Source organism: Salmo trutta, chromosome 14 (assembly GCF_901001165.1).
Source record: "Salmo trutta chromosome 14, fSalTru1.1, whole genome shotgun sequence".
Taxonomy (NCBI): domain Eukaryota; kingdom Metazoa; phylum Chordata; class Actinopteri; order Salmoniformes; family Salmonidae; genus Salmo; species Salmo trutta.
Genome location: NC_042970.1, coordinates 81870716 through 81973294, shown reverse-complemented (window position 1 = coordinate 81973294; position 102579 = coordinate 81870716). Strand labels below are relative to the sequence as shown.

The following is a 102579-nucleotide window of genomic DNA, read 5'->3' as shown; positions in this document are numbered from 1 at the left end:
GTATGTAGTGTTATGATATGAGGGTAGGTTAGTGTTATGATATGAGGGGTAGGTTAGTGGTAGACATGTCTGTATGTAGTGTTATGATATGAGGGTAGGTTAGTGGTAGAGTTGTCTGTATGTAGTGTTATGATATGAGGGGTAGGTTAGTGGTAGACATGTCTGTATGTAGTGTTATGATATGAGGGTAGGTTAGTGGTAGACATGTCTGTATGTAGTTTTATGATATGAGGGGTAGGTTAATGTTATGATATGAGGGTAGGTTAGTGGTAGACATGTCTGTATGTAGTGTTATGATATGAGGGTAGATTAGTGTTAGACATGTCTGTATGTAGTGTTATGATATGAGGGTAGGTTAGTGTTATGATATGAGGGTAGGTTAGTGGTAGACATGTCTGTATGTAGTGTTATGATATGAGGGTAGGTTAGTGTTATGATATGAGGGTAGGTTAGTGTTATGATATGAGGGTAGGTTAGTGGTAGACATGTCTGTATGTAGTGTTATGATATGAGGGTAGGTTAGTGGTAGACATGTCTGTATGTAGTGTTATGATATGAGGGTAGGTTAGTGGTAGACATGTCTGTATGTAGTGTTATGATATGAGGGTAGGTTAGTGGTAGACATGTCTGTATGTAGTGTTATGATATGAGGGTAGGTTAGTGTTAGACATGTCTGTATGAAGTGTTATGATATGAGGGGTAGGTTAGTGGTAGACATGTCTGTATGTAGTGTTATGATATGAGGGGTAGGTTAGTGGTAGACATGTCTGTATGTAGTGTTATGATATGAGGGTAGGTTAGTGGTAGACATGTCTGTATGTAGTGTTATGATATGAGGGTAGGTTAGTGGTAGACATGTCTGTATGTAGTTTTATGATATGAGGGGTAGGTTAATGTTATGATATGAGGGTAGGTTAGTGGTAGACATGTCTGTATGTAGTGTTATGATATGAGGGTAGATTAGTGTTAGACATGTCTGTATGTAGTGTTATGATATGAGGGTAGGTTAGTGTTACGATATGAGGGTAGGTTAGTGGTAGACATGTCTGTATGTAGTGTTTTGATATGAGGGTAGGTTAGTGGTAGACATGTCTGTATGTAGTGTTATGATATGAGGGTAGGTTAGTGGTAGACATGTCTGTATGAAGTGTTATGATATGAGGGTAGGTTAGTGGTAGACATGTCTGTATGTCGTGTTATGATATGAGGGTAGGTTAGTGGTAGACATGTCTGTATGTAGTGTTATGATATGAGGGTAGGTTAGTGTTAGACATGTCTGTATGTAGTGTTATGATATGAGGGTAGGTTAGTGGTAGACATGTCTGTATGTAGTGTTATGATATGAGGGTAGGTTAGTGGTAGACATGTCTGTATGTAGTGTTATGATATGAGGGTAGGTTAGTGGTAGACATGTCTGTATGTAGTGTTATGATATGAGGGTAGGTTAGTGTTATGATATGAGGGGTAGGTTAGTGTTATGAGATGAAGGTAGGTTAGTGGTAGACATGTCTGTATGTAGTGTTATGATATGAGGGTAGGTTAGTGGTAGACATGTCTGTATGTAGTGTTATGATATGTGGGTAGGTTAATGTTAGACATGTCTGTATGTAGTGTTATGATATGAGGGTAGGTTACTGTTAGACATGTCTGTATGTAGTGTTATGATATGAGGGTAGGTTAGTGGTAGACATGTCTGTATGTAGTGTTATGATATGAGGGTAGGTTAGTGTTATGATATGAGGGTAGGTTAGTGGTAGACATGTCTGTATGTAGTGTTATTATATGAGGGTAGGTTAGTGGTAGACATGTCTGTATGTAGTGTTATGATATGAGGGTAGGTTAGTGGTAGCCATGTCTGTATGTAGTGTTATTATATGAGGGGTAGGTTGGTGTTGGACATGTCTGTATGTAGTGTTATGATATGAGGGTAGGTTAGTGGTAGACATGTCTGTATGTAGTGTTAGGATATGAGGGTAGGTTAGTGGTAGACATGTCTGTATGTAGTGTTATGATATGAGGGGTAGGTTAGTGGTAGACATGTCTGTATGTAGTGTTATGATATGAGGGTAGGTTAGTGTTAGACATGTCTGTATGTAGTGTCATGATATGAGGGTAGATTAGTGGTAGACATGTCTGTATGTAGTGTTATGATATGAGGTTAGGTTAGTGGTAGACATGTCTGTATGTAGTGTCATGATATGAGGGTAGGTTAGTGGTAGACATGTCTGTATGTACTGTTATGATATGAGGGTAGGTTAGTGGTAGACATGTCTGTATGTAGTGTTATGATATGAGGGTAGGTTAGTGGTAGACATGTCTGTATGTAGTGTTATGATATGAGGGTAGGTTAGTGTTATGATATGAGGGATAAGTTAGTGGTAGACATGTCTGTATGTAGTGTTATGATATGAGGGTAGGTTAGTGGTAGACATGTCTGTATGTAGTGTTATGATATGAGGGGTAAGTTAGTGTTAGACATGTCTGTATGTAGTGTTATGATATGAGGGGTAGGTTAGTGGTAGACATGTCTGTATGTAGTGTTAGATATGAGGGTAGGTTAGTGTTATGATATGAGGGTAGGTTAGTGGTAGACATGTCTGTATGTAGTGTTATGATATGAGGGGTAGGTTAGTGGTAGACATGTCTGTATGTAGTGTTATGATATGAGGGTAGGTTAGTGTTAGACATGTCTGTATGTAGTGGTATGATATGAGGGTAGGTTAGTGGTAGACATGTCTGTATGTAGTGTTATGATATGAGGGTAGGTTAGTGTTATGATATGAGGGTAGGTTAGTGTTATGATATGAGGGGTAGGTTAGTGTTATGAGATGAAGGTAGGTTAGTGGTAGACATGTCTGTATGTAGTGTTATGATATGAGGGTAGGTTAGTGGTAGACATGTCTGTATGTAGTGTTATGATATGTGGGTAGGTTAATGTTAGACATGTCTGTATGTAGTGTTATGATATGAGGGTAGGTTACTGTTAGACCATGTCTGTATGTAGTGTTATGATATGAGGGTAGGCTGTGGTAGACATGTCTGTATGTAGTGTTATGATATGAGGGTAGGTTAGTGTTATGATATGAGGGTAGGTTAGTGGTAGACATGTCTGTAATGTAGTGTTATGATATGAGGGTAGGTTAGTGGTAGACATGTCTGTATGTAGTGTTATGATATGAGGGTAGGTAGTGGTAGCCATGTCTGTATGTAGTGTTATTATATGAGGGGTAGGTTGGTGTTGGACATGTCTGTATGTAGTGTTATGATATGAGGGTAGGTTAGTGGTAGACATGTCTGTATGTAGTGTTATGATATGAGGGTAGGTTAGTGGTAGGACATGTCTGTATGTAGTGTTATGATATGAGGGGTAGGTTAGTGGTAGACATGTCTGTATGTAGTGTTATGATATGAGGGTAGGTTAGTGTTAGACATGTCTGTATGTAGTGTCATGATATGAGGGTAGATTAGTGGTAGACATGTCTGTATGTAGTGTTATGATATGAGGGTAGGTTAGTGGTAGACATGTCTGTATGTAGTGTCATGATATGAGGGTAGGTTAGGGTTAGACATGTCTGTATGTACTGTATTGATATGAGGGTAGGTTAGTGGTAGACATGTCTGTATGTAGTGTTATGATATGAGGGTAGGTTAGTGGTAGACATGTCTGTATGTAGTGTTATGATATGAGGTAGGTTAGTGTTATGATATGAGGGGGTAAGTTAGTGGTAGACATGTCTGTATGTAGTGTTATGATATGAGGGTAGGTTAGTGGTAGACATGTCTGTATGTAGTGTTATGATATGAGGGGTAAGTTAGTGTTAGACATGTCTGTATGTAGTGTTATGATATGAGGGGTAGGTTAGTGGTAGACATGTCTGTATGTAGTGTTATGATATGAGGGTAGGTTAGTGTTATGATATGAGGGTAGGTTAGTGGTAGACATGTCTGTATGTAGTGTTATGATATGAGGGGTAGGTTAGTGGTAGACATGTCTGTATGTAGTGTTATGATATGAGGGTAGGTTAGTGTTAGACATGTCTGTATGTAGTGGTATGATATGAGGGTAGGTTAGTGGTAGACATGTCTGTATGTAGTGTCATGATATGAGGGTAGGTTAGTGGTAGACATGTCTGTATGTAGTGTTATGATATGAGGGGTAGGTTAGTGGTAGACATGTCTGTATGTAGTGTTATGATATGAGGGTAGGTTAGTGGTAGAGTTGTCTGTATGTAGTGTTATGATATGAGGGGTAGGTTAGTGGTAGACATGTCTGTATGTAGTGTTATGATATGAGGGTAGGTTAGTGGTAGACATGTCTGTATGTAGTTTTATGATATGAGGGGTAGGTTAATGTTATGATATGAGGGTAGGTTAGTGGTAGACATGTCTGTATGTAGTGTTATGATATGAGGGTAGGTTAGTGTTATGATATGAGGGTAGGTTAGTGTTATGATATGAGGGTAGGTTAGTGGTAGACATGTCTGTATGTAGTGTTATGATATGAGGGTAGGTTAGTGGTAGACATGTCTGTATGTAGTGTTATGATATGAGGGTAGGTTAGTGGTAGACATGTCTGTATGTAGTGTTATGATATGAGGGTAGGTTAGTGGTAGACATGTCTGTATGTAGTGTTATGATATGAGGGTAGGTTAGTGTTAGACATGTCTGTATGAAGTGTTATGATATGAGGGGTAGGTTAGTGGTAGACATATCTGTATGTAGTGTTATGATATGAGGGGTAGGTTAGTGGTAGACATGTCTGTATGTAGTGTTATGATATGAGGGTAGGTTAGTGGTAGACATGTCTGTATGTAGTGTTATGATATGAGGGTAGGTTAGTGGTAGACATGTCTGTATTTAGTTTATGATATGAGGGTAGGTTAATGTTATGATATGAGGGGTAGGTTAGTGGTAGACATGTCTGTATGTAGTGTTATGATATGAGGGTAGGTTAGTGGTAGACATGTCTGTATTTAGTTTTATGATATGAGGGGTAGGTTAATGTTATGATATGAGGGGTAGGTTAGTGGTAGGACATATCTGTATGTAGTGTTATGATATGAGGGGGTAGGTTAGTGGTAGACATGTCTGTATGTAGTGTTATGATATGAGTGTAGGTTAGTGGTAGACATGTCTGTATGTAGTGTTATGATATGAGGGTAGGTTAGTGGTAGACATGTCTGTATTTAGTTTTATGATATGAGGGGTAGGTTAATGTTATGATATGAGGGGTAGGTTAGTGGTAGACATGTCTGTATGTAGTGTTATGATATGAGGGTAGATTAGTGTTAGACATGTCTGTATGTAGTGTTATGATATGAGGGTAGGGTAGTGTTACGATATGAGGGTAGGTTAGTGGTAGACATGTCTGTATGTAGTGTTATGATATGAGGGTAGGTTAGTGGTAGACATGTCTGTATGTAGTGTTATGATATGAGGGTAGGTTAGTGGTAGACAGGTCTGTATGAAGTGTTATGATATGAGGGTAGGTTAGTGGTAGACATGTCTGTATGTCGTGTTATGATATGAGGGTAGGTTAGTGGTAGACATGTCTGTATGTAGTGTTATGATATGAGGTAGGTTAGTGTTAGACATGTCTGTATGTAGTGTCATGATATGAGGGTAGGTTAGTGGTAGACATGTCTGTATGTAGTGTTATGATATGAGGGAAGGTTAGTGGTAGACATGTCTGTATGTAGTGTTATGATATGAGGGTAGGTTAGTGGTAGACATGTCTGTATGTAGTGTTATGATATGAGGGTAGGTTAGTGTTATGATATGAGGGGTAAGTTAGTGGTAGACATGTCTGTATGTAGTGTTATGATATGAGGGTAGGTTAGTGGTAGACATGTCTGTATGTAGTGTTATGATATGAGGGGTAAGTTAGTGTTAGACATGTCTGTATGTAGTGTTATGATATGAGGGGTAGGTTAGTGGTAGACATGTCTGTATGTAGTGTTATGATATGAGGGTAGGTTAGTGTTATGATATGAGGGTAAGTTAGTGTTAGACATGTCTGTATGTAGTGTTATGATATGAGGGGTAGGTTAGTGGTAGACATGTCTGTATGTAGTGTTATGATATGAGGGTAGGTTAGTGTTATGATATGAGGGTAGATTAGTGTTAGACATGTCTGTATGTAGTGTTATGATATGAGGGGTAGGTTAGTGGTAGACATGTCTGTATGTAGTGTTATGATATGAGGGTAGGTTTAGTGGTAGACATGTCTGTATGTAGTGTTATGATATGAGGGTAGGTTAGTGTTATGATATGAGGGTAGGTTAGTGTTATGATATGAGGGGTAGGTTAGTGTTATGAGATGAAGGTAGGTTAGTGGTAGACATGTCTGTATGTAGTGTTATGATATGAGGGTAGGTTAGTGGTAGACATGTCTGTATGTAGTGTTATGATATGTGGGTAGGTTAATGTTAGACATGTCTGTATGTAGTGTTATGATATGAGGGTAGGTTACTGTTAGACATGTCTGTATGTAGTGTTATGATATGAGGGTAGGTTAGTGGTAGACATGTCTGTATGTAGTGTTATGATATGAGGGTAGGTTAGTGTTATGATATGAGGGTAGGTTAGTGGTAGACATGTCTGTATGTAGTGTTATGATATGAGGGTAGGTTAGTGGTAGACATGTCTGTATGTAGTGTTATGATATTGAGGGCAGGGTTAGTGGTAGCCATGTCTGTATGTAGTGTTATTATATGAGGGGTAGGTGGGTGTTGGACATGTCTGTATGTAGTGTTATGATATGAGGGTAGGTTAGTGGTAGACATGTCTGTATGTAGTGTTAGGATATGAGGGTAGGGTAGTGGTAGACATGTCTGTATGTAGTGTTATGATATGAGGGGTAGGTTAGTGGTAGACATGTCTGTATGTAGTGTTATGATATGAGGGTAGGTTAGTGTTAGACATGTCTGTATGTAGTGTCATGATATGAGGGTAGATTAGTGGTAGACATGTCTGTATGTAGTGTTATGATATGAGGGTAGGTTAGTGGTAGACATGTCTGTATGTAGTGTCATGATATGAGGGTAGGTTAGTGGTAGACATGTCTGTATGTACTGTTATGATATGAGGGTAGGTTAGTGGTAGACATGTCTGTATGTAGTGTTATGATATGAGGGTAGGTTAGTGGTAGACATGTCTGTATGTAGTGTTATGATATGAGGGTAAGTTAGTGTTATGATATGAGGGGTAAGTTAGTGGTAGACATGTCTGTATGTAGTGTTATGATATGAGGGTAGGTTAGTGGTAGACATGTCTGTATGTAGTGTTATGATATGAGGGGTAAGTAGTGTTAGACATGTCTGTATGTAGTGTTATGATATGAGGGGTAGGTTAGTGGTAGACATGTCTGTATGTAGTGTTATGATATGAGGGTAGGTTAGTGTTATGATATGAGGGTAGGTTAGTGGTAGACATGTCTGTATGTAGTGTTATGATATGAGGGGTAGGTTAGTGGTAGACATGTCTGTATGTAGTGTTATGATATGGGGGGTAGGTTAGTGTTAGACATGTCTGTATGTAGTGGTATGATATGAGGGTAGGTTAGTGGTAGACATGTCTGTATGTAGTGTCATGATATGAGGGTAGGTTAGTGGTAGACATGTCTGTATGTAGTGTTATGATATGAGGGGTAGGTTAGTGGTAGACATGTCTGTATGTAGTGTTATGGTATGAGGGTAGGTTAGTGGTAGAGTTGTCTGTATGTAGTGTTATGATATGAGGGGTAGGTTAGTGGTAGACATGTCTGTATGTAGTGTTATGATATGAGGGTAGGTTAGTGGTAGACATGTCTGTATGTAGTGTTATGATATGAGGGTAGGTTAGTGGTAGACATGTCTGTATGTAGTTTTATGATATGAGGGGTAGGTTAATGTTATGATATGAGGGTAGGTTAGTGGTAGACATGTCTGTATGTAGTGTTATGATATGAGGGTAGATTAGTGTTAGACATGTCTGTATGTAGTGTTATGATATGAGGTTAGGTTAGTGTTATGATATGAGGGTAGGTTAGTGGTAGACATGTCTGTATGTAGTGTTATGATATGAGGGTAGGTTAGTGGTTATGATATGAGGGTAGGTTAGTGTTATGATATGAGGGTAGGTTAGTGGTAGACATGTCTGTATGTAGTGTTATGATATGAGGGTAGGTTAGTGGTAGACATGTCTGTATGTAGTGTTATGATATGAGGGTAGGTTAGTGGTAGACATGTCTGTATGTAGTGTTATGATATGAGGGTAGGTTAGTCGTAGACATGTCTGTATGTAGTGTTATGATATGAGGGTAGGTTAGTGGTAGACATGTCTGTATGAAGTGTTATGATATGAGGGGTAGGTTAGTGGTAGACATATCTGTATGTAGTGTTCTGATACTGAGGGGTAGGTTTAGTGGTAGACATGTCTTGTATGTAGTGTTATGATATGAGGGTAGGTTAGTGGTAGACATGTCTGTATGTAGTGTTATGATATGAGGGTAGGTTAGTGGTAGACATGTCTGTATGTAGTTTTATGATATGAGGGGTAGGTTCATGTTCTGATATTGAGAGGGTAGGTTAGTGGTAGACATGTCTGTATGTAGTGTTATGATATGAGGGTAGATTAGTGTTAGACCTGTCTGTATGTAGTGTTATGATATGAGGGTAGGTTCAGTGTGTACGATATGAGGGTAGGTTAGTGGTAGACATGTCTGTATGTAGTGTTATGATATGAGGGTTAGGTTCGTGGTAGGACATGTCTGTATGTAGTGTTATGATAGAGGGTAGGTTAGTGGTAGACATGTCTGTATGAAGTGTTATGATATGAGGGTAGGTTAGTGGTAGACATGTCTGTATGTCGTGTTATGATATGAGGGTAGGTTAGTGGTAGACATGTCTGTATGTAGTGTTATGATATGAGGGTAGGTTAGTGTTTAGACATGTCTGTATGTAGTGTCATGATATGAGGGTAGGTTAGTGGTAGACATGTCTGTATGTAGTGTTATGATATGAGGGTAGGTTAGTGGTAGACATGTCTGTGTGTAGTGTTATGATATGAGGGTAGGTTAGTGGTAGACATGTCTGTATGTAGTGTTATGATATGAGGGTAGATTAGTGTTAATATATGAGGGGTAAGTTAGTGGTAGACATGTCTGTATGTAGTGTTATGATATGAGGGTAGGTTAGTGGTAGACATGTCTGTATGTAGTGTTATGATAAGAGGGGTAAGTTAGTGTTAGACATGTCTGTATGTAGTGTTATGATATGAGGGGTAGGTTAGTGGTAGACATGTCTGTATGTAGTGTTATGATATGAGGGTAGGTTAGTGTTATGATATGAGGGTAAGTTAGTGTTAGACATGTCTGTATGTAGTGTTATGATATGAGGGGTAGGTTAGTGGTAGACATGTCTGTATGTAGTGTTATGATATGAGGGTAGGTTAGTGTTATGATATGAGGGTAGATTAGTGTTAGACATGTCTGTATGTAGTGTTATGATATGAGGGGTAGGTTAGTGGTAGACATGTCTGTATGTAGTGTTATGATATGAGGGTAGGTTAGTGGTAGACATGTCTGTATATATTGTTATGATATGAGGGTAGGTTAGTGGTAGACATGTCTGTATGTAGTGTTATGATATGAGGGTAGGTTAGTGGTAGACATGTCTGTATGTAGTTTTATGATATGAGGGGTAGGTTAATGTTATGATATGAGGGTAGGTTAGTGGTAGACATGTCTGTATGTAGTGTTATGATATGAGGGTAGATTAGTGTTAGACATGTCTGTATGTAGTGTTATGATATGAGGGTAGATTAGTGTTACGATATGAGGGTAGGTTAGTGGTAGACATGTCTGTATGTAGTGTTATGATATGAGGGTAGGTTAGTGGTAGACATGTCTGTATGTAGTGTTATGATATGAGGGTAGGTTAGTGGTAGACATGTCTGTATGAAGTGTTATGATATGAGGGTAGGTTAGTGGTAGACATGTCTGTATGTCGTGTTATGATATGAGGGTAGGTTAGTGGTAGACATGTCTGTATGTAGTGTTATGATATGAGGGTAGGTTAGTGTTAGACATGTCTGTATGTAGTGTCATGATATGAGGGTAGGTTAGTGGTAGACATGTCTGTATGTAGTGTTATGATATGAGGGTAGGTTAGTGGTAGACATGTCTGTATGGAGTGTCATGATATGAGGGTAGGTTAGTGGTAGACATGTCTGTACGTAGTGTTATGATATGAGGGTAGGTTAGTGGTAGACATGTCTGTATGTAGTGTTATGATATGAGGGTAGGTTAGTGTTAATATATGAGGGGTAAGTTAGTGGTAGACATGTCTGTATGTAGTGTTATGATATGAGGGTAGGTTAGTGGTAGACATGTCTGTATGTAGTGTTATGATATGAGGGTTAAGTTAGTGTTAGACATGTCTGTATGTAGTGTTATGATATGAGGGTAGATTAGTGTTAATATATGAGGGGTAAGTTAGTGGTAGACATGTCTGTATGTAGTGTTATGATATGAGGGGTAAGTTAGTGTTAGACATGTCTGTATGTAGTGTTATGATATGAGGGGTAGGTTAGTGGTAGACATGTCTGTATGTAGTGTTATGATATGAGGGTAGGTTAGTGTTATGATATGAGGGTAAGTTAGTGTTAGACATGTCTGTATGTAGTGTTATGATATGAGGGGTAGGTTAGTGGTAGACATGTCTGTATGTAGTGTTATGATATGAGGGTAGGTTAGTGTTATGATATGAGGGTAGATTAGTGTTAGACATGTCTTTATGTAGTGTTATGATATGAGGGGTAGGTTAGTGGTAGACATGTCTGTATGTAGTGTTATGATATGAGGGTAGGTTAGTGGTAGACATGTCTGTATATATTGTTATGATATGAGGGTAGGTTAGTGGTAGACATGTCTGTATGTAGTGTTATGATATGAGGGTAGGTTAGTGGTAGACATGTCTGTATGTAGTTTTTATGATATGAGGGGTAGGTTAATGTATGATATGAGGGTAGGTTAGTGGGTAGACATGTCTGTATGTAGTGTTATGATATGAGGGTAGATTAGTGTTAGACATGTCTGTATGTAGTGTTATGATATGAGGGTAGATTAGTGTTACGATATGAGGGTAGGTTAGTGGTAGACATGTCTGTATGTAGTGTTATGATATGAGGGGTAGGTTAGTGGTAGACATGTCTGTATGTAGTGTTATGATATGAGGGTAGGTTAGTGGTAGACATGTCTGTATGAAGTGTTATGATATGAGGGTAGGTTAGTGGTAGACATGTCTGTATGTCGTGTTATGATATGAGGGTAGGTTAGTGGTAGACATGTCTGTATGTAGTGTTATGATATGAGGGTAGGTTAGTGTTAGACATGTCTGTATGTAGTGTCATGATATGAGGGTAGGTTAGTGGTAGACATGTCTGTATGTAGTGTTATGATATGAGGGTAGGTTAGTGGTAGACATGTCTGTATGTAGTGTCATGATATGAGGGTAGGTTAGTGGTAGACATGTCTGTACGTAGTGTTATGATATGAGGGTAGGTTAGTGGTAGACATGTCTGTATGTAGTGTTATGATATGAGGGTAGGTTAGTGTTAATATATGAGGGGTAAGTTAGTGGTAGACATGTCTGTATGTAGTGTTATGATATGAGGGTAGGTTAGTGGTAGACATGTCTGTATGTAGTGTTATGATATGAGGGGTAAGTTAGTGTTAGACATGTCTGTATGTAGTGTTATGATATGAGGGGTAGGTTGGTTAGTGGTAGACATGTCTGTATGTAGTGTTATGATATGAGGGTAGGTTAGTGTTATGATATGAGGGTAGGTTAGTGTTAGACATGTCTGTATGTAGTGTTATGATATGAGGGGTAGGTTAGTGGTAGACATGTCTGTATGTAGTGTTATGATATGAGGGTAGGTTAGTGTTATGATATGAGGGTAGATTAGTGTTAGACATGTCTGTATGTAGTGTTATGATATGAGGGGTAGGTTAGTGGTAGACATGTCTGTATGTAGTGTTATGATATGAGGGTAGGTTAGTGGTAGACATGTCTGTATGTAGTGTTATGATATGAGGGTAGGTTAGTGTTAGACATGTCTGTATGTAGTGTTATGATATGAGGGGTAGGTTAGTGTTGGACATGTCTGTATGTAGTGTTATGATATGAGGGTAGGTTAGTGGTAGACATGTCTGTATGTAGTGTTATGATATGAGGGTAGGTTAGTGGTAGACATGTCTGTATGTAGTGTTATGATATGAGGGTAGGTTAGTGGTAGACATGTCTGTATGTAGTGTTATGATATGAGGGTAGGTTAGTGTTAGACATGTCTGTATGTAGTGTTATGGTATGAGGGTAGGTTAGTGGTAGACATGTCTGTATGTAGTGTTATGATATGAGGGTAGGTTAGTGGTAGACATGTCTGTATGTAGTGTTATGTTATGAGGGTAGGTTAGTGGTAGACATGTCTGTATGTAGTGTTATGATATGAAGGGTAGGTTAGTGTTATGATATGAGGGTAGGTTAGTGGTAGACATGTCTGTATGAAGTGTTATGATATGAGGGTAGGTTAGTGTTATGATATGAGGGTAGGTTAGTGGTAGACATGTCTGTATGTAGTGTTATGATATGAGGGGTAGGTTAGTGGTAGACATGTCTGTATGTAGTGTTATGATATGAGGGTAGGTTAGTGTTAGACATGTCTGTATGTAGTGTTATGATATGAGGGTAGGTTAGTGTTATGATATGAGGGTAGGTTAGTGGTAGACATGTCTGTATGTAGTGTTATGATATGAGGGGTAGGTTAGTGGTAGAAATGTCTGTATGTAGTGTTATGATATGAGGGTAGGTTAGTGGTAGACATGTCTGTATGTAGTGTTATGATATGAGGGTAGGTTAGTGGTAGACATGTCTGTATGTAGTGTTATGATATGAGGGTAGGTTAGTGGTAGACATTTCTGTATGTAGTGTTATGATATGAGGGTAGGTTAGTGGTAGACATGTCTGTATGTAGTGTTATGATATGAGGATAGGTTAGTGGTAGACATGTCTGTATGTAGTGTTATGATATGAGGGTAGGTTAGTGGTAGACATGTCTGTATGTAGTGTCATGATATGAGGGTAGGTTAGTGGTAGACATGTCTGTATGTACTGTTATGATATGAGGGTAGGTTAGTGGTAGACATGTCTGTTTGTAGTGTTATGATATGAGGGTAGGTTAGTGGTAGACATGTCTGTATGTAGTGTTATGATATGAGGGTAGGTAGTGGTAGACATGTCTGTATGTAGGGGTAGATATGAGGGTAGGTAGTGGTAGACATGTCTGTATGTAGTGTTATGATATGAGGGTTAGGTTAGTGGTAGACATGTCTGTATGTAGTGTTATGATATGAGGGTAGGTTAGTGGTAGACATGTCTGTATGTAGTGTTATGATATGAGGGTAGGTTAGTGGTAGACATGTCTGTATGTAGTGTTATGATATGAGGGTAGGTTAGTGGTAGACATGTCTGTATGTAGTGTTATGATATGAGGGTAGGTTAGTGGTAGACATGTCTGTATGTAGTGTTATGATATGAGGGTAGGTTAGTGGTAGACATGTCTGTATGTAGTGGTATGATATGAGGGTAGGTTAGTGGTAGACATGTCTGTATGTAGTGTTATGATATGAGGGTAGGTTAGTGGTAGACATGTCTGTATGTAGTGTTATGATATGAGGGTAGGTTAGTGGTAGACATGTCTGTATGTAGTGTTATGATATGAGGGTAGGTTAGTGGTAGACATGTCTGTATGTAGTGTCATGATATGAGGGTATGTTAGTGTTAGACATGTCTATATGTAGTGTTATGGTATGAGGGTAGGTTAGTGGTAGACATGTCTGTATGTAGTGTTATGATATGAGGGGAAGGTTAGTGTTAGACATGTCTGTATGTATTGTTATGATATGAGGGTAGGTTAGTGTTATGATATGAGGGTAGGTTAGTGTTATGATATGAGGGTAGGTTAGTGTTATGATATGAGGGTAGGTTAGTGGTAGACATGTCTGTATGTAGTGTTATGATATGAGGGTAGGTTAGTGTTAGACATGTCTGTATGTAGTGTTATGATATGAGGGTAGGTTAGTGGTAGACATGTCTGTATGTAGTGATATGATATGAGGGTAGGTTAGTGGTAGACATGTCTGTATGTAGTGTTATGATATGAGGGTAGGTTAGTGGTAGACATGTCTGTATGTAGTGATATGATATGAGGGTAGGTTAGTGGTAGACATGTCTGTATGTAGTGTTATGATATGAGGGTAGGTTAGTGTTAGACATGTCTGTATGTAGTGTTATGATATGAGGGTAGGTTAGTGTTATGATATGAGGGTAGGTTAGTGTTAGACATGTCTGTATGTAGTGTTATGATATGAGGGTAGGTTAGTGTTAGACATGTCTGTATGTAGTGTTATGATATGAGGGTAGATTAGTGATAGACATGTCTGTATGTAGTGTTATGATATGAGGGTAGGTTAGTGTTAGACATGTCTGTATGTAGTGTTATGATATGAGGGGTAGGTTAGTGGTAGACATGTCTGTATGTAGTGTTATGATATGAGGGTAGTTAGTGTTATGATATGAGGGTAGGTTAGTGTTAGACATGTCTATATGTAGTGTTATGAATAAGGGTAGGTTAGTGTTATGATATGAGGGTAGGTTAGTGTTAGACATGTCTATATGTAGTGTTATGATATGAGGGGTAGGTTAGTGTTATGATATGAGGGTAGGTTAGTGGTAGACATGTCTGTATGTAGTGTTATGATATGAGGGTAGGTTAGTGATAGACATGTCTGTATGTAGTGTTATGATATGAGGGTAGGTTAGTGGTAGACATGTCTGTATGTATTGTTATGATATGAGGGTAGGTTAGTGTTAGACATGTCTGTATGTAGTGTTATGATATGAGGGTAGGTTAGTGTTATGATATGAGGGTAGGTTAGTGTTAGACATGTCTATATGTAGTGTTATGATATGAGGGTGGGTTAGTGGTAGACATGTCTGTATGTAGTGTTATGATATGAGGGGTAGGTTAGTGGTAGACATGTCTGTATGTAGTGTTATGATATGGGGGTAGGTTAGAGTAACAGTAGGTTTGTCTAATCGTTTACGTAACAGTGTGTGTGTGTGTGTGTGTGTGTGTGTGTGTGTTCCAGGTACCTCAGTGGTCATCATGGTGTCTGTTAGTCTGGTAGTGTTACTGCTGGTGATCAGCCTGATCATAGTCTACAGATGGAAATACAACAAGGTCACAGGTGAGAAACACACACACACACACACACACACACACACACACACACACACACACACACCACACACACACACACACACACACACACACACACACACACACACACACACATAGCTCTATATAAAGAGAGCAATTTCCCCTTTTTTAAATATTTTCATTTACTTTTCTAAGAAATGTATTTGCATAATAGCCATGTCATCATTTGTCCCTGGTTGAGAAGCATAAACAGTCACTGAGGAGTGTCTGACCCCTGATGTATTCTGGTGGAAGTGCATCTCTCTCTCTCCCTCTCTCTCTCTTTCCTACTCTCTTTCTCTCCCTCCCTCCGTCCTCTCTCTCACTTCCTGTCTATCTCTCTCGCTCTGTCTCTCTCTCGTCCTCTCTCTCCCTTTTTGTCTCTCTCTACCTCTCTCTCTCTCTCTGAGTGTTGTGTGTGTGTTGTGTTCCACAGGATCTGTCTCTTCAACACACAGAGTGAGTCCAGACACAGGAAACAACGAAGGGGTCAGTGTATTTTGGTTGTTCGTTTTTGTGTCTGAGTGATGTCATTGAGTGATGTCATTGAGTAATGTGTTGAGTGTGTTTGTGAGTGTCATACTATTATCTCCTCTCCCCTTTTCTCTCCTCCCTCTTCTCCAGGGTTGTCATGGTGACGGTGACTATGAAGAGATAAAGGAGAGCCCCCTACAGTCAGACTCAGGTGCTGCGATGACCACCATCTACGCCACCGCCAACTTACCTACAAGCCACTCTGAGTCTCTCCACCACGCCAGCGTCAACTTCCACAAGAACCCCAGCGGCCCCAACGAAGCAACTGCCACCATCACTAAAGAGGGCAGCTGCCCCAATGAGGCCACCGCTGCCATTTCTAAAGAGGGCACTTCATCATGTGACTATGCTACTGTGAACTTTGGTCAAAGCCCCGCCTACTCTACTGTCAATCATCCACACAGCTCCTCTGAGGCTCCTCTCTTCTACTCCACAGTCAGCAAACCCAGACACTTGAGTCACTGGCAACCAATCACAAGATACATACACTCACTGGCGACCAATCACAAGAGACACATTTTAACTATATGCGCTGACCTCTATTTTTAGGAAATTTCTCTTTAACTTTTTTTTTGTCTCTCTCTGCCGGTCTCTGTCAGTCTCTTTTTCTCTCTCGCTCACGGTCTCTGTCAGTCTCTTCTTCTCTCTCGCTCACGGTCTCTGTCAGTCTCTTCTTCTCTCTCGCTCACGGTCTCTGTCAGTCTCTTCTTCTCTCTCTCTCACGGTCTCTGTCAGTCTCTTTTTCTCTCTCGCTCACGGTCTCTGTCAGTCTCTTCTTCTCTCTCGCTCACGGTCTCTGTCAGTCTCTTCTTCTCTCTCTCTCACGGTCTCTGTCAGTCTCTTTTTCTCTCTCGCTCACGGTCTCTGTCAGTCTCTTCTTCTCTCTCGCTCACGGTCTCTGTCAGTCTCTTCTTCTCTCTCTCTCTGCCGGTCTCTGTCAGTCTCTTTTTCTCTCTCGCTCACGGTCTCTGTCAGTCTCTTTTTTTCTCTCTCTCTGCCGGTCTCTGTCAGTCTCTTTTTCTCTCTCGCTCACGGTCTCTGTCAGTCTCTTTTTTTCTCTCTCTCTGCCGGTCTCTGTCAGTCTCTTTTTTTCTCTCTCTCTGCCGGTCTCTGTCAGTCTCTTTTTCTCTCTCGCTCACGGTCTCTGTCAGTCTCTTTTTCTCTCTCGCTCACGGTCTCTGTCAGTCTCTTTTTCTCTCTCGCTCACGGTCTCTGTCAGTCTCTTCTCTCTCTCTCACGGTCTCTGTCAGTCTCTTTCTCTCTCTCTCACGGTCTCTGTCAGTCTCTTTCTCTCTCTCTCACGGTCTCTGTCAGTCTCTTTCTCTCTCTCTCTCTCACGGTCTCTGTCAGTCTCTTTTTCTCTCTCTCACGGTCTCTGTCAGTCTCTTTCTCTCTCTCTCACGGTCTCTGTCAGTCTCTTTCTCTCTCTCTCTCAATCTCCTGTTCTCTCACTGACAGTGAGTTTGCATGTCTTGCCCTTGTGAGCGGAGGTTTCACTTGATGGCAATTTAGGAGCCTGGCGGCGAACGCCGAACACCCTGCTCAAAACTGACAGCGAATCTCGATAAAGGGGTGGAGTCAACAACTCAGTTTAAGTTGTTCTATTGGTTTACTGAGATCTCAGTAGCTTGTCTGTTATGTGATGACATCATTCATTAAGGGGAGTTGGGTTGTAGAGGAGGGATGTTTCTTCTGTTCAGAAACTCATCTGTTGAGTTGATCATTTATAAAGACTGTATTTGGATCAATTAAATGTCAGAAAAAAGTTATAAAATATATTGATGTTTACTTTCACTATATTGTGTTCCTCCTCTGCTCAAACAAACTTTAACTTTAGAACAGAGAAGTTAACAGTTTTAAGACTTAGTCACCTACAGGAAGCTGAGTTCAGTGGTGTGGGGGCTGTGCTTTGGCAAAGTGGGTGGGGTTATATCCTGCCTGTTTGGCCCTGTCCGGGGGTATCATCGGATGGGGCCACAGTGTCTTCTGATCCCTCCTGTCTCAGCCTCCAGTATTTATGCTGCAGTAGTTTATGTGTCGGGGGGCTAGGGTCAGTCTGTTACATCTGGAGTATTCTCTTGTCTTATCCAGTGTCCTGTGTGAATGTAAATATGCTCTCTCTAATTCTCTCTTTCTTTCTCTCTTTCTCTCGGAGGACCTGAGCCCTAGGACTACCTGGCATGATGACTCCTTGCTGTCCCCAGTCCACCTGGCCATGCTGCTGCTCCAGTTTCAACTGTTCTGCCTGCGGCTACGGAACCCTGACCTGTTCACCGGACGTGCTTGTTGCACCCTCGACAATTACTATGATTATTATTATTTGACCATGCTGGTCATTTACGAACATTTTAACATCTTGACCATGTTCTGTTATAATATCCACCCGGCACAGCCAGAAGAGGACTGGCCACCCCTCATAGCCTGGTTCCTCTCTAGGTTTCTTCCTAGGTTTTTGGCCTTTCTCAGGAGTTTTTCCTAGGGAGTTTTTCCCAGCCACCGTGCTTCTTTCACATGCATTGCTTGCTGTTTGGGGTTTTAGGCTGGGTTTCTGTACAGCACTTTGAGATTTCAGCTGATGTACGAAGGGCTATATAAATAAATTTGATTTGATTTGATTTGATTTGATTTCTCTGGTGGTTTAGAAGTCTAACCTCTGGCCGGTTTGAACCAGTTTCACTCTGCAGCACACAGACCTGGAGACACTGAGGTCACTACAGTTAAATCATCAGGATGTGTAGGATAATGCCCACCCATTCCACCACCACCATCACTATACTCATCTCCTTGACATGCAGAGAGAAAGAGACTGTTCATTTTGATTGTTTCTTTCACTTTTGTTTATTATCTACTTCACTTGCTTAGGCAATTTGTTTCCCATGCCAATAAAGCCCTTAAATTGAAATTGAGCGAGAGCGAGACAGAGACAGAGACAGACAGATAGACTCTCTGCTTTGGCAATGTAAGCATGTTTCCCATGCCAATAAATCCCTTTTAATTTAATTTTATTTAAAGACAGAGAGAGACAAAAAGACAGAGACAAAAAGACAGAGAAAGAGAGAAAGAGAGAGACAGAGGAGAGGGGTGGGGTGTCAGATGAGGGAGGAGCTTTCAATTAAGGAAGACAGAGCGTTTCAGAAACACCCTGCTGTTAAGTGTGTAGCTGACAGAGACGTGTTGTGGAACTGTGCTAGCTGGTAGTATAGTAAAGTAAGTTTACCAGTATAGTTACTGTGATAGTAAAGTAACTTTAACAGTATAGTTACTGTGGTAGTAAAGTAACTTTAACAGTATAGTAACTGTGATAGTAAAGTAACTTTAACAGTATAGTAACTGAGGAGTAACTGTCCAGAATGAAGATATTCCTTGTTGTCTCCTGCTGTCTCCTCTCAGGTGAGTTCTGTCTGTCTGTCTGTCTGTCTGTCTGTCTGTCTGTCTGTCTGTCTGTCTGTCTGTCTGTCTGTCTGTCTGTCTGTCTGTCTGTCTGTCTGTCTGTGTCAGTTTCCATAATAATGTGTGGATCATATAGTACATATAGAACAAGATATGTATTTGTCAATAAGGAGCCAGAAAGTTGTACAGTTCTGAGTTTGTTTTTCACATGTACCTTATGATAATGCACTGAAATTAAAATGTTTGATATGTTGGTCTTTTACCTGGGTTTGTGCAGGGTTAATGTCAGGTTTGTGCAGGGTTCAAGTAAGATTTTGGCAGGGCTGAAGTAAGATTTATTCAGGGTTAAAGTATATCTCACAGGGCATCAGTTGTGACTGTACTGTGTATTTCTGTTTGACAGCTCTGTGTGTTGTGGAGTCAGCTGTCACTAAGGAAGTGGTAGGAGGACAAGTCACTGTGGGCTGCTCATTCACATTGGCAGGGAACAACAACAAATACTTCTGCAAGGGGACATGTTCTGATAAAGACATTCTGGTTGAAACTAATGGGAGTAAGACTGTAACTCAAGGAAGATACAGAATAAAAGACATGGGAGATGTATTCTATGTGACCATCAAGGACTTGAGGAAGTCAGACTCAGGGACCTACTGGTGTGGAGTGGACAGAACTATAAAGGACACATTCCAAGAGTTGCGTCTCATAGTTACAGATGGTAAGTGAATACTCCATATACATTTGTATCTAGTAATTCACTTCCTGACTTATTTCCTGACATGAAGTTGTTTCAATATTGGTGTTTATCTGTACTTTCTATTGACTCACAGCTCCTCCCATTCCTACACCGTCACCACTCACCTCCAGACCCCATGTCTCCACAACCCTCCCAAACCTCTCTACAACATCCCCATACACCTCCACAACCTTACCAAACCTCTCTACAACATTTATGGCATCTGGAGACATCAGTGCTGGTCCTTCACAGAGAACAGGTATGATGGACCGGTCCCTTGCCATCATTCTATCACCTTCAGACAACTATAATATGCTGCTGTATAATTCAGGTGAATAGATAATATAGCTATATCTGTTAATGCACTGGACAAATCTCTCTCTCTTTCTCTGTCTCTCTCTATATATAATATATTTGTCTCTCTATATGTCTGTCTTCCTACCGGTTTAGGAAGGAGAAGGGTCTGAGAGGAATGTAATTATCTTGTATTTGTAGTTCTAGGTTTCCCAGTGGTCATCATGGTATGTGTGAGTCTGGCTGTGTTGGTTGTGGGGCTCATCTTGTTACTGATCTACAAATGGAGGAGAGACAGGACATCCTCAAGTGAGTAACACTCATATGTATATTTACGAAAAGCGATACAGGAGCGCCAAGTCCAGGTCCAAGAGGCTCCTAAACAGCTTCTATCCCCAAACCATAAGACTCCTGAACATCTAGTCAAATGGCAACCCAAACTATTCACATTGCCCCCCTCCCCTCTCCACACCACTGCCACTCTCTGTAGTCATCTATGCATAGTCATCACAGGAGTGATGGTTGCTGATAATGGGCCTCTGTACGCCTATGTAGATATTCCCTAAAAAGTATGCCGTTTCCAGCTACAATAGTCATTTACAACATTAACAGTCTACACTGTATTTCTGATCAATTTGTTATTTTAATGGACAAAAAATTAGATTTTCTTTCAAAGACAAGGACATTTCTAAGTGACCCCAAACTTTTGAATATGTACCGTCTGTATGTATGTATGTACTGTATGTATTTCTGTATGTACAGTATTTACGTGCACACAGGCATACAGTGGTATAGTGGAGTGTATACACAGCCTAGCAGACACTATTATATTCCCATGGCCTAATCCAAGTTAACACACATCTATTTTGTAGGCCTAATAACAATACAATGGACTGAAATTAAATATTACAAAATGATATTTCCCCAAATGAAAACAAAAGTGTACCTGATGATATTTTGCTGCTGTGTTAAAAAAATGGCTCTTTCTTTAATCTATTGATGGTCAAATACTTCAGTTGGAACTGGTTCTGTTAAACATGATTTTAACAGTTGATAGACAACTTTATCACTGTTACAAACTAGACTGTTCTCTTATATAACAACAACCTTGTTGAAATAAAGAAGTCTCTGGTGCTTCATCATGACTTCATTAGTTGTCTTTCCATCAATTACACAGAACCAGTACTGTAACTAAAACCCATTTAACACTAATACAAGGGGTAGAGTACAGTTTATTAGCCTACAGTATATTATGCAGTACCAGTACTGTCACTAAACCCATTTAACACTAATACAAGGAGTAGAGTACAGTTTATTAGACTACAGTATATTATGCAGTACCAGTACTGTAACTAAACCCATTTTAACACTAATACAAGTAGTAGAGTACAGCTTATTAGCCTACAGTATATTATGCAGTACCAGTACTGTAACTAAACCCATTTAACACTAATACAAGGAGTAGAGTACAGCTTATTAGCCTACAGTATATTATGCAGTACCAGTACTGTAACTAAACCCATTTAACACTAATACAAGGAGTAGAGTACAGTTTATTAGACTACAGTATATTATGCAGTACCAGTACTGTCACTAAGCCCATTTTCACACTAATACAAGGGGTAGAGTACCGTTTATTAGCCTACAGTATATTATGCAGTACCAGTACTGTAACTAAACCCATTTAACACTAATACAAGGAGTAGAGTACAGTTTATTAGACTACAGTATATTATGCAGTACCAGTACTGTCACTAAGCCCATTTTCACACTAATACAAGAGGTAGAGTACAGTTTATTAGCCTACAGTATATTATGCAGTACCAGTACTGTCACTAAACACCTTTTGACACTGCTGGATCTGATTGATTTTTTTTCACATTTTCAATGTCAGTACAGTTCCAGGCTTCAGTTGAATGACTAACCAGGCCAGCCCAGTCCAGCTTGGGTCTGTAGTGGGAAGAGAGGTACTGTAGGAACTCAGAACACAAGAACACAGTGGTGGTTTACACACCACAGAACTAAGCTGACACTGTGCCATGCCAAGACAAGCTCAGATGAGTTGTCCTGGATACTCATGCTAGAAATGTTACTGTATCTAATATCTAGGCCAGCAGAGTAAAACATTGGTTTACCTGACTGAAAGATTGATCATTTATGGTCATTCAGAGAAGATGTCACTGTTTCTCATAGAAGTTTTCACACAGGGAGCCTTTCCTTCACCTGGCGTGCCGTTTGGGACATTTTGAGCAAAAATAGAGTATACCAAATGTTCCATACACTACTACACCACTGCACCACTACACCACTACACCACTACACCACTGCACTACTACACCACTACACCACTGCACTACTACACCACTGCACCACTGCACTACTACACCACTACACCACTGCACTACTACACCACTACACCACTGCACTACTACACCATTACACCACACCACTGCACTACTACACCACTACACCACTGCACTACTACACCACTACACCACTGCACTACTACACCACTACACCACTGCACTACTACACCACTACACCACTGCACTACTACACCACTACACCACACCACTGCACGTGCACTCGCATGCTTTATATGTTGTGTGTTCCACAGAGCCAGTCACCAATCCAGACACAACAACCCAAGACTCCACCTACCAAACCCTCAACACAACAACCCAAGACTCCACCTACCAAACCCTCAACACAACAACCCAAGACTCCACCTACCAAACCCTCAACACAACAACCCAAGACTCCACCTACCAAACCCTCAACACAACAACCCAAGACTCCACCTACCAAACCCTCAACACAGCAACCCAAGACTCCACCTACCAAACCCTCAACACAACAACCCAAGACTCCACCTACCAAACCCTCAACACAACAACCCAAGACTCCACCTACCAAACCCTCAACACAACCGATCCAAACTAAAATGATGACACCATTAACTTCACACAGAGACAGGATACTGTTAGTACAGTGTTATTCTTTGTAACATTTGTACTTTTGGAAATCCATTCTGCACCATACTTTCTCAATCAATGGTAACATATGTGGATTAATATAATAAAATATATTGATGTATACTTTAACTATAATGTCATCATCTCAACATTGTGTTCCTCCTGAAATAAACATGGTAACTTTCGAACAGAGAAGTTGACAGTTTTAACACTTAGTCACCACAGCTAGCTGAGTTCTCTGGTGGTTTAGAAGTCTATCCTCCGGCCGGTTTGAACCAGTTTCACTCTGCAGCACATATAGACCTCCAGACAGTGAGGTCATTTCAGAACCAGGATATGGGGCTAATGCCCTCCCCCTCCACCACCACCATCTCTATCTCCATCTCTCTGATATGCAGAGGGACAGAGAGTAGGGTGTGGTGTCAGAGGAGGGAGGAGCATCAATAAAGGAAGAAAGAAGACTTCAGAAACACCCAGCTGTCAAACACTGTCTGACTGGTGATGGTTTAGTAGGACTGAGAGTAGCTGACAGAGAAGCTGTTGTGGACCTGGGCTTGTTGATGCACCAGGTGGTAGTATGGTAAATGTGATATTAAAGTAACTTTAACAGTATGTTTACTGTGGTAGTAAAGTAACTTTAATAGTATAGTAAGTGTGGTAGTAAAGTAACTTTAACAGTATGGTAACTGTGATAGTAAAGTAACTTGAACAGTATGTTAACTGTGGTAGTAAAGTAACTTTAACAGTATAGTAACTGAGATAGTAAAGTAACTTTAACAGAAAAGTAACTGAGGAGTAACTCTTCAGAATGAAGATACTGCATGTTGTCTCCTGCTGTCTCCTTTCAGGTGAGTTCTGTCTGTCTGTCTGTCTGTCTGTCTGTCTGTCTGTCTGTCTGTCTGTCTGTCTGTCTGTCTGTCTGTCTGTCTGTCTGTCTCTGTCTGTCTGTCTGTCTCTGTCTGTCTGTCTGTCTGTCTGTCTGTCTGTCTGTCTTGTCTGTCTGTCTGTCTGTCTGTCTGTCTGTCTGTCTGTCTGTATCAGTTTCTATAGTACTAGACTGTATACTGTCTGTAGTCTGTATCAGTTTCTATAGTACTAGACTGTATACTGTCTGTAGTCTGTATCAGTTTCTATAGTACTAGACTGGATACTGTCTGGATGATATAGTGTACTAAGATAATGATTTGTCTATAAGGAGCCAGAACGTGATACACTAGAGATATGATCAGTTGATATATCTGCATATTCATGGTGGAATGTACTGAATTTATCTCACATCTCTGTTGATGGGTACAGTAGGACTATGAGGGTGTTGAGGACAAAGAGGTCCAGTTCCTCTTTAGTGACCGTATGTTTCTGTTTTACAGCTCTCTGTGTTGTGGAGTCAGACATCACTAAGGCGGCTGGAGTTGTTGGGGGAGAGGTCACAATACAGTGCTCATATGCAGATAAATGGTTTGGAAAAAGCAATGATAAGTACTTCTGTAGGAAGAAATGTGACAGTTACAATGACATTCTGGTTCAAACTCAGAAGAACAAGAACTATATTGAGAAAGGAAGATACACCATACATGACAAAAGAAATGGAGACTTCACTGTTACCATCAAGAACCTGGTGAAGTCAGACTCTGGGACCTACTGGTGTGGAGTGGACAGATCTATAAAAGTTTCATACCAAGAGGTGCGTCTCACAGTTACAGATGGTAAGTGAACCTTTAGTCACATTTGTCAGAGGTTAATGTTTGTTACAGGCTTCATGACTTCATTAGAGAACAGTAAAATGGTGACAGTATTTGTGGCTGCCTGTTCTTTTGTTTTACACACAGCTCCTCCTAAACCATCAACTGTCACCTTCAGACCTAATTTCTCCACAACATTCCTTCCATCTGGAGACATCAGTGTTGGTCCTTCACAGAGAGCAGGTATGATGGACTTGTCCCTTGCAATCATTCTTTCACCTTCAGACAACTTCAATGTGCTGCTATAGACAGAAACAACAATATCTGGTCAAGGATTAGACAAATCTCACTCCCTCTTTCTCTCTCTATTTCTCCCCTTTCTCTCTCTATTTCTCCCCTTTCTCTCTCTATTTCTCCCCTTTCTCTCTCTATTTCTCCCCTTTCTCTCTCTCTCTCTCTCTCTCTCTCTCTCTCTCTCTCTCTCTCTCTCTATTTCTCTCTATTTCTCTCTATTTCGGTCTATTTCTCTCTCTCTCTCTCTCTCTCTCTCTCTCTCTCTATTTCTCTCTCTCTCTCTCTCTCTCTCTCTCTCTCTCTCTCTCTCTCTCTCTCTCTATTTCTCTCTCTCTCTCTCTCTCTCTCTCTCTCTCTCTCTCTTTTTCTCTCTCTCTCTCCTGCAATACAAGTGGTTTTATTGGCATAGGAAACAAATGTTTACATTGCCAAAGCAAGTGAAATGGATGAGCAAAGTGAAATAAACAAAAAGTGAACAGCAAATATTACACTTACACAAGTTCCAAAAGAATAAAGACATTTGAAATGTCATGTGTCTATATACAGTGATGTAACGATGTTTAAATAGTTAAAGTACAAAAGGGTTAGACCCAGATGCAGACCACGTCAGAGAAACTATAGTTTAATAATCCAACAGGGGCAGGCAATAGACAGGTCAAGGCAGGCAGGGGTCAGAAACCAGGTGGGGCAACGGTTGGGTCTAATTGTGTTGCAGTCCTGGGGCTCTGTGGGGTCTGTTGGTGAACAGAGCCTCAGGACCAGCATGCTTAGGATACTCTTTTCCAGGTTCATCTCTCTGTAGGTGATGGCTTTGGAATGGAAGGTTTGGGAATTGCTTCCTTTTAGGTGGGTGTGGATTTTAATAGCTCTTTTCTGGATTTTGATACTTAGCTCTACTTGTTCTCCCCACCGTATTTGGTGTTTTACATTGTACAAAGAGGATCTTTTTGCAGATTGCGGACTCTGAATTTGGTGTTTGTCCCCATTTTGTGAATTCTTAGTTGGTGAGCGGACCCCAGACCTCACAACCATAAAGGGCAATGGGTTCTATGAATTATTCAATAATTTTTTGCCAAATCTTAATTGGTATGTCCAATTTTATCTTCCTTTTCATGGCATAAAAGTCCCTTGCCTTGTCTCTAAGAATGTTCACAGTTGTGGAAGTTACATCTGGCAATGATGTTTAGGTCGAGGTATGTGTAGTTTTGTGTGCAAAAAAGCAACGGTGTCTAGATGGAATTTATATTTGTGGTCCTGACAACTGGACCTTTTTTGAAACATCATTATTTTTGTCCTACTGAGCTTTACTGTCAGGGCCCAGGTCTGACAGAATCTGTGCAGAAGATCTAGGTGCTGCTGTATGCCCACCTTAGTTGGGGACAGAAGCACCAGATCAGCAAACAGTAGACATTTGACTTCAGATTCTAGTAGGGTGGGGCCGGGTGCTGCAGACTGTACTAGTGCCCTCGTCAATGTGTTGATATGTGACCTGATTTGGGAAACTAGGTGTGTCTCAAGTCACGACTTCACAGGAGAGTCGTATGAACGTAAACATTTTTTAATCAAAATGCGTTTTTTGGCAGAAATGCCTTCTCGAATACCTGAACATTCATGTGCCTTAATAACAAACTCGTATGCCATCTGTAAATATGAATAAAATGGTTACATACAAGCCTTGTAGGTTAAGCCACAGAAAGACGGCAACCTTCCAACTATCCATGATTGGCTTATCAGGAATCAAGCTAAGACCCAAGTGCACACTGTGAAGTAACAATGTTTATTGTAACCACAGGGGCAGGCAAACGACAGGTCAAGGCAGGCAGGGGTCGATAATCCAGAGCAGAGGTCAAGGTACAGGACGGCAGGCAGGCTCAGGTCATGCAGAGGTCGGTAATCCAGAGGAGGAGCAAAGGTACAGGACAGCAGGTAGGCTCAGGGTTAGAGACAGGCAGTGGTCTGGTGGGCGGGCACAGGGTCAGGACAGGCAAAGGTCAAAGGACCAATTTATCGCGTAATTAATAGCTGATTCTAAGATTTGTAATTGATAACGTATATGTTTTTGCTGTTTGTTCTTTGTTATAGAGACAAAAAGATTGGAGAAATGGCTTCTCCACACATCTCCATTTTGGAAAGATAACTCTTTGTGTTGTTGTTTGTTTAGTGTGTTGTTTAGATTCTATTACATTGAGGTGATTTCTGACATGCTGTTCCTTCTTTTTCCTTCGTGTATTTCAGTATTTTTTTAAGTGGTTCACCATAGTGAAGACGTAGACTTAGCTTTTCTGGGTGTATGTTTTTGATTGGATACGTTTCTCAATTTCTTTCTTAGGTTTTTGCATTCTTCATCAAATATACTGTTTAGACTTTCTACTGCCAAGTTTACACCTTCACTATTACAGTGAAATGTTTTGTCCAGGAAGTTGTCTAAAAGGGATTGAATTTGTTGTTGCCTAATTGTTTTTTGGTAGGTTTCTACACTACTTTCCTTCAATCTACAGCATTTCTCAATATTGTGCAGTTCCTTTGGCTTTGATGCCTCATGACTGAGTATTTCTCTGTTCAGGTAGACTAGATTTTGCTGTGATCTGATAGGGGTGTCAGTGGGCTGACTGTGAACGCTCTGAGATAATCTGGGTTGAGGTCAGTGTTAAAGTAATCTACAGTACTACAGCCAAGTGATGAGCTGTAGGTGTACCTACCATAGGAGACTCTTCGAAGCCAATGACTATGTACATACCTAGCATCTGACAGATCTGCAGGAGTTGAGACCCATTTGTGTTGGTTATTAAAATGTTGACTAATTTAATAGAGTGGATTAGGTCTGCTCTATAGCAAATTAGCATACCCCCTGAGTCTCTTCCCTGTTTCACACCTGGTAGTTTGGTGGATGGGACTACCAGCTCTCTGTAACCTAGTGGGCAACCAGTGGGTCCGTCTCCTCTGTACCATGTTTCTTGTAGGATGACAATGTCTGTATTTCCAATTTCTTTGATAATGTCTGGGTTCCTGCTCTTCAGGCCAACGGCAGATGACCTCAGACCTTGTATATTCCAGGATGAGATAGTAAAAGCTTTGTGTTCCATAGTGTCGAGTGTTGCCTCCTTCGCTTTCACTTTTTTCACCCGCCACCATTCCCCCCCTTCCTCCTCTGTAGACTCTCCATCCTTGGACTCTCCTGCAAGACAGAGTGAGAGTGCTGTTAAGTTTAACCTCTGTAGGGTAGGTGGGACGCAATCGTCCCACACTATTCAACAGCCAGTGAAAAATCAGAGCGCCAAATTTAAAACCACAAAATGTCATAATTCAGAGTTCTCAAACATAGGAATATTTTACACCATTTTATAGATACACTTCTCCTGAATCGAACCACGTTGTCTGATTTCCAAAAGGCTTTACAGCGAAAGCAAAACATTAGATTATGTTAGGAGAGTACATAGACACAAATAACCACATAGCCATTTCCAAGCAACTAGCATGCATCACAAATACCCAAAACATAGCTAAATGAAGCACTAACCTTTGACGATCTTCATCAGATGACACTCCTAGGACATCATGTTACACAATACATGCATTTTTTAAAGTTAGATTTCAGCATGGTTAAAGTTAGATTTGTGCAGGGTTAAAGTTAGATTTGAGCAGGGTTAAAGTTAGATTTGAGCAGGGTTAAAGTAAGATTTGAGCAGGGTTAAAGTTAGATTTGAGCAGGGTTAAAGTTAGATTTGAGCAGGGTTAAAGTAAGATTTGTGCAGGGTTAATGTTAGATTTGAGCAGGGTTAAAGTTAGATTTGAGCAGGGTTAAAGTTAGATTTGAGCAGGGTTAAGTAAGATTTGAACAGGGTTAATGTTAGATTTGAGCAGGGTTAAAGTTAGATTTGAGCAGGGTTAAAGTTAGATTAGAGCAGGGTTAACCTGTCTGGGAACCTGGGACGCTTGCGTCCCACCCTGGTCAACAGCCAGTGGAATCGCGTCGCGCGAAATACAAATACCTCATAAATGCTATAACTTCAATTTCTCAAACATATGACTATTTTACATCAATTTATAGATACACCTCTCCTGAATCGAACCACGTTGTCTGATTTCAAAAAGGCTTTACAGCAAAAGCAAAACATTAGATTATGTTAGGAGAGTACACAGCCAAAAATAATCACACTGCCATTTTCAAAGCAACTAGCATGCATCACAAATACCCAAAACACAGCTAAATGCAGCACTAACCTTTGACAATCTTCATCAGATGACACTCCTAGGACATCATGTTACACAATACATGCATTTTTTGTTCGATAAAGTTCATATTTATATATAAAAACAGCATTTTACATCGGCACGTGACGTTCAGAAAATATTTTCCCCAAATGCTTCCAGTGAATCAGCGCTACAATTTACAAAATTACTATTTCGAAAACATTGTTAAAATGTAATATTGTCATTCAAAGAATTATAGATTAACATCTCTTGAATGCAACCGCATTGCCAGATTTAAAAATAACTTTACTGGGAAATCACACTTTGCAATAAACGAGGTCCTATGCTCAGAAAAATAGGCTAGGCGATACAGGTTAGCGCCATCTTGGAACCATCTAAAATCAAATATACTATTGTAAATATTCCCTTACCTTTGATTATCTTCATCAGAAGGCACTTCCAGGTATCCCAGGTCCACAACAAATGTAGTTTTGTTCTAAAAAGTTAATAATTTATGTCCCAATAGCTCCTTCTTGTTAGCGCGTTCCGAAGGCTACTCATAATGTACAAGGCGCACGGGACTTGTCGTCACGAATGTGCAAAAAATATATATTTACGTTCGTTCAAACATGTCAAACGTTGTATAACATAAATCTTTAGGGCCTTTTTCAATCAGAGCTTCAATAACATTCAAGGCGGACGATTGCATTGTCTTACTAAACGTTTCGGAATGAAAGGGTACCCATGGGCGCCCGCGTCATAGTAGTAATGGCCCTCCCTCTATGACCAACTTTCCAGGCCTCTCGTTCGGTCAGTTTTTACCGGAGAAGAGTCAAACCACTTTGTAAAGACTGTTGACATCTAGTGGAAGCCTTAGGAAGTGCTAAATTAATCCTAACTCACGGTGTGTTTCATAGGCAAAGTGTAATTATCTTGTTTTTGTAGTTCTAGGTCCACCAGTGGTCATCATGGTGTGTGTGAGTCTGGCTGTGTTGGTTGTGGGACTCATCCTGCTACTGATCTACAAATGGAGGAGAGACAGGACATCCTCAAGTGAGTAACTCTCATATGTATGTATGTATGTATGTATGTATGTATGTATGTATGTATGTATGTATGTATGTATGTATGTATGTATGTATGTATGTATGTATGTATGTATGTATGTATGTATGTATGTATGTATGTATGTATGTATGTATGTATGTGTGTACACTACCGTTCAAAAGTTTGGGTCACTTAGAAATGTTCTTGTTTTTGAAAGAAAAGCAAATTTTTTGTCCATTAAAATAACATCAAATTGATCAGAAATACAGTGTAGACATTGTTAATGTTGTAAATGACTATTGTAGCTGGAAACGGCTGTTTTTTAATGGAATATCTACACAGTCGTACAGAGGCCGATTATCAGCAACCATCACTCCTGTGTTACAATAGCACATTGTGTTAGCTAATCCAAGTTTATCATTTTAAAAGGCTAATTGATCATTAGAAAACCCTTTTGCAATTATGTTTGACACTCTAATGTACTTGTCCTCTTGCTCAGTTGTGCACCGGGGCCTCCCACTCCTCTTTCTATTCTGTTCTGTTCCATTTGAACATGGGAGTGATGGTTGCTGATAATGGGCCTCTGTACGCCTATGTAGATATTCCATAAAAATCTGCCGTATCCAGCTAGAATAGTCATTTACAACATTAACAATGTCTACACGGTTTTTCTGATCAATTTTATGTTATTTTAATGGACAAAAAAATAATATTTTTTTCAAAAACAAGGACATTTCTAAGTGACTCCAAACTTATATGTGACCCCATATATATGTATGTACTGTATGTTTGTATTTCTGTATGTACAGTATTTACGTGCACACAGGCATACAGTGGTATAGTGGAGTGTATACACAGCCTAGCAGACACTATTATATTCCCATGGCCTAATCCAAGTCAACACACATCTATTTTATTGGCCTAATAACAATATAAAGGACTGAAAAATGTAATATTAGAAAATTATGTTTCCCCAAATGAAAACAAAAGTGCATAGCTGATGATATGGGGCAGCTGTGTTAAAAACTAAATGGCTCTTTCTTTAATCTATTGATGGTCAAATAGTTCAGTTGGAACTGGTTCTGTTGAACATGATTTTAACAGTTGATAGACAACTTTATCACTGTTACAAACTAGACTGTTCTCTTATTTAACAACAACCTTGTTGAAATAAAGAAGTCTCTGGTGCTTCATCATGACTTCATTAGTTGTCTTTCCATCAATTACACAGAACCAGTACTGTAACTAAAACCCATTTAACACTAATACAAGGGGTAGAGTACAGTTTATTAGACTACAGTATATTATGCAGTACCAGTACTGTAACTAAACCCATTTAACACTAATACAAGGGGTAGAGTACAGTTTATTAGACTACAGTATATTATGCAGTACCAGTACTGCAACTAAACCCATTTAACACTAATACAAGGGGTAGAGTACAGTTTATTAGACTACAGTATATTATGCAGTACCAGTACTGTCACTAAGCCCATTTAACACTAATACAAGAGGTAGAGTACAGTTTATTAGCCTACAGTATATTATGCAGTACCAGTACTGTCACTAAACACCTTTTCACACTGCTGGATCTGATTGATTTTTTTTCACATTTTCAATGTCAGTACAGTTCCAGGCTTCAGTTGAATGACTAACCAGGCCAGCCCAGTCCAGCTTGGGTCTGTAGTGGGAAGAGAGGTACTGTAGGAACTCAGAACACAAGAACACAGTGGTGGTTTACACACCACAGAACTAAGCTGACACTGAGCCATGCCAAGACAAGCTCAGATGAGTTGTCCTGGATACTCATGCTAGAAATGTTACTGTATCTAATATCTAGGCCAGCAGAGTAAAACATTGGTTTACCTGACTGAAAGATTGATCATTTATGGTCATTCAGAGAACATGTCACTGTTTCTCATAGAAGTTTTCACACAGGGAGCCTTTCCTTCACCTGGCGGGCCGTTTGGGACATTTTGGGCAAAAATAGAGTATACCAAATGTTCCATACACTACTACACCACTGTACCACTACACCACTACACCACTACACCACTGCACTACTACACCATTACACCACACCACTGCACGTGCACACACATGATTTATATGTTGTGTGTTCCACAGGGCCAGTCACCAATCCAGACACAACAACCCAAGACTCCACCTACCAAACCCTCAATACAACAACCCAAGACTCCACCTACCAAACCCTCAACACAACAACCCAAGACTCCATCTACCAAACCCTCAACACAACAACCCAAGACTCCACCTACCAAACCCTCAACACAACAACCCAAGACTCCACCTACCAAACCCTCAACACAACAACCCAAGACTCCACCTACAAAACCCTCATTAGTAAAACAACAGACCCAAACTAACGCTGTGTTAATAACATGTTGGAAACTCTGAAAATATCTCTAGTAAACTGAGAGCAACAAGTTGTAAACATTCACTTGATGTGAACTCACTGAGATCGCTGATTGACTAATATCAAACTGTCTCAACCATGACATAACAGTACATCTATCATGCTTGTAATCAAATTAAAGTGTTCAAAAACCATATTGATAGATTGTTTTAATATAAGTATTGTTTTGTTGTTGTATGTAATTCTGTAAATGCTGTTGTCAAGGTAATTTCCTCAGTTCGTGAAGTCAGTGGTCAGTATGTGGGAGAAGTCGATGCTCAGGGATGATAGACAAGTCTCCCACTAGTAATTATCAGTCGGAGGGACCTTCAAGTGGAATGTTCTGGTATTTACTAGTATTTACAGTCAGTAAAGTCTCTGTAACATTTGAATCATTTTTTAACCTCCCACTAGTAATTATCAGTTGGTGTCACGACTTCCGCCGAAGTCGGTTCCTCTCCTTGTTCGGGCGGCGTTCGGCGGTCGACGTCACTGGTCTTCTAGCCATCGCCGATCCACTTTTCATTTTCCATTTGTTTTGTCCTTGTTTCCCCACACACCTGGTTTTCATTTCCCAATTACTTGTCATGTATTTAACCCTCTGTTTCCCCCATGTCTTTGTGAGTGTTTGTTAATTGTTCGGGTCGGTATGTTCCGGCTGGTTTGTGCCGGGTGCTGTTTATCACCCGTGCTTTGTGGCAACCGTTCTTTTTGCACTTTGTGAATTGTTTTACTTTGTGCTGTCTAGTAAAGCGCGTTGTTTCACTCATCTCTGCTCTCCTGCACCTGACTTTATACACCAGCTACACCCACCAACCTGACAGTTGGAGGGACCTTCAAGTGGAATGTTCTGCTATTTACTAGTATTTACAGTCAGTAAAGTCTCTAACATTTGAATAATTTTTTAACCTATCAAAATCCATTCTTGACCATACTTTCTCAAATACTGTAAATGTGGATTAATGAAATGTAAAACATATATAATCAAATAGACTGATACTTTAACTATATTGTCACCATCTCAATAATGTCTTCCTCCTCTGCTGAAACGAACATGGTAACTTTAGTATTCCAGTTGTCGATATTATGCTCCTATACTGTCTAAGTGATGGAAGCAGGAAGAACAGGCCTTAGTTCGGGTGGCTAAGGTCCCTGATGATCTTCTTGGCCTTCCTGCAACACCTGGTGTTGTAGGTGTCCTGGAGGGCAGGCAGGACACCTTTTGGTCAGTGGTGGTGGAGTTGCTATACCAGGCTGTGATGCAGCCCAACAGTATCCTCTAATACACATGTCCTCCGTGGAGACCTTAACCACTTAGTCCTCATTGTCCTCAAGGGCTTAGAGTTGCCTGAGAAAAAGGTATTTAGCTCATCCGGGTATGGTGGCATTGGTGTCTGCGATGTGACTGGCTTTCTTTTTGTAATCTGTGACCCCATACGCGTCGTGTCTGTCCCACTGAAATGCTCCTCCACTTTGTGCCTTTAGTTGTATCTCGCCATCTTGATCGATCTGTGTAGGTCGTGCATCATGTTTACTCCTGCTCCCTCTTTCTGGCGCTCGTTGTCGCCAGCTGTCTCATGATTACGCACACCTGCCACTATCGTTACGCGCAACTGCACCTCATGAGTCTCACCTGGATTCCAACACTTCTCTGATTACCTTCGTTTTATCTGTCACTTCCCTTGGTTCTTTCCTCAGGCGTTATTGACTCTGTTTTGTTTTCATGTCTGTACGCTTTTCTTGTTTTGTATTACGTTCTATTTCTTTATTAAATGATTCACTTCCTGTACTTGCTTCCCGACTATCGTATTTGTACTGTTAAGCCATATAATTGTCCCTGGTCACCTTGACATGTATATAAATAGCATCTCTATCGTCATATGATTAGATTTATAGTGTCTTTATCAGAGGCAATGTGAAGAACAACATTTTATTATATAGGCAAAGGACTAGATTTTTTATATATTGTTTTTAATATATATTTTTTTGATTTATTTCACCTTTATTTAACTAGGCAAGTCAGTTAAGAACAAATTCTTATTTACCCCGGCCAAACCTGGACGACGCTGGGCCAATTAAGTGTCTTTTTACCTGGAGATGTTCCCTATTGTAGTCTACTACTTTCGCCACTTGTTTACTACACTACCTTAATCACTCAGTTTAACTCAGGGCCTCATGTGAGTTCTTAAAGAGATGGGTGGGGATACGGCTTAAGAGGATGTGGACGATGCTGAATGGGCTTACTTAAAAGAGAGCTCTCTAGTAAGTGTGAAAAACCTTCAAGAGGATTTCTGGTACTGGTTTACAAGGTGGAACAACAAGTTTATTACATTAGAAATAAGCATCACTGTCCCATGTTTCCCCCAACTGTAGTGTATAAGATACCATTTAGACTTTTATAAAATGTAAACAAAATATATTAAAAAAGGCCAATTTTGGAAATGGTACATAAGAGTCAAATGCGAAATGTAATCACATATTTAGACATAAATAATTTATATTCTTACATTTGTGTCAGTGTATTTATCATTGTGCACAGCATCATAGTCTATATCTTCCATTAAACATTTCTAGAAAATGTTATATTTCTCGGTTAGAAACGTGAAACGTGAATCTCATTTTTGTGTGCAGAACCTGGACTTTCACTGTAATGGCTTTTTAACTTGAATGCATGTGTGTGCACGTCTGTATCTTTCTTCACCTAATGATTCTCCTCACTGTCTAACATGTTGATGATGGTGAGGAGGAAGAAAGTAGAACTTCTACCCAGAATGCAGTGGACCCTCAGCCTGTGTCCAATGCTGACCCAGAATGCATTGCTCGTGACCCCGACCACTAACAATCAGGCGCTGAATGACAAAGCATTGGATGTCAAACAATGTCACAGCTACTGACTCTGAATAGACTCTGTAAAACTAATTAAAGTCTGTTATGTAATTAAGTTCTAATATGTAATTCTATGGTCTGTAGTCTGAAGAGAAGAGGTTGTCTGATGGTCTGGTTGTGACACAGTGTTGTTGTTACCAGAGCTGGGGTCCAATTCAATTCAATTAAATTCCATTTCAAACCAGACAACGAAAAGCAATTAAATGTATCATTGACGACCATCATTTTTCATGTGGACTTTTCAATCCATGAATGGAATTTCACTTCACTTCCTGAATTGACTGAGATGAAACATATAGGTCATTAGAATAACTGTAACCTCGTCCCCAGGCTCAATAGAGAGAGAGACGACTGGTTGTCGATAAGAGAATAGATTTATTAATATAATTGATTAACGATCCAAATCAATGAAATGTCAGAAAAATACATAATAAAATATAACGATGTATACTTTAACTATAATGTCATCATCTCAACATTGTGTTCCTCCTGAAATAAACATGGTAACTTTAGAACAGAGAAGTTGACAGTTTTAACACTAAGTCACCTACAGGAAGCTGAGTTCTCTTGTGGTTTAGAAGTCTAAACTCCGGACGGTTTGAACCAGTTTCACTCTGCAGCACACAGACCTGCAGACACTGAGGTCAATTCAGAGAAATCAACAGGATGTGTCAGCTAATGCCCACCCACTCCACCATCACCATCACTATCTCAATCTCTCTGACATGCATTTTACTTCACTTGCTTTGGCAATGTAAACATATGTTTCCCCTACCAATAAAGCCCTTTGAAATTAATTGAAATGAGAGAGACAGAGATGGACATGCAGTATCTCTGCTTTGGCAATGTAAGCAAGATATATATATATATGTCTTGAGAGAGAGAGAGAGAGAGAGAGAGAGAGAGAGAGAGAGAGAGAGAGAGAGAGAGAGAGAGAGAGAGAGAGGGAGTGGGGGGTCAGAGGAGGGAGGAGCTTTCAATAAGGGAAGAAAGAGCATTTCAGAAACACCCTGCTGTCACACTAGTAGCTGACAGAGAAGCTGTTGTGGACCTGTGCTAGCTGGTAGTATAGTAAAATAACTTAAACAGTGTAGTAACTGTGATAGTAAAGTAACGTTAACAGTATAGTAACGGTGATAGTAAAGTAACTTTAACAGTATAGTAAAGTAACTTTAACAGTATAGTAACGGTGATAGTAAAGTAATTTTAAGAGTATAGTAACTGTGGTTGTAAAGTAACTTTAACAGTAGAGTAACTGAGATAGTAAAGTAATTTTAAGAGTATAGTAACTGTGGTTGTAAAGTAACTACCAGTATAGTAACTGTCATAGTAAAGTAACTTTAACAGTATAGTAACTGTGATAGTAAAAGAACTTTAACAGTATAGTAACTGAGGAGTAATTGTCCAGAATGAAGATACTCCATATTGTCTCCTGCTGTCTTCTCTCAGGTGAGTTCTGTCTGTCTGTCTGTCTGTCTGTCTGTCTGTCTGTCTGTCTGTCTGTCTGTCTGTCTGTCTGTCTGTCTGTCTGTCTGTCTGTCTGTCTGTATCAGTTTCCATAATACTGTCTGGATCATATAGTACATAAGGAATAAGATACAGTACCAGTCAAAAGTTTGGACACACCTACTCATTCCAGGATTTTCTTTGTTTTTCTGTTTTCTACATTGTAGAATAATAGTGAAGACAACAAAACTGTGAAATAACACATATGGAATCATGTAGTAAAAAAAAAGGTATTAAATAAATCAAAATCTATTTTATATTTCAGAATCTTCAAAGTAGCCACCCTTTGCCTTGATGACAGCTTTGCAAAAAGTAAGATTTGAGCAGGGTTAAAGTTAGATTTGAGTAGGGTTAAAGTTATATTTGAGCAGGGTTAAAATAAGATTTGAGCTGTGTTAAAGTTAGATTTGAGCAGGGTTAAAGTTAGATTTGAGCAGGGTTAAAGTAGCATTTATGCAGAGTTAAAATAAAATTTGAGCAGGGTTAAAGTTAGATTTGAGCAGGGTTAAAGTAAAATTTGAGCAGGGTTAAAGTTTATCTCACAGGTCATCAGTTGTGACTGTACTGTGTGTTTCTGTTTGACAGCTCTGTGTGTTGTGGAGTCAGCTGTCACTAATGTGGAGGAAGTGGTAGGAGGACAAGTCACTGTGGGCTGCTCATTCACATTGGCAGGGAACAACAACAAATACTTCTGCAAGGGGACATGTTCTGGTGAAGACATTCTGGTTGAAACTAATGGGAGTAAGAATGTAACTCAAGATAGATACAGTATAGAAGACAAGGGAAATGTATTCTATGCGACCATCAAGGACTTGAGGAAGTCAGACTCTGGGACCTACTGGTGTGGAGTGGACAGAACTATAAAGGACACATTCCAAGAGGTGCGTCTCATAGTTACAGATGGTAAGAGAATACTCCATATACATTTGTATCTAGTAATTCACTTCCTGACTTATTTCCTGACATGAAGTTGTTTCAATATTGGTGTTTATCTGTACTTTCTATTGACTCACAGCTCCTCCCATTCCTACACCGTCACCACTCACCTCCAGACCCCATGTCTCCACAACCCTCCCAAACCTCTCTACAACATCCCCATACACCTCCACAACCCTCCCAAACCTCTCTACAACATCCCCATACACCTCCACAACCCTCCCAAACCTCTCTACAACATCCCCATACACCTCCACAACCCTCCCAAACCTAACAACATCCTCTAACCTCTCCACAACGTTTCTGGAGACGTCAGTGGTTGTCTATCAAGAGCAGGTATGATGAATCTCTCATCTCAGACATTACTACTAATATGTTGTGATATGATGAATCTCTCATCTCAGACATTACAACTAATATGTTGTGATATGATGAATCTCTCATCTCAGACATTACTACTAATATGTTGTGATATGAAATGCTGTAATGCTGGATAAAAAACAGTTGTACATGTTCAAGCATTGGACAAATGTCACTACTTTTCTCTCTCGCTCTCTTTTTTCACTCTCTCTCTCTCTCGGACACCCCACCTCTCTCTGTCTGTCTGTTTCTCTCTCTCGCTCGCTCTCTAGATTCTCTAGGATTACTCTCTTGCAGGACACATTGCTGTTAAGTTTCATGTATTCTGATTTCAGTGGTGCCTAAAATATAATGGTGCTCTGTTATGTGGTAGCAGGGACTATGTTGTCATGTGGATGCAGGAAGTGATGCAACACTTGAGGTTTTGTGGAAAGCAGCTGCTGACACCATGGCCTCTGTTGCTATGGTTACACTGATCACTATCTTACTCGATCTTACTATCTTACTCTTACTTATAGTTGTCATCCCACAGCTAGTAAGATAGTTACGTCTCTTCCTTTATCACGCCTTTATTTCACTGTCCGTCCGTCCGTCCGTCCGTCCGTACTCAAAGAACAACACATGAAGAGCTGTTGGCGTTATTAAGGAATCTTAATGAAGACCCAAAGCACTCTGCCAAAGAGAGGAAACGGCTCCTCAGGCAATTTTACCAAGGCCACCCAGAAATATTTGTTCAGTTTAGGTTGTTTAGGTAGGTTGTTTGGTCGGACGGACGGACGGACCGTCCGACCAAACAACCTACCTTATCTTATTGACTGACCTATCCACCAGTCTACCAACAAACCGACCAAATGACAGTTGTATCTATCCATCTATGATATTTATAGTCTGGAAAGTATAGTGTTTGCAAAAATCTGGTAATTTCAGAAAAACCTGGGAATTTTAGCAAACTGACCAGCTTTGTTCAACCATAATAAAGTCTCTCCTCCTGCCTGTGGTCAGGTCTGATGGTATCTATGATATATACAGTACTCTGTAAAGTCTCTCCTCCTGTCTGTGGTCAGGTCTGATGGTATCTATGATATATACAGTACTCTGTAAAGTATCTCCTCCTGTCTGTGGTCAGGTCTGATGGTATCTATGATATATACAGTACTCTGTAAAGTCTCTCCTCCTGTCTGTGGTCAGGTCTGATGGTATCTATGATATATACAGTACTCTGTAAAGTCTCTCCTCCTGTCTGTGGTCAGGTCTGATGGTATCTATGATATATACAGTACTCTGTAAAGTCTCTCCTCCTGTCTGTGGTCAGGTCTGATGGTATCTATGATATATACAGTACTCTGTAAAGTATCTCCTCCTGTCTGTGGTCAGGTCTGATGGTATCTATGATATATACAGTACTCTGTAAAGTCTCTCCTCCTGTCTGTGGTCAGGTCTGATGGTATCTATGATATATACAGTACTCTGTAAAGTCTCTCCACCTGTCTGTGGTCAGGACTGATGGTATCTATGATAAGGATTACTTTATCCTATCCCAGGTATTCCTTAAAGAGGTGGGGTTTCAGGTGTCTCCAGAAGGTGGTGATTGACTCCACTGTCCTGGCGTCGTGAAGGAGCTTGTTCCACCATTGGGGTGCCAGAGCAGCGAACAGTTTTGACTGGGCTGAGCGGGAAATGTGCTTCCGCAGAGGTAGGGGTGCCTAGTAGGCCAGAGGTGGATGAACGCATTGCCCTTGTTTTGGTGTAGGGACTCATCAGAGCCTGAAGGTACGGAGGTGCCGTTCCCCTCACAGCTAGCGGAGAACGACAGGGTGTTGTCCAGGGTCACGCCAAGGCTCTTAGCACTCTGGGAGGAGGACACAATGGAGTTGTCAACCGTGATGGCAAGATCATGGAACGGGCAGTCCTTCCCCGGGAGGAAGAGCAGCTCCGTCTTGCCGAGGTTCAGCTTAAGGTGGTGATCCGTCATCCACACTGATATGTCTGCCAGACATGCAGAGATGTGATTCGCCACCTGGTTATCAGAAGGGGGAAAGGAGAAGAATAATTGTGTGTCGTCTGCGTAGCAATGATAGGAGAGACCATGTGAGGATATGACAGAGCCAAGTGACTTGGTGTATAGCGAGAATAGGAGAGGGCCTAGAACTGAGCCCTGGGGGACACCAGTGGTGAGAGCACGTGGTGCGGAGACGGATTCTCGCCACGCCACCTGGTAGGAGCGACCTGTCATGTAGGACGCAATCCAAGAGTGAGCCGCGCCGGAGATGCCCAACTCGGAGAGGGTGGAGAGGAGGATCTGATGGTTCACAGTATCAAAGGCAGCAGATAGGTCTAGAAGGATGAGAGCAGAGGAGAGAGAGTTAGCTTGAGCAGTGCGGAGATCCTCCGTGACACAGAGAAGAGCAGTCTCAGTTGAATGACCAGTCTTGAAACCTGACTGATTTGGATCAAGAAGGTCATTCTGAGAGAGATAGCAAGAGAGCTGGCCAAGGACGGCACGCTCAAGAGTTTTGGAGAGAAAAGAAAGAAGGGATACTGGTCTGTAGTTGTTGACATCGGAGGGATCGAGTGTAGGTTTTTTGAGAAAGGGGTGCAACTCTCACTCTCTTGAAGACGGAAGGGACGTAGCCAGCGGTCAAGGATGAGTTGATGAGCTCGCAATGAGTCGTCAAGCCACAGAGCAGGAGGGGAGGACCGAGCCGGCCGGGAGGATAGGGGTCATAGAGAGTCAAAGGATGCAGAAAGGGAGGAGAGGAGGGTTGAGGAGGCAGAATCAGGAGATTGGTTGGAGAAGGATTGAGCAGAGGGAAGAGATGATAGGATGGAAGAGGAGAGAGTAGCGGGAGAGAAAGAGCGAAGGTTGCGACGGCGCAATATCATCTGAGTAGGAGCAGAGTGAGTAGTGTTGGAGGAGAGCGAGAGGGAAAAGGATACAAGGTAGTGGTCGGAGACTTGGAGGGGAGTTGCAGTGAGATTAGTAGAAGAACATCTAGTAAAGATGAGGTCAAGCGTATTGCCTGCCTTGTGAGTGGGGGGGACGGTGAGAGGGTGAGGTCAAAAGAGGAGAGGAGTGGAAAGAAGGAGGCAGAGAGAAGTGAGTCAAAGGTAGACATAGGGAGGTTAAAGTCACCCAAAACTGTGAGGGGTGAGCCATCCTCAGGAAAGGAACTTATCAAGGCGTCAAGCTCATTGATGAACTCTCCAAGGGAACCTGGAGGGCGATAAATGATAAGGATGTTAAGCTTGAATGGGCTAGTGACTGTGACAGCATGGAATTCAAAGGAGGAGATAGACAGAAGTCTCTCCTCCTGTCTGTGGTCAGGTCTGATGGTGTGGACCAGTGCTGGTCTGGTAGTCATGGTGACAGTGTTAGGACTGGTCCTGCTCCTGTTCTACAGACAGAGGAGAGGAACCAGGAGAACACCACCACCACCAGTCTCCTCCAACACACAACCTGACCCTACTGGAGAGGTGAGACATATCAGGGTGTGTGTGTGTGTGTGTGAGTCCATAACAACCTGTAGTTTAGAGGTGATAGACAGGGAGGTGGTAAACTAAACATCTAACTAAACATCTAAGGGTTGAGTGTGTGAGTCTACAGAATCCTCTAGTGGGTTTCTACTGTAGTCTGTTATCATTCCTCAATCTGTCAACATGAAGAACCTGCTGCAAACAGCACTTGTTCATTAGACAGCTCAGTTTCAACAGATAATGGATTCTCAGACTCATAGGCTGCGTTAACACAGGCAGTCCAATTCTGATCTTAATGATTGGTCTTTTGACCAATCAGATTAGATATTTAGCCAATAATTGGGTGACCTGTGTAAATGCAGCCATATTAACAGTGTAGTTCTTCATTGACATGCTTTGGTTTGAACCTTGACTCATATTGGCTGAGGGCCCTCCATTCTTTTCCAACAAAGTTAATTCTCCTAACCTGCTATTTTGTTAGCTATCTGCCACGTTAGTTATCCTAACCATAAACGTTAATTCTCCTAACCTGCTATTTTGTTTCTACTAACCTGCCACATTAATTCTCCTGCCCCATTAACTGCTCCTGATTGGCTCAGTGGTCTAATGCACTGCATCTCAGTGCTAGAGGCGTCACTACAGACCCTGCTTCGATTGCAGGCTGTATCACAACCGTCCGTGATTGGGAGTCCCATGAGGTGGCGCACAATTCACCCAGCGTCGTCCGGGTTAGGGTTTGTGTAAGGGGTGCATGTTGGTGGCAGGGAAGTCAGGCACAGGAGAACGAACTTGGTATAAACGGAGTGGTTTAATAAATGCTGACAAAACTTCAAAACAACCAAAATGTACAAAATAACAAGTGGGTACAAAACCCGTTGCACACCAACACTAAATAGCACATCACATACAAACAAAACAACCTCCAACAAGGACATGAGGGGAAACAGAGGGTTAAATACACAACATGTAATTGATGGGATTGGAACCAGGTGTGAAGGAAGAAAAGACAAAACCAATGGAAAATGAAAAATGGATCAGTGATGGCTAGAAGGTCGGTGACGTCGACCGCCGAACACCGCCCGAACAAGGAGAGGGACCGACTTCGGCGGAAGTCGTGACAGTTTGGCAGTTTTTTTTACTGACTTGCCCTGGTTAAATAAAAATGTATGTTAATTATCCTAACCTGCCACAATAATTATCCTAACCTCCAACTGTAATTATCCTAACCTGCCTAACCGGCACAGACACACTCCACGAATGCAGTTACCCATACTTGATTCCACACTGTGACATCTATGCTAATGCCAGCTTCTCCAAATATGAAATAAATTCAAGCTATTCTACTGTGGACTTCCCAAAGATGATAAAAATCCAAGCTTTTCTACTGCAGATGGCCCAACTTCTCTCATCCTGTAACGTGGGTCATACAAAGGGGACCAAGGCGCGTGTAGAGTGCTCATCTTCTTATTATTGACGTAACGTGAACACTTAAACCAAAATAACAAAACGACGAAACAGTTCCGTAAGGCAACACAGGCTATACAGGAAACAACCACCCACAAAACACAAGTGAAACAACATCAAATAAACACAAGTGAAACAACATAAAATAAATATGGCCTCCAATTAGAGACAATGACAACCAGCTGCCTCTAATTGGAGGTCTTAGCCCCCGTTCTAACCTGCCAACCTCCGCTGAAGGCTCTGGGCTGCAGACCACCGCTGAAGGCTCCGGGCTGCAGACCACCGCTGAAGGCTCCGGGTTGCAGACCGTCTCAGCAGGTCCCGGATTGCAGGCCGTCTCAGCAGGTCCCGAACTGCAGGCCGTCTCAGCAGGTCCCGGACTGCAGGCCGTCTCAGCAGGTCCCGGACTGCAGGCCGTCTCAGCAGGTCCCGGACTGTAGGACGTCTCAGCAGGTCCCGGACTGCAGGCCGTCTCAGCAGGTCCCGGACTGCAGGCCGTCTCAGCAGGTCCCGGACTGCAGGCCGTCTCAGCAGGTCCCGGACTGCACGCCGTCTCAGCAGGTCCCGGACTGCAGGCCGTCTCAGCAGGTCCCGGACTGCAGGCCGTCTCAGCAGGTCCCGGACTGCACGCCGTCTCAGCAGGTCCCGGACTGCAGGGCGTCTCAGCAGGTCCCGGACTGCAGGGCGTCTCAGCAGGTTCCGAACTGCAGGCCGTCTCAGCAGGTCCCGGACTGCAGGCCGTCTCAGCAGGTCCCGGACTGCAGGCCGTCTCAGCAGGTCCCGGACTGCAGGCCGTCTCAGCAGGTCCCGGACTGTAGGACGTCTCAGCAGGTCCCTGACTGCAGGCCGTCTCAGCAGGTCCCGGACTGCAGGCCGTCTCAGCAGGTCCCGGACTGCAGGCCGTCTCAGCAGGTCCCGGACTGCAGGCCGTCTCAGCAGGTCCCGGACTGCAGGCCGTCTCAGCAGGTCCCGGACTGTAGGACGTCTCAGCAGGTCCCGGACTGCAGGCCGTCTCAGCAGGTCCCGGACTGCAGGCCGTCTCAGCAGGTCCCGGACTGCACGCCGTCTCAGCAGGTCCCGGACTGCAGGCCGTCTCAGCAGGTCCCGGACTGTAGGCCGTCTCAGCAGGTCCCGGACTGCAGGGCGTCTCAGCAGGTCCCGGACTGCAGGCCGTCTCAGCAGGTCCCGGACTGTAGGACGTCTCAGCAGGTCCCGGACTGCAGGGCGTCTCAGCAGGTCCCGGACTGCAGGCCGTCTCAGCAGGTCCCGGACTGTAGGCCGTCTCAGCAGGTTCCGGACTGTAAACTGTCGCCGGACGCTCTGGACGGGGAACTGTCGCCGGACGCTCTGGACGGGGAACTGTCCCCGGACGCTCTGGACGGGGAACTGTCGCCGGAAGCTCTGGACGGGGAATGTGCACTGGAGGGAGAGTGCGAGGAGCAGGAATCGGTCTCACCAGACTGGGGAGACGCACTAAGGGCCGAGTGCTCACAGCAGGCCCTGGCTGTACCAGGTTATGGATGCGCACTGGAGGGAGAGTGCGAGGAGCAGGAATCGGTCTCACCGGACTGGGGAGACGCACTAAGGGCCGAGTGCTCACAGCAGGCACTGGCTGTACCGGGTTATGGATGTGCACTGGAGGGAGAGTGCGAGGAGCAGGAACAGGACGTTCTGGGCTGGGCAGGCGCACTGGAGGCCTGATGTGTGGGGCTGGCACAGGAGGTGCCAGACTGGTGACACGCACCTCAGGGCGAGTGCGAGGAGCAGGAACAGGACATACTGGGCTATGGAGGCATACCGGAGAGAGAGTGTGAGAAGCAGGCATATGCTCACCACTATAAGCACGGGGAGTTGGCCCAGGGCTCACCCCTGGCCCAGCCAAACTATCCGTGTGCCCCCCCCACAAAAATGTTTTGGGGGTTCCTCTCGTTCTTGCCCGGTAGGCTCCAATATCTGTCAATGACTTGGCCCCAAGTCCAGTTTCTCCTCTACAACCATTCCATGTGTGACCAGGTGTCCATCTCTTCCTGGGCACGCCGCTTGATCCAGTCATGGTGGGTGGTTTTGTAACGCGGGTCGTACAAAGGGGACCAAGGCGCAGCGTGTAGAGTGCTCATCTTCTTTTTATTGAAGTAACGTGAACACTTAAACCAAAATAACAAAACGATGAAACAGTTCAGTAAGGCAACACAGGCTATACAGGAAACGACCACCCACAAAACACAAGTGAAACAACATCAACTAAATATGGCCTCCAATTAGAGACGACAACCAGCTGCCTCTAATTGGAGGTCATGCCAAAAAACAACATAGAAATAGAAAAACTAGATTTAACCATAGATCTAGAAAACATAGACCAAAAATCAAAAACACTAAAACACACAAAACAAACACCCCCTGCCACGCCCTGACCATACTATTATGACAAATAACCCCTTTTACTGGTCAGGACGTGACACATCCTTTCCAATGTGGATCTACCCAAAGATTCTAGTCTCCTCAAGCCCTCTAACAGCCAGTGGAACCCAGGATGATTCCATCTATTCTACAGCCCAGCTACCCAAAGATACTGTAGAATCTACAAGATACTCTGCTGTACACCTCTCTAAAGACACTCCAGAAGATGCCCTCTACTCTACAGCCCAGCTACCCAAAATAATGTAGTACTATATAATCTATACAAGGGATGCATCCCAAATGACACCCTATTACGGACCCTCATATGGACCCTGGTCAAAGGCAGTACTCTATAGGGAACAAGGTGCCATCTGGGATGAAGGGAAGCTCCCTGTAGAGAGATGAAGGGTTGTCACCACAGAGCCGCCATCTTGGAATGACATGAAAAAAACAATCCCTTTCCTGTTTGAAATCCTCCTTGACATATTGTATTAAAACAGCTCATGTGGTTTTACTGTATATAATGTATGTAAAATATGAACATCTGGCTTTAAAATCACTTTTATCTCCAGATTTTGTGAAAGTAAACCAATATTATTGTAAATATTTGTGTAAATATGAACTATGTGTTTTGTCATATCATCTTGGCTTCATTTTGGCTGTTCTAATGATTAGGACAGTAATACCATAATAGTCAGTTCTATCTTTGAGATTGACATATCTATTGTATATGTAAATAAACTGTGCATTTTAAAGCATTTCATTAAAACTCATCAAAATGTTTAAAACATTGTTAATGTGTAGTGTGTTTATGTCAGTGTGTTTGTAGTGAAGGTACTATAACAGGAGTACTGTAGGGTGAAATAGAGGTCCAGGATATTGTTGAGCCTTTGTTTTAATCCTAACCCTGTCTATTAGAGGTCTAGGATATTGTTGAGCCTGTGTTTTAATCCTAACCCTGTCTAATAGAGGTCTAGGATATTGTTGAGCCTGTGTTTTAATCCTAACCCTGTCTATTAGAGGTCCAGGATAATGTTGAGCCTTTGTTTTAATCCTAACCCTGTCTATTAGAGGTCCAGGTTATTGTTGAGCCTGTGTTTTAATCCTAACCCTGTCTAATAGAGGTCCAGGATATTGTTGAGCCTGTGTTTAATCCTAACCCTGTCTATTAGAGGTCTAGAAACGCATTGGTCTTATTTTGGATAGATTCTTGAGAGAGTGAGCACTCCCGCTTCGCCTCTTCCTCTCTAATGAAACTCTCTCACCAGAGACAGCATCCTAGTGAGTGAAACAGTGCCCCTCTATCTTACAAAATGTAACGCATGTATCTGAATCTGTCTGGCCAGAAATAGTATGACAAGCCAAATTCTGTTGGTCCAGACAGCATCAGATACATGGTCTACACATTATATTTAAAAAAAATCTAAGGGCAAACAATTCAAACAATGAAACAATAAATGTGCAAGAAGAGACAGCAGAGCACATTCTGGAGAGCTGAGGTCATACATTCTGGAGAGCTGAGGTCATACATTCTGGAGAGCTGAGGTCATACATTCTGGAGAGCTGAGGTCATACATTCTGGAGAGCTGAGGTCATGCATTCTGGAGAGCTGAGGTCATACATTCTGGAGAGCTGAGGGCATACATTCTGGAGAGCTGAGGTCATGCATTCTGGAGAGCTGAGGTCATGCATTCTGGAGAGCTGAGGTCATACATTCTGGAGAGCTGAGGTCATACATTCTGGAGAGCTGAGGTCATGCATTCTGGAGAGCTGAGGTCATACATTCTGGAGAGCTGAGGTCATACATTCTGGAGAGCTGAGGTCATACATTCTGGAGAGCTGAGGTCATTCATTCTGGAGAGCTGAGGTCATACATTCTGGAGAGCTGAGGTCATACATTCTGGAGAGCTGAGGTCATACATTCTGGAGAGCTGAGGTCATACATTCTGGAGAGCTGAGGTCATGCATTCTGGAGAGCTGAGGTCATACATTCTGGAGAGCTGAGGCCATACATTCTGGAGAGCTGAGGTCATACATTCTGTAGAGCTGAGGTCATGCATTCTGGAGAGGTGAGGTCATACATTCTGGAGAGCTGAGGTCATACATTCTGTAGAGCTGAGGTCATGCATTCTGGAGAGGTGAGGTCATACATTCTGGAGAGCTGAGGTCATACGTTCTGGAGAGCTGAGGTCATGCATTCTGGATAGCTGAGGTCATACATTCTGGAGAGCTGAGGTCATACATTCTGGAGAGCTGAGGTCATACATTCTGGAGATGAATAACCTGAGGTCATACATTCTGGAGATGAATAACCTGAGGTCATACGTTCTGGAGAGCTGAGGTCATGCATTCTGGATAGCTGAGGTCATGCATACTGGATAGCTGAGGTCATACATTCTGTAGAGCTGAGGTCATGCATTCTGGAGAGGTGAGGTCATACATTCTGGAGAGCTGAGGTCATACGTTCTGGAGAGCGGAGGTCATGCATTCTGGAGAGCTGACGTCATACATTCTGGAGAGCTGAGGTCATGCATTCTGGAGAGCTGACGTCACACATTCTGGAGAGCTGAGGTCATACATTCTGGAGAGCTGAGGTCATGCATTCTGGAGAGCTGAGGTCATGCATTCTGGAGAGCTGAGGTCATACATTCTGGAGAGCTGAGGTCATACATTCTGGAGAGCTGAGGTCATACATTCTGGAGAGCTGAGGTCATGCATTCTGGAGAGCTGAGGTCATGCATTCTGGAGAGCTGAGGTCATGCATTTTAATGATACTCACGACACATTATCTTCACACATTTTAGGTGCTTTTCACTGACAGCCACAACTCAATAATCAACGAGGCCTATTGCCACACGTGCTGCCCAAATTGCTGGATTCCCAAATAGGCTATTCTTTTAAAAGTAGCTAATGATCCTTTGTGGCTAAGTCAAGCTCTCTGGTAAAGTATCTTGAATGATTTTATTTAGACAGGAGTAATTAAATCATTTTGGCAAAACATAAATTTACTTTAGGGGAAGCCAGTATCTAATCAGTGCACTGTGCATCCGCCAACTTTGCTTCCTAATTCACAAGTGGTTGAAACTGGAGATCAGTATATAATGACAAGATGCTCATGTCTCCGCCCTAACAATGGGAGTTGTTGTCCCAATGGCGGGAATGCAGGCGACAAGGTTAGGGTTACATATTCTGTCCATAGAAACGCATTGGTCTTATTTTGGATAGATTCTTGAGAGAGTGAGCACTCCCGCTTCGCCTCTTCCTCTCTAATGAAACTCTCTCACCAGAGACAGCATCCTAGTGAGTGAAACAGTGCCCCTCTATCTTACAAAATGTAACGCATGTATCTGAATCTGTCTGGCCAGAAATAGTATGACAAGCCAAATTCTGTTGGTCCAGACAGCATCAGATACATGGTCTACACATACTGAGACAGAGGGGAGCTGTTTCACACGCTAGGATGCATTATCTGAGATTGATGCGTCTTTCTATCGGTGAACGTCTCGGTCAAATAAATGATCAATATTTCAATATTGAGGGCGGACCAAGCCCCTAGGGCCCCCCAGCAATGCCGGCCCTGGATATGAGTGAGAGGGGAGAGAGGGAGAGAGAGGTAGGAGGAACTAGTTAGAGGCAGAGAGAGAGACAATGAGAATGTGAGAGAGAGGCAGAGACAATGAGAATGTGTGTGTGTGAGAGAGAGAGAGACCGAGAGAGAGAGAGAGAGAGAGAGAGAGAGAGAGAGAGAGAGAGAGAGAGAGAGAGAGAGAGAGAGAGAGAGAGTGTGTGAGTTGGGGAAGTAGTGCTCATCATTGTAGTGAAGGGTTAAAATGTATTAATAGTGTTGTTATTAATTTGCTCACGTGCCATTGTACTTATGCTCACTGTATAGCTGAATATTGAGGCCTCTGTCTGTGTCTAGCTCTCTGCCAAAACCCACAGCCCCTCGTCTGTGAGAAAAGGTGAGAAAAGGGACTGTGGATGATAGCGCGACACAGAGAGAGAGCATCTGTTTTTCTCTGAAACAAGGGCAGATTTTCATACTGCTGAGACAGGTTCTCAGAAATCTTGTGTTAAGAAAAACTTGTTATTTTAGATGCACATGCAGGTTTTGACAAAGGTATATAAGAACCTGTCTTTCTATTGTTCGGGGCAGAACTCAGGAGAGACATGAGTATGTATGTGTTTCATGATGTTGTATTTACAGAGGAATTTCATTTCACCATTTTGTTCCTCTTGACATTTACTCTATATCACACTGTGGCTATTACACACATCACTTCCTGTTCAGCTTCCCTGTTCTAACAATACAGTCTTATATCAGTCTTACACAGAAGAAAACATAATTTATATTTTTCTTTTCAGCTCCGCCAATTCAGCCTGACATCACTAGGACCAGTCCCCGCACCCCTGTCATAGTCAGCAGGACAACAGTAGTCATAACAACAGGTAACCTCTAAACCAGTGTTACTCATTACTGGTCTTGGGGACCCCAAGGGGGCACATTTAATATTTTTACCCTAGCACTACACACCTGATTCCACTAATCAACTCATCATCAAACCTTTGATTAGTGGAATCAGGTGTGTAATAATGAGGCTAAAGCTAAATGATCCTCAGGACCAGGATAAAGATACACTGCTGTAGACACAGAGTGAGACAGTACATCTGCATTCTAAGCTGTCCAGCATCCAGATATCAGGGTATACAGTACATTCTAAAGTATTCAGACCCCTTGACTTATCCACATTGTATTACGTTACAGACTTATTCTAAAATGGGACCGACCGGCTCGACTCTGACTTATGTAGCAAAATTTGAAATTGTGTTTTTTACATTGGATAAAAGTAAAGAATCAGAGCTAGAAAATTGTATATCATACACTACACTATCATACACTACAGCCGAGGAACAATGGTAAAGTAATTCTGCTTTGAAAGTTTATCAACTTTTGAGAAAATGTCCTTTGAATGTTTTGGTACCAGCTGGAGAGCTCTTCTTTGTCTACACCCATTCAACATCGTTCACACCCTCTTAAGCTTTAGCCCCACCCATCTCTTTAAGGGTTGATCCTAGCGTTCTGTCCTAACAACAGCAGTCAAGCACCCAAGCTAACTGGCTAACGTTGGCTAGCTTGCTAGCTACCTCCAGACACAAATGAGAGAACATGTCATAAAACTCTTCGATAGCAGGAGGGGTGAAGTCAGGCGCAGGAGACTGAGGTCCGTGAAACACACGTTTAATAGTATTGGAAAAATACCGCAACAGGGCAGGGTGCACAATAATCAGGTAGGAGAACAGCTCCAAAATACCCAAGGACGGGACGCAGCCCGGCAACCCTAATGCCTAAAACAAGCAGCGTGAAAATGGAAAATACAGCTAGCTATATAGCTAGCTAACATTACCCTACAACTAGCATAGCAAATGGCTCTGAGATACAAATAATATTACTACACTGATCATACACGTAATGTTAGCTAGCGAGCCAGCCAGCTAATGTTAGCTAGCTAGCCAACAGTACACTTTAACTTCAAATTTAAAAAACTGCCAAAATTAGAAACGTGGAATATCTGAAAATGTGGCTAGCTAGACTATCTTACCCGTATACTTGGATGGACGCTTCTCCCTCTCTCACTGATGCCATAGTTGCGCTTAGTTTGAAGATGTAATCCGGAGACAGGTGTTTCTCCATTTCTTTAGCTGTCGTACTCTAATTCCACTTATTTCAAAACTCGGTGGAAAGTGGAGAGCAACACTTAGGCAGTTCTACTATGCAATATATATATATATAAAAAAGCCGCATTAGACAGGATTACCTACACGTACTGACCAGCTCAAGTAAACAGAAGCATGCTACATGGCAGACCAATCCGAACTCATCACTCGGCATATCCAGCCCACTCATTATCTCAGCCAATCCTGGCTAGTGGGAAGGTTGTTGACTTTTTCTGTGGATGAACTACCTGATTTAAACATTTTATTCGTATTTACAGATGGCATACAAGTTTCTTATTAAGGCACGTGAAAGTTTACCTGTTCCAGAAGGCATTTCTGCAAAAAACACATTCGATTAAAAAAAAGAAGTTTATGTTCAGATGGCTCTCCTGTTAAGTAGTGACACGTGACATACGCCTAGTTTCCTGAAACGAGTCACAAATGGATTAAATTGTTTTTTTTTCTTCATCCCCATAATGACAAAGCAAAAACAGCTTTTTAGAAATTTTTGAAAATGTATTAAAAATAAAAACAAAATATTACATTTACATAAGTATTCAGACGCTTTGCTATGAGACTCGAAATTGAGCTCAGGTGCTTCCTGTTTCAAATCAATTCAAAATCAAATCAAATTATATTTGTCACACACATGGTTAGCAGATGTTAATGCGAGTGTAGCGAAGTGCTTGTGCTTCTAGTTCCGATAGTGCAGTAATATCTAACAATAATATCTAACAGTAATATCTAACAAGTAATCTAACAATTCCCCAAAAACTACCAAATACACACAAATCTTAAGGGATGAATGAGAATATGTACATGTAAGTATATGGATGAGCGATGGCGAAGGTGCAATAGATGGTATAAAATATAGTATATACATGTGATATGAGTAATGTAAGATATGTAAACATTAAAGTGGATTTATTTAGAGTGCATTGTATAAAGTGACTAGTGATACATTTATTAAAGTGGCCAGTGATTGGGTCTCAATGTAGGCAGCAGCCTCTCTGAGTTAGTGATTGCTGTTTAGCAGTCTGATGGCCTTGAGATCGAAGCTGTTTTTCAGTCTCTCGGTCCCAGCTTTGATGCACCAGTACTGACCTCGCCTTCCGGTGTGAACAGGCAGTGGCTCGGGTGGTTGATGTCCTTGATGATCTTTTTGGCCTTTCTGTGACATCGGGTGCTGTAGGTGTCCTGGAGGGAAGGTAGTTTGCCCCCGGTGATGCGTTGTGCAGACCGCACCACCCTCTGGAGAGCCTTGTGGGCAGAGAACTTTACAACTTCTCCACTGCTGTCCTTTCAATGTGGATAGGGGGGTGCTCCCTCTGCTGTTTCCCGAAGTCCACGATCATCTCCTTTGTTTTGTTGACTTTGAGTGAGAGGTTATTTTCCTGGCACCACACTCCGAGTGCCCTCACCTCCTCCCTGTAGGCTGTCTCGTTGTTGTTGGTCAGAAAGTCCAGGACCCAATTGCACACGGCGGGGTTGAGACCAAGGGCCTCCAGCTTGATGATGAGCTTGGAGGGTACTATAGTGTTGAATCCTGAGCTGTAGTCAATGAACAGCATTCTTACATAGGTATTCATTTTGTCCAGATGGGATAGGGCAGTGTGCAGTGTGATGGCGATTGCATCGTCTGTGGACCTGTTGGGGCGGTATGCAAACTGAAGTGGGTCTAGGGTGGCTGGTAAGGTGGAGGTGATATGATCCTTGACTAGTCTCTCAAAGCACTTCATGATAACAGAAGTGAGTGCTATGGGGCGGTAGTCATTTAGTTCAGTTATCTTTGCCTTTTTGGGGACAGGAACAATGATAGCCATTTTGAAACATATGGGGACAACAGACTGGGACAGGGAGCAATTGAACATGTCTGTAAACAAACCAGCCAGCTGGTCTGTGCATGCTTTGAGGACGCAGCTAGGGATGCCGTCTGGGCCAGCAGCCTTGGTTGCTGGGTTAACACGTTTAAATGTTTTACTCACGTCAGCCAAGGGAGAAGGAGAGGGGGGGCGCGGTACTTGTTAACGGGCCGCGACAGTGGCACTGTTTTATCCTCAAAGTGGGCAAAGAAGGTGTTTAGTTTGTCTGGAAGCATGACGTCTGTGTCAGTGACACGGCTGGATTTTTGTGTTGTTGTCCTTGATTTCCTGTAGACCCTGCCACATATGTCTCGTGTCTGAGCCGTTGAATTGCGACTCCACCTTGTCCCTGTACTGGCATTTTGCTTGTTTTATTGCCTTGCGGCGGGAATAGCTAAACTGTTTATATTCAGACATATTCCCAGACCTCTTTCCATGGTTAAATGCGGTGGATCACACTTTCAGTTTTGCGCGAATGCCGCCATCCATCCACGGTTTCTTGTTAGGGTAGGATTTAATAGTCACAGTGGGTACAATATCTCCAATGCACTTCTTTATAAACGCACTCACCGAGTCAGCGGATAGGTCACGGCTCTGAGGCTGACCGGAACATATTCCAGTCCGCGTGATCAAAACAATCTTGAAGCGTGGCTTCCGATTGGTCGGACCAGCGTTGAATGGTTATCGTCACTGGTACATCCTGTTTGAGTTTCTGCCTACAAGACGGAAGAAGCAAGATGGCGTCGTGGTCGGATTTGCCGAAGGGAGGGCGGGGGAGGGCTTTGTATGCATCGCGCAAGTTAGAGTAGCAGTGTTCGAGGGTATTGCATTTGCGCGTAGCGCAATCAATATGCTGGTAGAATTGAGGTAGACTTGTTTTCAAATTTGCTATGTTAAGCTACAATAAATGCAACATCAGGACGTATGGTTTCCAGTTTGCATATAGTCCAGTGAAGTTCCTTGATGGCCATCTTGGTGTCTGCTTGAGGGGGAATGTACACAGCTGTGATTATAACTGACGAGAATCCTCTTGGTAGGTAAAATGGCTGGCACTTGATTGTAAGGAATTCTAGATCTGGTGAGCAGAAGGACTTGAGTTCCTGTATGTTGTTATGATTACACCATGAGTCGTTTCCATTGATCATCCTTGAGATGTTTCTACAACTTGATTGGAGTCCACCTGTGATAAACTGATTGGACATGATTTGGAAAGGCACACACCTCTAAACACCTGTAGAGTAAACACTGGTCTAAACACCTCTAAACACCTGTAGAGTAAACACTGATCTAAACACCTGTAAACACTGATCTAAACACCTGTAGAGTAAACACTGATCTAAACAACAGTAGAGTAAACACTGATCTAAACACCTGTAGAGTAAACACTGATCTAAACACATGTAGAGTAAACACTGATCTAAACACCTGTAGAGTAAACACTGATCTAAACACCTGTAGAGTAAACACTGATCTAAACAACAGTAGAATAAACACTGATCGAAACACCTGTAGAGTAAACACTGGTCTAAACAACAGTAGAGTAAACACTGGTCTAAACACCTGTAAACACCTGTAGAGTAAACACTGGTCTAAACACATGTAGAGTAAACACTGATCTAAACACCTGTAGAGTAAACACTGTACTAAACATCCGTAGAGTAAACACTGGTCTAAACACCTGTAGAGTAAACACTGGTCTAAACACCTGTAGAGTAAACACTGGTCTAAACACCTGTAGAGTAAACACTGATCTAAACACCTGTAGAGAAAACACTGGTCTAAACACCTGTAGAGTAAACACTGGTCTAAACACCTGTAGAGTAAACACTGATCTAAACACCTGTAGAGTAAACACTGGTCTAAACACCTTTAAACACCTGTGGAGTAAACACTGATCTAAACACATGTAGAGTAAACACTGGTCTAAACACCTGTAGAGTAAACACCGGTCTAAACACCTGTAGAGTAAACACTGATCTAAACACCTGTAGAGTAAACACTGGTCTAAACAACTATAAACACCTGTAGAGTAAACACTGATCTAAACACCTGTAGAGTAAACACTGATCTAAACACCTGTAGAGTAAACACTGATCTAAACACCTGTAGAGTAAACACTGATCTAAACAACAGTAGAATAAACACTGATTGAAACACCTCTAAACACCTGTAGAGTAAACACTGGTCTAAACAACAGTAGAGTAAACACTGGTCTAAACACCTGTAAACACCTGTAGAGTAAACACTGGTCTAAACACATGTAGAGTAAACACTGATCTAAACACCTGTAGAGTAAACACTGTACTAAACATCCGTAGAGTAAACACTGGTCTAAACACCTGTAGAGTAAACACTGGTCTAAACACCTGTAGAGTAAACACCGATCTAAACACCTGTAGAGTAAACACTGATCTAAACACCTGTAGAGTAAACATTGGTCTAAACACCTGTAGAGTAAACACTGGTCTAAACACCTGTAGAGTAAACACTGATCTAAACACCTGTAGAGTAAACACTGGTCTAAACACCTTTAAACACCTGTGGAGTAAACACTGATCTAAACACCTGTAGAGTAAACACTGGTCTAAACACCTGTAGAGTAAACACCGGTCTAAACACCTGTAGAGTAAACACTGATCTAAACACCTGTAGAGTAAACACTGATCTAAACACCTGTAGAGTAAACACTGATCTAAACACCTGTAGAGTAAATACTGATCTAAACAACTCTAAACACCTGTAGAGTAAACACTGATCTAAACACCTGTAGAGTAAACACTGATCTAAACACCTGTAGAGTAAACACTGATCTAAACACCTGTAGAGTAAACATTGGTCTAAACACCTGTAGAGTACACACTGGTCTAAACACCTGTAGAGTAAACACTGATCTAAACACCTGTAGAGTAAACACTGGTCTAAACACCTTTAAACACCTGTGGAGTAAACACTGATCTAAACACCTGTAGAGTAAACACTGGTCTAAACACCTGTAGAGTAAACACCGGTCTAAACACCTGTAGAGTAAACACTGATCTAAACACCTGTAGAGTAAACACTGATCTAAACACCTGTAGAGTAAACACTGATCTAAACACCTGTAGAGTAAATACTGATCTAAACAACTCTAAACACCTGTAGAGTAAACACTGATCTAAACACCTGTAGAGTAAACACTGATCTAAACACCTGTAGAGTAAACACTGATCTAAACACCTGTAGAGTAAACACTGGTCTAAACACCTGTAGAGTAAACACTGATCTAAACACCTGTAGAGTAAACACCTGTAAACACATGTAGATTAAACACAGGTCTAAACACCTGTAAACACCTGTAGAGTAAACACTGGTCTAAACACCTGTAGAGTAAACACTGATCTAAAAACCTGTAGAGTAAACACTGATCTAAACACCTGTAGAGTAAACACTGATCTAAACACCTGTAGAGTAAACACTGATCTAAACACCTGTAGAGTAAACACTGGTCTAAACACATGTAGAGTAATCACTGATCTAAACACCTGTAGAGTAAACACTGGTCTAAACACATGTAGAGTAAACACTGATCTAAACACCTGTAGAGTAAACACTGATCTAAACACCTGTAGAGTAAACACTGATCTAAACACCTGTAGAGTAAACACTGGTCTAAACACCTGTAGAGTAAACACTGGTCTAAACACCTGTAGAGTAAACACTGATCTAAACACCTGTAGAGTAAACACCTGTAAACACCTGTAGATTAAACACAGGTCTAAACACCTGTAAACACCTGTAGAGTAAACACTGGTCGAAACACCTGTAGAGTAAACACAGGTCTAAACACCTGTAAACACCTGTAGAGTAAACACTGGTCTAAACACCTGTAAACACCTGTAGAGTAAACACTGATCTAAACACATATAGAGTAAACACTGATCTAAACACCTGTAGAGTAAACACCTGTAAACACCTGTAGATTAAACACAGGTCTAAACACCTGTAAACACCTGTAGAGTAAACACTGGTCTAAACACCTGTAGAGTAAACACTGATCTAAACACCTGTAGAGTAAACACTGGTCTAAACACCTGTAGAGTAAACACAGGTCTAAACACCTCTCAATTGGATAAAGTACATCTTAGTAATTATTTTAATTGTCTCTAATTAAACTATCTGGGGCAAACACTCGAAAATCACTTCTGCCGCTTGTAAAACAAACTAACAAATGAATGTCTGTGTCGCCGCCGAGCTCTCAGATACCGTACCAGTCTCTCACTCTATGAACTGTCACTGCATTCCGGATTCCTTGGGACGTCCTTATACTGAACCCTAAACCAACACTAAACTTAACCAATTTACATTTATACTTGATAGAGGTATGGATATCCCAAGGATTCTGAATAGCAAGGACCCTCTGGGAAAGTCTATGAACTGAACTGCTCTATTCGACTGAAGGGACATCCCAAGGTTCCCGAATAACACCTATGAACAACTCTTATTGGTTGTCTGATGTGGAACTGGTAACAACACAGTCAGTGATTGGCTAACAACATTTAGATCTGTATACAGCGAGATACGATAACATACTATGCCATGCGGTATTGAGGGAAAGAGATGATCTATAGATTGGGCATCATCTTTTCTAGGCCATTAGCGACAACAGGAAATACACAAGCCGTAGGTTACACTTTAGTTCAAGGTGGCTACGTTGGAATGTCTGCTTGCACGGGAAAAATTTTACCTTTCTAACATTTATGGTTGAGATTGAATTAATATAAATATAAACTATGCACATTATGACTTTCAATAACACGCGATGCAGGCGTCACGCAGACGTTATTAAGGCGTTGGTATCATGTCATGTTAGTCAGACACGTAACGCAGACGTCACGCAGACGTTATTAAGGTGTTGGTATCATGTCATGTCAGGTTGTACGGTTGCCTAGGCTTAAATATGTCCTATATCACCCCCCATAACTGTCCCGAGTGGCCATCAGGGTCTTGCAGTGCCTGCCTCCAGTGCTCCGGTGGAGTGTGTCTTCAGCCATGGTGGCATCACACTGCGGCCTCATCGTGCACAAATGACTGACAGACTTTTATCAAATTTGGTCTTTTGCAAATGCAATGCTTCATAGGGCCCTGAGATAAGAGAAAGAATTTAATTGTTTATGCATTAATTACACACACACACACACACACACACACACACACACACACACACACACACACACACACACACACACACACACACACACACACACACACACACACACACACACACAGTCTCCATGTTCAGGTTTTATCTCCCATCTTTGGGATCTGTATTTTTTCTCAAACATTCAGGCCAGTGTTCAAATTGTAGGCCTCAGTTCAGTAGCAGTTGTTTTGATGTGCCTTTTAATAAATGATTGTAACTTTATGGCAGGATTGTTTTAGGTGTCTAGATTATATCTGGAGAGAGAGAGCACTACAATATTTTGTTTTTTGTTGTCATATTGATGTGTCTTTCTCATGGCTACTCATGTATTTCCATTGGAATATAAGTTTATTTGGAAAGCAATAAATATATACATATTTAAAAGCATTCATAATTTGCATAAATGTAATATACTGACTACTACTCTTGTTAAAAATATGAAATGGTATTAAATTTGGTGAAGAGCACAGTATGACTTGTTTAGGACTTGAGATTTGTCGGTCTTGACTTGGGACTTACTTACTGACTTACTGACTGACGTTATTGTCCCCATGGGGAAATTTTGTTGCAGTGTCATGTACATGTTTAAAGTGGCGTTTAAATACAAAACAAAATTGACAATACAACTTTCATAACAGTTACATACCAATAAAATAAATAATAAGAATTATAATAAATAAAGAAATAAAACATTTAAAAAAAGCCTGCTGGCCTTACGGAGTCGATAGGAACATTAGCCCAAGCTATTTAGGAGGGATGTCACACCTGGCACAAATTATTGTCTGGTTCTTTTTTTCCAGCTGAGGGGTTCCCTATACCTGCGCCCAGAGGGGAGTCGTTCAAAGTCCGGGTACAGGGGGTGGCTTGGGTCTAAAATGATTTTGTGAGCCTTATGGAGAGCCCTGACCTTAAAGATCTCATCCAGGCCTGACTGTTTGACTCCAAGTACCTTGCGGAGGGCCCTGACCTTAAAGATCTCATCCAGGCCTGACTGTTTGACTCCAAGTACCTTGCAGAGGGCCCTGACCTTAAAGATCTCATCCAGGCGTGACTGTTTGACTCCCAGTACCTTGCGGAGGGCCCTGACCTTAAAGATCTCATCCAGGCCTGTCTGTTGGACTCCCAGTACCTTGCGGAGGGCCCTGACCTTAAAGATTTGTAAAACAGAGTCAATATAGTTCAGTCTACATTAAAAGATCCCAGCTTTTTGAGAAAGTACAGTCTCTGTTGGCTCTTTGTGTAGATCAGGTCTGTACATTTACTCCACTGAAGCTTATTGTCCAAGAGGACACCCTGATATTTGTATTCCTCTACAATCTCTATATTCTGACCTCTGATATATGTTGCAGTGGTAGATGTTGTACACCTCCTGAAGTCTATGCACATCTCTTTGGTATTATTGGTATTGAGGACCGAGTGTGATTCCTCACACCACTCTACAAAGTCATCTAGGACCGGGCCATGATGTTCCTCGTCATCATGCAACAGGCTGATCAAGGCAGTGTCATCAGCGAACTTAACGAGGTGTCTGTCAGGATGGGAACTAGTACAACTATCAGTGTACAAGATGTACAGGAGTGGGGACAAAACACATCCCTGAGGAGAGCCTGTGTTGGTGGTGGAGTGGGGACAAAACACCTCCCTGAGGAGAGCCTGTGTTGTTGGTGGAGTGGGGACAAAACAAATCCCTGAGGAGAGCCTGTGTTGGTGGTGGAGTGGGGACAAAACACCTCCCTGAGGAGAGCCTGTGTTGTTGGTGGAGTGGGGACAAAACAAATCCCTGAGGAGAGCCTGTGTTGGTGGTGGAGTGGGGACAAAACAAATCCCTGAGGAGAGCCTGTGTTGGTGGTGGAGTGGGGACAAAACACATCCCTGAGGAGAGCCTGTGTTGGTGGTGGAGTGGGGACAAAACACATCCCTGAGGAGTGCCTGTGTTGGTGGTGGAGTGGGGACAAAACACATCCCTGAGGAGAGCCTGTGTTGGTATTGCGTATATCCGACACGTGGGGACCTATTTTCATTCGCTGTGAGCGTTGGCTCAGGAAGTCCAACAGCCACAAAACCAGCCCCCCATCTAAGGAGAAGTCCCGAATGAGTCTCTGTGCCAGAATGTAGGGCTGGATTGTGTTGAAGGCAGAAGAAAAGTCAACAGACAGAACCCTGACATGGGATTTGGCACCCTCCAGATGTCTATAGACCATGTTAAGGAGGGTAAGAATGGCATCATCAACTCCTCTGCTAGGCTGATAGGCAAACTGAAATGGGTCGAGAAGCCTCTGGGTGACGCTGAGAATATGACTTTTCACAATTTTCTCAAGGCATTTCATTACTAAGGATGTCAAGGCAACAGGGCTGTAAGCATTCAGCACAGAGGGATTAGATGCTTTAGGAATTTGTATAATTATTGAGTTTATCCACAATACTGGCACGTGTTGCTGGTTGAGCGAGGATTGGAAAAATGTCTGTTAAAACACCAGCCAGTTGTTCAGCACAGTGCTTTAACACGTCCACTTGTTTTGTCTGGGCCTGGGCTTTGTTTTGTCTGGGCCTGGGCTTTGTTTTGTCTGGGCCTGGGCTTTTGTATGTGTTACATGCCCTGAACAACTTTAAAACATCAGACTGTTAAGCAACAACTCTCTCAAACATCTATAATGATGCTTCCATTTGTCTTTGACTTGACTTGGGACTTGTCTGTCTTGACTTGAGACTTACTTGTGACTTGTGAAACAATGACTTGGTCCCACCTCTGCTAATTGTGATGCTGTCCTGGGGCTCTGTGGGGTTTGTTTGTGAACAGAGCCCCAGGACCAGCTTGCTAAGGGGACTCCTCTCCTGGTTCATCTCTCTGTAGGTGATGGCTTTATTATGGAAGGTTTGGGAATCGCTTCCTTTTAGGTGGTTGTAGAATTGAACTGCTCTTTTCAGGATTTTGATCATGAGAGGGTATCGGCCTAATTCCACTCTGCTCCCCTCTCTCTCTCTCTCTCTCTCTCATGATTCAGAGAAAGCGGTGAGCGGAAAATCATTAACAACAGCAACCCCAACAGAAGCAATGACAACCGATTCAGCCGCTGGTAAGAAACCTGTGTGTGTGTGTGTGTTACTAGTGTGTTAGTGTGTGTTCTCCAGGTGTGCTGGTGTATATCGGGACAGGTCTGGGGATGGTGGTGTGTGTGTTACTAGTGTGTTAGTGTGTGTTCTCCACGTGTGCTGGTGTATATCGGGACAGGTCTGGGGATGGTGGTGTGTGTGTGTTACTAGTGTGTTAGTGTGTGTTCTCCAGGTGTGCTGGTGTATATCGGGACAGGTCTGGGGATGGTGGTGTGTGTGTGTTACTAGTGTGTTACTGTGTGTTCTCCAGGTGTGCTGGTGTATATCGGGACAGGTCTGGGGATGGTGGTGTGTGTGTAACTAGTGTGTTAGTGTGTGTTCTCCAGGTGTGCTGGTGTATATCAGGGCAGGTCTGGGGATGGTGGTGTGTGTGTGTTACTAGTGTGTTAGTGTGTGTTCTCCAGGTGTGCTGGTGTACATCAGGGCAGGTCTGGGGATGGTGGTGTGTGTGTGTGTAACTAGTGTGTTACTGTGTGTTCTCCAGGTGTGCTGGTGTATATCGGGACAGGTCTGGGGATGGTGGTGTGTGTGTTACTAGTGTGTTACTGTGTGTTCTCCAGGTGTGCTGGTGTATATCGGGACAGGTCTGGGGATGGTGGTGTGTGTGTGTTACTAGTGTGTTAGTGTGTGTTCTCCAGGTGTGCTGGTGTATATCAGGGCAGGTCTGGGGATGGTGGTGTGTGTGTTACTAGTGTGTTAGTGTGTGTTCTCCAGGTGTGCTGGTGTATATCAGGGCAGGTCTGGGGATGGTGTGTGTGTGTGTGTGTTACTAGTGTGTTAGTGTGTGTTCTCCAGGTGTGCTGGTGTATATCGGGACAGGTCTGGGGATGGTGGTGTGTGTGTTACTAGTGTGTTAGTGTGTGTTCTCCAGGTGTGCTGGTGTATATTGGGACAGGTCTGGGGATGGTGTGTGTGTGTGTTACTAGTGTGTTACTGTGTGTTCTTCAGGTGTGCTGGTGTATATCAGGACAGGTCTGGGGATGGTGTGTGTGTGTGTGTTACAAGTGTGTTAGTGTGTGTTCTCCAGGTGTGCTGGTGTATATCAGGGCAGGTCTGGGGATGGTGGTGTGTGTGTGTTACTAGTGTGTTAGTGTGTGTTCTCCAGGTGTGCTGGTGTATATCGGGACAGGTCTGGGGATGGTGGTGTGTGTGTGTTACTAGTGTGTTACTGTGTGTTCTCCAGGTGTGCTGGTGTATATCAGGACAGGTCTGGGGATGGTGGTGTGTGTGTTACTAGTGTGTTACTAGTGTGTTAGTGTGTGTTCTCCAGGTGTGCTGGTGTATATCAGGGCAGGTCTGGGGATGGTGGTGTGTGTGTGTTACTAGTGTGTTAGTGTGTGTTCTCCAGGTGTGCTGGTGTATATCAGGGCAGGTCTGGGGATGGTGGTGTGTGTGTTACTAGTGTGTTAGTGTGTGTTCTCCAGGTGTGCTGGTGTATATCGGGAACGGTATGGGGATGGTGGTGTGTGTGTTACTAGTGTGTTAGTGTGTGTTCTCCAGGTGTGCTGGTGTATATCGGGACAGGTCTGGGGATGGTGGTGTGTGTGTGTTACTAGTGTGTTAGTGTGTGTTCTCCAGGTGTGCTGGTGTATATCGGGACAGGTCTGGGGATGGTGGTGTGTGTGTTACTAGTGTGTTAGTGTGTGTTCTCCAGGTGTGCTGGGGTATATCGGGACAGGTCTGGGGATGGTGGTGTGTGTGTGTTACTAGTGTGTTACTGTGTGTTCTCCAGGTGTGCTGGTGTATATCGGGACAGGTCTGGGGATGGTAGTGTGTGTTACTAGTGTGTTAGTGTGTGTTCTCCAGGTGTGCTGGTGTATATCGGGACAGGTCTGGGGATGGTGGTGTGTGTGTTACTAGTGTGTTAGTGTGTGTTCTCCAGGTGTGCTGGTGTATATCGGGACAGGTCTGGGGATGGTGGTGTGTGTGTTACTAGTGTGTTAGTGTGTGTTCTCCAGGTGTGCTGGTGTATATCGGGACAGGTCTGGGGATGGTGGTGTGTGTGTGTTACTAGTGTGTTACTGTGTGTTCTCCAGGTGTGCTGGTGTATATCGGGACAGGTCTGGGGATGGTGGTGTGTGTGTGTTACTAGTGTGTTAGTGTGTGTTCTCCAGGTGTGCTGGTGTATATCGGGACAGGTCTGGGGATGGTGGTGTGTGTGTTACTAGTGTGTTACTAGTGTGTTAGTGTGTGTTCTCCAGGTGTGCTGGTGTATATCGGGACAGGTCTGGGGATGGTGGTGTGTGTGTGTTACTAGTGTGTTAGTGTGTGTTCTCCAGGTGTGCTGGTGTATATCGGGACAGGTCTGGGGATGGTGGTGTGTGTGTTACTAGTGTGTTAGTGTGTGTTCTCCAGGTGTGCTGGTGTATATCGGGACAGGTCTGGGGATGGTGGTGTGTGTGTTACTAGTGTGTTAGTGTGTGTTCTCCAGGTTAGCTGGTGTATATCGGGACAGGTCTGGGGATGGTGGTGTGTGTGTTACTAGTGTGTTAGTGTGTGTTCTCCAGGTGTGCTGGTGTATATCGGGACAGGTCTGGGGATGGTGGTGTGTGTGTTACTAGTGTATTAGTGTGTGTTCTCCAGGTGTGCTGGTGTATATTGGGACAGGTCTGGGGATGGTGGTGTGTGTGTGTTACTAGTGTGTTAGTGTGTGTTCTCCAGGTGTGCTGGTGTATATCGGGACAGGTCTGGGGATGGTGGTGTGTGTGTAACTAGTGTGTTAGTGTGTGTTCTCCAGGTGTGCTGGTGTATATCGGGACAGGTCTGGGGATGGTGGTGTGTGTGTTACTAGTGTGTTACTGTGTGTTCTCCAGGTGTGCTGGTGTATATCGGGACAGGTCTGGGGATGGTGGTGTGTGTGTTACTAGTGTGTTACTGTGTGTTCTCCAGGTGTGCTGGTGTATATCGGGACAGGTCTGGGGATGGTGGTGTGTGTGTTACTAGTGTGTTAGTGTGTGTTCTCCAGGTGTGCTGGTGTATATCGGGACAGGTCTGGGGATGGTGGTGTGTGTGTTACTAGTGTGTTACTGTGTGTTCTCCAGGTGTGCTGGTGTATATCGGGACAGGACTGGGGATGGTGGTGTGTGTGTTACTAGTGTGTTAGTGTGTGTTCTCCAGGTGTGCTGGTGTATATCGGGACAGGTCTAGGGATGGTGGTGTGTGTGTTACTAGTGTGTTAGTGTGTGTTCTCCAGGTGTGCTGGTGTATATCGGGACAGGTCTGGGGATGGTGGTGTGTGTGTAACTAGTGTGTTAGTGTGTGTTCTCCAGGTGTGCTGGTGTATATCGGGACAGGTCTGGGGATGGTGGTGTGTGTGTTACTAGTGTGTTACTGTGTGTTCTCCAGGTGTGCTGGTGTATATCGGGACAGGTCTGGGGATGGTGGTGTGTGTGTTACTAGTGTGTTACTGTGTGTTCTCCAGGTGTGCTGGTGTATATCGGGACAGGTCTGGGGATGGTGGTGTGTGTGTTACTAGTGTGTTAGTGTGTGTTCTCCAGGTGTGCTGGTGTATATCGGGACAGGTCTGGGGATGGTGGTGTGTGTGTTACTAGTGTGTTACTGTGTGTTCTCCAGGTGTGCTGGTGTATATCGGGACAGGACTGGGGATGGTGGTGTGTGTGTTACTAGTGTGTTAGTGTGTGTTCTCCAGGTGTGCTGGTGTATATCGGGACAGGTCTAGGGATGGTGGTGTGTGTGTTACTAGTGTGTTAGTGTGTGTTCTCCAGGTGTGCTGGTGTATATCGGGACAGGTCTGGGGATGGTGGTGTGTGTGTTACTAGTGTGTTACTGTGTGTTCTCCAGGTGTGCTGGTGTATTTCGGGACAGGTCTGGGGATGGTGGTGTGTGTGTTACTAGTGTGTTACTGTGTGTTCTCCAGGTGTGCTGGTGTATATCGGGACAGGTCTGGGGATGGTGGTGTGTGTGTTACTAGTGTGTTAGTGTGTGTTCTCCAGGTGTGCTGGTGTATATCGGGACAGGTCTGGGGATGGTGGTGTGTGTGTTACTAGTGTGTTACTGTGTGTTCTCCAGGTGTGCTGGTGTATATCGGGACAGGACTGGGGATGGTGGTGTGTGTGTTACTAGTGTGTTAGTGTGTGTTCTCCAGGTGTGCTGGTGTATATCGGGACAGGTCTGGGGATGGTGGTGTGTGTGTTACTAGTGTGTTAGTGTGTGTTCTCCAGGTGTGCTGGTGTATATCGGGACAGGTCTGGGGATGGTGGTGTGTGTGTTACTAGTGTGTTAGTGTGTGTTCTCCAGGTGTGCTGGTGTATATCGGGACAGGTCTGGGGATGGTGGTGTGTGTGTTACTAGTGTGTTAGTGTGTGTTCTCCAGGTGTGCTGGTGTATATCGGGACAGGTCTGGGGATGGTGGTGTGTGTGTAACTAGTGTGTTAGTGTGTGTTCTCCAGGTGTGCTGGTGTATATCGGGACAGGTCTGGGGATGGTGGTGTGTGTGTTACTAGTGTGTTACTGTGTGTTCTCCAGGTGTGCTGGTGTATATCGGGACAGGACTGGGGATGGTGGTGTGTGTGTTACTAGTGTGTTACTGTGTGTTCTCCAGGTGTGCTGGTGTATATCGGGACAGGACTGGGGATGGTGGTGTGTGTGTTACTAGTGTGTTAGTGTGTGTTCTCCAGGTGTGCTGGTGTATATCGGGACAGGTCTGGGGATGGTGGTGTGTGTGTTACTAGTGTGTTAGTGTGTGTTCTCCAGGTGTGCTGGTGTATATCGGGACAGGTCTGGGGATGGTGGTGTGTGTGTTACTAGTGTGTTAGTGTGTGTTCTCCAGGTGTGCTGGTGTATATCGGGACAGGTCTGGGGATGGTGGTGTGTGTGTTGGTCCTCGTTCTCCTCATATTCATCAGACAAAGGAACAGAACAAAAATAACTGGTGAGACACATGTTGTTTTACTATCCTTGTGGCGACCAAACAATTGATTCCCATTCAAAATCCTATTTTCCCTAACATCTTACCCTAAACCTAACCCTTAACCTAACATCTAACCCTAAACCTTTAACCTAACATCTAACCCTAAACCTTTAACCTAACATCTAACCCTAAACCTTTAACCTAACATCTAACCCTAAACCTAACCCTTAACCTAACATCTAACCCTAAACCTTTAACCTAACATCTAACCCTAAACCTTTAACCTAACATCTAACCCTGAATCTAACCCTTAACCTAACATCTAACCCTAAACCTAACCCTTAACCTAACATCTAACCCTAAACCTTTAACCTAACATCTAACCCTAAACCTAACCCTTAACCTAAAATCTAAACCTAACCCTTAACCTAACATCTAACCCTAAACCTAACCCTTAACATAATGCCAAACCCTAAACCCTAATTGTAACACTAACCCTAATTCTTACCCTAACCATAAACCAAATCCTAAACTTAACCTAACCCTAAACTTAACCCCTTAGCCTAATATAGCCTTTTTCCTTGTTGGGACCCGTGACTTGTCCCCACTTGTCTGAATTTTCCATGTTTTACTATCCTTGTGAGGACGTCTGGTCCCCACAAGGATGGTAAAACCAAACACACACACACACACACACACACACACACACACACACACACACACACACACACACACACACACACACACACACACACACACACACACACACACACACACACACACACACACACACACACAGGGATTACATATATATTACATGTCGTCTTTACAATCCTCAGAATCTGCTAACTCCAAAAGGACTGCCTTCCAACCCATATGCTCCACAACAACCAATCAGAACATAGATACAGCCTGTGACATCACCACATCAACCATTTCTTGTCCAGATGACATCTACTCCAACATTGGTCAGTCTGCAGAGGTTCCAGACACTGTGAGCTATGCTACTGTCAACTTCCCCAGAGATCCAGCCTGTCTCCACTATGATACTGTCAACTTCCCCAGAGATCCAGCCTGTCTCCAATATGATAATGTCAACTTCACCAGAGATCCAGCCTGTCTACACTATGCTCCTGTCAACTTCACCAGAGATCCAGCCTGTCTCCACTATGCTCCTGTCAACTTCCCCAGAGATCCAGCCTGTCTCCACTATGATACTGTCAACTTCACCAGAGATCCAGCCTGACTCCACTATGATAATGTCAACTTCACCAGAGATCCAGCCTGTCTCCACTATGATACTGTCAACTTCACCAGAGATCCAGCCTGTCTCCACTATGCTACTGTCAACTTCCCCAGAGATCCAGCCTGTCTCCACTATGCTACTGTCAACTTCCCCAGAGATCCAGCCTGATTCCACTATGACACTGTCAACTTCACCAGAGATCCAGCCTGTCTCCACTATGCTACTGTCAACTTCACCAGAGATCCAGCCTGTCTCCACTATGCTCCTGTCAACTTCCCCAGAGATCCAGCCTGTCTCCACTATGCTCCTGTCAACTTCCCCAGAGATCCAGCCTGTCTCCACTATGATACTGTCAACTTCACCAGAGATCCAGCCTGTCTCCACTATGCTACTGTCAACTTCACCAGAGATCCAGCCTGTCTCCACTATTCTACTGTCAACTTCCCCAGAGATCCAGCCTGTCTCCACTATGATACTGTCAACTTCCCCAGAGACCCAGCCTGTCTCCACTATGATACTGTCAACCTCCCCAGAGATCCAGCCTGTCTCCACTATGCTACTGTCAACCTCCCCAGAGATCCAGCCTGTCTCCACTATGCTCCTGCCAACTTCCCCAGAGATCCAGCCTGTCTCTACTATGCTACTGTCAACTTCCCCAGAGATCCAGCCTGTCTCCACTATTCTACTGTCAACCTCCCCAGAGATCCAGCATGTCTCCACTATGCTCCTGTCAACTTCACCAGAGATCCAGCCTGTCTCTACTATGCTACTGTCAACTTCCCCAGATATCCAGCCTGTCTCCACTGTGCTACTGTCAACCTCCCCAGAGATCCAGCCTGTCTCCACTATGCTCCTGTCAACTTCCCCAGAGATCCAGCCTGTCTCTACTATGCTACTCTCAACTTCCCCAGAGATCCAGCCTGTCTTCACTATGCTACTGTCAACTTCACCAGAGATCCAGCCTGTCTCCACTATGCTCCTGTCACCTTCCCCAGAGATCCAGCCTGTCTCTACTATGCTCCTGTCACCTTCCCCAGAGATCCAGCCTGTCTCCACTATGCTCCTGTCAACTTCCCCAGAGATCCAGCCTGTCTCTACTATGCTACTGTCAACTTCCCCAGAGATCCAGCCTGTCTTCACTATGCTCCTGTCAACTTCACCAGAGATCCAGCCTGTCTCCACTATGCTACTGTCAACTTCCCCAGAGATCCAGCCTGACTCCACTATGATACTGTCAACTTCACCAGAGATCCAGCCTGTCTCCACTATGCTACTGTCAACTTCCCCAGAGATCCAGCCTGACTCCACTATGATACTGTCAACTTCACCAGAGATCCAGCCTGTCTCCACTATGCTCCTGTCAACTTCCCCAGAGATCCAGCCTGTCTCCACTATGCTACTGTCAACTTACCCAGAGATCCAGCCTGTCTCCACTATGCTCCTGTCAACTTCCCCAGAGATCCAGCCTGTCTCCACTATGCTACTGTCAACTTCCCCAGAGATCCAGCTTGTCTCCACTATGCTACTGTCAACTTCCCCAGAGATCCAGCCTGTCTTCACTATGCTCCTGTCAACTTCACCAGAGATCCAGCCTGTCTCCACTATGCTACTGTCAACTTCCCCAGAGATCCAGCCTGTCTCCACTATGCTCCTGTCAACTTCCCCAGAGATCCAGCCTGTCTCCACTATGCTACTGTCAACTTCCCCAGAGATCCAGCTTGTCTCCACTATGCTACTGTCAACTTCCCCAGAGATCCAGCCTGTCTTCACTATGCTCCTGTCAACTTCACCAGAGATCCAGCCTGTCTCCACTATGCTACTGTCAACTTCCCCAGAGATCCAGCCTGACTCCACTATGATACTGTCAACTTCACCAGAGATCCAGCCTGTCTCCACTATGCTCCTGTCAACTTCCCCAGAGATCCAGCCTGTCTCCACTATGCTACTGTCAACTTCCCCAGAGATCCAGCCTGTCTCCACTATGCTACTGTCAACTTCCCCAGAGATCCAGCCTGTCTCCGCTATGCTACAGTCAACTTCCCCAGAGATCCAGCATGAATTCATGTTTTCATGTCATTTATTCATTCATTTGTGTTTTTAATTAATTCATTTATTTGATCAATCATTTGTTAATTAGTTCATTCATTCATTCTTTTATTTTTTGTTTCTTCGTTATATCCTATTTTTATTCTTATTTTTGTATAATTATTTTGATAATTCGTTCTTCAGTTTGTTCATTCGTTCTTTAGTTAGTTTGTTGGTCCGTCGGTACGTCCGTTCATTCATTCATTCATTCATTCATTCATTGTTTCTACTGTGAATGTAAAACTGGCTTGAACAAAAAGAGACCGTTTGTAGCTTTTAGAAAACTTTGATTATTCAGTGTATTTTACTCCACTTGATGGGAAATGAGACTATGTGTATTTATCAATAAAGCACCAATATATTTATATGTGTTTGATACGTTCCATTCTAGCCATTACTATAAGTAGTCCTCCCCTCACCAGCCTCCACTGGTGCTGTCAGTAAACTCAGTACCTGTCTCATCAGCATGTACCACTGTCACTAGACACACAGAGCTGAGATGGAGGGATGGATGGAGAGAGCGAGAGAGGGAGGGAGCATAACCTCCAGTGGCAGAATAACTGTTTGTCTCCTCTGTAGACAGCCTCCAGTCTGCAAGAAAGTATTTGAATGTGTTTATGTGTTATGAGAGAGGCGCCTCTCTCTCTCCCTCTCTCCCTCCCTCCCTCCCTCTCAATGCTGTGTGATGTAGGAACAAAGATGTGATTGGTTAAGGATGAAGAGGGACGGGCTGTCAGAAATAACATGTGGCAGGAGGGTTTGAACTAGTACAGAGAGAGAGAGAGAGAGAGAGATGTAGAAATAGGGAAGTACTTAGTTCTATGGGTGCAAAGAGTGAGTGAGAGAGAGAGTACATGAAGTACATGAAGTTTGTATTTAAGTTCCTATAAGTAGGGAGAGAACAGAGAGAGTTGTAGACTTGGACACAACATTATATCAGGACCTATAGACACCTGGACCAACCTGGAGAGAACACAGCATTATATCAGGACCTATAGACACCTGGACCAACCTGGAGAGAACACAGCATTATATCAGGACCTATAGACACCTGGACCAACCTGGAGAGAACACAACATTATATCAGGACCTATAGACACCTGGACCAACCTGGAGAGAACACAGCATTATATCAGGACCTATAGACACCTGGACCAACCTGGAGAGAACACAACATTATATCAGGACCTATAGACACCTGGACCAACCTGGAGAGAACACAGCATTATATCAGTACCTATAGACACCTGGACCAACCTGGAGAGAACACAGCATTATATCAGGACCTATAGACGCCTGGACCAACCTGGAGAGAACACAGCATTATATCAGGACCTATAGACGCCTGGACCAACCTGGAGAGAACACAGCATTATATCAGGACCTATAGACACCTGGACCAACCTGGAGAGAACACAGCATTATATCAGGACCTATAGACACCTGGACCAACCTGGAGAGAACACAACATTATATCAGTACCTATAGACACCTGGACCAACCTGGAGAGAACACAGCATTATATCAGGACCTATAGACACCTGGACCAACCTGGAGAGAACACAACATTATATCAGGACCTATAGACACCTGGACCAACCTGGAGAGAACACAGCATTATATCAGGACCTATAGACACCTGGACCAACCTGGAGAGAACACAGCATTATATCAGGACCTATAGACACCTGGACCAACCTGGAGAGAACACAACATTATATCAGGACCTATAGACACCTGGACCAACCTGGAGAGAACACAGCATTATATCAGGACCTATAGACACCTGGAACAACCTGGAGAGAACACAACATTATATCAGGACCTATAGACACCTGGACCAACCTGGAGAGAACACAACATTATATCAGGACCTATAGACACCTGGACCAACCTGGAGAGAACACAGCATTATATCAGGACCTATAGACACCTGGACCAACCTGGAGAGAACACAACATTATATCAGGACCTATAGACACCTGGACCAACCTGGAGAGAACACAACATTATATCAGGACCTATAGACACCTGGACCAACCTGGAGAGAACACAACATTATATCAGGACCTATAGACACCTGGACCAACCTGGAGAGAACACAACATTATATCAGGACCTATAGACACCTGGACCAACCTGGAGAGAACACAGCATTATATCAGTACCTATAGACACCTGGACCAACCTGGAGAGAACACAACATTATATCAGGACCTATAGACACCTGGACCAACCTGGAGAGAACACAACATTATATCAGGACCTATAGACACCTGGACCAACCTGGAGAGAACACAGCATTATATCAGGACCTATAGACACCTGGACCAACCTGGAGAGAACACAACAAGATGAGGTTCCTGCTGATAATCATCCTCCTCTCCTTTATGACAGGTAATAAGCTTGTTATAACTCTCTATAACAATGTAATAACATTCAGTTAGTCTTCTTATAAAGGCTGCTACTACAGATAAGGAAACACTATGGTGTGTGTGTGTGTGTGTGTGTGTGTGTGTGTGTGTGTGTGTGTGTGTAATTTGAGGATGCCACTGGTGTAGTAATCCTGACCTTAAGTACATTAGTATTACAAAACACTAAACGAAGAGGAATATAAAATATATTTTCTCTTGTCTGATTGACAGGTTGTTTGAGTTCATGAGAACGTTCTGCCGTCAGGATAACAAAACAGTCATTATATAGTTCTTGCTAACTTACGCACATGCATTTACACACAATCCGTTGGTGACCTGCAACCCCCATAAACTTCTCACACTGTTTATCACCTTCTGGCTCAGCCTGTTCCTTTCCTTCAAGGTTAGGAACTCTCTGAGGTTTTACTCCCTTGACCATCTGTCTATCTCTCTATACTAATTGCATACACACATTTCTTTCCCTCTCCAGTGGTTCCTGGACTTTCCGGAACTAATCAGACTAATCGATCCCTACATTGATCATTACATTGATTATTCATTAACCCTGTTGTATGACTAATAATTCATCATGGTTTATTAATTCATTTACCTTTATTAGATCATTCTCTTATCACATACTATTATCTCCTCTCCCCTTTTCTCTCCTCCCTCCTCTCCAGGGTTGTCATGGTGACGGTGACTATGAAGAGATAAAGGAGAGCCCCCTAAGGTCAGACTCAGGCGAGGCGACCTCCACCATCTACGCCACCGCCAACTTACCCACAAGCCACTCTGAGTCTCTCCACTACGCCTGCGTCAACTTCCACAAGAACCCCAGTGGCCCCAACGAAGCAACTGCCACCATCACTAAAGATGGCAGCTGCTCCAATGAGGCCACCGCTGCCATTACTAAAGAGGGCACTTCATCATGTGACTATGCTACTGTGAACTATGGTCAAAGCCCCACCTACTCTACTGTCAATCATCCACACAGCTCCTCTGAGGCTCCTCCCATCTACTCCACAGGCAGCATACCCATAGACACTTGAGTCACTGGCAACCAATCACAAGATACATACACTCACTGGCAACCAATCACAAGAGACACATTTTAACTATATGCGCTGACCTCTATTTTTAGCAAATTTCTCTTTTATTTTTTTTTGTCTCTCTCTCTCTGCCGGTCTCTGTCAGTCTCTTTTTCCCTCTCTCTCTCTCTGCCGGTCTCTGTGTCTCTTTTTCCCTCTCTCTCTATCTGCCGGTCTCTTTCTCTCTCTCTCTATCTCCTGTTCTCTCACTGACAGTGAGTTTGCATGTCTTGGCCGGGTGAGCGGAGGTTTCACTTGATGGATAATTTAGGAGCCCGGAGGCGAACGCCGAACGCCCTGCTCAAAACTGACAGTGATTCTCGATAAAGGGGTGGAGTCAACAAACTCCGCCTTTAGGGTCCGACCTTAGCCCCCAGACACATAACTATTGCAGCATCATTTCTGGAGGCTGAGACAGGAGGGGTCGGGACACTGTGGCCCCATCAATACCCCCGGACAGGGCCAACCAGGCAGGATATAAACCCACTCACTTTGCCAAAGCACAGCCCCCACAGTACTGGAGGGGTATCTTCAAACCACCAACTTACTACCCTGAGACAAGGCCGAATATAGCCCACGAAGATCTCCCCAACGGCAGGAACCCGAGGGGGGCGCCAACCCGGACAGGAAGATCACGTCAGTGACTTAACGCACTCATTTGACGCACCCCTCTTAGGGACAGCATGGAAGAGCACCAGTAAGCCAGTGACTCAGCCCCCGTAATAGGGTTTGAGGCAGAGAAGGTACTGTAACAGGAGTAGTGTAGAGAGCAGAGAAGGTAATGTAACAGGAGTAGTGTAGGGTGTAGTGAAGGTTCTGTAACAGGAGTAGTGTAGGGTGTAGTGAAGGTAATGTAACAGGAGTAGTGTAGGGTGTAGTGAAGGTACTGTAACAGGAGTAGTGTAGGGTGTAGTGAAGGTACTGTAACAGGAGTAGTGTAGGGTGTAGTGAAGGTACTGTGACAGGAGTAGTGTAGGGTGTAGTGAAGGTACTGTGACAGGATTGATGGAGACAGTACAGGGAGAGACGGTACAGGGTGAGGATCATGATGACTGTCTGTATCGCTATACTACATCTCCTCTCAGTTAGGTTTACGGTACACTGTTAAAATAGAGACTGGTCCTAGAGACTGGTCCTAGATCAGGTCTACAGCATTTCACTAGAGACTGGTCTTAGATCAGGTCTACACTGTTACACTAGAGACTGGTCCTAGATCAGGTCTACATTGTTACACTAAAGACTGGTTTTAGATCAGGTCTACACTGTTATACTAGAGACTGGTCCTAGATCAGGTCTACACTGTTTCACTAGAGACAAATAGATCCTTTTTTTCAATTTTTGCCAAATTTGATATACCCAAATCTAACTGCCTTTAGCTCAGGACCTGAAGCATGGATATGCATATTCTTGATATCATTTGAAAGGAAACACTTTGAAGTTTGTGGAAGTGTTAACCTCTCAACAGCCAGTTGAATCCCGTGGCGCGTTATTCAAATACCTTAGAAATGCTATTACTTCAATTTCTCAAACATATGACTATTTTACACCATTTTAAAGACAAGACTCTCGTTAATCTAACCACACTGTCCGATTTCAAAAAGGCTTTACAACGAAAGCAAAACATTAGATTATGTCAGCAGAGTACCCAGCCATAAATAATCAGACACCCATTTTTCAAGCTAGCATATAATGTCACATAAACCCAAACCACAGCTAAATGCAGCACTAACCTTTGATGATCTTCATCAGATGACAATCTTAGGACATTATGTTATACAATACATGCATGTCTGTTCAATCAAGTTCATATTTATATCAAAACCAGCTTTTTACATTAGCAGGTGACTAGCATGTGACTAGCATTCCCACCGAACACTTCCGGTGAATTTACTAAATTACTCACGATAAACGTTCACAAAAAACATAACAATTATTTTAAGAATTATAGATACAGAACTCCTCTATGCACTCGATATGTCAGATTTTAAAATAGCTTTTCGGTGAAAGCACATTTTGCAATATTCTAAGTAGATAGCCCGGCATCACAGGGCTAGCTATTTAGACACCCAGCAAGTTTAGCACTCACCAAAGTCAGATTTACTATAAGAAAAATGTTATTACCTTTGCTGTCTTCGTCAGAATGCACTCCCAGGACTTCTACTTCAATAATAAATGTTGGTTTGGTCCCAAATAATCCATTGTTTTGTTCGTGCGTTCAAGACACTATCCGAAAGGGTAAATAAGGGTTACGAGCACGACGCATTACGTGACAAAAAATGTCTAAATATTCCATTACCGTACTTCGAAGCATGTCAACCGCTGTTTAAAATCAATTTTTATGCCATTTTTCTCGTAAAAAAGCAATAATATTCCGACCGGGAAATCGTTTTTTATTACAAAGAGAGTGAAAGTAAAAGCATGCTATCCCCTCATGCACGAGCCTCAGTCTGATGGCCCTCTGATAGAGCACTTGCCAAACGCGCTAGTGTGTTTCAGCCTGGGCCTTGAATTACGTCATTCAGCTTTTTCCCGGGTTCTGAGAGCCTATGGGAGCCGTAGGAAGTGTCACGTCATGCCAGAGATCCCCTGTTTTTGTTAGAGATGATCAAGGAGGGCAAGAAATGGTCAGACAGGCCACTTCCTGTAAGGAATCTTCTCAGGTTTTGGCCTGCCAAATGAGTTATGTTATACTCACAGACACCATTCAAACAGTTTTAGAAACTTTAGGGTGTTTTCTATCCAAAGCCAATAATTATATGCATATTCTAGTTACTGGGCAGGAGTAGTAACCAGATTAAATCGGGTACGTTTTTTATCCGGCCGTGCAAATACTGCCCCCTAGCCCCAACAGGTTAAATTAATGTAGGAGAACATAACACATTAGAGCTGGTAAAAGATAATACAAGAAAAAAACATTTGTTTTAATTCCATTATCTTTGAAATGCAAGAGAAAGGACAGACATTAATATAGGATCCTATGTGTAATTCGTTTTTTTTGTCCACAAGAGGGCAGCACTGTGTTTGCAAAGTTTCAGACTGATCCAGTGAAGAGTTACCTCACTACACAATATTTTGCATCAAGTCTGCCAGGAGTTTGCCCAAATGTGCCGAATTGGTCAATTTATACATTTCCAAGTACATAACTTTAGAGAACATACAAAAATGCTATGGTAATAAAAAATTAAGTTTACACACTCCCAGGAATGTCATACATGATGGATCATTAGCTTTTCACTAACCTTCACACATCTAGATGGATGGGCGGGGTGAGTGTGGAGACAAAGACAGCAGTGGGGTCAAACTGTAGAACCCAGTTCCTACATTTGAAAATAGAAATAGATATAGCACAGTATATTTTTGGGGTTATATTGGCACGGGTGTTGTTAGGTTTCGAGGGCATTATCACTTCACACAGTGGATTACCAAAATATTCAAATAATGATTTACGTATTTTCATTAAAAACTTTATTTTGATGAATTTATTCATACTATTTCTTTCTTCCACAAGATAATAGTCCCGGCACAAATCTAGGGTTGCTCCCCAAGCCGGCTGGTCATTCGTTCTATCAGATCGGTTGGCACATCTCAACAATGTGTTCCTCCTCTGCTGAAACAAACATGGTAACTTTAGAACAGAGAAGTTGACAGTTTTAAGACTTAGTCACCTACAGGAAGCTGAGTTGTCTGGTGGTTTAGAAGTCTAAACTCCGGCCTGATTGAACCAGTTTCACTCTGCAGCACATATAGACCTGGAGAGAATAATGTCACTTCATAGAAATCCCCCGGATGTGCAGGCTAATACCTACCTCCTCACAACTACCATCACTATCACTATCTCCCTGACATGCAGAGAGAGCGAGAGCGAGAGAGAGAGAGAGAGAGAGAGAGAGTGGACATAACAGCTACCCGAACGCTTAAACATGGTTAGAGTTGTGTTCATAGCTACTAGTAGTGACTGGTAGAGAGTCTGAGTATCTGGGACTAGACTGGTAGTGACTGGTAGAGAGTCTGAGTATCTGGGACTAGACTGGTAGTGACTGGTAGAGAGTCTGAGTATCTGGGACTAGACTGGTAGTGACTGGTAGAGAGTCTGAGTATCTGGGACTAGACTGGTAGTGACTGGTAGAGAGTCTGAGTATCTGGGACTAGACTGGTAGTGACTGGTAGAGAGTCTGAGTATCTGGGACTAGACTGGTAGTGACTGGTAGAGAGTCTGAGTATCTGGGACTAGACTGGTAGTGACTGGGAGAGAGTCTGAGAATCTGGGACTAGACTGGTATTGACTGGTAGAGAGTCTGAGTATCTGGGACTAGACTGGTAGTGACTGGGAGAGAGTCTGAGAATCTGGGACTAGACTGGTAGTGACTGGTAGAGAGTCTGAGTATCTGGGACTAGAATGGTATTGACTGGTAGAGAGTCTGAGTATCTGGGACTATACTGGTATTGACTGGTAGAGAGTCTGAGTATCTGGGACTATACTGGTAGTGACTGGTAGAGAGTCTGAGTATCTGGGACTAGAATGGTATTGACTGGTAGAGAGTCTGAGTATCTGGGACTAGACTGGTAGTGACTGGTAGAGAGTCTGAGTATCTGGGACTAGAATGGTATTGACTGGTAGAGAGTCTGAGTATCTGGGACTATACTGGTATTGACTGGTAGAGAGTCTGAGTATCTGGGACTATACTGGTAGTGACTGGTAGAGAGTCTGAGTATCTGGGACTAGACTGGTAGTGACTGGGAGAGAGTCTGAGTATCTGGGACTAGACTGGTAGAGAGTCTGAGTATCTGGGACTAGACTGGTAGTGACTGGTAGAGAGTCTGAGTATCTGGGACTATACTGGTAGTGACTGGTAGAGAGTCTGAGGATCTGGGACTAGACTGGTAGTGACTGGTAGAGAGTCTGAGTATCTGGGACTATACTGGTAGTGACTGGTAGAGGACTGGAGTGAGTGGAGAACAGTATAATTTTTACAACATAGGAGGGAAGCCAGAGAGCAGAATGAGGAATCTCATGGCTGTCAACATCAGCCTCCTCTGTGGTGAGTACTATTAGAATATATTACATTAATACACACCCCATATTGAACTGTTACTATTAGACCTCAATACATTAATACACACCCCATATTGAACTGTTACTATTAGAATATATTACATTAATACACACCCCATATTGAACTGTAACTATCAGACCTCAATACATTAATACACACCCCATATTGAACTGTTACTATTAGAATATATTACATTAATACACACCCCATATTGAACTGTTACTATCAGACCTCAATACATTAATACACACCCCATATTGAACTGTTACTATTAGAATATATTACATTAATACACACCCCATATTGAACTGTTACTATCAGACCTCAATACATTAATACACACCCCATATTGAACTGTTACTATCAGACCTCAATCCATTAATACACACCCCATATTGAACTGTTACTATCAGACCTCAATACATTAATACACACCCCATATTGAACTGTTACTATTAGAATATATTACAATAATACACATCCCATATTGAACTGTTACTATCAGACCTCAATACATTAATACACAGCCCATATTGAACTGTTACTATTAGACCTCAATACATTAATACAGACCCCATATTGAACTGTTACTCCTAGACCTCAATACATTAATACACACCCCATATTGAACTGTTACTATTAGAATATATTACATTAACATACACCCCATATTGAACTGTTACTATCAGACCTCAATACATTAATACACACCCCATATTGAACTGATACTATTAGAATATTTTACATTAATACACACCCCATATTGAACTGTAACTATCAGACCTCAATACATTAACACACACCCCATATTGAACTGTTACTATCAGACCTCAATACATTAATACACACCCCATATTGAACTGTTACTATTAGAATATATTACATTAATACACAACCCATATCGAACTGTTACTATCAGACCTCAATACATTAATACACACCCGATATTGAACTGTTACTATTAGACCTCAATACATTAATACAGACCCCATATTGAACTGTTACTATTAGACCTCAATACATTAATACACACCCCATATTGAACTGTTACTATCAGACCTCAATACATTAATACACACCCCATATTGAACTGTTACTATTAGACCTCAATACATTAATACAGACCCCATATTGAACTGTTACTCTTAGACCTCAATACATTAATACACACCCCATATTGAACTGATACTATTAGACCTCAAAACATTAATACACACCCCATATTGAACTGTTACTATTAGAATATATTACATTAATACACACCCCATATTTAACTGTTACTATCAGACCTCAATACATTAATACACACCCCATATTGAACTGATACTATTAGACTATATTACATTAATACACACCCATTATTGAACTCTTACTATTAGACCTCAATACATTAATACACACCCCATATTGAACTGTTACTATTACAATATATTACATTAATACACACCCCATATTGAACTGTAACTATTGGAATATATTACATTAATACACACCCCATATTGAACTGTTACTATCAGACCTCAATACATTAATACACACCCCATATTGAACTGTTACTATCAGACCTCAATAAATAAATACACACCCCATATTGAACTGTAACTATCAGACCTCAATACATTAATACACACCCCATATTGTACTGTTACTATTAGAATATATTACATTAATACACACCCCATATTGAACTGTTACTATTATACCTCAATACATTAATACACACCCCATATTGAACTGTTACTATTAGAATATATTACATTAATACACACCCCATATTGAACTGTAACTATCAGACCTCAATACATTAATACACACCCCATATTGTACTGTTACTATTAGAATATATTACATTAATACACACCCCATATTGAACTGTTACTATTAGACCTCAATACATTAATACACACCCCATATTGAATTGTTACTATTAGACCTCAATACATTAATACACACCCCATATTGAACTGTTACTATCAGACCTCAATACATTAATACACACCCCATATTGAACTGTTACTATCAGACCTCAATACATTAATACAGACCCCATATTGAACTGTTACTCTTTGACCTCAATAAATTAATACACACCCCATATTGAACTGTTACTATTACAATATATTACATTAATACACACCCCATATTGAACTGTTACTATCAGAATATATTACATTAATACACACCCCATATTGAACTGTTACTATCAGACCTCAATACATTAATACACACCCCATATTGAACTGTAACTATCAGACCTCAATACATTAATACACACCCCATATTGAACTGTTACTATTAGAATATATTACATTAATACACACCCCATATTTAACTGTTACTATCAGACCTCAATACATTAATACACACCCCATATTGAACTGTTACTATTAGAATATATTACATTAATACACACCCCATATTGAACTGTAACGATCAGACCTCAATACATTAATACACACCCCATATTGAACTGTAACTATCAGACCTCAATACATTAATACACACCCCATATTGAACTGTTACTATTAGAATATATTACATTAATACACACCCCATATTGAACTGTTACTATCAGACCTCAATACATTAATACACACCCCATATTGAACTGTTACTATTAGAATATATTACATTAATACACACCCCATATTGAACTGTTACTATTAGACCTCAATACATTAATACACACCCCATATTGAACTGTAACTATCAGACCTTAATACATTAATACACACCCCATATTGAACTGTTACTATTAGAATATATTACATTAATACACACCCCATATTGAACTGTTACTATTAGACCTCAATACATTAATACACACCCCATATTGAACTGTTACTATCAGACCTCAATACATTAATACACACCCCATAGTGAACTGTTTCTATCAGACCTCAATACATTAATACACACCCCATATTGAACTGTTACTATTAGAATATATTACATTAATACACACCCCATATTGAACTGTTTCTATCGGACCTCAATACATTAATACACACCCCATATTGAACTGTTACTATTAGACCTCAATACATTAATACACACCCCATATTGAACTGTTACTATCAGACCTCAATACATTAATACACACCCCATATTGAACTGTTACTATTAGAATATATTACATTAATACACACCCCATATTGAACGGTTACTATTAGACCTCAATACATTAATACAGACCCCATATTGAACTGTTAATTTTAGACCTCAATACATTAATACACACCCTATATTGAACTGTTACTATTAGACCTCAATACATTAATTCAGACCCCATATTGAACTGTTAATTTTAGACCTCAATACATTAATACACACCCCATATTGAACTGTTACAATTAGACCTCAATACATTAATACACACCCCATATTGAACTGTGTTACTCACTGAACACATCACTCAATTCTTATGCTACAGTGATCAATACTGTACTTTTCTTTACCCTTCAACACTGTTTTACTGTATTGCTGTAGTCCTGAACACAGAAATGTACTGTATCACTCAGTCCCAGATTGTTAAACATTCTCTACCTGTCACTCAACTATCTCCCTTACCTGACTGTCTGTTAAACATGGTGACTATTGCAACTGTTATTATAGAGATGATGTGAGCGTGTTTCCTTGGTTGTTTCATAGCTGTGAGCTGTGTGATGTCAAGAGTGATCACAAAGAGATGGAAAGAAGGAGGAAATTCCAGCATTCAGTGTCCTTATGACCGGGGGTTTGAGACATACCAGAAGTACCTCTCTAAAGGGATCTGGGCCTACCAGGTTGACGTAATCCAAACCAAAATGCATCAGCACCCAGCGTGGACTCATAAAGGGAGATTCTCTCTGTATGACGACACAGAGAGAAGAGTCTTCACTGTGACCATCACTAACCTGACCCTAGAGGATTCAGGGACCTACTGGTGTGAAATAAACACATGGTGGTGGTATAACAAGACTGAAGTCAGGATCACTGTGGACAGAGGTTGGTGTCTAAGACGTTCTATCAGTGTGTATCAGTGTGTACACAGGATTATATGGGGCGGCAGGGTAGCCTAGTGGTTAGAGCTTTGGACTAGTAACCGAAAGGTGGCAAGTTTGAATCCCTGAGCTGACAAGGTACAAATCTGCAGGTATATCACCCTCATTACTTCACATTTTCCCTTTCTCCACCGCTGTACTCTCCCCCTTCTCATATCTCTTCCTCTCCTGTATTGAGAGAATAGTAGTTACAGTCATTATCTGTAGTATTGTAACTGTACTCAGAGAGGTTCTGTATTGAGAGACTAGTAGTTATAATCATTGTGTGTTTATGACAATAAGAACATCAGGGCCTCAAGGTCAAGGGCCTCAAGGTCCTCTGAAACACACAGAGAGGGTACCGCTTTCAGCCTCGGATACACACACCCCAAACCACACACACATGAACAAGTACGAAGGCGCATTCTCGCATTACCGCATTCTCGCATCCTCTCTCTCTCTCTCTCTCTCTCTCTCTCTCTCTCTCTCTCTCTCTCAGCTCCTGTTCCTCCCAACCCTGGCTCCATCACCTCCAGACCTCTCCTCTCCACGACACACCCATCAATAAACATCACCATGGAAACTGACCCCTTAAACTCTGCAGGTATATTACCTTCATTACTTCACATCTTCCCCTTCTCCACCGTTGTACTCTCCCCCCTCTCACATCTCCTCCTCACCCCCTTCTCATATCTCTTCCTCTCCTGTATTGAGAGACTAGTAGTTATAGTCATTATCTTTAGTATTGTAACTGTACTCAGAGAGGTTCTGTATTGAGAGACTAGTAGTTATAGTCATTATCTTTAGTATTGCAACTGTACTCAGAGAGGTTCTGTATTGAGAGACTAGTAGTTATAGTCATTATCTTTAGTATTGTAACTGTACTCAGAGAGGTGCTGTATTGAGCGACTAGTAGTTATAGTCATTATCTTTAGTATTGCAACTGTACTCAGAGAGGTGCAGTATTTAGAGACTAGTAGTTATAGTCATTGTGTGTTTATGACAATAAGAACGTCAGGGCCTCAAGGTCAAGGTTCACACCACTTCCTCTGAAACACACAGAGAGGGTAGTACTTTCAGTCTCGGAACCATACAAACATAAACAAGTATGCAGGCGCATGCACACACACACTCTCAAACTCACACACATTAGTCACACACTATCTCTCTAGAGCACACATAACACACATGGTGAACATTACCAAGGTAACATAATGAACCCTCAGCACAACATGAGATAAACTACAACTACCAAGCACCATACTGTAATATGGACAACAACTACCAAGCACCATACTGTAACATGGACTACAACTACCAAGAATCACACTGTAATAGAACCATAAAAAGAACCACATTGACTTTGCCTGATACTTTATAAAATACTGAATAATCTGACTGTGACTATTGATATCTCATCACTAACAATTCCTCTCTATTTCTGCTCTTCTCAACACCCACCTGTTTCTCTGTCTAATGTTGTCTTCCTTCCTCCCTCCCTCTGAAATGGAAGAAACACAGAAGTACAGTACAGTAGAGACTAGCTAAATGTAGCATCACTGTAACATTATGCCTGTGTACTGTCTCTGGGTGTTCTAGGTGATGTGATGTTCTCTGGTGTTGGTCTGGGTGTTCTAGGTGTTCTGATGTTCTCTGGTGTTGGTCTGTGTGTTCTAGGTGATCTGATGTTCTTTAGTGTCCTACTGATACAGTAGGAGGACTAGGTGGTTAGGAAACTATTACAGTAGTTTAGGAAGGAGAAGGGTCTGAGAGGAATGTGATTATCTTGTATTTGTAGTTCCAGGTACACTAGTGGTCATCATGGTGTGTGTGAGTCCTGTGTTGGTGGTGGGACTCATCCTGCTACTGATCTACAAATGGAGGAGAAACAGGAAATCATCAAGTGAGTAACCCTCATACGTAGATATGTTTGTATCTATGTATGTATGTATTTATGTGTGTATGTACTAAATGTATGTGCGTGCATGCATGGTGTAGTACACATACGTTTTTTTGTCTATACTGACTTCTTAATCCCCACTGATACATATCAAAGTAGTGTTGTATACTGATTTCCTAATACACATTTATTCCGTATCAAGGTAGTGTAATGGAGAATGACGATTTGTTAATCCCCAATGATACATATCAAAGTAGTGTACTGGAGTATACTGATTTTCTAATCCCCATTTATTCGTAACACTGTAGTGTTGTGGAGTATAATGACTTCTTCATTAATCCCAATTGATATGTGTCAAAGTAGTGTAGTGGAGTATACTGATATCTTAATCCCCATTAATGTGTATCAAAGTAGTGTAGTGGAGTATACTGATATCTTAATCCCCATTAATGTGTATCAAAGTAGTGTAGTGGAGTATACTGATATCTTAATCCCCATTAATGTGTATCAAAGTAGTGTAGTGGAGTATACTGATATCTTAATCCCTATTAATGTGTATCAAAGTAGTGTAGTGGAGTATACTGATATCTTAATCCCCATTAATGTGTATCAAAGTAGTGTAGTGGAGTATACTGATATCTTAATCCCCATTAATGTGTATCAAAGTAGTGTAGTGGAGTATACTGATATCTTAATCCCCATTAATGTGTATCAAAGTAGTGTAGTGGAGTATACTGATATCTTAATCCCCATTAATGTGTATCAAAGTAGTGTAGTGGAGTATACTGATATCTTAATCCCCATTAATGTGTATCAAAGTAGTGTAGTGGAGTATACTGATATCTTAATCCCCATTAATGTGTATCAAAGTAGTGTAGTGGAGTATACTGATATCTTAATCCCCATTAATGTGTATCAAAGTAGTGTAGTGGAGTATACTGATATCTTAATCCCCATTAATGTGTATCAAAGTAGTGTAGTGGAGTATACTGATATCTTAATCCCCATTAATGTGTATCAAAGTAGTGTAGTGGAGTATACTGATATCTTAATCCCCATTAATGTGTATCAAAGTAGTGTAGTGGAGTATACTGATATCTTAATCCCCATTAATGTGTATCAAAGTAGTGTAGTGGAGTATACTGATATCTTAATCCCCATTAATGTGTATCAAAGTAGTGTAGTGGAGTATACTGACTTCTTAATCCCCATTGATACGAAAACAAAGTAGTGTAGTGGAGTATACTGATATCTTAATCCCCATTAATGTGTATCAAAGTAGTGTAATGGAGTATGCCAATTTCTTAATCCCCATTGATACATATCAAAGTAGTGTAGTGGAGTATAACGACTTCTTGATCCCCATTTACATGTATGAAAGTAGTCTAGTGGAGTATACTGACTTTTAAATCCCCACTGATACTTATCAAAGTAGTGTAGTGGTGTGTACTGACTTCTTAATCCCCATAAATACATATCAAAGTAGTGTAGTGGAGTATACTGACTTCTTAATCCCCATTGACATGTGTCAAAGTAGTTTATTGGAGTATACTGATATCTTAATCCCCATTAATGTGTATCATAGTAGTGTAGTGGAGTATACTGATATCTTAATCCCACTGATACGTATCAAAGTAGTGTAATGGAGCTATTCGCCGTATCAGTAAGAGATCTCAGAAGTGTTCAACATTTCAACAACATGCTATTAAATAAAATATGAACTTTAAATCATTCAGGAATAAACTAGCCATGTACTGTAGCTTGAAACTTCTTCGGGATCAGTGTCCAGTCCACGGGACTGTTGAGCTAGAGTAGGCTAATGTGATAAGCATAAGGTTGTAAGAAACAAGAACATTTCTCAGAACATAGACTTTTTACACTGCTGGATCTGATTGATTATTTTCACATTTTCAATGTCAGTTCAGTTCCAGGCTTCAGTTGAATGAATTACCAGGCCAGCCTAGTCCAGCTTGGCTCTGTAGTGGGAAGAGAGGTACTGTAGGAACTCAGAACACAAGAACACAGTGGTGGTTTACACACCAAAGAAACTAAGCTGACACTGAGCCAAGAAAAAGCCTAGATGAGTTGACCTAGATACTCATTCTAGAAATGTTAGTGAGAAGAAAATATCCAGGCCAGCACAGTACAGCTTGGATTTGCCTGACTGTGAAAGACTTATAATTTTAGGTAATTCAGAGTACATGTCACTGTTTCTCATAGACTTTTTCCCACAGGGTGCCTTTCCTTCACCGGGCGGGCCGAGCATAACTTCTGCACCCCTGCACCACCTCAGCACTACTGCACTACACCACTACACCACCGCACCACTGCAGCACTACACCACTACACCATCGCACCACTGCAGCACTACACCACTGCACCACTGCAGCACTGCAGTACTGCACCACTACTGTGCAACACCACTGCAGCACTGCACCACTGCACCACTGCACCCCTGCAGCACTACACCACTGCAGCACTACACCACTGCAGCACTGCATGTGCACAGTACGCACACACACACACACACACACACACACACACACACACACACACACACACACACACACTACTGTACAACACCACTGCAGCACTACACCACTGCAGCACTACACCACTGCAGCACTACACCACTGCACCACTGCAGCAGTACACCATTGCACCACTACACCTCTGCAGCACTACAGCACTACACCACTACACCACTGCACCACTGCAGCACTACACCAGTGCACCACTACACCACTGCACCACTGCAGCAGTACACCATTGCACCACTACACCACTGCACCACTACAGCACACCACAACTGCAGCACTGCATGTGTACAGTACGCACACACACACACACACACACACACACACACACACACACACACACACACACACACACACACACACACACACACACACACACACACACACACACACATATACACACACACACACACACACACACACGTTAATTATATGTTGTTTGTTCCATAGGACCAGTCACCAATCCAGACACAACAACTCAAGACTCCACCTACCAAACCCCCAACACAACAACCCAAGACTCCACCTATCAAACCCTCAACACAGCAACCCAAGACTCCACCTACCAAACCCTCAACACAGCAACCCAAGACTCCACTTACTAAACCCTCAACACAGCAACCCAAGACTCCACCTACCAAACCCTCAATACAGCAACCCAAGACTCCACCTACCAAACCCTCAACACAGCAACCCAAGACTCCACCTACTAAACCCTCAACACAGCAACCCAAGACTCCACCTACCAAACCCTCAATACAGCAACCCAAGACTCCACCTACCAAAACCTCAACACAGCAACCCAAGACTCCACCTATCAAACCCTCAACACAGCAACCCAAGACTCCACCTATCAAACCCTCAACACAGCAACCCAAGACTCCACCTACCAAACCCTCAACACAGCAACCCAAGACTCCACCTACTAAACCCTCAACACAGCAACCCAAGACTCCACCTACCAAACCCTCAATACAGCAACCCAAGACTCCACCTACCAAACCCTCAACACAGCAACCCAAGACTCCACCTACCAAACCCTCAACACAGCAACCCAAGACTCCACCTACCAAACCCTCAACACAGCAACCCAAGACTCCACCTACCAAACCCTCAATACAGCAACCCAAGACTCCACCTACCAAACCCTCAACACAGCAACCCAAGACTCCACCTACCAAACCCTCAACACAGCAACCCAAGACTCCACCTACTAAACCCTCAACACAGCAACCCAAGACTCCACCTACCAAACCCTCAATACAGCAACCCAAGACTCCACCTACCAAAACCTCAACACAGCAACCCAAGACTCCACCTATCAAAACCCTCAATACAGCAACCCAAGACTCCACCTACCAAACCCTCAACACAACAACCCAAGACTCCACCTATCAAACCCTCAATACAACAACCCAAGACTTCACCATTCAAACCCAAAACACAGCAACCCAAGACTCCACCTACCAAACCCTCAATACAACAACCCAAGACTTCACCATTCAAACCCAAAACACAACAGACCCAAACTAAAATGATGGCACCATTAACTTCACACTGAGACAGGATAGTGTTAGTCTCTGTAACATTTGTACTTGGAAATCCATTTTGGAGCATACTTTTTCAATCACAGTAAATATATGTGGATCAATGTAATACGATATAGTGATGTATACCTGATGTATATATTGTCATCATCTCAACAATGTGTTCCTTCGTCTGCTGAAACAAACATGGTAACAGTGAAGTCGACAGTTTTAAGACTTAGTCACCTACAGGAAGCTGAGTTGTCTGGTGGTTTAGAAGTCTAACCTCCGGCCGGTTTAAACCAGTTTCACTCTGCGGCACATATAGACCTCCAGACACTGAGGTCAATTCAGAGAAATGAGGATGTGTAGGCAAATGCCCATCCCCTGAACACCACCTCTGACATGGAGAGATAGAGAGAGAGAGAGATAGATAGAGAGAGTGAGTGAGAGGAGTTGGGTGTCAGAGGAGGAAGGAGCTTTCAAAAAATAAGAAAGATCTCTTCAGAAACACCCAGCTGTCAAACTAGTAACTGACAGACAAGCTGTTGTTGACCTGTGCTAGCTGGTAGTATAGTAAAGTAACATTAACAGTACAGTAACTGTGATAGTAAAGTAACTTCAACAGTACAGTAACTGTGATAGTAAAGTAACTTTAACAGTATAGTAACTGTGATAGTAAAGTAACTTCAACAGTACAGTAACTGTGATAGTAAAGTAACTTTAACAGTATAGTAACTGTGATAAAGTAACTTTAACAGTATAGTAACTGAGGAGTAACTGTCCAGAATGAAGATAATCCATGTTGTCTACTGCTGTCTCCTCTCATATAAGTTCTGTCTGTCTGTCTGTTTGTCTGTCTCAGTTTCTATACTAATGTCTGGATCATATAGTACATAATGAATTAGGTAATTATTTGTAATTATTTGTCTGTAAGTAACATGTGTGCAGATTTGAGCAGGGTGAAAGTAAGATTTGAGCAGGGTTAAAGTAAGATTTGAGCAGGGTCAAAATAATATTCATGCAGCGTTAAAGTTTGATTCATGCAGGGTTCAAGTAAAATTTGAGCAGGGTTCAAGTAAAATTTGAGCAGGGTTCAAGTCAAATTTGAGCAAGATTAAAGTAAGATGTTCAGGGTTAAAGTAAGATTTATGCAGGGTTAAAGTTCGATTTGAGCAGGGTTCAAGTTCGATTTGAGCAGGGTTAAAGTATATCTCACAGGTCAACAGTTGTGACTGTACTGTGTGTTTCTGTTTGACAGCTCTGTGTGTTGTGGAGTCAGCTGTCACTAATGTGGAGGAGGTGGTGGGAGGACAAGTCACTGTGGGCTGCACATTCACATTGGCAGGAAACAACAACAAATACTTCTGCAAGGGGACATGTTCTGGTGAAGACATTCTGGTTGAAACTAATGGGAGTAAGAATGTAACTCAAGATATATACAGTATAGAAGACAAGGGAGGTTTATTCTATGTGACCATCAAGGACCTGAGGAAGTCAGACTCTGGAACCTACTGGTGTGGAGTGGACAGATCTATAAAGGACACATTCCAAGAGGTGCATCTCACAGTTACAGATGGTAAGTTAACACACACTTGTCTTGAACATTGTTTGTTTGTTAGAGGCTTTCTGAGTTATTTCCAGCAACAGTAAAACAAAATGGTGACTGTATTTGTGTTAACCCATACTTTCTTTTCACATACAGCTCCTCCTGAAACATCAACATTCAACTCCAGACCCAATGTCTCCACAACCCTACTAAACCTCTCTACAACATTTATGGCATCTGGAGACATCAGTATTGATCCTTCTCAGAGAACAGGTGTGATACACCTGTCACTTGCCATCATTCTATGACCTTCAGTCAACTATAATATGCTGTTAAATAATGCAATCGGATAATATTGACGGAATCAACTATGTATGTTCATGCATTGGACAAATCTCTCTCTTCCAACAGGAAGTGATGTAACTCGAGGTTGCTAAGGTTACTCGGATCACTCGCTTTTTAAGTCTCTTCTTTCATCACATCGTTATTTTCTCAGTCTGTCTGTCTGTCTTCCTACCAGTTACCCAAGTGGTCATCATGGTGTGTGTGAGTCCTGTGTTGGTGGTGGGACTCATCCTGCTACTGATCTACAAATGGAGAAACAGGAAAACATCAAGTGAGTAACTCTCAAATGAATGTATGCATATACATTGACTTTTTCCACATTTTATTATGTTATAGCCTTATTCTAAAATTGATTAAACCGTTTTTTTCACCCCTCATTTATCTACAATACCCCATAATGACAAAGCAAATACAGGTTTTTAGAATTGTTTGGAAATGTATTTAAAATGAAAAACGGAACTATGACCTCTCAAGCTCTGCCAGGTTGGATGGGGAGCGTCGCTGCACAGCTATTTTCAGGTCTCTCCAGAGATTTTCGATCGGGTTCAAGTCCGGGCTCTGGCTGGGCCACTCAAGGACATTCAGAGACTTGTCCCCGAAGCCACTCCTGCGTTCTCTTGGCTGTGTGCTTAGGGTCGTTGTCCTGTTGGAAGGTGAACCTTCGCCCCAGTCTGAGGTCCTGAGAGCTCTGGAGCAGGTTTTAAATCAAGGATCTTTCTGTACTTTGCTCCGTTCATCTTTCCCTCAATCCTGATGAGCATGATGCTGCCACCACCATGCTTCACCGTAGGGATGGTTCCAGGTTTCCTCCAGACGTGATGCTTGGCATTCAGGCCAAAGAGTTCAATCTTGGTTTCATCAGACCAGAAAATCTTGTTTCTCATGGTCTGAGAGTCCTTTAGGTGCCGTTTAGCAAACTCCAAATGGGCTGTCATGCCTTTTACTGAGGAGTGGCTTCCGCCTGGCCACTCTACCATAAAGGCCTGATTGGTGGAGTGCTGCAGAGATCGTTGTCCTTCTGTAAGGTTCTCCCATCTCCACAGAGGAACTCCACAGCTCTGTCAGAGTGACCATCAGGTTCTTGGTCACCTACCTGACCAAAGTTCTTCTCCCCCGATTGCTCAGTTTGGCCGGACGGCCAGCTCTTGGAAGATTCTTGTTGGTTCCAAATTTCTTCCATTTAAGAATGATGGAGGCCACTGTTCTTGGGGACCTTCAATGCGGCAGAATTGTTTTGGTACCCTTCCCCAGATCTGTGCCTCGACACAATCCTGTCTCAGAGCTCTACGGACAATTCCTTTCGACCTAATGGCTTGGTTTTTGCTCTGACATGTACTTTCAACTGTGGAACCTTATATGTCCAATAAATTGAATTTACCACAGGTGACTCCAATTAAGTTGTAGAAACATCTCAGGGATGATCAATGGAACAGGATGCAACTGAGCTCAATTTCAAGTCTCATAGCAAAGTGTCTGAATGCTGATGTAAATACGATTTATTTTTGTTGTTTTTTGCAAAAATGTCTAAAAACCTGATTTCGCTTTGTCATTATGTAGTATTGTGTGTAGATTGATAAGAAAAAAAATATATTGAATCCATTTTTAGAATAAGGCTGTATCAAAGATAAATTACAAATAAATAATCTGTTTGTTTTCCTCTTCAGCATCCAAACACTCTGCCAGACCGTTGGTGTCTGACTCCATGACAACCAACCAGGATCCAGACACAGGAACCATCACTAACCCCATCTACGCCACAGCAACCAATCACAACCCAGATACAACCCGTGACATCACCACCACCTGAGCCACTGCAATCAATCCTTGTGCAGGTGACATCTACTCCAATATTGGTCCGTCTACAAAGGTTCCAGACAGTGTGACATATGCTGCTGTCAACTTCCCCAGAGATCCAGCCTGTCCCCACTATGATACTGTCAACTTCCCCAGAGACCCAGCCTGTCTCCAATATGATACTGTCAACTTCCCCAGAGATCCAGCCTGTCTCCACTATGATACTGTCAACTTCACCAGAGATCCAGCCTGTCTCCACTATGCTACTGTCAACTTCACCAGAGATCCAGCCTGTCTCCACTATGATACTGTCAACTTCCCCAGAGATCCAGCCTGTCTCCACTATGCTACTGTCAACTTCCCCAAAGATCCAGCCTGTCTCCACTATTCTACTGTTTTCTTCAGTAAAGACTCTGATGCTGGTAACCACCCAGACACTGACCCAACAGCTGTAGACACCTCATAATGTACTGCACCATTAAACACTCTGCTACATAGTCTACTACTGTAGACACCTCATAATGTACTGCACCATTAAACACTCTGCTACATAGTCTACTACTGTAGACACCTCATAATGTACTGCACCATTAAACACTCTGCTACATAGTCTACTACTGTAGACACCTCATAATGTACTGCACCATTAAACACTCTGCTACATAGTCTACTACTGTAGACACCTCATAATGTACTGCACCATTAAACACTCTGCTACATAGTCTACTACTGTCACTGATTTGTATGGCACAGAATTAATTCATGTTTTCATTCATTGGTGTTTTAAAATCATTTATTTATTATTTGTTTGTTAATTCATTCATATTTTTATTCATTTTTTAAAATAATTATTTTGTTAATTTGTTCATATTCCTTCATGTATTTTTTGTTTGTTCATTCATTCATCATTCGTTAGTTCATCTGTTTGTTTATTTGTTCTTTCGTTTGTCAGTCATTACGTAAGTACGTCCGTTCATTCATTCATTCATTCATTTATTTATTTTTTGTTTCTTCGTTAATTCATATTTTTATTCTTATTTTTGTATAATTATTTTGATAATTCGTTCTTCAGTTTGTTCATTCGTTCTTTAGTTAGTTTGTTGGTCCGTCGGTACGTCCGTTCATTCATTCATTCATTCATTGTTTCTACTGTGAATGTAAAACTGGCTTGAACAAAAAGAGACCGTTTGTAACTTTTAGAAAACTTTGATTATTCAGTGTATTTTAATTCCACTTGATGGGAAATGAGACTATGTGTATTTATCAATAAAGCACCAATATATTTCTATGTGTTTGATACGTTCCATTCTAGCCATTACTATAAGTAGTCCTCCCCTCACCAGCCTCCACTGGTGCTGTCAGTAAACTCAGTACCTGTCTCATCAGCATGTACCACTGTCACTAAACACACAGAGATGAGATGGAGGGATAGATGGAGGGATAGTGCCCTCCAGTGGTAGAATAACTCTGGTTCTCTCCTCTGTAGACAGCCTCCAGTGACAGAATAACTCTGTTTCTCTCCTCTGAAGACAGCCTCCAGTGGCAGAATAACTCTGTTTCTCTCCTCTATAGACAGCCTCCAGTGGTAGAATAACTCTGTTTCTCTCCTCTGTAGACAGCCTCCAGTGGTAGAATAACTCTGTTTCTCTCCTCTGTAGACAGCCTCCAGTGGTAGAATAACTCTGTTTCTCTCCTCTGTAGACAGCCTCCAGTGGCAGAATAACTCTGGTTCTCTCCTCTGTAGACAGCCTCCAGTGACAGAATAACTCTGTTTCTCTCCTCTGTAGACAGCCTCCAGTGTCAGAATAACTCTGTTTCTCTCCTCTATAGACAGCCTCCAGTGACAGAATAACTCTGTTTCTCTCCTCTGTAGACAGCCTCCAGTGACAGAATAACTCTGGTTCTCTCCTCTATAGACAGCCTCCAGTGGCAGAATAACTCTGTTTCTCTCCTCTGTAGACAGTCTCCAGTGACAGAATAACTCTGGTTCTCTCCTCTATAGACAGTCTCCAGTGACAGAATAACTCTGGTTCTCTCCTCTATAGACAGTCTCCAGTGACAGAATAACTCTGGTTCTCTCCTCTATAGACAGCCTCCAGTGGTAGAATAACTCTGGTTCTCTCCTCTGTAGACAGCCTCCAGTGACAGAATAACTCTGGTTCTCTCCTCTATAGACAGCCTCCAGTGACAGAATAACTCTGTTTCTCTCCTCTATAGACAGCCTCCAGTGGTAGAATAACTCTGGTTCTCTCCTCTATAGACAGTCTCCAGTGACAGAATAACTCTGGTTCTCTCCTCTGTAGACAGCCTCCAGTGACAGAATAACTCTGGTTCTCTCCTCTATAGACAGCCTCCAGTGACAGAATAACTCTGTTTCTCTCCTCTATAGACAGCCTCCAGTGGTAGAATAACTCTGGTTCTCTCCTCTATAGACAGCCTCCAGTGACAGAATAACTCTGGTTCTCTCCTCTATAGACAGTCTCCAGTGACAGAATAACTCTGGTTCTCTCCTCTATAGACAGTCTCCAGTGACAGAATAACTCTGGTTCTCTCCTCTATAGACAGCCTCCAGTGGTAGAATAACTCTGGTTCTCTCCTCTGTAGACAGCCTCCAGTGACAGAATAACTCTGGTTCTCTCCTCTATAGACAGCCTCCAGTGACAGAATAACTCTGTTTCTCTCCTCTATAGACAGCCTCCAGTGGTAGAATAACTCTGGTTCTCTCCTCTATAGACAGCCTCCAGTGACAGAATAACTCTGGTTCTCTCCTCTATAGACAGCCTCCAGTGGTAGAATAACTCTGGTTCTCTCCTCTATAGACAGCCTCCAGTGACAGAATAACTCTGGTTCTCTCCTCTATAGACAGCCTCCAGTGACAGAATAACTCTGGTTCTCTCCTCTATAGACAGCCTCCAGTGGTAGAATAACTCTGTTTCTCTCCTCTATAGACAGCCTCCAGTGACAGAATAACTCTGGTTCTCTCCTCTGTAGACAGTCTCCAGTGACAGAATAACTCTGGTTCTCTCCTCTATAGGCAGCCTCCAGTGGTAGAATAACTCTGTTTCTCTCCTCTATAGACAGCCGCCAGTGGTAGAATAACTCTGGTTCTCTCCTCTATAGACAGCCTCCAGTGACAGAATAACTCTGGTTCTCTCCTCTGTAGACAGTCTCCAGTGACAGAATAACTCTGGTTCTCTCCTCTATAGACAGCCTCCAGTGGTAGAATAACTCTGGTTCTCTCCTCTGTAGACAGCCTCCAGTGACAGAATAACTCTGGTTCTCTCCTCTATAGACAGCCTCCAGTGACAGAATAACTCTGTTTCTCTCCTCTATAGACAGCCTCCAGTGGTAGAATAACTCTGGTTCTCTCCTCTATAGACAGCCTCCAGTGACAGAATAACTCTGGTTCTCTCCTCTATAGACAGTCTCCAGTGACAGAATAACTCTGGTTCTCTCCTCTATAGACAGTCTCCAGTGACAGAATAACTCTGGTTCTCTCCTCTATAGACAGCCTCCAGTGGTAGAATAACTCTGGTTCTCTCCTCTGTAGCCAGCCTCCAGTGACAGAATAACTCTGGTTCTCTCCTCTATAGACAGCCTCCAGTGACAGAATAAACTCTGTTTCTCTCCTCTATAGACAGCCTCCAGTGGTAGAATAACTCTGGTTCTCATCCTCTATAGACAGCCTCCAGTGACAGAATAACTCTGGTTCTCTCCTCTATAGACAGCCTCCAGTGGTAGAATAACTCTGGTTCTCTCCTCTATAGACAGCCTCCAGTGACAGAATAACTCTGGTTCTCTCCTCTATAGACAGCCTCCAGTGACAGAATAACTCTGGTTCTCTCCTCTATAGACAGCCTCCAGTGGTAGAATAACTCTGGTTCTCTCCTCTATAGACAGCCTCCAGTGACAGAATAACTCTGGTTCTCTCCTCTATAGACAGCCTCCAGTGACAGAATAACTCTGTTGCTCTCCTCTGTAGACAGCCTCCAGTGGTAGAATAACTCTGTTTCTCTCCTCTATAGACAGCCTCCAGTGGTAGAATAACTCTGGTTCTCTCCTCTATAGACAGCCTCCAGTGACAGAATAACTCCTGGTTCTCTCCTCTAGACAGCCTCCAGTGACAGAATACTCTGGTTCTCTCCTCTTAGACAGCCTCCAGTGACAGAATAACTCTGGTTCTCTCCTCTACATAGACAGCTCCAGTGGTAGAATAACTCTGGTTCTCCTCCTCTGTAGACAGCCTCCAGTGACAGAAAACTCTGTGTTCTTCTCCCTCTATAGACAGCCTCCAGTGACAGAATAACTCTGGTTCTCTCCTCTATAGACAGCCTCCAGTGACAGAATAACTCTGTTTCTCTCCTCTGTAGACAGCCTCCAGTGGTAGAATAATTCTGGTTTCTCTCCTCTATAGACAAGCCGCCAGTGACAGAATAACTCTGGTTCTCTCCTCTATAGACAGCCTCCAGTGACAGAATAACTCTGGTTCTCTCCTCTATAGACAGCCTCCAGTGGTAGAATAACTCTGGTTCTCTCCTCTATAGACAGCCCTCCAGTGACAGAAATAACTCTGGTTCTCTCCTCTATAGACAAGCCTCCAGTGGTAGAATAACTCTGGTTCTCTCCTCTATAGACAGCCTCCATGACAGAAGTAACTCTGGTTCTCAGTCCTCTGTAGACAGTCCCTCCAGTGACAGAATACTCTGGTTCTCTCCTCTGTAGACAGCCTCCAGTGACAGAATAACTCTGGTTCCTTTCCTCTGTAGACAGCCTCCAGTGACAGAAGAACTCTGGTTCTCCTCCTCTATAGACAGCCTCCAGTGGTAGGAATAACTCTGGTTCTCTCCTCTATAGACAGCCTCCAGTGACAGAATAACTCTGGTTTCTCTCCTCTATAGACAGCCTCCAGTGACAAGAATAACTCTGGTTCTCTCCTCTATAGACAGCCTCCAGTGACAGAATAACTCTGTTGCTTCACCTCTGTAGACAGCCTCCCAGTGGTAGAATAACTCTGTTTCTCTCCTCTATAGACAGAGCCTCAGTGTAGAATAACTCGGTTCTCTCCTCTATAGACAGCCTCCAGTGACAGAATAACTCTGGTTCTCCTCCTCTATAGACAGCCTCCAGTGACAGAATAACTCTGGTTCTCTCCTCTATAGACAGCCTCCAGTGACAGAATAAACTCTGGTTCTCTCCTCTGTAGACAGCCTCCAGTGACAGAATAACTCTGTTATCTCCTTATAGACAGCCTCCAGTGTAAGAATAACTCTGGTTCTCTCCTCTGTAGACAGCCTCCAGTGACAGATAACCTGGTTCTCTCCTCTAGTAGACAGCCTCCAGTGACAGAAATAACTCTGGTCTCTTTCTCTCTCTGTAGACAGCCTCCAGTGACAGAATAACTCTGGTTCTCTCCTCTGTAGACAGCCTCCAGTGACAGAATAACTCTGGTTATCTCTCTATAGACAGCCTCCAGTGGTAGAATAACTCTGGTTCTTCCTCTATAGACAGCCTCCAGTGAATAACTCTGGTTCTCTCCTCTATAGACAGCCTCCAGTGACAGAATAACTCTGGTTCTCTCCTCTATAGACAGCCTCCAGTGGTAGAATAACTCTGGTTCTCTCCTCTATAGACACTCCAGTGACAGAATAACTCTGGTTCTCTCCTCTGTAGACAGCCTCCAGTGACAGAAAACTCTGGTTCTCCTCTGTAGACAGCCTCCAGTGACAGAATAACTCTGGTTCTCTCCTCTGTAGACAGCCTCCAGTGACAGAATAACTCTGGTTCTCTCCTCTATAGACAGCCTCCAGTGACAGAATAACTCTGGTTCTCTCCTCTATAGACAGCCTCCAGTGACAGAATAACTCTGGTTCTCTCTCTATAGACAGCCTCCAGTGGAGAATAACTCTGGTTCTCTCCTCTATAGAAGCCTCCAGTGACAGAATAACTCTGGTTCTCTCCTCTATAGACAGTCCCAGTGACAGAATAACTCTGGTTCTCTCCTCTATAGACAGTCTCCAGTGACAGAATAACTCTGGTTCTTCCTCTATAGACAGCCTCCAGTGGTAGAATAACTCTGGTCTCTCCTCTGTAGACAGCCTCCAGTGACAGAATAACTCTGGTTCTCTCTCTATAGACAGCCTCCAGTGACAGAATAACTCTGTTCTCTCCTCTATAGACAGCCTCCAGTGGTAGAATAACTCTGGTTCTCTCCTCTATAGACAGCCTCCAGTGACAGAATAACTCTGGTTCTCTCCTCTAGACAGCCTCCAGTGACAGAATAACTCGGTTCTCTCCTCTATAGACAGCCTCCAGAGGTAGAATAACTCTGGTTCTCTCCTCTATAGACAGCCTCCAGTGACAGAATAACTCTGGTTCTCTCCTCTATAGACAGCCTCCAGTGGTAGAATAACTCTGGTTCTCTCCTCTATAGACAGCCTCCAGTGACAGAATAACTCTGGTTCTCTCCTCTATAGACAGCCTCCAGTGACAGAATAACTCTGGTTCTCTCCTCTATAGACAGCCTCCAGTGACAGAATAACTCTGTTTCTCTCCTCTATAGACAGCCTCCAGTGACAGAATAACTCTGGTTCTCTCCTCTATAGACAGCCTCCAGTGACAGAATAACTCTGTTTCTCCTCTATAGACAGCCTCCAGTGACAGAATAACTGGTTCTTCCTCTGTATAGACAGCCTCCAGGACAGAATAACTCTGGTTCTCTCCTCTATAGACAGCCTCCAGTGGCAGAATAACTCTGTTCTCTCCTCTGTAGACAGCCTCCAGTGAGAATAACTCTGGTTCTCTCCTCTATAGACAGCCTCCAGTGTAGAATAACTCTGGTTCTCTCCTCTATAGACAGCCTCCAGTGACAGAATAACTCTGGTTCTCTCCTCTAGACAGTCCAGTGACAGAATAACTCTGGTTATCTCCTCTATAGACAGCCTCCAGTGGTAGAATAACTCTGGTTCTCTCCTCTGTAGACAGCCTCCAGTGACAGAATAACTCTGGTTCTCTCCTCTATAGACAGCCTCCAGTGACAGAATAACTCTGTTCTCTCCTATATAGACAGCCTCCAGTGGTAGAATAACTCTGGTTCTCCTCTATAGACAGCCTCCAGTGACAGAATAACTCTGGTTCTCTCCTCTATAGACAGCCTCCAGTGACAGAATAACTCTGGTTCTCTCTATAGACAGTCTCCAGTGACAGAATAACTCTGGTTCTCTCCTCTATAGACAGCCTCCAGTGGTAGAATAACTCTGGTTCTCTCCTCTAGACAGCCTCCAGTGACAGAATAACTCTGGTTCTCTCCTCTATAGACAGCCTCCAGTGACAGAATAACTCTGGTTCTCTCCTCTATAGACAGCCTCCAGTGACAGAATAACTCTGGTTCTCTCCTCTGTAGACAGCCTCCAGTGGTAGAATAACTCTGTTTCTCTCCTCTATAGACAGCCTCCAGTGGTAGAATAACTCGGTTCTCTCCTCTATAGACAGCCTCCAGTGACAGAATAACTCTGGTTCTCTCCTCTATAGACAGCCTCCAGTGACAGAATAACTCTGGTTTCTTCCTCTATAGACAGCCTCCAGTGACAGAATAACTCTGTTTCTCTCCTCTATAGACAGCCTCCAGTGACAGAATAACTCTGGTTCTCTCCTCTATAGACAGCCTCCAGTGGTAGAATAACTCTGGTTCTCTCCTCTGTAGACAGCCTCCAGTGACAGAATAACTCTGGTTCTCTCCTCTATAGACAGCCTCCAGTGACAGAATAACTCTGTTTCTCTCCTCTATAGACAGCCTCCAGTGGTAGAATAATTCTGGTTCTCTCCTCTATAGACAGACTCCAGTGACAGAATAACTCTGGTTCTCTCCTCTATAGACAGCCTCCAGTGACAGAATAACTCTGGTTCTCTCCTCTATAGACAGCCTCCAGTGGTAGAATAACTCTGGTTCTCTCCTCTATAGACAGCCTCCAGTGACAGAATAACTCTGGTTCTCCTCTATAGACAGCCTCCAGTGGTAGAATAACTCTGGTTCTCTCCTCTATAGACAGCCTCCAGTGGACAGAATAACTCTGGTTCTCTCCTCTGTAGACAGCTCCAGTGACAGAAAACTCTGGTTCTCTCCTCTATAGACAGCCTCCAGTGACAGAATAACTCTGGTTCTCTCCTCTAGACAGCCTCCAGTGACAGAATAACTCTGGTTCTCTCCTCTATAGACAGCCTCCAGTGACAGAATAACTCGGTTCTCTCCTCTATAGACAGCCTCCAGTGACAGAATAACTCTGTTTCTCTCTTCTATAGACAGCCTCCAGTGGTAGAATAACTCTGGTTCTCTCCTCTATAGGCAACATCCAGTGACAGAATAACTCTGGTTCTCTCCTCTATAGACAGCCTCCAGTGACAGAATAACTCTGGTTCTCTCCTCTATAGACAGCCTCCAGTGACAGAATAACTCTGGTTCTCTCCTCTATAGACAGCCTCCAGTGTAGAATAACTCTGGTTCTCTCCTCTGTAGACAGCCTCCAGTGACAGAATAACTCTGGTTTCTCCTCTATAGACAGCCTCCAGTGACAGAATAACTCGGTTCTCTCCCTATAGACAGCCTCCAGTGGTAGAATAACTCTGGTTCTCTCCTCTATAGACAGCCTCCAGTGACAGAATAACTCTGGTTCTCTCCTCTATAGACAGCCTCCAGTGACAGAATAACTCTGGTTCTCTCCTCTATAGACAGCCTCCAGAGGTAGAATAACTCTGGTTCTCTCCTCTATAGACAGCCTCCAGTGACAGAATAACTCTGGTTCTCTCCTCTATAGACAGCCTCCAGTGGTAGAATAACTCTGGTTCTCTCCTCTATAGACAGCCTCCAGTGACAGAATAACTCTGGTTCTCCTCTATAGACAGCCTCCAGTGACAGAATAACTCTGGTTCTCTCCTCTATAGACAGCCTCCAGTGACAGAATAACTCTGTTCTCTCCTCTATAGACAGCCTCCAGTGTAGAATAACTCTTTCTCTCCTCTATAGACAGCCTCCAGTGAAGAATAACTCTGTTCTCTCCTCTATAGACAGCCTCCAGTGACAGAATAACTCTGGTTCTCTCCTCTGTAGACAGTCTCCAGTGACAGAAAACTCTGGTTCTCTCCTCTATAGACAGCCTCCAGTGGCAGAATAACTCTGTTCTCTCCTCTGTAGACAGCCTCCAGTGGTAGAATAACTCTGGTTTCTCTCCTCTATAGACAGCCTCCAGTGAGAATAACTCTGGTTCTCTCCTCTATAGACAGCCTCCAGTGAGAATAACTCTGGTTCTCTCCTCTGTAGACAGTCTCCAGTGACAGAATAACTCTGGTTCTCTCCTCTATAGACAGCCTCCAGTGGTAGAATAACTCTGGTTCTCTCCTCGTAGACAGCCTCCAGTGACAGAATAACTCTGGTTCTCTCCTCTATAGACAGCCTCCAGTGACAGAATAACTCTGTTCTCTCCTCTATAGACAGCCTCCAGTGGTGAATAACTCTGGTTCTCTCCTCTATAGACAGCCTCCAGTGACAGAATAACTCTGGTTCTCTCCTCTATAGACAGCCTCCAGTGACAGAATAACTCTGGTTCTCTCCTCTATAGACAGTCTCCAGTGACAGAATAACTCTGGTTCTCTCCTCTATAGACAGCCTCCAGTGACAGAATAACTCTGGTTCTCTCCTCTATAGACAGCCTCCAGTGACAGAATAACTCTGGTTCTCTCCTCTATAGACAGCCTCCAGGGTAGAATAACTCTGGTTCTCTCCTCTATAGACAGCCTCCATGGACAGAATAACTCTGGTTCTCTCCTCTATAGACAGCCTCCAGTGACAGAATAACTCTGTTGCTCTCCTCTGTAGACAGCCTCCAGTGGTAGAATAACTCTGTTTCTCTCCTCTATAGACAGCCTCCAGTGGTAGAATAACTCTGGTTCTCTCCTCTATAGACAGCCTCCAGTGACAGAATAACTCTGTTTCTCTCCTCTATAGACAGCCTCCAGTGACAGAATAACTCTGGTTCTCTCCTCTATAGACAGCCTCCAGTGACAGAATAACTCTGGTTCTCTCCTCTGTAGACAGCCTCCAGGTAGAATAACTCTGGTTCTCTCCTCTATAGACAGCCTCCAGTGACAGAATAACTCTGGTTCTCCTCTATAGACAGCCTCCAGTGACAGAATAACTCTGGTTCTCTCCTCTATAGACAGCCTCCAGTGACAGAATAACTCTGGTTCTCTCCTCTATAGACAGCCTCCAGTGGTAGAATAACTCTGCTTCTTCCTCTATAGACAGCCTCCAGTGACAGAATAACTCTGGTTCTCTCCTCTGTAGACAGTCTCCAGTGACAGAATAACTCTGGTTCTCTCCTCTGTAGACAGTCCAGTGACAGAAAACTCTGGTTCTC

General features: G+C 42.7%; 2 protein-coding genes and 1 long non-coding RNA gene across 6 annotated transcripts; 2 read left to right on the top strand and 1 right to left on the bottom strand.

The window, feature by feature from the left end:
* Positions 1 to 19000: 19000 nt before the first annotated feature.
* Positions 19001 to 68119, top strand: LOC115147645 (CMRF35-like molecule 5). 4 transcript variants are annotated; one of them, XM_029689930.1, is made up of 6 exons: positions 19001 to 19224; positions 19628 to 19939; positions 50242 to 50325; positions 61635 to 61706; positions 66533 to 66634; positions 67453 to 68119. In XM_029689930.1, exons 1-6 carry the CDS (start codon positions 19185 to 19187, stop codon positions 67857 to 67859), a joined length of 1017 nt encoding a protein of 338 aa, XP_029545790.1. In that variant the 5' UTR covers positions 19001 to 19184; the 3' UTR covers positions 67860 to 68119. The 4 variants fall into 4 exon arrangements, with proteins under 4 accessions (XP_029545790.1, XP_029545789.1, XP_029545791.1 ...); XM_029689929.1 differs by lacking the exons at positions 19001 to 19224; positions 19628 to 19939 and adding exons at positions 36779 to 37188; positions 37831 to 38148; XM_029689931.1 differs by lacking the exons at positions 19001 to 19224; positions 19628 to 19939; positions 50242 to 50325 and adding exons at positions 36779 to 37188; positions 37831 to 38148.
* On the bottom strand, positions 19966 to 38470 carry LOC115147647 (uncharacterized). Its single transcript, XR_003866437.1, has 3 exons — positions 38452 to 38470; positions 38316 to 38409; positions 19966 to 20148 (listed from the first exon to the last, which is right to left on the bottom strand). It is a non-coding gene; the product is annotated as an uncharacterized LOC115147647 (long non-coding RNA).
* A 10213-nt stretch (positions 68120 to 78332) lies between the features above and the next one.
* On the top strand, positions 78333 to 92427 carry LOC115147906 (uncharacterized). Its single transcript, XM_029690163.1, has 9 exons — positions 78333 to 78485; positions 82152 to 82487; positions 83022 to 83126; positions 84321 to 84425; positions 86657 to 86743; positions 89687 to 90064; positions 90191 to 90307; positions 90555 to 90650; positions 92044 to 92427. The coding sequence occupies exons 1-9, from the start codon at positions 78446 to 78448 to the stop codon at positions 92184 to 92186; spliced, it is 1407 nt and encodes a 468-aa protein (XP_029546023.1). The 5' UTR covers positions 78333 to 78445; the 3' UTR covers positions 92187 to 92427.
* Positions 92428 to 102579: the final 10152 nt, after the last annotated feature.

Coding starts and splice junctions, on each gene's coding strand:
- LOC115147645 (XM_029689929.1), top strand. CDS start 37,149: ATGAAGATACTCCATATTGTCTCCTGCTGTCTTCTCTCAG. Junction 38,149..50,241: donor GCGTCTCATAGTTACAGATG/GTAAGAGAATAC, acceptor TTTTCTTTTCAG/CTCCGCCAATTCAGCCTGAC. Junction 66,635..67,452: donor GAACAGAACAAAAATAACTG/GTGAGACACATG, acceptor TACAATCCTCAG/AATCTGCTAACTCCAAAAGG.
- LOC115147906 (XM_029690163.1), top strand. CDS start 78,446: ATGAGGAATCTCATGGCTGTCAACATCAGCCTCCTCTGTG. Junction 86,744..89,686: donor CACTACACCACTACACCACC/GCACCACTGCAG, acceptor CGATTTGAGCAG/GGTTAAAGTATATCTCACAG. Junction 90,308..90,554: donor TGATCCTTCTCAGAGAACAG/GTGTGATACACC, acceptor TCTTCCTACCAG/TTACCCAAGTGGTCATCATG.